At 49.3% G+C, this 125,450-nt stretch overlaps 1 long non-coding RNA gene across 11 annotated transcripts; it reads left to right on the top strand.

The window, feature by feature from the left end:
- Window positions 1-10,003: 10,003 nt before the first annotated feature.
- Window positions 10,004-69,386, top strand: LOC125154124 (uncharacterized). Of its 11 annotated transcripts, none has more exons than XR_007147683.1 (9): window positions 10,004-10,339; window positions 14,477-16,069; window positions 27,762-28,056; window positions 29,238-29,329; window positions 32,827-32,890; window positions 34,553-34,806; window positions 35,257-35,381; window positions 40,131-40,197; window positions 61,115-69,386. It is a non-coding gene; the product is annotated as an uncharacterized LOC125154124 (long non-coding RNA). The 11 variants fall into 11 exon arrangements; XR_007147689.1 differs by having other exon boundaries at window positions 10,004-10,552; window positions 14,477-14,599; XR_007147686.1 differs by having other exon boundaries at window positions 10,004-10,552; window positions 14,477-14,629.
- Window positions 69,387-125,450: the final 56,064 nt, after the last annotated feature.

Genomic DNA, 125,450 nt, shown 5'->3' with positions numbered 1-125,450 from the left:
GCTGATTTCCCCCAGCCTAAAGGGTTAATAGAACTTTCCAGGTGGAGATAGAAGAAGCAGCGTCTGTCGGCACGGACTGCACGCCACGGTACAAAAGTGCCAAGCCGGGACTGCACGTCCACAAGGGGTGGAAGGGCTTGTGCGTGACCTTGGGGCAAGTGGGGGCAGTGCTCAAGGGGCTGTGCGTTGCCTTAGGGAGTTTGACTCTAACCTTGGGGCCGAGAGCTGGGAATGCAGTCTTACTCCTTCCTCGGGGTGTGTGACGGGCTGTGTGGCTGCTCCGTGCTTATGACCGCAGCAGGCGCTGCGGTGAGCCTCACGGCTGCTGAGGCGGGAACAGACTTGACTCCTGTTCAGCAGGTACCTCTCCTGCCCTTGGCTGCCACGTGTGGAAACTGTCTGTCAGTGGGACGTTGGTGGGTGGGATGTTGGCCAGCTCTGCAGTGTGCTTGGGGGGTTGGGCTCTCTCTGGAGCTCCTGCCGCCACCACGGACCCAGAATGAGAGACGCAGAGAGCAGACCCAGACCCAAGCAGATGTCCAAGCAGACCCAAGGCTCCCCAACTTGCGCGGGACGGTGCGTGCTCATTCACAGGAGCTGCTAAATTTGGGTAATTCACTCTGTGGCATCTTCGCATCCACAGCCTGCGGAGAGGAGATTCTCCCGTGCACATCAAATTAGAGGCCGGCCCCCCTCCCCGCCCTCCCCTGCAGCTCCCCAACCATTCACCCTACGAGCCTCCGGCCAGCCTCCCGGTCCGGGCAAGGTCTCCGCCGGTTTTCTTATCAGGGCTGTGCAACCTCTGCTTGTCTTGCCAGCAGCTCAGGGCTCCTGAGGGGCCCGTGCGCCTCACCCACAGCCACGCTGAGGGGTGCTCACCGGGCAGATCTGAGTGGGCGGGTGGCACCCAGGGCTGTGGGGGGGGGCCACTCTAGAACTGGTGCCTTCTGCCGGCCCTGGCCCTGTGCTCCTGGAGGATCAACCTGCATCTCAGCCCTCGTCAGGCTGGGGCACCTCCATCGGCTCCCACCGTCCTGGTGCAGGGGTGACCAGTCACGAAGACCCCACAGATCTGGCCCACGTGGTTCGACTGTCGGGCCGTGGTCAAACCCCATCGGTGTTCACGGTGCGGTGGGGAGGGGGCGGCTGCCCCCACGGGGATGCTGCAGATGGGCCGGCCACTGTCCCCAGTGCCTCCTGCCCGCAGCTCTGAGGGCTGGGAGCCCCTGCTTGGGTTGGGAGAGTCGTGCTTGTGCCACGCTGTGTGACCACCAGCCCTCGAGACAGCACCTCGCCTGAGCGCGTCGTGTGAAGCTAGTGGCACACTTTGGCACGACGCTCTGGTTTCAAGAATGCCTGGCTCTGCCATCAGAAATGGTTGTGTGCTCACCGGTCGTCCGGGAACCCTGCCGTAAACGCGTCTGTGCCAAAGCAGCCCAGTGCTGCATGGGGACAGCCTGTGTGGGTGACGTGACCCTTTCTAGGATGCCTGCCGGCGTGACTGGTTTGTAAAGTGTTTCCTGAGCACAATCCTTTAAAAACCACCGGCTTGTCCTCTGGGCTGGAAGGGGACTGCTGTGGCCCTGGGTATTATCTATCCAACCGACTTGTGTGTGAGACTGCTCAGCGATGTCATGCCCCCAGGGTGATGGTGAGGGGACCCACCAAGGGGGAGAGACATTCAGCCTGTCTGGACTGGAGGCTTGGCAGGAGAACCTTGTCCTTCCCAGCTGGCGTGTCCCCTCCCGTAAAAGGGTGGTCGGAGGTGGAGGGAAAATGGGGGTGGGGGTCATGTGAGGCACTTAGCAACTGGCCAGAAGTAACGTCTCTAGTCCCTTAGGAGGGGAGTTCTGTCTGGGGTGCAGGGAGCTTGTCCAGCCAGGTTGTCTGGTGCTCCAGACGACCACCGTGTGTGTGTGTGATCTGGCTCCAGAGCTGAGAGTCCTCTGCAAGTTAAGCTCACAGCTGGGAGAGCATCGTCCTCTCTTACAGCAGGAGGGGAGGGAGGGAGCTGCCTCTAAGAGCCCCCGCACATGGCTTCCACACACGGTTGGGTTGAGAGCTGACCTCCCAGTTCACTGCTGAGGAACTGGTCGCTCACCTGGCTTTGCCTCACAGCCCTGTCCTCTGGGACCCCCTGAGCCGAGGGTGACGTAAGAGGAGGGCACAGGTCGCCCAAGAACTCCAGTCCCCATCGGTAACGGTGTCTACTCAGAGCACCCAGGACACAGTCCTTGCAAATGGCTCAGACCTCATGAAAAGATGCCAATGCGGGTGGCAGTCCAAATGAGAACATCGTGCTGGTGACGGATTTGCTCCCTGAGCCCCAAAGGTCTTCCCCCAGGGGAGCTGAGGTGCATGCTGGTGAAACTGGGTGCTGGGGGCCTGAGCTGGCCCCCTGGGGTGCCCCCCCCCAGGCGCTGCTGCCAACAGAGGCCCTGGCTCCCCACTCTGCAGGGGTGGCCCCGGGCAGCACGGCTCTCCTGCTCCCGTGTCCTTGTGAACCGTCCCCCGGGCCCTCCTCCAAGGTGGGTGTGAGTGTCTTGTGTGGCCGGCCAACAGAACCAGCAGCTGAGACAAGTACCCTTGAAAATACTTCCATCAGGAAACACCCAGACACTTTAAGTATATGCCTCATATCAAGTTAAATGACTACTTTGCTGCCTCTGATAACTATGATTTCTTTACCTTCCAGTAAACAGGGACCTGGGCGTTTTATATTTACTTTGCAGAATAAAAGATTGCTCATTGAATCCTTCCCCGGCGGCTGCCAGTACAACCTCTCTCACAGGCTTCGGGGGAAGGGGCGATGCATAACTTCGCAGGAGGTCTCTGCCTCGATACCCCAGTGCCCGACCCCAAATCCAGCAGGGGCGGGAAACCCACCTGAGGGGCCAACAGAATCAGAACAGGGTGTGATGGTGATACCCTCTGCTCTAGCACGTCCGCCTCAGGCCCCTGTGTCCTGGAAGGACCTGTGAACGTGACCTGGCCTGTCAGCAGGGCTGGAAGGCTCCCAGGGAATGGCACCAGCACCCCCATTGCTACCCTGTGGAGAGCAGCCGCGGCCTTGGTGGCCCTGGGTGAGCCGTGCTGGGGCCACTACCTCTTCTCTCCCTTCCACCCGCTGGGGTCGGGGGCACCTGTGGGAGCAGCTCCCTGCAGAGGCTGGCCCATCAGGGTCCCCGTCCCTCTGGTCACACGCCTGGTCCAGGGTCAGACCATCTCCCGGGCTGATGTGAACGCTCATGTGGGGGCGGAGGTCGCCAGCTCCAAGGGTGACACCAGCCCCGGGGCAGTGTTTCTCCCTGGCTGCCCTCTGCGAGGGGCTTCTTGAGTGAGGCAGACAGAAGAGGGGGCCCAGGGGCACTGTTTGGATCTTAGGAAGTTTTCAATGAACTGAGCCAATAAAATTATGTTTTAACTTTTATTTTCTCTGGCTGTTGGTTTGGCTTTGATTTCTACCGCTTAGAACCAGAAGAATCTTTAGTTCTATACCATGGGAGGAAGATGTCACTCCAGTTCACATCAGAGAAATTTGAGGCTTTGAAGGTGCATTGCACTGAATGCTCGAGTGCCCCCCACATTCATGTGGTGCCTTTTAAGTTAAGAACACTCAGGTGCTGGTGTTCAGAGGGGATTAATGCCTTTATGGAAGGGACCCAGCGAGCTCTCCACCCTTCCACGGGTGAGGACTGCGGTGAGAAGCTGGCCCTCACACAGTCACGCTGGCGCCTTGATCTTGGGCCTCCAGAACTTCAAGAGATACATGTCGTTGTGTATATGCTGCCCAGGCTGTGTATATGCTGCCCAGGCTGTGGTATTTGTATGGGAGTGACGAGAATGGACTAGGACGGACTGGCAAAGGGACTTGCCCAAGTCACCAGCTAGAACAGGAGCAGCCTCCCTGACCTCCAGCCACCTTAGTCACTACTCAGATGCCTGTGGCTCTCAGGCTTGAACAAACCTGGGATTCACTGAAGGGGCCTGTTTGATGGGAACGGCAGGCCCACCCATGGATTCTCTTGGTAGGTTCGGGCAGGTCCCTGGAGTCTGTGCCTTCTACGAACACCCCAGGTGATTCTGATGCAGACCCGTGTCACCGAGGATAAAATCTGCTGGGTGACCCATGTGTTATCTCTACGCCTTGAGTGTTCTCATTGGATCCGCACTGACGAGGACCAGGGAGAAGGGAGGGGCTCGCTGCCCCACCGGCCTCCCCACCAGCTGCCGGGCAGTTCTGCGGGTCCCTCTGGGCCTGTGCTCAGCAGCTGCCGCCTCTCCCGGAAGGTGATGTGCATGGGAAGGCCAGGTGACAGTTCTGAGGCTGAGCGCCACACCGGCACTGTCCTCGGGCCGTGACAGAGCTCAGCCCCCGCAGGCAGCGGGGAGCTCGGCTCTGGAGGCTGGGGGGGAACCCAGGAGAAAAACATCACTGTGCGCATATTTCCTCTTCCCTTTGATTCCCTCGAGTCTGTGCCTCACCATGTACGCCGTGTGGCTTTCGGGAAGGGGCCTCGGACGAGCCCAGTTTGGAATGAGAATGGGTATCAGAAGCAGGCCGCCTTGAACCGCACCTCGTAATGAAGGACGTCTGTATAGACCTGAAAATTTGCTGAGCGCGAACAGCTTTGATCATCAGAACTGCGCCATTAAAATTCATATTTCATAGGCTCTTCCTAAATAAAAGGGATGCAAATAATTTAGGGTTGTTTCCCAACAGCTGAGTAACACAGCACAACTCAGGTCAGCAGGAGGGGGAGGGGCAAGAGGGTGGGAAGAGCCTGGCGCCAGAAGCACAACTTGATAAGGGGTCTCACAGCCCTCAGTGTAAACCGATTATGGAAAAGTCCTAGACCCGGTTGGTGGTTGGGCTCAGGAGAGGTAAAAGGCCACACAGGGTGGCCACGGCGCCCCACACAGACCCACGGCAGGCTTGCACAGCGCCACCCCTCCCTTGCGTGGCAGTGACGCACTCTCTCCACAAAGCCATGGCCTCCGCATCGTGAGGTCCCTCTCTGCCACCCTCTGATTGTGCTTGACCAGCGGCACTCTACACCATGAATTGCCCCTGACTGGTTCCCCCCTTCACCTCGTGCCTGGTTCTGTTTGCTCTCATCTGGCCTCCCCGGCTCCCTTCCCCTAGGGACCTCAGCAGCAGAGCCCGCGGCCCCAGCCCTGCACGGCCTTCCGCCTTCAACACTGCCGTCTCTGCTCACACGCTCCGCCCAGTCTCCTCACGCGCTCAGGTCCACATCCCCCCTGACTGTGCGGCGTGTCCCGTCGGTTACAGGCATGCTGGCCGTGTCCTCCAACACGTTCCCCCGGCCCGACCCACCACAGTCCCCCGTGCAGTAAACATCCTGCAGCCTGCCGTCCTGAGAGGCGCCGTCCCCTCTCTGTCCACACTCTGTGTGTCCCCATTCACACCTGTCCTGCCGGCAGATCCTGTGCCCTATCTTCACGACCTGTGACGCTCCGGGACATTGGCTGCAGTACGTGGAGGAGAAGGAACCGGAAGGCTACTGAGGAAGTCCATGTTCTTGGGCTAACCTCTTTTGGAAAAAGGCCAGGCAATCTTTCTCGACCTTCTGTGTCACAACAATTAAGCATCTGGTTTATGAACCGTTAAGCTCACTGGGCTCGCTGATGATATTTTAGGTTTTGTTGAAATTCATAAGCTGGTTCATCTTTCATAATAATCCAACAATGGGTCATCCGTCACGTTTACAGCTTTGGGAAGAGAGGGCAGCAAGTGTCGCATCCTGTAATGTTTCCAGTAATGTTTATTTTTTCCTCAATTACACCCTGAAAGCAACGCTGTCCGTGTGGATGGCAGAGAGGTGGTGAGGAGAAGCTCCTGCAGCTGCTGGCCGGGCCTGAATGCGGGTCTTACGGGCTGCCTCCTCATTCCAAGGAGAATCCAGAAGTGACCGGAAAGCCCTCCTCCCCTCCTTCCATCCAGGCCTCACCCTGCAGTTGTGCGGCCTCCTGGGCCAGTCCCAAGAGGAAGCTGGCTGTGGCTGGGTGGCCTGTGGGGACTGTCTCTAGCTTCACAGACTTCCCATGACCGCCCGTCACCTGATGTCTCCGGGATTATCCTGGGCATTGTGAGTTGTACCCCATGTCGCACACACAGCCCCGTGTATTCCATAGCGGGCGGGGGGGGGGGGCGTCTGTTCAGAAGCAGCCTGGGCAAATACTCCTGCACCGTGAGACTCTCAACGTCTTCCAACTCTGTGCTCGGGGAAGGCCAGCCTAGCCCGGTCTTGGCATTTGCAGAGGTGACCCTTGCCATCCACACGGTATTCTGGGCAGGGACCGGTTACGGGCTCCCGAGGCCAGCCTTCTGCCCCCTCAGGAATGCCCATGAATCAGTATTCCCCTAGATGTCTCCGGAAAGACCAGGCCACCGAGGTGTGAGCCGTAAGGCTGCTCGGGGCTTTCCAGCTGCTGCTGCAGGAAACTCTCAGCTCCCTGTGAGCACAGATGTGGAACAGAGCAGGTCCCAGACCAAGAGAGCATGGCAGTGGGAGGGAGGGGACAGCTCGGGGAAGGGATGGCCCAGAATCCTGGAGACTCCAGACGGTGAGAGAAGAGATGGAGCCATGTAGGACCAGCCTCCGAGAGACTGCTGAGAAGGAGACTGTGATGTGTCGGCCTTATTTAATCTCTTGTACCAAAAAGAACAGCGCTTATAAATTTTAAGAACTAAAGCTATCAGTGTAAACATAAAGAAACTTAAATGTGGCATGATGTTAGAGAAGAAATGGCACAGATGGAAAAAGTATTTGGCCTTAGTGCTGGCAAGGTTTCCTTTCCACTGGCTCAGGCTCGTGCTTCTGGGCCAGCAGGGAGGGACTGCTGTCCTGGGCCCTAAATACACTGCCACACAGACACTTGAGGCCAAGGGAGACTTAACTCTGGTTACGGAACAAAAGAGAATATCTTACTAGCTTTGCAATATAAAAATAACCATCTGATAGGAGCTGGGAGAGGCAGAGGGACCGGCAGGGCACCAAGCTCCTCACGTTGTCAGAAATGGACAGAACAGACTGGTCCTAGACATGCGGCACAGCTGGCACAATCCAGTTCCCCTCATGGGAGGCACCGGTGTGGTCCTGCCACGGATGTGCTCACTCCTGCCTTCCTGTCAGGTGCTCTCTCTTGGCCCGGGGGGCCCGTCGTTTGTTGGCATCTTCTCCGTTCCCTTATTTCCCGAGGCCCACCAGCAATGCAGCACTCTAGAACAGCTTTTCTCTATTACAATCCATTTATCCCAAAACTCTTCAGTGGCATTGGAAATACCAGTTTAAAAAATTAGCCAGAGGATTACTGACAAAACAGAAGCTATTTCCCAAAGAAATTTTATCTAAAAATATAGCAGTTTCTATTCTCACCTCATTTAGCAGAGCACTTTGAATTTTTTTTTCTTTTTTTTTTTCAACGTTTATTTTTTATTTTTGGGACAGAGAGAGACAGAGCATGAACGGGGGAGGGGCAGAGAGAGAGGGAGACACAGAATCGGAAACAGGCTCCAGGCTCTGAGCCATCAGCCCAGAGCCCGATGCGGGGCTCGAACTCACGGACCGCGAGATGGTGACCTGGCTGAAGTAAGACGCTTAACCGACTGCGCCACCCAGGCGCCCCAAGCAGAGCACTTTGGAGGAAACACTGGGACCTGAATCCAGGTGATGGTCATTTCTAATGCCTCTTCTGCATTATTCCCAGGAATTACTCAAAGATAGAAAATAATCTTTGACAATAGAGAGGGTTGTCTAAAAAGAAATGTGCAGATAAACAAGTCTTCCCAGGTAAGCCAAACGAATTTTCTGCATAAATAATTCAGATAAACCAGGATAAATGGTGTATTGATTGTGAAGGAACTCAGGACCAAGCCATCCGGGTTAGACGTTGTTGCTGATGGATCTTGAAAAGATCGTATTGAAGGATTCTGCGAGCGGTCTCATCTATGTCCGTCATTATTCCCTTGATCTCTGAAACGCTTTCATCACCCCGGAATTAAGTTAGGGGCTTCTGGAAGGGCTGTGAAGGCAGTTCAATGGACTGGGTCTTCCCACCCAGGGCTACTTTACTTAACTCCATTAAAGTTGCTGATGATGAACAGATCCTGTTAGTGTCACGTGCACTTGATTTCATTCTCCATTTGCAACGGGGAAACTTGTCTAATGGCATTGTTAAGTATCCCAGAATTATAATTAATTCTAATTAGCTAATAAAATCTTCGTGCTCTAAAATCTTGATGAACCAGAACTGAAATAGCCAGAATTGTTATATTGTATTCCATTTTTAGGAGAAAGAGACAGATCAAGCAGCAATATAATCTAAAACCAAATTATAATAGAAATGCTAGAAGACATTCTGGGACTGATACATATCTATCTTGGTCTAACCTTGCTCTCACCTGTAAGGCAGGGCACATTCAAATTTGCCCATGAGGACCTGGCTTCGGCTGCGTGGCCCCTACAGTCTGCCAGGTCCAAGGCTCCCTCGCCTCCCCTCCACCCTGGAGGTGCCAGGTCTCCCGCCCTGCTCCTGAAGGCTCTCTCTCAGCCTCCATTTCAGCCTGGGCCTCGACTGCTCAGTCTCATTTCAAACACTGGGCTGCAGGAGTGGCCATGATTCTCTGGCGTTTGTTTTCATGGTCTTTTACGAACCTACCTCCCAATCATCTCCCCATTCCCATCCCCACGCACCCGAGAGCCACAGCCCCCAAATCTCAAGAAACACAGTGGTGAGAAGCTTGGGCCTCTCAGGGGGTGTGGAGTGTGAGGGGGCTCCCCGGCACCATCACAGGGGGCAAACTCTGAACAGAAGCCTCTGCAACCCCACCCAGCCCATCTCTCACGTTAAGGGTAAAGGAGGCATCACTCTGTCCCCTCAGCCCCAGACCGCACAGGGCCTATTTGGCCATGGTGTGTGTACCTTCTCTGTCCATTATGTGCAGGTTAACTTATCCCCGGGATTGACACTGGCACCTCTGTATTGCACGCTGGGCCATGCTCTCTGGCTTTTCTGACCCAGCCTCTCCCACCCACTTTCTGGACTGTGAAGCACCGCGCATTCCCGCGGGCCATCAAAGGAAGCCTGGCTGCCGTCTGTGTTTGGAGCAAAGGCAGTGATTCCTGCGACACCCCTAGTTGACTCCCTCCCCCGCAGATTTCCCCATCTAAAACTGGAAATGCTCCAGTCCCTTCTGGTGCTGAGCTCGTCAGTGAACCAGCTCTGAGTGGCCTCCACCCACTTCCCAGATTCATTCCTCCAAGGTCCCCCCCCCCCCCCCCCCGGTCTGACCCCACGCTCCCCACAGAGTCCAAACTGGGCTCCTGGTGGCCGAGAACCTTGCGGAGTAGCGACCTCCCCCACAAAGACCCCGCAAGATAGCGAGGAGCTTCGCTGGCCTCGGGCCTTTGGAACTCAAATTAGGCCAAAATGATCAGTGGTACCGAGGCCACCACGAGGGCATTAAAGTGTGACCGTTCCTATGTACGTTCAAAGCAGATCATTCGTGTTTAAGAAAACGTAATTCATGACGTCCTTGTGAAGGGTTACACTAAAAATGAAAAATTCGAAGAACTGTGTGTCCGAGCAGGTGGCGACCCTCACAGGTGCAAACTCAGACACAAAGGACCCCCCCCCCAAAAAAAAAAAAAAAAAATCGGGTCTCGCGCACGCGCAGACCGGAAAGGCTCAGCGCCACACGACTCCACCACAGGAGCCGTCTGCGCGGGGTGGCTCAGCGCACGCGTAGAGCCTATCGCAGGGCGCCGCACGACACTCTTGTAGAGACGGCTGAGGGAGGAAGGAGAGGCTCTGCGCACGTGCAGAACGGACTGCCTTACGACAGCGCCACCCCAAACGGCTGAAGGGGTGTGGGGCTCCGCGCACGCGCAGAGCGGCACAACAGGGCTGCAGGACACGTTAGGAAACGGGGAGGCGGCTCCTGCGCTCTCGAGGGGAGACACGGGGGTGGGTGGGGGAAGATCGGGTCACGATGGTGGTCGAGCGAGCTAAAGAAAACCCAGATATTGTGTGTGCCTCCGAACTGAGCGGACGACGTGTAGCTGCTCAGCGAGAAACTTGAATGTGCCTGAGGAGAAAACGCGTTGAAGACAGCGCTGCGCAGACGCCGCTTGCAGCTGGACTTGCGCAGGCGCGGAGTGTAGCTCAGGCCGGCACAGGCGTACTGTGGCGGCAGCCCCTGCGCAGGCGCGGTTTGGAGGCCGAGACTCTGGAAGTCTGGCGGGCTGAGGGGGAGGCTGGCCCTCTGTCCTTCAGCGTTTGTCGCCCGTCCAGTCCGCGGGTCCCCCTTCCGCAGGTGTTTATTGGTGCCTGTTGCGCGTGGCCGCCGCGGGGCAGGAGCGCGCGTCGAGAGCCGGCCCCGGCTTCGACTTGGGCCCGGGTTCCAGTCGGCGAGCCTTAGGGTGACGCGCTGTGCGCTCAGGGTGCGCGCAGGCCTGTGACTCCATCGGGAGGCGACGGGAAGCCCCCGGCCCCCATCCGCGTCCCCGCCCTATGACCTCGCGAGAAGGTGCCTCCCGCCCCGTCCGTCCAGCTCCCTTCCTCTCCTGTCACCTTCCCCTCGTCCCCTCCCCGCCCCCGTGAACGTGGCACCTCCAGTCGCTAGCCACGACCCCCTTCCCGGGCGGCGTGGTGCCCCTCGGTGTCCTCGGGAGGGAGAGCCCCGCCGTCCGCTGGTGGCCGTTCTGTCCTCCCCCTACCCCGGCTGCGAGCGCTCGGGTCTGCCTCCGCGCCCCTCTCTTGCGCCGCTTTGTCCGTGTCCCCGCCGCCGGGGGACCGAGCCTTCCCAGGACTGCAGAGAATAGGGAGTAAGACGGCGCGCCCGAGTCCCTGTGGCCCGGACATACTGCCTGACTGTTGTCAACTGTCTGTGTTTAAAGAAAGGAAAAGAGGCAGCATTGCTCCTCATCCATTAGTGGGCACTTCGTGTTTCGTGTGTGCTATGAAAGAATGTGATTTTCATTAATGTCCCTTAAAAGCACCTTGGCTGAGAAAAATAATGTCTTACATGGAAATGAAGAGCACTGTATATTTTCTGGTATTTTTCGATCATGAGCATACATTAGGGTTTTAAATAGTAATTTTTTTTTTAATTTTTTGAATATTTATTTTTGAAAGAGAGACAGAGCATGAATGGGGGAGGGGCAGAGAGAGAGGGAGACACAGAATCCGAAGCAGGCTCCAGGCTCTGAGCTGTCAGCACAGAGCCCAATGCGGGGCTGGAACTCACAAGCTGCAAGATCGTGACCTGAGCCAAAGTCGGATGGTTAACCGACTGAGCCATCCAGGCGCCCCTAAATAGTAATTTCTTAATCTTTTTATAATTATACCCATGTATTATCAAACCACTGCCTTTACAAGTCTTGTGTAACTCTCCTTGGCAATTCTGATTCCCTCCCCCCCCCTTCCCCCCCAGTGAAGAGTTGGTATTCTGGATGAACCCAAAAATTCTTTGGTCACTTTCCTTCTCCATTTTTGTCTCTTCAGGAGTAAGTGGAGTTGTCAGGTTGGCAGATAAACCTGTTCAAGTGTGTGAATGGCTGGTTTTAAAGTAGTAAAATTGTACTTTTTATTACCATAATGTCTATAAAAAGAATTGGGTGATGGAAGTTGGTACTATCAGAGACAGCACCTGTGAACAAAGTCACGTGTATGTGTGTATAGAGTGTTTGTGTAAATATCTGTACCTTAATACATTTGTTTCCCTCCAGCCTAAGCTCCTACCTGATGGACTGGTTTTGCTGCCCCCCCCTCCCCCGCTCTCTCCCTTCTCTGCCTGCCAGGAGCCTCTGCCCTGCTCCCTGCATTCCAGGTTTGCTGAACTGCTGTGCTCCCCCTGACTGCCATGCTGTTTCGTCCATTTTCCCATCTCGTAATTTATCGTCTGTCTGATGCCCTTTCGGACGCTCCCTCGTTCCTCCGTCTGCACTGTGTCTTTGGAGACCCACCTCAGATATCGTGTCTTGGTAGCCTTTCCTGACAGTGGAGAAGACTCGGATCCCGGTTGCGTGGGCGTGCTGAGCTCCCGAACTTGGCACTTGCACAACCGGTTACTGATAGCAGTACTGTGCTGATTTCACGTTGTGTCTCTTTACCTCTTCTAAAGTACAGGGTGGACTTTGTCATTTGTACTTCCAGCTTCTCTTAATACAGGGCTCGGAGCTGACAGACACAATAAATACTTGCTGCCTGACCAGCTTAATGAATGAATAAATGAATGTACTGTTTTCTGAAGTTTCTGTCTTGTTCAGTACAGGAGAGAGCAGCAAGGCAGGCACCTAGAGAGAATGAAGAGGGTGTTGATGTTGTCGAGACAGTGCTCCGGGACTGTAGACATGAAGCGAAGTTGTGACTTGGTGGGTGGTGTGCGGGCGAGAGGAAGAGAGGAGTCACATGACGAAGAGGTATTGAGTCCAAAGCAGCATTTACTTCCTTTTAAAAATCAACTCTTTGAGGTATAACTTACATAAAATAAAATGCAGCCACTTTAGCTGTACATTTTGACAAAATCAGGCAAACGTGAGCACTCGTGTAACCATGACCGTATTCGAGACATGGAACCTCTTCATCACCAGAGATGTTGCCATGTGCTCCTTTCCAACCAGGCCCTCATACCCCAGTCCCAAGCACCTCTGATCCCCTCCCTCCCTCCCTCCCTCCCTCCCTTCCCCTTTCTTTCTTTCTTTCTCTCTCTCTCTCTCTCTCTCTCTCTCTCTCTCTTTCTTTCCTTTCATTTTTGAGAGAGAGACAGAGCGTGAGTGGTGGAGAGGCAGAGAGAGAGGGAGACACAGAATCTGAAGCGGGGTCCAGGCTCCGAGCTGTCCGCACAGAGCCCGACGTGGGGCTTGAACCCACGAACCGTGAGATCATGACCTGAGCCGAAGTTGGACGCTCAACCAACTGAGCCCCCCAGGCGCCCCGTCCTCTTTCTGTCCCTATAGAGATTTGTCCTTTTGTTGAGGCACCTGATGCGTGGTAAGCCAATGATTGACATAGTTCTTGAAGCACAGAAAGCTTTATTATCAGAAGGGCAGCCCAACGAGGAGGCAGGGGGTCATTTCCAAAGCTGCCTTGCCTTGTTGAATCTAGGGACAGTTTATATGTGATTGGTTAGGAATGCGAGTATGTGAAGGGAAGTTTATGGGCTTCTTGAAAGTTGAGGGTAGTCTTGAAACCACTGAAGGTATGCATTCTTCTGGACAGTGAGGCGCCATCTGGGATCTGCCTGGTACATCAGATAGTTTTAAGAAAAATGTTATCATCTGTTTTCCATCAGATTCTTATAATCAATGTGCAAACAAGGGATAAAGTGGAAAGGGCAAAGTTAATGATGAGTCATGCACAGGGCTTAGGGAAACACAAGAAAAGAATGGGATGGGAAGCTAGGTTAATAATACAACTATGGTACAGCTTCTGCTCTCAGCAGGTCCCAGAACCAAGTGTCTGGCCTCGCTTTCCATAACGTTGTGTAAGTGGAATCACACAGCACGTATCGGTTGGTGGTTTCTTCACTCGGCATGTGTTTGCTGTTGAGCAACACTGGGTGAAGCGGTAGCTGGCAAAAAAAGACTGATGATAGATGCATAGAAGGATGGAAAAAATAGAATTGTGTGATGAACCAAAGTGTTAATGTAGCGAAGGTACTAATAATAATACCATTACTAATGGTACTTAGTAATAGTAATGGAGTATCCCTGTATGTCTGTACATTATAAGTCTTTTCTTTTTTTTTAATGTTGATTGATTGGAGAAAGCGTGAGTGGTGCAGGGGCAGAGAGCAAGAGAGAGAATCCCAAGCAGGCTCTGGGTCAGCAGCACAGAGTCTGACATGGGGCTCAATCCCACGAACTGTGAGACTGTGATCTGAGCCGAAATCAAGAGTCAGATGCTTAACCGACCGAGCCAACCATGCACCCCTGTACATTATAAAACATCTTTTATGTGTGTGTGAAAGTTTTCATAAACCTGGAGAAAAATACGTATGTTTTTAAGTCAGAGGTTCCTACTTAAAAAAAAAAAATTTTTTTTTTTTTAGTTGATTTTTGAGAGAGACAGACAGTGTGAGGGGGAGAGGGGCAGAGAGAGAGAGAGAGAGAGAGAGAGAAAATCCCAAGCAGGCTCTGCACCACCAGCATAGAGCCTGATGCAGGGCTCGAACTCACGAAACCGTGAGATCATGACCTGAGCCAAAACCAAGAGTCAGACACCGAACCCACTGAGCCACCCAGGTGCCCCCAGAGGTTTCTACTTTTATCCATTATCTTAAAGTAGTGGTAGGTATCCAGTTATGAATTCCAGTACCTCTTAGGGATGCGGAGAGGTTGACAATGGGATGCTTCCAGTTTTTTTCTGAATATTTTTAAAAGGCTGGAAATTCCAGCACTTATCCATAGTTAGCCACACTTGATGATGTGTCCACTATGTTTTATTTCAGCCTGTTGGATCACCCTGGTTATCTTGTGCTTGAAACGTGCTCAGAACGTGCTTGAAACGTGCCAGAAACATGTGGGCAGGCCGTGCTTGACAACGACAACTGGGGAGACTCCTCATCTGTTAGGTGCTGTTCGGGAGGCCTGCATCTTAACACGTGTGTGAGGTTCATGGGTGAGAAATGATGAAGGGTGGCTGGTCAAGGGGAGGAGATGAGGGGCAGCTCCCAGGAGCGACCTCACCCCCATGTGACAGTGATGGGGATCTGCACACACTGGGAGTGGTGACTGGGGTGGGTCCTGTGTGCTTGAGGAGGCCACAGGGCCACCTGTAGCTCATACAGACCCTTTGTGCCGATGGAAGAAGGCCTCCATTGGGGAGATGGCCAGAAGCTGTGTGCCCACTCTGGCAGGTATGCCCCTTTGGGCACCAGGCCTGGTGGGCAAAGCACCCCCTTGGTGGCACACACTGTCCGGCTCTACCTGGTGGCCTCAGGGTAAGACAGGCTTAGTCCTCAGCCTCTTGCAGCTTGTATTTAGGGACAGGGGCAGACCAGTACACGGAGAAACGAAGGTTGGGAGCGGTTTCCGTTCGCTCAGGGGGAGGCCTGAGGAGGGGACCTGGCGTCAAATGGCTGGTGCGGCACGATGTCACGAACAGGAAGCGTAGGAGGTACAGGCCAGCTTTGTGTCGTGGACGGTTGCGGATGTCTTCAGGTTTCCTCCCCGCTTGGGTTTTAGTTCATCCTGGGCCTCTTTGGCTTCTCTGTGGTTGTTTGAAGGGTCACGTGGAGCCGGGTCAGGCCAGCCAGGGACTAGTCCCATCTGAGAGCTGTGCTTGTTTGGGAGTGTGGGTGCAGGGGCATGGCAGTCCGCTCTTCTCTGGGAGGCTGAGGTGCTGGTCTCCCTTTGACTCCGTCGCAGCCCTGCCTTCGTGAGGAAAGGGAGTACCAGCTCCTCCCCTTGTTGCCCTGGACCTGCGGGCCTGCTTGGACGGTAGACACCAGCGGCCTGCAGCGTAGGTAGGACCCCGGCATCCCAGGGAGCCCCAGGTCCCTCCAGGAGCTTAAGGAGGGAATTCCCTAAGCAGAGTACACCACAGATCAACAAAAATGGGGTGTGGGGGGACACCGAGACCTTACAATACATGGAAGAATGCCCTAGTGTGCACCTAGGATGTTTTGGAAAGAAACCAGATGACCTCCTGTAGCCTGGGTCAGGGCATCTAGGTGAAGAAAGACTCGCTGTGGGGCCGTTTGGCACGCGGGGTTGTGTAAGTCACATGTAAAACTGCATGTTGGTTCGTGGCATTTTCTGTGGGCAGATGGCAGGTCCCCTCGCCCTGCGGTCCCCCTGCCCTCTGATTTGGGCGTTTCTCCTGTACAAGACGGGGGCCCTGAAGCGTCTGGGAAAAGAAGCTGGAACAGGCACAGGACATAGGCCACCAGGATGCTGGTCGCCAGTGGTCGTGCCCAGTGGCGATGCTCCCCTGGACCCAGGGTTGTCCTCCCTGACGTGAGGCCACCAAGCTGAAAAGACTTTCTTCAGTTTCTCCCGGTGTAAAAGGCTTCCACTGTGCGAGGACTCAGGAATCATGCGTAAGTGTGGCTTCTTGGCCTTTTCAGGGGCAGCGGTGGCTGAGAGGATCCACAAAGGCCCAGGTGCATGGCTGTACAGACTTTCCCATCCCTGCCCATCCCCGCTGCCCACATTTCTGCACACGCTGTGCTCCTATCACATGCCCTTAGCTCTCTTTCCCCACGCTGAGAATCCTCCCAAGTTCTTATCCCATGTCTAGACTCAGGAATGCTAGGACAAAACCACAAGCCTACACATTCCTCCTCCCTCTGGAGGGGCCCACTTCTCTGGTATGAAGCTGAGCGCTGCCCACAGCAGTTAGACTTGTTTGGACGTGTCCGGAGTCAGGCCACGAGCCCCTGCGCTCCAGCCATGCAGATGCACAGGGCGTGTTCTCAACGTTCTGCCCGAGCCTTCATACATGTTCTGAGTCTTCTCCCCAAATGGAAGATTACCTTTAATACAAAGTGATCACCAGCAATTTGAAAACCAGACAGAGATCCCTCTGAAAAGGCTGTAATCCTGGTGATGCCAACACTGAAAAGGGCCGAGTAAGAGGGAGTAGCTGCCACTCCTCAGTGTCCACTGTGTATGACTTGTTCCTTGGGAAGGAGTTTTCCTGCAGGTACTGTAAGAGAGTGTCTTACAGTGGCCGCACCACCCGTAAAAGTGGCCCAAACTTGCTGGCGCTCCCCGAGCTGTCCAAGGGTGTCCCCTCTGTGGCACCATTGGACTTGCCATCTCCAGACATCGCCATACACTCACCTCCTTGCCTTCCCTGGTCTCGGACCCTGGGATCTTGGAAGTGCACGGATTAATGCAGCGGGTGCCTGGCCCCAGAGCAGCTGCAGAGGGAGTAGATTGCAGCCTCCAAGCTGAGCCTGGCATCAGAGAGGCCAGGCACAGCTGTGTAGGGCAGGCACAGCTGTGCAGGGTCCGTGCTGGGTCCGTGCTGAGTCTATGCTGAGTCTGTGCTGGGTCCCTGCTGGGTCCGTGCTGGGTCTGTGCTGGGTTCGTGCTGGGTCCGTGCTGGGTCCGTGCTGGGTCCGTGCTGAGTCTATGCTGAGTCTGTGCTGGGTCCCTGCTGGGTCCGTGCTGGGTCCCTGCAGGGTCTGTGCTGAGTCTGTGCTGGGTCCGTGCTGAATCCGTGCTTTCTTTGTGCTGGGTCTGTGCTGAGTCTGTGCTGGGTCCCTGCTGGGTCCGTGCTGGGTCCGTGCTGGGTCTGTGCTGGGTCCGTGCTGGGTCCCTGCTGGGTCCCTGCTGGGTCCGTGCTGGGTCCGTGCTGGGTCCCTGCTGGGTCCGTGCTGGGTCTGTGCTGGGTCCGTGCCGGGTCTATGCTGGGTCTGTGCTGGGTCCGTGCTGGGTCCGTGCTGAATCCGTGCTTTCTTCGTGCTGGTCTGTGCTGAGTCTGTGCTGGGTCCCTGCTGGGTCTGTGCTGGGTCTGTGCTGGGTCTGTGCTGGGTCCCTGCTGGGTCCGTGCTGGGTCTGTGCTGGGTCCGTGCTGGGTCCGTGCTGGGTCTGTGCTGGGTCCGTGCTGGGTCTGTGCTGGGTCCGTGCTGGGTCTGTGCTGGGTCCGTGCTGGGTCTGTGCTGGGTCCGTGCTGGGTCCGTGCTGGGTCTGTGCTGGGTCCGTGCTGGGTCTGTGCTGAATCCGTGCTTGCTTCGTGCTGGGTCTGTGCTGGGTCCCTGCTGGGTCCGTGCTGGGTCTGTGCTGGGTCCGTGCTGGGTCCCTGCTGGGTCCGTGCTGGGTCTGTGCTGGGTCCGTGCTGGGTCTGTGCTGGGTCCGTGCTGGGTCCGTGCTGGGTCTGTGCTGGGTCCGTGCTGGGTCTGTGCTGAATCCGTGCTTGCTTCGTGCTGGGTCTGTGCTGGGTCCCTGCTGGGTCCGTGCTGGGTCTGTGCTGGGTCCGTGCTGGGTCTGTGCTGAATCCGTGCTTGCTTCGTGCTGGGTCTGTGCTGGGTCCGTGCTGGGTCCCTGCTGGGTCCGTGCTGGGTCTGTGCTGGGTCCGTGCTGGGTCTGTGCTGGGTCCGTGCTGGGTCTGTGCTGGGTCCGTGCTGGGTCCGTGCTGGGTCTGTGCTGGGTCCGTGCTGGGTCCCTGCTGGGTCCGTGCTGGGTCTGTGCTGGGTCCGTGCTGGGTCTGTGCTGGGTCCGTGCTGGGTCTGTGCTGAATCCGTGCTTGCTTCGTGCTGGGTCTGTGCTGGGTCCCTGCTGGGTCCGTGCTGGGTCTGTGCTGGGTCCGTGCTGGGTCCGTGCTGAGTCTATGCTGAGTCTGTGCTGGGTCCCTGCTGGGTCCCTGCTGGGTCCCTGCAGGGTCTGTGCTGAGTCTGTGCTGGGTCCGTGCTGAATCCGTGCTTTCTTTGTGCTGGGTCTGTGCTGAGTCTGTGCTGGGTCCCTGCTGGGTCCGTGCTGGGTCCGTGCTGGGTCTGTGCTGGGTCCGTGCTGGGTCCCTGCTGGGTCCCTGCTGGGTCCGTGCTGGGTCCGTGCTGGGTCTGTGCTGGGTCCGTGCTGGGTCTGTGCTGGGTCCGTGCCGGGTCTATGCTGAGTCTGTGCTGGGTCCGTGCTGGGTCCGTGCTGAATCCGTGCTTTCTTCGTGCTGGTCTGTGCTGAGTCTGTGCTGGGTCCCTGCTGGGTCTGTGCTGGGTCTGTGCTGGGTCCGTGCTGGGTCCCTGCTGGGTCCGTGCTGGGTCTGTGCTGGGTCCGTGCTGGGTCCGTGCTGGGTCTGTGCTGGGTCCGTGCTGGGTCCCTGCTGGGTCCGTGCTGGGTCTGTGCTGGGTCCGTGCTGGGTCTGTGCTGGGTCCGTGCTGGGTCTGTGCTGAATCCGTGCTTGCTTCGTGCTGGGTCTGTGCTGGGTCCCTGCTGGGTCCGTGCTGGGTCTGTGCTGGGTCCGTGCTGGGTCTGTGCTGGGTCTGTGCTGGGTCCGTGCTGGGTCCCTGCTGGGTCCGTGCTGGGTCTGTGCTGGGTCCGTGCTGGGTCTGTGCTGGGTCCGTGCTGGGTCTGTGCTGAATCCGTGCTTGCTTCGTGCTGGGTCTGTGCTGGGTCCCTGCTGGGTCCGTGCTGGGTCTGTGCTGGGTCCGTGCTGGGTCCGTGCTGAGTCTATGCTGAGTCTGTGCTGGGTCCCTGCTGGGTCCCTGCTGGGTCCCTGCAGGGTCTGTGCTGAGTCTGTGCTGGGTCCGTGCTGAATCCGTGCTTTCTTTGTGCTGGGTCTGTGCTGAGTCTGTGCTGGGTCCCTGCTGGGTCCGTGCTGGGTCCGTGCTGGGTCTGTGCTGGGTCCGTGCTGGGTCCCTGCTGGGTCCCTGCTGGGTCCGTGCTGGGTCCGTGCTGGGTCTGTGCTGGGTCCGTGCTGGGTCTGTGCTGGGTCCGTGCCGGGTCTATGCTGAGTCTGTGCTGGGTCCGTGCTGGGTCCGTGCTGAATCCGTGCTTTCTTCGTGCTGGTCTGTGCTGAGTCTGTGCTGGGTCCCTGCTGGGTCTGTGCTGGGTCTGTGCTGGGTCCGTGCTGGGTCCCTGCTGGGTCCGTGCTGGGTCTGTGCTGGGTCCGTGCTGGGTCCGTGCTGGGTCTGTGCTGGGTCCGTGCTGGGTCCCTGCTGGGTCCGTGCTGGGTCTGTGCTGGGTCCGTGCTGGGTCTGTGCTGGGTCCGTGCTGGGTCTGTGCTGAATCCGTGCTTGCTTCGTGCTGGGTCTGTGCTGGGTCCCTGCTGGGTCCGTGCTGGGTCTGTGCTGGGTCCGTGCTGGGTCTGTGCTGGGTCTGTGCTGGGTCCGTGCTGGGTCTGTGCTGAATCCGTGCTTGCTTCGTGCTGGGTCTGTGCTGGGTCCCTGCTGGGTCCGTGCTGGGTCTGTGCTGGGTCTGTGCTGGGTCCGTGCTGGGTCTGTGCTGGGTCCCTGCTGGGTCTGTGCTGGGTCTGTGCTGGGTCCGTGCTGGGTCCCTGCTGGGTCTGTGCTGGGTCTGTGCTGGGTCCGTGCTGGGTCCCTGCTGGGTCCGTGCTGGGTCTGTGCTGGGTCCGTGCTGGGTCCGTGCTGGGTCTGTGCTGGGTCCGTGCTGGGTCCCTGCTGGGTCCGTGCTGGGTCTGTGCTGGGTCCGTGCTGGGTCTGTGCTGGGTCCGTGCTGGGTCCGTGCTGGGTCTGTGCTGGGTCCGTGCTGGGTCTGTGCTGAATCCGTGCTTGCTTCGTGCTGGGTCTGTGCTGGGTCCCTGCTGGGTCCCTGCTGGGTCCGTGCTGGGTCCGTGCTGGGTCCGTGCTGGGTCTGTGCTGGGTCCGTGCTGGGTCTGTGCTGAATCCGTGCTTGCTTCGTGCTGGGTCTGTGCTGAGTCTGTGCCGAATCTGTGCTGAGCCCTGACTTTGGTGGGGGTGTATGGGGGGTCCTGCACCAGCACAAGTGACCCCCACCCATAGAGGGCCTGCACCCAGCGCCTCTCAGCAATTCACTCCTTTATCCCACCAATCAGTGAAGCATCCTCCTTCACTGGGATTTGGTGCAGACTTCTCTACATTCAGTTCAGGCACCTCCTGGGTCCTGGGGTGAGGCCAGAATCAGCCCCACAGGTAGCGCTGGACTCCCAGGCCGAGGTCAGGAAATCAGTCTCTGTCTCCTAGGGAGCCTACTTCAGGGCTTTCCCTACCTTAAGTCCTAACAAGAGTGAGTCTGTCCCATCGGATCTCCCAGGCCCCCCAGTAGTGTCTAAACTCTGGAATGGGCAGAAGAATCTCAACAGCTAGAGGTCCCCTCTCTGGGAGGTGCAGGGTGGGAAGTGACCCGTGCTGCAGCATTGCCTGGAACCGCCCAGAACACTGGCCTGGGCTCCATCCACTGCTCCCTGTAAATGCGAGTCAGCTGGGCCACTGTGGACCCAGGTGTGGTGCGGTGTCCCCACCGGAGATATACCAGGGTCCCCGGCCCAGGAGGGCCGGTCCAGCCTCCAGAGCCACAGCCATCTGCCCCTGGCCTCATTGCCTCACCGGCAAAGGGACTTTGCCCCGTGTATCACACCTGGGCTTGCAGAGAAGGCACTGACTGTCCCGTGTGCAGGACTCCCTCCAGAAGTCAGCACCATCACGGTCAGCCTGGTATTGGGTCTCTGCAGCCCGCTGGGGGCCTGGGGACTTGTTTCTGAGGGAAGGATGAGAAGTGAGCGCTGAGGCCGATGTAGAGGAGAGGGAGGGGGCCTCGCAGGCTCGTTTGCTTCTGTGGTCGTTCCTGCAGTCAGAGGCCACATGTCCGATTGCAGCGCGTGCGAGGGTGAAATTGGCTCTTCCAACAATGTTTAGAAACATTGTCACGTTTATATTCAGCACGTCTTCATCACTGCTAACACTGGCAGCCCTCTGCCCAACAAGGAAGCCCACCTGGGTGCCTTCCAGGAGTCCTGTCGTGGCCCCAGGTGGCCTGCTAGAGAGCTGTGGCCACGCAGGCTCCCCTCCTGGGTCCTGGGCACCAGTCACCCATCATGAAAGGAGAGTTGGGGTGAGTTTCTGCCCTCTGCTTAGAAATCCAAAAGATGGAACATTTTCTGTATTTTAGGCAACTCTCCAGGACATTTGTGTGCCCTCAACCTCACTTAAATCTCTCACTGGAAAAGTTCTTAGTCTAAGGTGGATGGTATTTCCCTTTCATACAGGATCCCGCTCCTACCCCTGACAATGATGAAAGTTATTAAATTTTATTTTATTTAAAATACACTTATTCTTTCATTGTGAAAGTAACAGAAGTAACACTTTTAAAAAAATGTATATGATTTATGGTCAAGTTAGCTACGTACAATGTATACAGTGGGCCCTTGGCTTTGGGAGTAGATTCCTGTGATTCATCGCTTACATACAACACCCAGTGCTCATCCCAACAGGTGCCCTCCTCAGTGCCCATCACCCATTTCCCCTCTCCCCCACCTCTCTACTCCCTCAACCCTCAGTTTTGTTCTCTGTATTTAAGGGTCTCTTATGGTTTGCCTCCCTCCCTCTCTGTTTGTAACTATTTTTTCCCCTTCCCTTCCCCTATGGTCTTCTGTTATGTTTCTCAAATTCCACATATGAGTGAAAACATGATATCTGCCTTTCTCTGACTGACTTATTTCACTTAGAATAATACCCTCCAGTTCCATCCATGTTGTTGCAAATGGCAAGATTTCAATCCTTTTTCATTACTGAGTAGTACTCCACTCTATATATAACTCACATCCTCTTTATCCATTCATCAGTCGATGGACATTTGGGCTTTTTCCATAATTTGGCTATTGTTGATAGTGCTGCTATAAACATTGGGGTGCACGTGCCCCTTCGAATCAGCACTCCTGTATCCTTTGAATAAATTCCTAGTAGTGCAACTGCTGGGTCATAGGGTAGTTCTGTTTTTATTTTTTGGAGGAAACTCCACACTGTTTTCCAGAGCGGCTGTACCAGTTTGCGTTCCCACCAGCAGTGCAAAAGAGATCCTCTTTCTCTGCATCCTCGCCAGCATATGTTGTTTGCTGAGTTGTTAACGTGAGCCACTCTGACAGGTGTGAGGTGGTATCTCCGTGTGGTTTTGATTTGTGTTTCCCTGATGATGAGTGATGTTGAGCATTTTTTCATGTGTCGGTTGGCCACCTGGATGTCTTCTTTGGAAAAGTGTCTCTTCATGTCTTCTGCCCGTTTCTTCACCGGACTATTTGTGTTTTGGGTGTTGAGTTTGATAAGTTCTTTTTCGATATTGGATAGTAACCCTTTATCTGATACGTCATTTGCAAATATCTTCTCCCATTCCATCGGTTGCCTTTTAGTTTTGCTGATTGATTCATTCGCTGTGCAGAAGCTTTTTATCTTGATGAGGTCCCTGTAGTTCATTTTTGTTTTTACTTCCCTGCCTTTGGAGACGTGTTGAGTAAGAAGTTGCTATGGCCAAGGTCAAAGAGATTGTTGCCTCTTTTCTCCTCTAGGATTTTGATGGCTTCCTGTCTCACATTTAGGTCTTTTATCCATTTTGCATTTATTTTTGTGTATGGTGTAAGAAAGTGGTCCAGTTTCATTCTTCTGCATCTTATTTATTTATTTATTTATTTATTTCAATGTTTATTTATTTTTGAGAGAGAGACAGAGACAGAGACAGAGTGCAAGTGGGAGAGGGGCAGAGAGAGAGGGAGACCCAGATCCGAAGCAGACTCCAGGCTCCAAGCTGTCAGCACAGAGCCCGACGCGGGGCTCGAACTCAGGAACTGTGAGATCATGACCTGAGCTGAAGTCAGCCGCTTAACTGACTGAGCCACCCAGGTGCCCCTCATTCTTCTGCATGTTGCTGTCCAGTTCTCCCAGCACCATTTGCTAAAGAGACTGTCTTTTTCCCATTGAATACTCTTTCCTGTTTTGTCGAAGATTAATTGGCCATACATTTGTGGGTCCAATTCTGGGTTCTCTATTCTATTCCATTGGTCTAGGTGTCTGTTTTTTGTGCCAATACCATACTGTCTTGATGATTATAGCTTTGTAGTAAAGGCTAAAGTCTGGGATTACGATGCCTCCTGCTTTGTTTTTCTTTTTCACCATTTCTTTGGCTATGCAGGGTCTTTTGTGGTTTCATACAAATTTTAGGATTGTTTGTTCTAGCTCTGCAAAGAATGCTGGTGTTCTTTTGATAAGGATTGCATTGAATGTGTAGATTGCTTTGGGTAGTACCGACATTTTAACAATATTTGTTCTTCCAGTCCATGAGCATGGAATGTTTTTTCATTTCTTTGTGTTGTCTTCAATTTCTTTCATAAACTTCCTATAGTTTTCAGCATACAGATCTTTTATGTCTTTGGTTAGGTTTATTCCTAGGTATTTTATGGTTCTTGGTGCAATTGTGAATGGGATCGATTCTTTCTCTTTCTGTTGCTTCATCCCTGGTGTATAGAAATGCAACCAGTTTCTATACATTGATTTTATATTCTGCGACTTTGCTGAATTTATGTATCAGTTCTAGCAGTTTTTTGGTGGAGCCTCTTGGGTTTTCCATGTAGAGTATCATGTCATCTGTGAAAAGGGAAAGTTTGACTTCTTTGCCAATTTGAATGCCTTTTATTTCATTTTGTTGTCTGATTGCTGTAGCTAGGACTTCCAACTCTGTGTTAAACAACAGTGGTGAGGGTGGCCAACCCTGTCGTGTTCCTAATTTCAGGGAGAAAGCTCTCAGTTTTTCCCCATTGAAGATGATATTAGTGTGGGCCTTTCATATATGGCTAGAAGAAACAGTTCTGTGAAGCCAACATGATCTGTCATTTAAATATAAGAGCTGTGAAAATAGGTAATAGACAGGAAGGAGATACAGGCTACATATATTTTAACTTAAAATTTGTAGCTATCTGTGCATTAATTTTTAGCAATTTTATTGAGATCTACTTTTCATATAGTGAAACCTTCAGGTTTTAACTGCACATGTTGGTAAGTTGTGACAAATGTGGAAAGTCAGACAAGATGCATGACAATGTCATGGCTCCAGAAAGCCCCCTGCTTCCTTCCTGGTCATTTTCCTGCCCAGAGGCCACCACACCCCTAACCGCCTTCCTAATGTGGCCACTTGTGGCTCCTGTCACAACTCTGGATGTTTCTGTATGGGGCTGAAGAGTCTGAGTGAGCACTTGTCTCACAACTGGATTCTTAGTCTCCATTTTTAGCATAAACCGCACCCTTAATTTGTTTTCCTAAGATGTGTGGTTTCAGTGTTTTTCTAAAGTGGACTGAGAAATCGAGTGTATTTGTGAGGCAGTCTAAGACCAGAATTCTTCCAAATATTCGAAAATTATTTTCTGTTTAACAGTTATCTTGTCTATACCTAATTCAAGATCAGTTTTTAAAAGAACTTCAACTTGCCTTTATCTTGATTTTCCAAGTCAAGTTTATCCTGGTTTTCATAGAAACCACTTTCTTTCATTAGCACTAGCCGGAAGCTGGTTTCCATAATAATAAACGAGCTCAGCAGGAGGGAGAGTGTGGACAAGCAGCATAGACGGGCTTGGGCGCAAACCTAAGTGTCCTGGTGAAGCTCACAGTAAGAAGTGGTCTGCTGCTTTTCACCGAAGTGATGGGCCCGCTGAGCCCGCAACCACGTGAGTGGCAGAGCAGAGCCGGGTGTGTTACAGGTGCTTTACGTACACACACAGACTGATGAGAACACACATGTACGTGCTGCACGCCAGAGGTATCTACTATCAGCATTTTTCCAGATAGTTTTCCGGGCTCTCAAGTGCTCTCATGCATGTAGAGCTAACATTATTGCAGGGTTCGAGGGAACACACTGCAAGTGGGGGATGCCCCAGTAGGACTCTCAGAGCTCAGTGAGAGCTGATGTACTCAGGGCCATGGTTTATTTTTTGTAATTTATTAGTTTTTTTAATGTTTATTTATTTTTGAGACAGAGACAGAGCATGAACGGGGGAGGGTCAGAGAGAGAGGGAGACACAGAATCCGAAGCAGGCTCCAGGCTCCGAGCGGTCAGCACAGAGCCCGACGCGGGGCTCGAACTCACGGACCGCGGGATCATGACCTGAGCCGAAGTCGGACGCTTAACCGACTGAGCCACCCAGGCGCCCCAGGGCCGTGGTTTATTACAGCAAAGGGATACAGGCGAACGTAACACAAGGAGAAGGCCACAGGGCAGAGTCCAGACAGAGCTCCCAGCTGTCTGTGGACAGCAGTCCTCCCTGGCATCCACGTGTCCTCACCAGAGCCCAGACTGGGCCACTGGGCCCCTGGGCCACGTGTGCTTTGGTGTTGGCCTCTGGCAAGCTGGGCAGGGATGGCCGGGTTGGGGAGTGTTTTCCTTCCTTTAGATGCCACAGAAGCTCAGACTTTGCCCAGGTACTGTTAGCAGGCAAGTAGAACGTGGGGACAGAGCTAAAATGACCTCTGCCGGCAGGAATGCCCTTCCATGTGGCCCGCCCATTCCGTTCTTTCCATCTTCTCCATCTGTCCCGCTTGTCTCATCCATCCTGATGATGTTTTCGGGTGATGGGTTCATAGGGTCTGGGGCCAACAGCCAAGAAGGAATTCTTGAAGATATCTTTGATGCAAAAAGGTCATTTTATTAAAGTATGTGGACAGGACCCCTGGCGGGAAGAGCTGCTCTGGGGTCGTGACAGGTAGCTCATTCTTTACCCGTAGGTTGGGAGGGGGTCAGGGATAGAGTAAGTCTCTAAGGAATTTTGGAAACAAGGTTTCCGGGACCTTGAGGGGTTAGCTGTTGCTAGGGAGACACCATTTATTACCATTTAGTAAAACCTCGGTCATGAGACCCCCCCAGATGTTTATCGGGGGGCCGTAAGTTTGGAGTGTGATTGCCAGCATGTATCTTGGGGCAGTTGAGATAAAGGAAGTAGACTTACAGGAACCTTGAGGTTGGGATGATGTTAAGCTAGGGTTCTCTTTTGGCCCCAGCAAAGTGTCATCATTGAGGCAGCTGAGCTCCTAGAGGGAGGTCCCTCTGCCGGTCTCAAGGACTTGTCAATGGGCTGTAGGCAGTAAGGAAATTTAATTTTTCATTTGCTGCAGTTTCCCACATCACCATGGCAAGCACTTAAACCCCTTTCCTTTGTTCTTGGGCAGCCAGGAGCGTCCGAGGAATATCACACATATTCCACCGGGGAGGGGGGTGGGGGTGATGCCAGCCTGTATTTGCCCTCGCCGTGCCCCAAGCTCCCTCATCGCTTCCATCCGCCCCACCTGCCTCACTGGCCCCATCGACCCCACCCCTTCCGTCTACCCCATCGGCTCCACCTCACATGGACCAGCCAGAGTGTGTGCAGGTGCACCTCTTTATGGTTCGAGAAGCCTGCCTCCACTGTGATGACTTCCCCGGTGGTCACAGCTCCTGCTTTGGGCAAAGGCCAGTAGATGCTTGGAAGGGTCTTGACCAACCTGAAGAGACCGGCAGATAAATTGCTTGCCTTTTCTCTAGAAGGTCTAGAGAGGCAGTGGTTCCCTAAAGTCTCCCTGAAGATAACTCAGTGAGCCATCATCTTGCTGTTTCCTTTATAATCTGTGGCAAGCCAAAAAGAAAAACAAAAACAAAAAAAACCCACCAACAGCAAAACCAAAGGGCATCACTCTGTATTTATTCCCCTTTCTTCCCACTGACACTCCTGCTCCTGCCTCTTACTCCTTCCCTGGGATTGCAGCCCTCACCCCATTCCCAGTGCACTGGTCTCTGGCTCAGTTTTCTGAAAGACACCATATCACCTCATGCAGAGGCCTAGCCATGCTGAGACAGAACTGAATGTTTGCCCTGTTAGAAAAAAATGTGAAACATTAAGATAGAAAAAAAAATTATTGTCGTTCCCCCTCTAGGTTTTGTGATTCAGTTCGGGCCTGTGCCTTTTATTGCCTTGAGCTATTTTACAGCTTTTAAACTGTAGGAAACTTATAATAATGCAACTAATTATTGCCCATAGAAATGCAACTAAATTTTGTCCTTTGGAATGCAATTGCCCTGTTGATACTGACATTAATTTGTAGATTTATTTCAGCATTTCTGATTGCCTGTATACGAATGTGTCTGAACTCTGCCTTGAACTGGTTGTAATATCTTACGTGTTCCTCACAAGTTAAACAAAGTATGTGCCGTGTTGTCGTGTGGTGTTTTTTTTTTTTTTTTTTTTTTTAATATTTGCGTAGGACTCCTGACTTTGAAAACAAACGTCCTTTACAGCCCCCACCCCCAGCCTTTGCCTGGAGTCTGTCTGGAGCAGGTTTGGAAGGGCTTCCCTTATGTGTCTTTCAGCCAGAACACAGCATGGTGCAAACTGTCACTCGTCTTCCTACTTGTTCACCGTAAACGGTGGCCGAACACGCCACCCCAAGATGGCCACCCCACTTTGGCATAAGATGATTTGAGCAAAAGGCACTTGAAAAACAGCAGGTACAAGAAGAGCGTCCGTATCTCCCCCTTTCTTCCTGAGAGCAGGACACAGACCAGGGTGAAGTTGCTGTCCCTGCACCAGGGGGAAGGAAGTGGTCTTGCCAAGGGGACGGGAGCCCAGGCCGAGAGAATTCTTGTTGAAATAACTCCTATCCAGGTATTTTGGATACTTTCCCACTGTCCCTTTCTGTTCACACTAGCATGAAACCTCTCGTTTTTGCCAATCCTGGGTCTTTGTTCTCCTTATGAGGGCTCCCTCCCATGTGATGAAAAACTTAGGTAAAATAAACTTGTGTGTCTTTCTCCTGCTAAGTCTCAGGCCCAGGCCAGAGACCCCAAGAGGGTTGAGAGAATGGCATTCCTCCCTCCACCAGACCGAGTGCCTCCGGAGCAGGACCCTGTCTGTCTTGCTTCCCTCCCACTGACTCCTCAGTCCCAGAGCCCCTCGGGCAGGAAGCGGGGACTGTCTGCCCAGTAAATGATCTGTGTCCACAGCACCCACCCATCTCCTTCCCGCCTCAGCCCATTCACACTCAGACCAGCATCAGCATAAGGGAAGACAGTGGTTTGCTTACACGCATCCTTTAGGAAGACACGTGCCCTTACAGGGCTTGAGCGGCTGACAAAACAAGGACTTCTCTGTGTATACACTGGCACATACTAATGCTCCACGTTCCCAGTGGAGCTCCAGGAGCTAAAAATAACCACGCGTGTTCTGTTTTATACAGAAAAGAGGAAATGTGCAGCTTAGTTTGTAACGTTTACTATTTTTGAAAACCTGATTTTTTTCCACATGTATTTTTAAAATGTCTTTGGAGATGTCCTTGCAGGAAAATGCACAATGCAGATTTCACCAAAGGTCCCTCCATTCTGTAATCCACATCTTCAGGAAACAATTCCTGGAGACCACATACACTTGACCACGAGATGGGTTTTCGGGAAGCCGCCCAGATGCAGATCACCAGGGGTCATAGGAGGGCCAAAGGGCCCCGGGACCTCGGAAGCCAGGTCTCTGCCTAGTCTGCCCCCTGTGCAAGGAGGGGCACACGATCCCATGACCACAGGCTGACAGTGGGAGCGCGGGCCTCTGTTATCCTGAGAGATGAGCGAGAGGTGACCGTCATGCAGTGCCGCTCTGACCGCCACTGAGCGCGGTCTTTCGTGAAAAGATGGGAGGGAGGTGTGTGTGCTGTAGGTCTTCATCTCGTACTGCGTATTTGCTCCTTAAGTGAGTGTGGGGAGGGTCTCGGTTTCTAAGGCTCACTGTAAGAGACAGCAGGCTGTGATGGTCATGAGCTGGTGGTGTTCAGTGTTGTTCGCTGCCCTTCCTTCTCACAGGGACGCTGGAAGGTTAAAAAATATGTAAAGAACAAATGAAGTAAAAAGGAAGAGACACAAGTTGCCTACAGCACAGGAAGTTGGGAACGTGGGTGAGTAATCACAGACCACGGAGGTATTTCCATGAGCAAAGAGCACAGGGACTGCGGGTGGGTGTGTGGGTGTCGGTTTGGCAGAAGAGGGTCCCTGCTGGCTCTGGGCACATCAGAGGGCAGGGCTGCCTGCGCGTCTTCTGGGGGGTTCTTCCCCAAGGCCACCATGGTGGGCCCTTCCCATCAGGACCTCTCCTTCCAGATGCAGGGAGCTGGCTACATGGCTGGCCACTGCAGACCTGAGCAAATGTGTCTGGGGTATAGAGCCAGGGCGGTGGGGGGAGGTGGGAAGTGCATAGTATTTTGTAGGAAGGACAATGGCAACAAGATGTATGAAATGAGCATGTTTCCAAAGAAAGTCAGTGGTGATTTGGAAAATGTGATAGGGACAAACTGAGGCCTGATCTCAGTGGTAAGTACCTAGGAGTTAACTTATCCAGAAAGACAGTGGCTTAATGTGGAAAATGCTCACTATCTCACTGAGGTTATTAAAACAGTGAGCGTGGGGCGCCTGGGTGGCGCAGTCGGTTAAGCGTCCGACTTCAGCCAGGTCACGATCTCGCGGTCCGTGAGTTCGAGCCCCGCGTCGGGCTCTGGGCTGATGGCTCAGAGCCTGGAGTCTGTTTCCGATTCTGTGTCTCCCTCTCTCTCTGCCCCTCCCCCGTTCATGCTCTGTCTCTCTCTGTCCCAAAAATAAATAAACGTTGAAAAAAAAAATTTAAAAAAAAAAAAAAAAAAAAAAAAAAAAAAAAACAGTGAGCGAAAGAGACACCATCACCGGAAGGCAAAGACGGAATAGCGTATGCGTTAATTCTCCTGGGTTTTAAAGATGTCGTATGAGTCACGACAAAATTATATCTCGATCTTTGAAGCTTGTGATTCAAGCTCACCTGGAGAAGAAGTGAATGTGAAGAACCGCAAGCACTTTTAGAGAAGAGGCCTCTCTTGAGGTCAGAGATTACTTATCAGACCTCCAGCTGTAGTCCAAGCTACAATCAGCCACAAAAGGTAGTGCGCCTGCAGGAGCCCTCATTTATATCAATGGAAGATCATAGATCACTCTGGAAAGAATCAGAATTTATGCAATAATTTTATGTGTTCATGTAACAATCTACTAAATGTTAATAGGATCATCATTAATCAATGAAGAAAAGTTATTCAGTCAATCATATGGGACCAAGAAATAAATTACATACACTAAAAGTAGATCTTAGAATGTACTAAGAATGTACTTAGAATGTACTAAATTCTAGGCAGATTTGATTTCAAAATATAACCACCAAAGAACAAGAAGACAAGACAAAACAGGACTCTAAGTAGAAAACTCTAAGTTCTATCCACTCTAAGATGAAAATGTCATTTTTAAGAAAAAAATGTAAGCGAGCACACAAAAAACAGATTTGAATTGACATTGAAATTATAAATTAAGACGAAAATAAGGACGAAAAATTAGGAAGGTAATTTAATTATAAAAAATTTATAGGCATGCTCCCCTAGTATGTAAGAATTTCTTAGAAATGATTATCAAAAGGCAAAAGACATGAAAGACAAACACAAAAATGATAACAGTAAACACGGAAAAATGTTTAGCATCGTTACTGATCAAATCAGACTTAGATAGGAAACTGTTACTGACTTTAAGAGGATTGTATGCAGTGTTGGTAATGAGGCCTTTCAAGTTCTTGTGGTGGTATTGGTGGTAGAAAAATACAGACTTTCTTCAGCCTTAATTAATGAAAGATGTTGACACGGCTCCTCTTTTTCTCCTTCCCTTTCACTGTTCAGTCCCTTCCTAAAGATTTCAGGGCCATTCTTTTCAGGGAATGAGCCCAGGGGCAAGGGCAGGATGAGGCCAGCATGGTGGGTCATCACTCAGAGCTTCCTTGGAGGAGGCGGCATCCACCGGGGAGCCCGCAAGTAGGGGCAACCTGGCACTCTGCACACAGCACCCTGAGAGATTGGCCTGAGTACCCCTTTCACTAAAAGAAATGAGGACTTTTTGGGCCGACAGCTCATTTTGGTGGTGGAGCAGGGAAAGACGAGCAGGAAACATCAGACTCTGCGAGACAGGAAATGCTTCCAGAATGGTGGCAACACATCAGACACCACAGAAGCCAGTATGGAGGGTCCCACCTGCCAACTCTAGGACAATTACAGCATCAGAATAAGTAAAATTAGGGACAGATTGCATATACTAGAATCCACACATTAAACTGATGTAAAGAAATGCACAAATAAGTTCAAAATTCCATGAGAAATGGAACATTGAAATAGACTCAAAGTTCCTCCTCTCAAAATTCTTTTTTTTTTTTAAGTTTATTTATTTTGAGAGAGAGAGGGAGCACGCACGGGGGCGGGGGCGTGGCACAGAGAGAGGAGAGAGAGAGAATCCCAAGCAGGCTCCGTACTGTTAGTACAGAGGCCAGCGCAGGGCTCAAGCTCATGAACCATGAAATCATGACCTGAGTTGAAATCAAGAGTCGGATGGTCAACTGACTGAGCCACCCAGGTGCCCCTCTCTCAAAATTCTTATTAACTGCAAAGAAAATAAGTGGAGAAGACTAGGGGACACGGGGGTAGTCAGGTGACAGGAACATCATCCATAAGGGGACAAATTGCCACCTGATGTGTGATTAGGACAGTTCCTTGTGTGGCATTCCTGCTAGAGGTGCATCTAATCATGACGAGACATCAGACAAACCCAAATGGACAGATGCTCCACAAAGTAACTGACCTGTGTTCTTCAAATGCACCAAGATCGTGAGAGTCCAGACGAGACTAAGAGCTTCTCCTGACTGAGAAGAAAGAGGGTAAAGAAGCCAGCACACAGCTCTAAGCTGGACCTTCTTTCTCTGATGGCAGCATGGGGACAAATGGCAGAACTTGGATGCAGCCCAGGATTAGGTTAGTGCAGTGTAACAGGATTAACAAAGCATCGTGTCCCTTTCCTGGTTTGATTGTGATGGTTGTGCCGCCCTGATGTAGCACAGCGTCCTCGTTTGTGGAAAGATTTTGGGGGTGATGGAGCCTTCCAGTCAGCAGCTTATTTTTAGAGCAGTCAGAAAAAAATCCTTGCACCGCATTTGCAACCTTTGCATAGGTTTGAGATTGTCACCCGCACCCGCGTAAACACACGCACACACACATGCATGCGTGCGCACACACGAGCGCACAAGTGTGCGCACACGCGTACATGAGCACACGTGGGCACACGCGCACGCGTGCATGAGCACACGTGGGCACACGCACACACGTATGTGTGAGCATGCACACACGCACGCACACATGTGCAGCCTTGGAGTAAACAGACGTGCTCTTTGGCCCAGCAGTTCTACTTCAGGAATCTTTCCTAGGACAGTAGCTAGAGTCCCCACCCAAGCTGCGTGCAGGAAGAGGTTCACTTCATTATCGTGACACGCTGGAAACCAGGTGGGTGCCTACTAGCAAGGAGGTGCGTCCTGACGCAATCATGTGGTGAATGTCTGTTTCATCACTAGGAGCCGTGTTTATGAAGAATGTTCGACAACAGTGGAATCTGTCCACAGCATGCTGTTCATGGAGGTAAGTTTACAGACTAGTGTAGCCAAAGTTTTCCCGGTCAAACAAGTACGCAGAGATGTGAAGGTCGGGGAGGTTCGGGACAGCAGGCGGACTTGGTATGAGATTCGGCACGCACAGAGACAGGAGGATGGAGGAGGGGGAGGGGCTAGAGCACCTTTAGGAAGCAGGGCGACGGGGGACCCTCCCAGGCTTACTTATGGCTGGGCCTTCCCTTGGGAAACCAGCCCCAGGATCCGCTCAAACTCAGAGTCTGGTGGCGGTTGGACTCTCACAAGCCCCCCAAGCTGGGCACACTCCCAGGGTCGAGCACGAAAGGAAGTGAGCCTTCCAAGGACGTGGCTCCCATGTCTCCCATGGCCTCTGGGCTGCAGCTGGGGCTCTCAGGGAGTGTTGCGTTCCCCAGGCTGGACCACAGGCTCCCCACCCTCCATGCTGCTCCTTCTGCATACGGCCACCCTCTGGAAGGACAGCACTCTCCCCCAGACTCCCACCGTGACTCTCCTGTCCTGAGTGGACCCCACCCCTCTGTGGAAGGGAGCAGCCTCAGTGCAGGCCCAGGCTCTGGGAGGAAGCTCCAGGCACAGCTGCCAACTGTGAACATTCAGGAGCAGCCAGCAGCCAACGCAGGGCCATGGTGACAGGTGCTGTGGACAGGTCTCTGTCACTGGGCATGTCCACCCTGATTAGCGTCTGCGTCTCCAGCCTGGCTTGTCTTGGGCCCTGCCTGCGCCAGCCTGTCATTTGCCAGGAACTGGAGACGGGGAGCTTCTGTAATGAGAAGATAGTTGTCAAGCTCTGTTTCTCTCCAACACCCGAAGCTCCCGACAAGGATTATAATCGAAGCCTGATTTGCAAGGACTTGAACCCATTCTCTGGCGGCTGTGAGATGCTGCTTCTCGGAGTCTCTGGGTCCAGCGTGTGTGGGGTGGGGGGCTCAGAGGAGGATTCAGGTGCAAGAGAAGCAGCCCCAAATGATCTGGGCTTCCACAGCAGGGCCGGTGCCTGTGGGCCTGGGGTCAGGCTATAGGAGTTCAGAACCCAGCAGTTAGTCACTCTCTCCATGCCTCAGTTTCCCCAACTCTGCAATGGGTGTAATAACAATACTTACTACTCCATAGACCTTTTAAGAAGCAACTACAACATGTAGGAACTCCCAGAGCAGAGGCTGGCACGGAGGGAACTCACTCTGAAGTGTTAGCTGACTGTAAGAGCAGCCTAATGTCAGTTCTAATAACAGAGTAGGCACCAGGCATGTGTGGGGCCCTTGCTTGGCCTCTGGCCACTCAGTGCAGAGCAGGTGAAGGGCTCTGGGCTGGAGTTTTGTCACTGCCCGTAAAAAACACAGCTACCCGTTGGTTGCTTCCTAAAGGATAGATAGTGAGAGGGGTCCAGGGTTACCCCACTCACCCCAACCATTTGGCACAACCTGCTCTGGTGCCCCAGGTGCCCCTGTAATTGATCTAATTAGCCTAGACCATGAGAGGCCAGGGAGCTGGGCTGTGACCTGCGTTTCGTAGCCAAGGGTGGACTGATGGGTGTGTCTAGCAGGCCCAGCCCCTCAGCAGCTCTCCTTAGTGGTATTTTCTGACCCATCTGGGAGCAAGGACTGGCTGGAGCCCTGGGCCTCACAACAAGGTTGTTTCCCCTTCCTTGGACTCACAGGGCAAGCGGCGGTGTTGGGATGTGTCCCTTGATGGTGGCCCAACTTGAGGGGTCCCTGGGCTCCCAGGAGACAGCCAGCCTGGGGGAATCTCCTCCTGACAGGAGTCTCACTGGACGGACACCTGCACTTCTCGTGGTGGAATGAGGATGAGGGATGTGCACTTTCTGGCCAGATCGAGGCCCAGGCTCACTGGCCAGTGGTCTTCTGCCACCCTCTGCAGTTCTCCCAGGCAGACCCCAGCACAGAGATGCAGGTAAGGCTGGAACTAGAGGGAAAGTTGTAGCCTCAGTGCATATGTGAGAATATAGGGAAACCTAATCACTGATAAGTTGAGCATTTGTCGTGCATTAGGAAAGGAGAAGTAAAACTACAGGTGACCCTTGAGTAACATGGGTTTGAACTGCATGGGTCACTTATACAAGGGTTTTTTTTTTCTTCAATAAATACAGTACAGTACTTTAAATGCACTTCTTCTTCCTTATGATTTCTTAGTAACGTTTCTTCTCTAGCTTACTTTACTGTAAGAATACAGTATATAATACGTGTAACATACAAAATATGTGGTAATCAACTGTTTTATGTTATCAGTAAAGCTTCTGGTCAATTGTAAGGTATGAGTAGTTAAGTTTCTGAGGCGTCAGAAGTTACACATGGATTTCCAACTGTGTGGGGAATTGGTGCCCCTACCCCCGTGTCGTTCCAGGTCAACTGTGTTCTATAATACCCATACGTAGTGAACCCAGTGCCTGAAATGGAAAGACTGACAGTACTAAGTATCAGCACGGGTGTGTAGCTGCCGAGATTCTGCAGGCCTGCCAGTGGATGTTTGTAAGTGCATGGGATCTTTTTTATTTCTGGATCTGAGTACAAAGTACACACGTGTTTTCACTTTATAAAGCTTTTGTGTATGTAAGCCACGCCTCAGTAAAAACGTGTATTTATTTATTTTATTAAAAAATTTTTAACGGGGGCACCTGGGTGGCTCAGTCGGTTGAGCGTCTGACTTTGGCTCAGGTCATCATCTCACAGTCCGTGGGTTCGAGCCCTGTGTCGGGCTCTGTGCTGACAGCTCAGAGCCTGGAGCCTGCTTCGGATTCTGTGTCTCCCTCTCTCTTCTGCCCCAGCCCTGTTCACGCTCTGTCTCTCTCTGTCTCAAAAATAGATAAACGTTAAAAAAATTTTGAGACAGAGAGAGAGAGAGAAAGAGAGAGAGGGACAGAGCATGAGTAGGGGAGGGGCAGAGAGAGAGGGGGACACAGAACCTGAAGCAGGCTCCAGGCTCTGAGCTGTCAGCACAGAGCTCGACGCAGGGCTCGAACTCACATACTGTGAGATGATGACCTGAGCCGAAGTCGGATGCTTAACTGACTGAGCCACTCAGGTGGTCCAAAAATGTGCCCAAAAATGTGTATTTAGAGAAAAAAAAAAAATGAAAACACATTGACAGTGGGGCCTGCAGTACTGACCTGAGCGAGGCCCCTCTGTGACCTTGGATAGCCCCTTTCTTGCTCTGGGACTCGTTTTCACAATTGCAAAGCAGAGGAGGCCACATAGATCCTGCTGTTATTCTGACACAATGAGGTGGCACCCCAATTGCCCCTCCAAGGTGGGACGCACCAGCGCACACTGTCCCAGGGACCCCTTGAGAGCAAGGCCACCCCAGACAACCGTCCACTGTGGGCAGGGGCTCCAGCACATATTGGAGCGGTGGGGTAGCAAACGTCAGGGGGCTCCAGGCTCCAGCGTGCGGGCACTAATACAAAACCCAGTTTTGCACAAATGCCAAGTATCAGGCCTGGAAATGGGCCTGGTTTCCCCCTGCGCCCTGATTGCACAGGAATGTTTCCTTCACTGCTGGCCCTGCAGAAGTCTCTTGTCAGTATTATCTACTCCTTTGGTTTTTCTCATTTTGTTCAGGGAGAGAGGGATGCCTGCGGGATCCACGGCTCTTGCCACGGCTCCCCCCGAGGGCCTGGAACGTCCCATTCTTGTGTATGGACACAGTAGCATTTTCCACACTGTGTCCATTTGCATCTGGCCAGCAACTAGCATCAGAGCCCAAGCCCCTGTCCGTGGGCATCTTCACCATGACCTTGACCTTAGGGCCCCGTGGCCCTGAGCAGCCTGGCTCAGTCACCCATGACTCATGGAGTCCGCAGACTCCCACTTCCTTTGGATTGTCTAGAATTGGCCCACCCGTCAGGCTGGTCTCGTTTCCCACTTGGAGAGAGAGAGGGGCCTCCAGGTGACCCCTCCACTGCCGAGAGGGTGGTAGACCCACAGATCTAGGCTGAGGCCGTGACCTTCACCCAGGAGCACAGTTCCCATTTCCTGTCAGACCCCCTCCCAGTAGCTGAGAAGGAGCCTCTGACCGTTGCTGAAACGCCCATTGGTTCAGGAAATCTTTCACTAATATATAAATACCCAGACAACACGTGTCAGTCTGCTACGGACTGAAATTGTGTTACCGCGTTTGCTTTCAAAACATCCCCTCGCCCGAGCGGCCCCAGGCCTGCAGGCGGCAAGAGCACCGTCTCACAGAAGGGCAGACGCAGCTCCCCGAGTGAGGCAGGCTGCTCAGCCTCACAGAGGTGGCCCTGGTGCTGGCCGCAGTCCCCAGCATCCAACGCCAAGCAGTGCTCACTAATTTGCTCCTTTTTCCAGTTTCCTTGTTCATTCCTTCTTCCTTTTGTTCACTCAAAAGGGTTAGCTGCGATTCACCTAGCACCCAAGTCACCCATTTAGAGGGTATACTCCTGTGGTCTTAGTGTGTTCATAAATGCGTGCAACCACTGGCCACGGTAAATTCTGGAACATTTTTACCAGCACAGGTGCCCGTATGCTTTAGCTAGCAGTCCACAATGACTATACGGCCACAGTTGGCCAGGTGTAGTGGAGAGCCACCTGTGGCTTGGCTCCTGGTGCCATGGACCCTGACCTGCCCTTGCTGGTACCCAGCTCAGCTACGGCTCTGCTGTGCTTGCCAGCCCTGCCCAGCTCCTGGTACAGAATGCCTGCTTAGGGGCAGGAATGTGGGACCGGGGCCTCGTTAAAGTGGTCCAGACCTGGGTAAAACACGAACATAAAATAGGAATCGCATAGACAGGCCTCATCTTAACTATTGCAGTGGCACCTGCCCTACGTCCTCCAAGGTCATCGCACAGTTTGCCTTAAAACCTCCCATGGTGGCTGTGGATGCTTGACGCGGCATGGGACCCAGGGACCCTACCCCCAGTTAAAATAGTTACTGAGGCCCTCTGTGACTCAAAATCAGGCCCTCAAGGATTGAGACCTTAGGCAAGTGAAGGGCGATTATTTCCACACTTGTCCAGTCAACAGCCTGCCAACCAGGAGAGCATAGTCCCTTGGTAGTGGCCACCACCTCACTGCTGGGGGCCCGCAGTGAAGCCCCGCACCCGACATTACTGAAGTCGCTGAGCGCATGTGACAGGAGCGGATGGGGATTTTGCTGTTGCAGATTTGACCGATCGGTTCTATGGATGCCCATTTCAGCCGCAGTGTCTTTATGCTGGCAGACATCTTGGCCTGTGCTCACCACCCTGCAGTTTCTCTGCCCCTGGGAGCCGAGGCTGTAAGGCCCTGGGCACCACTGCTCCCTCCTTCCCAGAGACACACCCTGGATAGACTGTGGGGCCTGGGCAGCTGAGTCTGGATTTGGGGTTGCCGCTGGCCCTGCTCCTTCATCAAGGAGCTGTGGCTCAAGAGAGTGAAGCATGCAGACATTTTTGCTGGCCTGGCAGCGTCCCCTTGCCCGCAGGCAGAAGGAACCCTCACATAGGGTGGGCAGAGAAAGCACTTCGGGGCACCAGCAGGCTGAGCTGCCTTCTGGCTACAGAGCGGTGCCCGAGGCAGGCATGGGCCCACCCCCCTTGTTCCCCCAGTGCATTCGGGCAAGGCTTGGCTCCTCTGGGAAGACAGCTGATCTGGGAATGAGTCCATCTGGGATGGAGTTCAAGCTCTGTAGTCACCAGCTTCATCATCCCTTGACCTTCAGGTGCAAGCCCCAGGTGGGCCCTCCTCCTGAGGCTCCCTGTCCTCTGCACACCTCAGGCTCTGTCTGGGGCATGTGGTCGGAAGGGGTGCCCCCCCCCCCAGCCCTCGCCAGGGAGGATGCCCACCCTCGTCCAACCCAGACAAAACCTGCTGTTCCCAGCGCTACCGTAGGAACAGATTCAGGACAGGGCTGAGCTCCTCCTACCTGGTAACTTGGAGATCCCAAAGACAGCTGGCATTCTGCTAGGCCCCTGCCGTGCCGAGGCATCCGATGGCAAAGGGCACTGCACCTGAGCACAGCACTGCCACTTGTCACCCAGGGGACAGGGCCCTGTGCTCCCAGGACTGTCAGGCACATTCTGGACGCTTTACTGCTACTAAGGTTGTGTGTGTGGGGGGGGGGGAGCTGCTGGGGGAGGGAGTCAGACTATGAACATGTTAAAAGTCAGGGGGGGTGTAAAGTTATTGCACATAAATATTCTGCAAACAGCTGCCTAGAATATTCCTTATATTGGAAAGTATGCTTTGAGGTCATTACTCAGGATTTTATAGGCCGTTTCTTGGCTGAGCCCCAGGATGGCTTATGGCTTTGCAAAAAGGCGACGTTTTATGAATGACAGGTGGCTTTTATCACACCTCTGCATTATCGCTATGGTAATAGGGCTGTGGCGATGCCCTGCGGCCGGGGGCACCTGAGCGGGTGCAGCGGGCACAGCCTGCAGGTCTGGCCTTGAGTAGGGGTCCCCGGACGACACTGACTGAGGTCCATTTCCCAGTCTGTTTTCCTGCCAGTGGAGTCAGTGCAGCAGAACAGCTGCTGGTGCCCCTGAATCTGGGCACAGCCCTGAGGCACAGCCCTGAGGTGGGCCGGCCTCCGCGGGGATTGGCTGCCACCACCCCCACCAACTCGAGGGCCCCGCACTGAGGTCTTTGTCCTTCCTCCTCCCTCCTCTGCTCCGTGACCATCTGCATGGACCGACCTGGCCATCCCATTCTCCCTATCAATTCTTGTCTTTCTTTTTTTCTCTGGCTGTAATCCAGGCCTGGCATGTAGGGGTAGGGGACTGACACTAACTGTGGCCAGATCTGCTCCAGCCCTGTTTTCATTGTAGCAGAATTATTTAAAAAATCTTTTTAAGTGTTTATTTATTTTTGAGCATGAGAGAGAGAGAGAGAGAGAGAGAGCAGGAAAGGGACAGACAGAGAGGGAGACACAGAATCTGAAGCAGGTCAGCTCTCAAGAGCTGTCTGCCCAGAGCCTGATGAGGGGCTCAAACCCACAAACTGTGAGATCATGACCTGAGCCAAAGTCGGACGCTCAACCGACTGAGCCAGCCCCACAGCAGAATTACTTTTAATAAATATATTTATTTTGCAACCTGGGAGAAATCACTGCATTTGACCAAAAGAGGCGTGACTTACGATTTGAAAATCAGCCCTCCTCAGAAAATAAAGAAAAGATGGACACACACATTCCGGGCTCTTCACATGACTTCCAGAGAGTATCAGAAAGAAGCCCGGGGAATGGGGACTAATCCACGGCTGATACTGTTGTTTTTCCAGCAGGTCACAGGGCAATGAGTCAAGAAGCAGAGCTAGGCTGAGTCAAGGCCACAGCCCAGGAACTGTGGTAAGAGACCTGGTGACTCTGTGCCCTGGCCCTAGAGGAGCAGGGGTCAGGGTTCCGGGGGCAGGGGTAGGAGGGAGGGGGATGGGGCAGGTGGGGAGTGTACTGGCAACAGCAGGCAGGGCTGGAGACTGGGGACAAGGGCTGTGACTATCTGGAGGGTGTCAGGTGTGCCGAGGTGCTGCTCCCTCCCTGAGACTCCTAGCCAGCAGACGGGCTGGGTAAAACGAAGGTGTCTACAGAATACCTACGTGCCACACTTAACTCTGCAAGGTGGATGGGCCCGCTCACCCTCACAAAGCCTAGCGTTTCCTGGGGCATTGAGCTGTGGTCCGTCAGCTTCAAACAGGAGCAAAGTCGAGTGTTTGGAATGAGAGAGAGCTCTTGGGCCCCACAGCTGCTCCTGAGACAAGGGTGGGGAGGTCGGACCGAGGCCCAGCTTGCAGCATTCCAGGAGCATCTCCATGCCCCTGGGCTGGCTGCTCCCCACTCCGGAGCCATGTGACTGGCCAAGCTGTTGAGCCACCCCAGCCAGGGTGTCCCATCGGTGATGGGGTGGCAGCACCCCTCTGAGTGTGGGTCCTGAGGCCCCGAAGCCCCTTGGCTGTGGCACGGCCAGCACACTCTGAGGCTCTTGGCTCTCGGCCCAGGTCCCCTCCTCACTTCCTCCCACTCTGTCACCCAGGCAGCTCAGTGGGACCACTGGACAACCCCATGGGGTCTGTGGGGCCTCCTTTAGAGATGGCCAGGCTGGGCCGAGTGGAGGGCTGCACGGGGCAAGCAGAGCATGGGGCCCCTCTCACTCTCCCTGACCGTGGCAGAGCTGCTGTGTGGCCCTCCGCGCCGCTCCCCAGTGACGGGTCTGTCTGGGACATGGAAGCTTGCCTCACCTGGGTCTCAGACTTTCAGCGCTGAAGAAGACAAGGGCAGTGTAAGGAGAGTGGAAGGCCCCTAACTCATGCTGGGAAGTGAGGACAGGCTTCTTGGGGGAAGAAGGAACATTGAGATCGTCCTGGTGGATGAGGCGGGGTGGGGACTGGGTCCGGAGGGGCTGTACCTGGGCCCGGAGGGAGCAGGGAGAGCCCTGTGAGGGGCACTGAGTGGGGGAGGGGTGGGGTGCCGTCTAGAGAAGCCTCCGGGTGTGGAGGGGAATAGAGGTGGCAAGGAGCTGAGCACGGGGCTGGGCCAAGGAGCAGCCACGAGGTGGAGGGGAGACTAAGTCAGGCAGGTCCTGCGGGGACTTCAGGTCGGGGTGGAAGGGGCTGATGTTGAAGGGAAGAGGGGCACGGCCCCTTGGCCAGAGCTGGAAGTTGTGTCGAGACCCGGAATCTGAAATGGAAGAGGCCTGCCAGGTGCCCTCTGTCGCTGCCTTCTCCCCGCGGTGCCCACCCCAGCCCCAGCCCTGGACCAGCGGACTATGGCTGTTCACGAGGCTGCAGTGTCCCCTACCAGACAGCAGTGTATTTCTCATCAGTGCCACGAAGCCATGTGACTTTGAAGCAGATGAAATGTACACTTTCCCCAAGCGTGACCCAGAGGATGTGAAGTTCATGCCGGAGGCAGTTCTAAAATTGGACGGGTAACTGCTGCTTCTGCTTCCTGTGATGGTTTTTGTAAGATCACACCACACTCACTCCTTCACAGAAAACAACTAGAAAATCTGTACAGAGTGCAAACAGGAGCCTCGTGAGGGTACTGAGGAGCAAACAGCGCAGAAGAGAATGCTCCTTTCCACCTCCAGCTGGGCCACGTGCAGGGGCCACGTGCAGTTGGGCCGTGCGGGAGCCAGTCTGAGGGGGAAAGCCGCTCTTTGTGGCCTGGAGAATGAGATCAATACGGCTGATGGAGCTTGGCCACTGCGGTTTGGGGAAGAAATGTCCAGGGAATCTGCACCCCTGCCTGACCGGACCGCATGCACACAGCATTCCGGAAGCAGCCGGGCAAGGACAAGACCTGAACGGACGCTGGAGCTGCGGCCCCAGGGACCTGAGTTAGCGCAGCTGACATCACCACCCGCTGAACCAAATGAGACACGGCACTGGCAAAAAATAACAGAATCCAGAGCCGCCTCCAGACCACATTCACAATGTGGACGTGATTCAAAATCGCCACCCGACATGCAGAAGACTAAGTCAGTGGGACATATTCCTCAGAGAAAGGAACGTGAACGAAGAGAGAGCCGAGGGTGCCCCAGGGTCAGGACAGCAGGTGGGGCTTCTACTTCATGCACCACGACTCTCGGCGGCTAGCTGCAGAGACATTGGTGTGATGTCCCCTTGACAAGTGACACTGTAGGACTTGCACTGGGACCTTCTTTGTCCCTGGGTCAGAAATCTATTTCATCTCGTAATAACACAGCTACTACAGCTCTTTCAGCTAGCGTTAGTGGTAGGGTTCTCCAATCTCTTTTAATTTTTTTAAAATTTATTTATTTATTTGAGGGAGGGGCAGAGAGAGAGAGAGAGAGGGAGAGAGAGAGAGAGAGAGAGAGAGAGAGAGAGAGAGAGAGAGACTCCCAAGCAGGCTCCACACCGAGCGTGGAGTCCAACACGGGGCTCGATCCCACAACCCTGGGATCATGACCTGAGCTGAAATCAAGAGTCAGACTCTTAACCGACTGAGCCACCAGGAGCCCCTTATTTGTGTCTTTCTATTTAAAGTGGATATGGGGCAGGCAGAACATAGCTGAGTCTTGCTTTCTTACTCAGTCTCTCGAATTACGCCTTTCGATTGGGGTTTGTAGAGCATTTTCATCTGATGCCACTGTTGAGTAGAGTCGGCCTTAAATCTATGATCTTGCTATTTTTTGTTATTGTCCATCTGGTTTTCATTTCCCTTTTCCTCTTAATCTGCCTTCTTTTGAATAACTTGAGCATTTTTTATGATTCCATTTAATCGTATCTTTGCTGGTTCCCTGTAATAGTGTGTGTGTGTGTGTGTGTGTGTGTGTGTGTGTGTGCGCTCACACGCGTGCTTTAGGGTTTGTAATGCACAGCTTTAACTTATCACTGCCCATTTTCATGTAATATCACTCCCCCTTGATGACAGTTTGGTAACCTCACAGCGGCACAGCTCCCTCCCTTGCCTGGGGCCTCAGTGGTGCTGTCCCCGTGCATTTTGTCCTTCGTGCGTTAGACGCCCCCCAAGAATGCACCTCTTTCTTCACATCAGGTCTCTGTGCAGCATCATCTTCTTTCTGCCTGAAGGACTTTCTTTTTTTTTTTTTTTTTATGTTTTATTTATTTTTGAGAGAGACAGAGACAGATCAATGCGCAAGCCAGGGAGGGGAAGAGAGAGAGGGAGACACAGAATCCGAAGCAGGCTCCAGGCTCCGAGCTGTCAGCACAAAGCCCAATGCAGGTCTCGAACTCACGAATCGTGAGATCGTGACCTGAGCCGAAGTTGGATGCTTAACCGACTGAGCCACCCAGGCGCCCCTGAAGGACTTTCTTTAACATCTCTTAGTGTTGATATGCTGGTGATGATGAATTAATTATTGTAGCTTCTGTAGGTCTGAGAAAGTTGTTTTACCTCTTCCTACCATTTGTTGCCGGGCATAGAATCATGAATCAACACTTTTCTCTCAGTGCTTTGCGGGCCCTGGTCCCCTCCCCCTGTTGCCCCATTTCCGATAAGGAATCTGCCTCACCTCTCCCTCCTTCTCGTGTGGGTAGCATGTGTCTTTATCTGATCTTAAGATTATCTTGTTATAATCCTCTATAAGCAATTTAATTATGATGTGCCTCCTTCAGACCTCTTAGACTCAGGGTTCATTAAGCATCTTGGACATGCAGGTTTACAGTTTTTAAAAAATCAAATATGGGAGATTTTCAGTCATTATGTCTTCAAATATTTTGTCCTGTTGTCTTCTTTTCTTTCTCTTTCTGGGACTCTGATGACATGTATGTTAGGCCATTTGAAGTCATCCCCCAGTTAACTTTCTGCTCATTTTCTCTGGTCTGTTTTCTCTCCATATTTCATTTTGGATGGTTTCTATTACATGTATTCAAGTCCACAAGTCCATTAAATTTCTCTTTCTCAGTGCCTGATCTGTTCTTAATCTCATCTGGTGAATTTTCATCACAGACCCTGTAGGATTCGTCCCTGAAAGTCTGATTTAGGTCTTTTCCATTTCTTCCCTGTCTCTGCTGAGCATCATCCATGTTCTCATAGCTTCTGGAGCATAGGATACGGTGACAGTAATGACATTCCGTCTTTGTCCATGAGTTACTTCATCTGCCATTTGTGTGTCGGTTTCAACCAATGACATTTCTCACTACGTCATGTGTTTTCCTGCTGTTTTCTGTACCAGGTGATTTCCCTTTGGCTGATAGACATTGCATATTTTTCTTTGTTGGCTCCTGGACGGTTTTGTATTCCTGAAACCATTCTTGAGCTTTATTCCTGGGATAGAGTTGTGTGACTTTGAAACAACTTGTACATTTACGTTTGATTTTAAGCACTGTGAGATGGGATCGGAGTGACCTCAGTCTCGGGCTGATCATGCTCCTCTCCTGGGGTGACGCCATTCTGAATACTCCACACGGTCTCCTCTGCGTTACGAGGCTTTCCTGAGCCGCATGTTACCTGGTTGGAACACAAAGCCGTTCTTGGTTCTGCGTGAGCTTCACGGGTTATTCCCTCTCATTCTCGTTTGGTATTTTATTCTGTACCATTGGGTAGTTCCCTTACATTTGCACACAGTTCAGTATTCAGCTGAAGACTCAAGGGGACCCATTGAGAATCTGCAAAGCTCTCACCCTCCTGCCACAGTTCTTTCTTCTCTCGTGGTCCTCCAGGTAAGCATGAGTCACCTACCCTTCCCGGACTCCCAGGGCCATCCCTTCACACAGGGAGATCACCGGCTTCTCCACCCTGTGCTGAACCCGGAACTCTCTCTCTGCAGACAGCAGTCCCAATACAGGGCTCACCTTGTCAGCTGCACGTACCAGTGGTTTCGTCTGGTGCTGCCTGAGGCCCACTTTCTAAAAACAACTATTCAATATATCTCTCCCTCCACCACAATTCTTAGTTTTATAGTAAGAAGGGTGAATTTGTTCCTTGTTAACTTTGTCTTGGCTGACAGGAGAAGTATGAAAGATTTTAAAGCCGTTGTCATAAATATCTTCACTGAAGACAAATAAGTATGCCTGTAAAAAATGAAAAAGTCAGAAATGTTGGCAGAAAAATCTGAACAATTGCAAAAATTTAGAATTCAACAGTACGATATCAGAAATAGCAAGTTCATGACATGGACTTGACAGCTACACAGAGGTGACAGAGTAAATAATGAATAGAGCAGCAGAAATGGTCTGATGTGAAAAAGAGCGGCGAAAAGGGTAGGAAGATAACAGAGTCGCAGGCACCCTCAATAAGCCCGGTGGCTTCAAAGGAGGAGAGAAGAGGGAGGACGATAGACCAAAATATTTGAAGGAATCGTGGCTGGACCCATCCACGTGCGGGAAGACAGATCGTGCCAAGCAGAATAAGGACACTGCCACAGACACAGCAGGATCAAACAGATGGTCAGCAATGCCCAAAAACAAATATTGAAAGCAAAAGAGGAAAAGTGGCAGTTTACATAGAGGGAAATAATGCTTTGATCAACAGCCAACCTCTTATTATTAGACTCTGTGGGGATCAGAAGAGAATGACAAATGAGAGTTGAGGTGCAGAAAACAAACAAAAAGACCTTTCAATCTAGAACCTTGTATCTTCTATTTTCCCGGTATGTCCCATATGTCCCCCTATATCTCCTATGTCCCCTGTGTCCCCTGTATCCCATATGTCCCTCTATATCTCCTACATTCCCCTATGTGCCCCTATGTCCCCTTAAATCTCCTGTGTCCCCTATATCCCCCTATGTTCCCCATATCTCCTACATTCCCCTATGTCCCCCTATATCCCCTGTCACCCTATATTCCTGTCACCCTATACCCCTATGTCCCCCTATTTCTATGTCCCCCTATATCCCCTGTCACCCTATACCCCTATGTCCCCCTATTTCTATGTCTCCCTATATCTCTTATATCCCCTATATCCCATATGTCTCCCTATATCCCCCTACGTGCCCCTATGTCCCCTGTCACCCTATACCCCTATGTCCCCCATATCCCCTATGTCCCCCTATATCTACTATGTACCCCTATTTCTCCTATGTCCCCCATATCTACTATGTGCTCTATGTCCCCTATATCCCCCTATGTCCCCTGTGTCCCCCTCTGTCCCCTGTCACCCTATACTCCTATGTCCCCCGTATCTCCTATGTCATCCTATATCTACTACGTGCCCCTATTTCTCCTATGTCACCCTGTATCTACTGTGTGCCCCTATATCTGCTATGTTCCCCATATCTCCTATGTCCCTTATGTCCCCTTATACCCTTTGTGTCCTCACTGTTTCCCCACATCCTTTATATTCCTCTGTATCTCCCTTATATCAAGTAAAAATATCCTTAAAGAGTGACTGTTGAAATAGAACTTTTTCAGATTTTAAAAAACGTAGAGAAATTATCACCAAAAAACCTCACAGTTAAAGGAAGTTCTTTAGGATAAAGGAAAGTATACCAGAAAAAGGAAACTTAGATCCTCAGAATAGAATAAATAGCCTCAGAAATGATAAACATACAGGTAAATGTAAAAGGCTACTCATTTTATGTTGCTTCTTCCTCCTAACTTCTGTAAAGTAAGACCTATGATATCATCGGGGGTGTGGAGGGAGGAGCAGGTGAAGCTCGGGATCTCCAGGGCACGGAAACTGCTCTGTGTGGTGCTATAACCATGGATGCCTGTGTGTTGTACGTTTGTCCAAACTCAGAGAACGTACAGCACCGAGAGTAAACCGTGAACTGTGGGTGAGTGTGATATGTGAGGACAGGTACCTCTCTGGCGGGGGATGCTCATAACAGAGGAGGCTGTGCGTGTGTGGGGGCAGGGGGCATATGAGAAATCTCAGTACCTTACTCTGAATTTTGCTGTAAACCCCAAACTGCTCTAGAAAAATTAAGTCTTCAGATAAAACTGTAATATTTCTTCTGAGCTTTATAAGGTGTGTAGATGTGTTGCACGCTGCAGCATGAAGGGGGGGAGGTGTGGCCAAGATGGCCGCAATATGTCTACATCTCACCGGAAACGGTAAAATGTTAATTGTAAGCGGCATCTGAAAAGTTAAAGATGGATATTGTGAACTCTGGAGAAACGACTGAAAATAGAAGCCAGTGGGACAAAAAGTGAAATAATGCAATCCACTTCCATTATATTGGCAGGTTAAAAAAAAAAAAGAACATGGCACATAGAAAACACATTCAAAAAAATTCTACATCTATTCATAATAAAACAAAGTCCAGAGAAGTAGACATAGAATTTCTTTAAAATGATATAGGCATCTACAAAAACCCGACAGCTAACATCAATAGCAAAAGATTAAATGCCTTCTTTGAGAATCAGGACCAAGGTGAAGATATCCATTCTCATTTCTCCATCCAACATCATGCTGCAGTTCTTAGCAAGTGTGAAATAGCAAGACAAATAAATAAAAGGGGAACAGATTGAAAAGGAAGAAATAAAACTTTTTCCGTGGACGGCATGATATCTAGTATAAAGTACTAAAAAATACAAACAACTAAAAAGGCTGCTAGAACTCATAAATGAGTGTAACAAGGTCATAGGATACAAAGTCAACGTATAGAAATCATTTGTTTTTCTATACACTACCAATAAATGATTAGAAATTGACATTTCTAAACTCTAAATTTCTAAATCATAACATACTTAGGAATAAATCATATATACACAGGATCTATATGCTGAAGACCACAAAAACTGATGGAAAAAATAAACTGAGTGGGGAATTTGTCTTAGTCCATTTGGGCTGCTATAACAAAATGCCACAGACTGGGTGACTTCGAAAGAACAGCAATTTGTTTCCCACAGTTCTGGAGGCTGGAAGGTCAAGATCAAGATGCCAACATGGTCATGTTCTGATGAAGGCCCCTTCTTAGTTCATGGCCAGCACCTTCTCTGTGTCCTCCCATGGTGGACAGGACCAGAGATCTCTCTGGAGCCTCTTCTGAAAAGGCACCGATCCATTCGTGAGGACTCCAACCCTATGATCTAATCACCCCAAAGGTGTTTGGGCCTGTTGTTAATTTCTTGAGGAACCTCCATACTGTTTTTTGGAGTGGCTGCACCAGTTTGCATTCCCACCAACAGTGCATGAGGGTTCCCTTCTCTACATCCTCGCTGATACCTGCTATCTTAAGTGTTGTTTTTTTTTTTTTTCAATAATAACCATTCTAACGTATGCAAGGTGACATTATGGTTTGGTTTGCATTTCCCTGAGGATTAGTGATATTGAGCATCTTTTCATATATCTGTTGACCATCTGCATGTCTTCTTTTGAGAAATATCTCTTTGCATCCTTTGTTTATTTTTAATCGAGTTGTTTATTTCTTGCTATTGAGTTGTATGAGTTCCTTATATTTTCAATATTAGCCTCTTACCAGATGTACAATTTGCAAATATTCTCTCCCCATCTGTAGGCTGTCTCTGCACTTGTCGATGGTTTCCTGTACTGTGAGGTAGGTTTTCAGTTTGACTGAATTCTATTTGTCTATTTTTGCTTTTGGTGCCTGTAATTTTGGGGTCATAGCCAAGAAGCACTGTACAGGCCAATCTCAAGAAGCTTTTCCTCTATATTTTCTCGTAATGATTTTATGGTTCCAGGTCTTAAATTTAGGTTTTTAATCCATTTTGAGTTGATTTTTACATGGGGAGTGAATTAAGGATCCAATTTCATCCTTCTGTGTGTGGAAAACCAGTTTTCCAAACACTATTTGTTGAAGAGAGTTTCCCCGTTGTGTGTTCCCGGCACCTTTGTCAAAGGTCAATTTACCATAAATGTGGGGAGTTATTTCTGAGCCCTCTATTCTGGTCCATTGCTCCAAATGTCTGTCTTATGCCAGTACTATGGTGTTTTGATTCCTATAGCTTTCTAGTGCATGTGAAATCAGGTAGTGGGAAGCCTCCCACTTTACTGCCTGAACAACTGTGCTGGTAACTTCTGCACTGCCATCTTGGTTCATATTTATTGTAGGCGTTTGTGGGTCAAGGTTAAGGTTAGAAGGCGGCGATTGTCAGGATGGATAGAAAAATAAGAGCCAAGTATATGCTGTCTACGAAAGCTGCACTTTAAATACAAAGACACAGATAGTTTGAAATAAAATCAAAATCATAAAAACTGGGAAGGGAGAAGTAAATTGCCTCTTTACACCTCTTTGTGCACGTATCATAAATACATCTGTATCTACAATCATACATAAAAAATTTTTTTAAGTTTCTTTATTCATTTTGAGAGAGAGAGAGAGAGAGAGAGAGAGCGCGAGCGAGCCAGTGAGCTTGGGAGCGGGGCAGAGAGAGAGGGAAAGAGAGAATCCCAAGCAGGCTCCATGCTGTCAGCACAGAGACCGATGCAGGGCTTGAACTCAGGAACCGTGAAATCATGACCTGAGCCGAAATCAAGAGTCAGACACAACCGACTGAGCCACCCAGGCGCCCCAGGAAAAAATCTTAAAAAAACTTGCGAACACTTACTACAGGTGAGGGGACAACTGGATACCCACATACAAAAGAATGAAGTTGAACCCTTATCTCACCCCATAAAAAAAATGAACTCAAAATATATCAAAGGCCTATGTGTAAGAGCAAAATTATAAAATTTGTAGAGGAAAACATAGGCATAACCCTCCGTGACCTTGGCTTTGGCAGTGACTTCTTTTTGTTTTTTTTCCATTTCATTGAGTTTTTATTCAAGTTTTTAATTATTTTTAAACATTTAAATCCAAGTTAGTTAACATATAGTGTAATAATAATTTCAGGAATAGAATCTTACACACAACACCCGGCACTCTTCCAACAAGTGCCCTCTGTAGTGCCCCTCCCCCATTTAGCCCATCCCCGCACCCAACACCCTGCCAGAAACCCTCAGTTTGTTCTCTGTATTTAAGAGTCTCCCTCTCTGGTTTTATATTGTTTTTGCTTCCCTTCCTCTAGGTTCATCTGTTTTGTTTCTTAAATTCCACATATGAGTGAAACCATATGATATTTGTCTTTCTCTGACTGACTTCCTTCACTCAGCATAATATACTCTAATTCCATCCATGTTGGTGCACATGGCAAGATTTCATTCTTTTTGATCACAGAGTACTACTCCACTGTATATATGAACCACATCCTCTTTATCCATCCATCAGTCGATGGACATTTGGGCTTTTTCCATAATTTGGCTATTGTTGATAGTGCTGCTATAAACATTGGGGTGCACGTCCCCCTTCGAATCAGCACTCCTGTATCCTTTGAATAAATTCCTAGTAGTGCAACTGCTGGGTCGTAGGGTAGTTCTGTTTTTATTTTTTGGAAGAACCTCCGCGCTGTTTTCCAGAGCGGCTGCACCAGTTTGCGTTCCCACCAGCAGCGCAAAAGAGATCCTCTTTCTCTGCATCCTCGCCAGCATCTGTTGTTTGCTGAGTTGTTAACGTGAGCCACTCTGACAGGTGTGAGGTGGTATCTCCGTGTGGTTTTGATTTGTGTTTCCCTGATGATGAGTGATGTTGAGCATTTTTTCATGTGTCGGTTGGCCACCTGGATGTCTTCTTTGGAAAAGTGTCTCTTCATGTCTTCTGCCCGTTTCTTCACCGGACTATTTGTGTTTTGGGTGTTGAGTTTGATAAGATTTTGGATACTGACCCTTTATCTGATATGTCATTTGCAAATATCTTCTCCCATTCCGTCGGTTGCCTTTTAGTTTTGCTGATTGATTCATTCGCTGTGCAGAAGCTTTTTATCTTGATGAGGTCCCTGTAGTTCATTTTGCTTTTGTTTCCCTGGATTTGGCAGTGGTTTCTTAGGTATGATATCAAAGCTCCAGGAACATAAGAAAAACAGGTAATTTTTCTCCCTTAAAGTGAGAAACTTTAGTGCATAAAGGAGAAAATTAAGAAAGGAAAAGGATAATTCACAATCTACAGCTCAGAATGGCAGAAAATATTTGTGAAGCGCGTATCTGCCGAGCCGTCTGTGGTCCGGGGACCACCCCGTCACCCTTCCTGCTCCCCTCGGAATCTGGCGAGTGGGCCTTGGTCATCTTCCGCGTGGTTAAGGAGTGAGTGCTGGACTGTTGTAATTCAGACACAGTGATTGAGCTCAGAGTCATTTCCATTATCACCCTCAAAGGCCGATTGCCTCGGTGTGCTTCCTGAAGAACACACAGTATTTGCAAATCTCTGAGAACCACGAAACTGTTCACTTTTCTGCGAAGTGTGTCTTCTTATTTCCATTAGTGACCCTTTTCAAGCTGTGTTCAATGGTGCCGCCACCCCCCCCACCCCCCCCCACCCCCGCTCTGGTTTCTTTCTCTGCAAGTGGCCGTGGCGGTTTGGCTCTTGGCTCCGTCTGCCCTACGCTGTGTGTCAGGGCCAACCACTCTGACTCCTGGTGGTGTTTACTTTCTCTGGAGATTTGGAGATGAGCTCAGACGCTCAGCCTGCGACTGAAAGTGAAGGCCGGCTTTTCCTTATCACCACTTCCCACCTCCCGCCCCCTCTTTTCTTCTGGCCTGTCTCGGAGGTATAGAGATTTCTCTTTGAAGAGAAGGTTCTGGAGAAATCAGACAGATACAGAAAGAATGCAACCAATCCCTGCCTTATGCTGATGGCCAGGAGGATGGACGCATGGCGGTGAGTGGTTTTCCTCAGTAGAATGTTAAAAACCCTTTCAGTACTAGATCATTTTGTAGTGTCCCGTGTTTCCTCGCTCTGCTAAGAATCTGAATGATGTTAAGGAGGGAAATTCTTTGTCTCCTAACAATGTCGAGAGGGAGACCCATTTTAAACGATGTTATCAAGGTAACTTCCGGCTCACGATGAATGAGGACCCGGCCCCGTGCCCCGTGAGGTCTTCCGCCAGGAGCATGGGCTCCCGGCAGGCAGCTGTCTGGAGATACAGGGAGAGCAAAAACAGCTCACCTACCGTGGGCCAAACCCCGGGCATAGCCTTGGGAGCCTGGAGTGCTCCAGCAGGACCCCATAGATTGGCACACCTCACCATGGGCTCCTGTAGGAAATCATGAGGGAAAGAGGAGTTGCTGTGCAGTGGCGAACACGACCCTGAGCATAGCTTCTGCTCCCACCCTGGCCACAGGCTCCGTGATGGGTTTCCAACAAGCCCCTCCTCTTCCTTGGCCCTGCTGTCCTCGCTTCTGGAAAATTGAACTGGACACATCCACATCATGTGAGAGGTGCCTATGTGTTGGAGGTGGGCACTTGTCTTCCCTGGCATCAGTGCACCTGCAAGACCCCAGCCCCATGGGTCCTCCCCTGCCCAACTGCCCTCTAGGAGGAGCTTCAGCAGCACACTTAGTGGTTTGAGGTCCTTCGCTGGTGCCATTTTATAGGGCCCCCAGCATTTCCTGAGGACAGGTGGGAGGGAGGCTAGTTGGTTACAGCGAGAGGCGGCACCAGACCGGGAAGGCCAGGCTTGTTCACTTTCACTTGGTTCCCTCACATTCATCAGTGGGGGGCTGAGTGTATCTTGTTCTTCCCAATCATGTGCGAAGTGTATAATTTATCCCAAAGGGATTTTATTTTAATGAGAGGCTAGATCGTAGGAGAGAGTCATTATTTAGATAATATGCACATATCAGGTTAATTTTAAATCAACTTTTAGGTCAATCTATCTTAATTATTCAATTAACTGTTTTTGACTGGGAATTCCAATAATTATATTAGCATAACACGTGGCAATGTGATTGCCTTTTGGATTCTGTTCCTTGCGATGCCAGAGTCAGCTCCTCGGCTCTCACCCTGTGCATATGTTCAGTGTGTGTGTGCATGCTGGTGCTCCCTTTGCATATGTTAAGTGCGTGTGTGTGTGTGCATGCTGGTGCATTGAGGGTGTTTTTCCTGGTTATTAATGAATGCATTTTCTAAAAATTTTTTTTAATGTTTATTTTATTTTTGAGACAGAGAGAGACAAAGCATGAACGGGGGAGGGGCAGAGAGAGAGGGAGACACAGAATCGGAAACAGGCTCCAGGCTCTGAGCCATCAGCCCAGAGCCTGATGCGGGGCTCGAACTCACGGACCGTGAGATCATGACCTGAGCTGAAGTCGGACGCTTAACCGACTGAGCCACCCAAGCGCCCCAATGAATGCATTTTCATGGCACATATTGATATCAGAGAGCCCTGCCTTTATTTAAAAAATTGTTTTTAATACAATTTTAATTTTTGACTATTTTTAGATTTAGAGAAAATCCTGACAATAATTTCTCATATACTTCACCTCCAGGCTCCTTTATTATTAATGTCTTACTTTAGTATGGCCCATTTGTCACAATTAATTGACTAATATTGGTATACTATTATTAACTAAAGTAACACATTGTGTCAGGTTTCCTTGCCTTTTTCCTTAGCATACTCGATCTGTACCCAGAATCCCATCCAAAATACCATTTTCCAGTTAGTTATCACATCTCCTTAGAAGTCTCTTGGCTGTGACAGATTCTCAGACTTCTCCCATTTTGTGGTGATGTTGGCCGTTTTAAGGAGGAAGGTCCCTTAGTAAGGATTTTTCTGTGCTCTTCTCAGGATTACACTGGGGTGGCATTTGGGACACAGACCACAGAAGGGAAGCAGCACCCTCAGCACACCCTGTCGGGGTCCATGCTGTCAAAACAACTCGTCACTCGGGATGTGACCTGGGGCACTTGACTGAGGTTGTGTCTGTCAGATTTCTCCACCGTGAAGGTACTGATTCCCCTCCCCTTACACTGTACTCTTTGGAAAGCAGTCATTATGCATGCAGTGTCTTTCTTTCTTAAGCTGCTTTATTGAGATGTGTGGAGGGACAATTGTGTGCCCCCAGATGTCAGTCTGGGGAGGCTGTGCATGCCATTGGTTACTTGAGCTTGAATTTGGGAGGTCACGGGAAGCAACTTCCCGCAGAGGCCTGGCTGCTCTGAAAGCAGAGAGCGTCAAAGCAGCCGGCTACTTTGCCAGGAGGACGTGATAGGGGTGTGGGGGGCGGGGGTGGGGGTGGGGACAAGCTAAGGAGCCCCTCTTACTCACTAATGCCTGAAGATCCTACACTGAGCCAGAGCCACCACCCTGATTTCCTGGCAGCGTTGAGGCCTCAGGCAGGTGGCCGTCCCCCTTCCCCACGCCCCAGGGAGGAGCTCTCTTCCTGGAAAGGGAGGCGATGTCACCACCATGGAGCCTCAGGCAACATCATCCACCGTCCTGGCTTCCTGGCAGGACTGGGAGAGAAGGCAGGGGCACCTACTGAGCCTGGCCCGGCCCACAGGAATCGACTCTGTGGACAGATTCCCTACCCGGCATATTTAGGAGAGAAAAGAGGTATGCTACGGACCAAATGTTTGTGTCCCTCTAAATGCATACACCGAGACTGAATCCTCCATGTAATGCTGTTAGATGCTGAGGCCTTTGGGGTGATTAGGTCATGGGTTGGAGCTTAGCGCCCTTGTAAAGCAGGCCCCTCACCCCTTCCACCGAGCCTGCACACACACGAGGAGACGCCATCTGTGAACCTCACGAGACACCAGATCCGCTGGTTCCTTGATCTTGGACCTTCTGCCTGCAGACTGGTGGATAATCGTCTGCTCTTCCTAAGCCACTCAGGCTGAGTGATCTGTGACGGCAGCTCGAGGGGACTCACTGTTCGGTGGTAAAAACACACAACGTAAAATTTTCTATATTAGCCTTTTTAAACCAATCGTTCAAGGATAGTCAGCCTATTCGCACTATTGTGTAGGCATCCCCATAGTCCATCTCCAGAATGTTCCATCTCCCCACACTGAGACACTGGCCCTGTTACACACAGACCCCCACCTGCTCCCCCAGCCCCGGCTCCACTGTCTACTCAGTGTCTGTGAATCTAACGATGCTGGGACCTCGTGTGAGCGGATCCTAGTGTGTGTCCTTCTGTGTCTGTGAGTCTGATGACTCTGGGGCCTCATGCGAGCAGGTCCTAGTGTGTGTCCTTCTCTGTGTGGCTTCTTTCACTCAGCACAATGTCCTCAAGTTTCACCCCTGTGGTAGCACATCCCAAGATGTCCTCCTTTCTAAAGCCTCAGTAATATCCCATCGTGTGCCTGTGTTGCTTATCCGCTCATCCATCGCCGGATGTCTTGATGCTTCCAGTTACCAGCTGTGTGAATAGTGTTGCTGTGAACATGGCTGTACAAATACCTCTTCTTCTTTTTTTTACTTTTTAGAGTTTATTTATTTTTAAGAGAGAGAGCATGGGCAGGGGAGGGACAGAGAGAGAGGGAGACACAGAATCCGAAACAGGCCCCAGGCTCTGAGCTGTCAGCACAGAGCCCGACGTGGGGCTTGAACTCGGACATCACAAACGGCGAGATCGTGACCTGAGCAGAAGTCGGACGCTTAATCAACTGAGCCGCCCAGGCGCCCCTACAAATATCTCTTCAAGACCCTATTGCCAGTGCTTTTGGGGATAGACCAGAAGTGGGACTGCTGGATCACATGATGATCTATTGTTAGCTTTTTGGAAAAACAAAAACAAAAACAACCCTACTGTTTTCCATGGCAGCTGTACCATTTTACAACTTCTACCAACAGTGCACAAGGGTCCCCATTTCTCCATGCGGTTGCCAGCACTGGTTGTTCCCTGTGCTTTTTGTTTTTCTGATAGTGGCCACCCTAATGGGTACGAGGTAATGAGGGGCTTGGTTGCCTCCCTCCCTCCCTCTCTCTCTCCCTCTCTCTCTCTCTCTCTCTCCTTTTCTTTTCTTTTCTTTTCTCTTCTTTTCTTTTCTTTCTTTTTTGTTCCTTGTGTGACATTCTTTTGACTTTAAACACAGTCTATGCTCAGTACAGAAACCCTAGAATGTAAAGTTATGAACATCAACACTAAAATACTCAGAGGAACTGACCATGTTTTGGCATCCACGTCCTGGTCTTAGAACCCAGAGAACTGGCCTGAAACATCGCTTGTGCTCATTAGGTTTTGAAGCAAACGTGTGTCCATGACGACTGGTTGGGCATCACTGTTGCAGTTCATGATGGTGGACTGCTCAACATGTTTGCCTCCAGCGTATCTACACTCAAAGTGTAATTATTGATGCATATAAAGAAATGTCCATGGCATCAAAAAAACCAGGGTTCCAGTAGAGACAGAAGTTATGAGCAAACTAGAGATTTCAACAGATTTTAGAAAAGAAAGATGTGTTCAGGATATGTTCATGCAGAAAATCGATGGAGAGACCCCACACAAAATATGCTCATTTCAAGAAGAGATGCCCAGGCTGGGCTGTGACGTACGCCATCCGGTCCACTGTGAAGAGGTGAGAACGCGACCTGTCTCCCAGGCCAGTTGAGTCCAAAGAGCCACAAAGCTATGACGTCATTTGTCTTCAGATTTCCCGGATTATCCACAAATCTGCTTATTCTTGTGCCCAAGTCCACACAGGCAAACACTCAACTGGTCTTGTGACTTGAAGCCTTGGTGTCTTCAGATTCCAAAGATTAATTAATCGGGGTGTCCAGTCGGTTTCCTTCTCCTGGGACCACATATGGGCTGTCCTGCCAGGTGGCCAGAGGCGTCCCCTGCCCGGGGGTTTATCAGTGAGAAACTCCTGAATGAAATGAATTTCCTTTTTGTACAGACTAAACTCTTTAGCCCAGCACCTTCCATCTGCACTGGCCCAAGATGAGCATTGAAGATCCTCATCTGTAATGAATTGCTTGGTCTGCCCATTTTGGTCACAGCTCTCTCGGGTTTTATAAGTAAAACTCTGGACTGTGCAAACTACAGAAAGCTGCATGCTCTCTCTCCCTTTCTCCAGTGATGAGCCCAGGCAGGCAACGGAGTTAAAATGCATGACTTAATTTGATTTTCTTAATGTCCTGCTGGCTAACAGAACTCCCTTCTCTGTGTTATTGTTTCAAATGCCAGGTTTGATTCCAAGACCGAGGTTGGAAGTGAAAGGTGTTTGCAGTAAATAGTTCATTAGGAAGCATTTCCAGCCTCTGTGTGGAGAGCAGCTTTCTGTGGGAGGGGGTTTCAGTTAACTAGGGACCAGGATTACGTTGTGGGCCCACAACCGTTAACTCAGACATCCCTCCTTTCCTCTGCATTTACTTAGGGGTTTTGCCCACGACCTGGGGATGTGTGCCTGCATGTCCCCCCGCCCGGGAGACCTGCCCCCAAGGCTACCCTCTGTGGCAGGTGTTATGCGTCCCACCTGAGAGAGGAGGATGAGCTGCTGGGAATGGCAGAGCCAGACGTCAGCCTGAAGCTAAACTTCAGGAGCCCTTCTGGGACATAGAAGGCAGGGCCCGAGCAAGGGGGAAAGGAAGGGAGAGCACCCTGGATCTTCCTGCCTGAGTGACCGTGGAGGAGGCCCTGAGTGGGTGGACTGGCCCGTGAGGCTGTCCTGGAGGGGAGAGGGTGCCAGGGAGGGAGGGAGCAGTCGCGTGGACACCCGGACCTGCCGAGGAGCTGGGGAAAAGATGCGTGGGGTGGACATGACACCTGCATGAGACAGGCTGCTCCTTCCCCGGGCCTGGGACTCACTCCTGCTTCTAAAAGACAGAAGGTGCTGGGCCCAGGGTGAAGCTCCCAGAGCCGGATTCCTGGCCGGGGAGGTGGGGTTTGCCTCCAAAAGGAAAACCGCCTGGCTCTGGGAGCAGATGCTCCATGTGAGCCCCCGGGTCGCCCTCTGACTCCCCACCGCACCCCCTCCCCCCGGGCACACAGATGTGGGGGCTGGTGTCTCTACACTCATGGATAAGGGGCCTAATGGGGTCTGGAGCGGAAACCCTTCTGCCATCAGCTCCGTCACAGGGAGACACATATGCACAAACACAGCGTCATGCGCGCACACACACACACACACACACACACACACACACACCCATGCATATACAGAAACACACGCCTCTCTTCAGCTTGGGGCCCACAGTCCCCTACTCTGACCTTTACAGTGGAAGGAAACAGAAAAACCACCAAAGTCTGGCATCCATGGCATTTAGCTGATTGTGAAAACTGCACACTCACCCCCGGAAGAGAGTTTCTCATGTTTATCCTTCGGATAACAGTGGATTGAAATCAATCCAATCCCACACGGAATTCATTCTGGAGAATTTCACGTCTCCCCAGACGTGGGGCCCTGCCCAGGGTGGACGTTTGGCCTGGGAGTCCTTTTGTCCTTCTCCAAGGATGTTTTTGGATCTGACTGCCCTTTTCTCCTGTGGGGTTGTCCCTCCTGAAAGAAGAGAGGAATCGCTGGGTGTGGGACAAGAAATAGGACCCTTGCTTCCCAACATACACAGAACCAGCTACACCTGGGCCCATGGCATAAATTCGGGTGCTCTCAAAAACTGCCTGGAATGTGTCAGTGAGTTACTTGCGACGTTGGAGTAAGCATTTCTTAAATACACTGTGAAGAGCTCTAACTATAAAATAAGAGACTAATACTTTGGAATACATTAAAAACCCAGTCAATGAAAATCACCTTAAAGAAAGTGAGGGGGAAATTCAAGATGAGACGCTCACACCAGAAGGAGCGGACACAAAGTGATAGCTGCACTTGCGTCAGCCCCGGGGAGCCACGGTTTACCCCTGTCCTCTCAGCAATCAGGGCATCAGGCAGAGAGGGTGTTGCAGGCCCCAAGGCGGCAAGGTCCCTGGGCGCAGAGGGACCCTGGGATCCGCCTCCTCACGGCTCCCCCCCATGTCCTCGACTGCCCTTCCCGGGACCCAAGCCAGCTAGACACAAGCAGGTGGGTGAGTCAGGCTGTGGGTCTGCTTTGTGGGTGCCTGTGTTCCCAGCCTTGGGGGCGGGTGGGGGCAGGAGGAAGTGGCTCTGAGTCAGAGGTCCTATGGGGCTCATTTTCCAAGACACTGACCTCCCTGTGGCCCCAAAAGTAGGCCAGACAGAGAAAGGCGTGGGCTGTGGCTTCTGACTGTCCCATGAGCAAGTAGACACAGACACAGACAGACACACAAGACAAAGACCTAGATACCCACAGACACACACACAGAGATACATGCAGACCCACACAGACATACAGGCACAGACACACAGGACAGGGGCCTAGATACCCACAGACACACACAGATACACCCAGACACAGGCCCTCAGGCAGAGACAGCAGCAGTCACTGCTCGCTCCTGGCCAATGGCACCCTCTGCTGGGTGGGATCCCTAGAACAAGGTGAGAACTGGGCCCTGTGGGCTCCGGGGCAGCAGGAGGGAGCGGTTCCTTGTGCAGCCCCAGAGCTCACGTGTCCAGCTGCCCCTCTCCTCGGGGACTCCTGCCTCCTCTCCAGGCCCTACTCAAACCTCTGCTCCAAAAAAGCCATTCGGGGCTCCTGCTGAAATCGTTGGTGGCCAGGTTTTCATCAGCAATGGAGAGGGGAGCCTCAAAGGGCTAGTCTACAAGAAGGTGACCTCGGGGGGACTTTGAGCAGCAGGACAGGGCCTTTGGGAGGCAGCAGAGCCTGCTGTGGGCCCGGACATAGGGCCTGGGTCAGAACCCCCAGGCATGTGGAGATTCTGCATCAGCCCGACGGAAAGTTCTCAAGGGGACAGAGGACTTCGAGGGAATCACTGGAGGACAGACTCCGGACCCCTGCCCTCTGCTCCCACAGGTCGTGCAGGGCTGGTGGGGTCTGCCCCCGGTCCCGACAGACCCTCCAGGGTGCAAGTCCGCAGGGCTGGTGCTCGGCCACCCTCTGCCGAAACAGCAAAACAGAAGCGCCTCCTTGGTGGTGGGGGGCAGGGGTGGTGCACGAACTCTGCAGCCCGCCCTGTGTGCTGACAGGTCTTCTTCGTGTGTTTGGGGGAAAATACGCAATTGGCAGCATTTGCCTCTTTCATCTCCTAAGACATCAAGTGCTGCCCATCCCCCAAGGCTTTTGCAAGGAGAGTGATTCCTCAGTCCAGGCTGATGAGAGCCCAGTGGAGCCAGCGGCGCCCAGGGACTGGGCCGGTCTCTCATCAGGTCACCTCTCTGCCGCCCTGTGGCCCCGAGGGTCTGTTAACAGGGTGATGGCTTTGGTGTGGCCCCGCTGGCCTTCTCCGTGGCATCCTGCCTTACTTGAGTGAAGGGAGTGGCAGACAGGACCTGGGCACATCGAAGGTCCGGACGCTTTCCCTGGTGTCCACAGCTGTGTGCCGGCAGGGCAGCGTCGCAGGGCTCACGATGACGAGAAGCAGCTGATGTGCTGACTTGCCGGGTCTCCAGTCTGAGAGCGGCTGCGGCCAGCAGGAAGCAGACCACCCTCCCTCACCCGGGACGAGCCCAGAGGCTAGGGCGTGAGTCTGAGCTTCGAGCCTCGGGCTGAGGGCACAGCCTGTGGACCAGGGAGCAGCTGTCTCAGCCCAGGGCAGCGGGGACATAGCCCTGCCCCTCCTGCCCCGTCCTGCTATGCATCCAGCACCAGGCGAGGGAGGGCCCCTGCTCAGACCCACAGCCCACCCCGCCTGGACTTCAGATGCTGAGAGCCACCAGCCTCCCTCATCGGGGACGAGGTGCAGCCACCTGAACCCCATCCCGGGACAGAGCCACCAGCTTCCCTCATCGGGGACGAGGTGCAGCCACCTGAACCCCATCCCGGGACAGAGCCACCAGCTTCCCTCATCGGGGACGAGGCAGAGACACCTGAATCCTATCCCAGGACAGACCTACCAGCTTCCCTCATCAGGGACGAGGCAGAGACACCTGAATCCCATCCTGGGAAATGTGAGAACCAAGTATGCGCCAATCAGAAGGGCAGAGAGCAGCAGCCTGACAATCGATCGTGGGTCAGATACAGCGTAAGCTCCAGGCAAGGGTGCAGGGCCTTGAGATTTAATGTGTTTCCCCCTCCTCTCCCACCAGGCGCTGCTCACCCCTTTGCCCTTCCTTCTTCACAAGCAGGAGGCCTGGGCGCCTTGGGAAACAAATACATAAGCAGAAGGCAAGGACAGAGGAGTAGCTTCTTGGAATTTGATGTAAAAGTTCAGGCCTTAAGTTGGATAAAGTCAGCGAGAAGGATTTGGGAGGAAACATGCTAAGTGAGAGCCAGGCCCTTCTGCCTCTGTTCCTCGGGGTGCCGAACGCAGCCAGCTGAGAACTTTGCATGGGCCTCTCCAGAGGGCTGCTCCAGGACCAGAGCTGGGAGACTGGTTACACTGCAGGAGAACCCATTCAGGTATGTTCAAAACTCAGGCTTGCTCTCTCCCCAGTGAAGGCCTTTGCTCTGTGGGCCGACAAGGATGACTGGGGCTCCACCCGCCAGCTGGGAAGACCACCAACCCCCTGGGGGCCGCTTCGCTTCTAATGGTCACCCACAGGGGCCTGTTGGGAGGCAGCCATTGCTTCCCACGCTGCCTGTCAGCAGTCTTGACCTTTCACAGGCTGTGGGACGGTGGACGTGTGATCCTCTTGTGGGTGGGGCCAGGTCCCCCTGAGCAGGGGTGTCTGGTGACGGCTGGGTTCCCACTTTGAGTGCAGTGCTGGGCGGTCCGGGATCTACTGAGGCCTTCTTAGGGCCTCAAGGGGAGTCCGCAGCCTAGGGCGGCAGCAGGACTCTGGGAGAGTTGGGGGCTTGACCACGAACACCTCATGATCTTCGAGTCTGGTGTAGACAAATACGCTGAATGAACAAATGGGGAATTGAGGAACGCGTGAGCCAGCGCACGTCTCCTGGAAACCGAACTTGGAATAGGTCGTTTTCACTACGCGTCCCAGGGTCCCTAACAGACCCCGTCCTCTGATTCCCCCTCCGTCCCTGCTGGAGGCCCAGATCTGGCTCACCTGGCTCTGGGTAGGGGTGGGGAAGGCTTGAGAGGGAGGCTTCCAGGTGACCACCAGTCTTGCTGCACTGCGGGGTCTATTGGGGCCCTCTCGGCTGGCACCACTGGTGGGTGGCAGGTCATTGGGGTGCAGGAGCTGGTGCTCACACCCGGCCTGCCCGTGGTGAGCTCGGGGGCCCTCATGCAGAGGTCCCCCGGGTCAGAGGGTAGACACAAGGCTCTTCTAACGGCACTGGGATAAGAGAGGAGGCTCCACTGCCTAACTCAGGCTCTTCCCTCATTGTCGTGTGGCCGTGAGAGCGCCTTTGTCCAGGTTAGTCTTCGCCCCTGCAGACGCCCCTCTTGACATGTTTCCCAGCCTGTGTGGTTGAAGGAGACGACCACATGGCCTCAGGAACCTGTGGGGGCAGCTCGGACAGGAAGCCCCTCGTGGCTCAGCCACTTGCCACTGGAGCCCGAGTCTTTGGGGCACCATCTCCGCTGGCCGCTCTCCCTCTCGGTGCCTCTGAGGGCCGGTGATGTTGCTGCTCGCTGAGCATTAGACTCCAGACAAGCAGCAGTTTTCATGAAGTCCTAGCGGGTTGGTATCAGCAGTGCCACCTGAACAGAGTGGTGCAGCTGGGGACCCCGCGGTGGGGGAGCAGTGGAGCTGGGACCCCCAGCCTCTGGTCTTGACCACTCGACAGGCTTCTGCAGCCTCCCAGGAGCATGTGGCCTTGCTCTGGGCTGGATCCTGCTCTGTCTGAATGGAGCCACGTGTCTGACCATGCGGGCGCCGTAATTCCCAAGAGTCTCCGGGGCCCGGCATGGCATTTGCACACGAGAGAGCCACTTACTGAGCCACTGTGGGGTGACTGACCGAGTGCAAGTACACATGTAGGGGAAGCAAGGAACAGAGACACTTCCCCCCACAACCAAACCCAATGGAGTATAGGAGTGGAAATGAACATCTCCCCCACTTTCTGATTCATGCCGTCAGCAGAAACGTGGCTGTTCAAGCACCACGCTGGAAGCAGCTGCCATATGCTCACCCGGCCATCCAGCGCCGTTCAGCAGTGCTCCCTGTCAGAAGAAATGGTGACAGGTGCTGGTGGACCGGGCGTCTCTCTGCAGGGAGGAGATGCCACTGAAAGCCAAGTCTGATTTGCTCTGTGATATAGAACTTCTACATAAGCGTAAAAAGTAACTAGCTCAGCTCTTTAAAAAACCGATTTCTTGGCGATCACAGCAGCTAGAATTTGAAATGGGCTACATGAGGCAGGGCGCCTTCTAGGGGTTCAGCTGGACTAGTCTCCCTCGTGGAGCAGAGGGGGTGCGTGCTGCCCTCCCCTCAGTCTCATCCACACGGCCCATTCGCCCCAGGGCAGTGTCCAGCCACAGGCCTGGATGACGAGGGGCAGAGAATGCTGGTGGAAAAAGAAGGTAATGAGCTCCTGCGGGGAAGGAGGCAGGTGCCTAAGCAGTGCCAGGACACCCAGGTGGCCCGGACTGCCAACCCAACCCTCACCTGTGGCGGGTTCTATTCGGGCCTGTGAGCCGGGCCCGGGCTGTGCCCACTGCACAGGCGGGCAGATCCAGAAGCGTGGGATGGAGCATGTGGGCCTGAATGTGATGTGAATGTGGCGTGTTTCTGCATGTGGGCGTGTGTGAGTGTGTGTGAATGTGCACACGTGTGAATGTGCTGAAGGCAACCATAGCATTGGTCTTGGGTTTTATTCTAGGCTGACCGTATGCCCTCACTTCCTTGGTTCCTCATCTGTCCCGGACATCATGGGGAGAAGGCAAAGGATGGGTGGGGCGGTGCCTGGCCATGTGCCAAGCCACCCAGAGATCATGCCCAGGGCAGATGTCACCCCGGCAAAAGGAGCAGCCTCCACAAGGCCTGGTCTACGCTGGGCCCCAGGGGCTGTAATCACAGCCCTGTGCTTCCTGTCATGCTTCAGCTTCCCTGTGGTCTCTCTGGATAGCACAGCCACACCCACACCCACATCCACCCCCCTCTGGCTGCAGCCTGCAGCCCCGTGGTTCATGCTTCTCTGAGCCCAGCCTGACTCTGGTTCCCTCTTAGGACTGCTTCTCCTTTGCGAGCATTTTCTCCTTTTCTCTTCCTGACATGCTTTGCTGCATCGTCATGCAGAATTAAGTCCAAGATGATTTCAGGCAGGTACTCCCAACCCTGAGACAGGTTTTAAAATAGCGACAGGATTAACATCCCACTTCCCAGCTGAGTGCTGTGAAGACTCTGCGAATGCGTTTTCCGTTTGCAAACTTGCTAACGTAAATCCCACAGGGAAAAGGAAATTGCTGATCTATTTTGGAGTGCAAGTATTTCCTCTGATGGGTTTGCTTCCTTTAGAAGGGTCCAAATAAAGCTCTGCACAGATCCCTGCTTGTTTCTGCCCTTTTGCGAAAATTGAACGTATGAATCTCCTCCGTGGCCTTTATTGATCAAGGCCAAATCACAAAGATCAGTTACCACTGTGGAAAGCAAGACAGAGTCATGAAGCATGGCAGAAGGAGACCACGCCGTGGTCAGCAATGCGTCTGATTGGGAGACTGCTGGTCAGGGGGAAGTTGGGCTCTTCAGGGTTCCCGTGGATACCTTTCGCCTGCTCGCTTCCTGCCAGGTCCTGCTTTGCCCCAACAGCAAAGGCAGGCAACGTGCCGCTCACTGTGTTCACGGAAGCCGATGTTTGTCTCTTCAGCTGTGATGCCCTTTCTTGCCCAGGCTTCCTGAATCGCCTCATCTCATCTCCGTGGACATCTTTGTCCTCACACATCTTTGGTTCCCGTGTGGTTAGTCCCAGATGGGTAGGAAACAAGGCGGAAAAGGACACAGGACCTGACACTTCCCCGCAGTCTCTTGGTATGGAGCTACCAGGGGATCCTGTGGCTTTTAGGTGGGAGAGCCGCTATGGGCACACACATGGGGCACGGTCCATGAGAGCCCCTGGGGTGGCCCCAGGGCATGTGTAGTTTTTGGAGATTTGTCTGTGCAAATGCTCAGCCAAGGGGCAGATCGCAAGGCCTGCTGGGCAGCTGCTTGGAGTGTGGAAGCTGAGGGAATGAGACAAAAGGTGTGGCACAGGTGGGATTGGGCCACGAGCCCCATGGCACCAGAGAAGGGACAGTTGCGTGTGAACCGTTGGGCTGACATCCCTGCATCGAGGGTGCCAGCAAGGCCTCTCCACGTGGGCCTCAGACTCCGCCTGTCCTGCTCGCCTGGTCTTCGCGTCTTCCCGCTTCGTCCTTGTTGACTCTAGTCCCAGCAGGACAGACTCTCCAGGAAGACCCGCCTGAAACCGGTCTCTCATCTTCTTGGGAGAAGGGACTCCTCCCACTCACCTTGTGAGCATGTGCGCTCACTGTGTGCTCCGTCCATCCTGAGAAAGTGTAGCATGGATTCTCTCCACAGGAGGATGTTTACCAGTCCTTTATCAGAAGAGAGGACAAGGCCTCAGGTGGTCAGGAGCTCCGACAGAGGTGGGGTGGGCTCCAGCCCGGCCTCCGCCTCCATCGGCTGCAAACCTGCCATGCACCTTTGTGAAGGTGTCTTCTTCACTGATTAAGGAGGCGCCTCAGCTCCCCTTGGCCCTGGCCTCATCCTTCGAGCCCATTCCCAGGGTGCATGGATGGGGGAGGTTCCGTTCTACCAGGAGAGCCCCAGGGCCCAGCCACCCCGTCTGGCGCAGTTCAGGGAGCATCCCGTCCAGCCTCAGATTCTCCCTTTTCTTCTCTTAGCTTTCTTTCTGACGACACTTTAGATTACTTCTGTAATTCTTCTAGATTTTAAGCCCCTTGGGGAAGGGACCCAGTCTCTATCACTTGGATACAAACTCTAATATCTTCATCACGTTAAGTGATTACTGGGCTTAGCTGTGTGCGTCCTGGAGGGCCTGATGCTTCTGGCTCATCCTCATATGACGACGTGAGTCAAACCCAAGGCTTGTCTCTCAGTGGGCCCTGCAAGTCCGGAGGGCCAACACCCATCCCTGGACCCCACATCAGAGGTAGGTCAGGCCTCGGTGAGTCATGTCAGCTCTCAGCACTCCAGACTCTTCGTCTGCTTGAAGTACAACAGCACCCGCTTGATGAGGCTGGCAAGAAGGACAGATTATATTACAGTCATTGGTAGAAAGTTACAAAGCAATTAGTTCATCGTGAGTACTCAAGAAATGGTACGAAATAAATGTCACCAATTTGTGTTCTTGAACGGAGTTGGATTGCGGTCATGGCCCTCTGCTTCTGGAATGGATGAACATATTGGTGTTTTCGCTTTTTTCCTTTGCCCTCGTATGATGCCAGATGAGGGATCCGTCTTTTGGAGCCTCCACATTCTCTCTGCCGTCTAAGCCACTGATCAGGCTCTCTGCAAGCCTCGGAGCAGCTCAAAGATGAGACGATGAGATGAGACCTGCGGTTTCTCCAGGATGCAGAGGAAAGAGCGGGACACCCAGGACGAGCCCCGCTGGGATGAGGCAGCCTCGGGTGGAGGGAACCAAAGGCAACCCCAGCTATGGAAGCGGGGTGGCCACCGGGGTGGAGCAGGGGGAATGCCACACCTGTCCCCGGGGCTGTGGGTTTGCACCCAGTCCGGACAGCGCACTCCTGGGAGACGAGTGCGCCCCCAGGAGCCACCCAGGGCTCTCAGAAGGTCCCCTCCAGTCCTCAAGAGTGACCTTCCATTCCAGTGCCAGCAGCTCAGACATGACATCTCGGGGAGTTGGTCTCTACTGGGCTATCTCATTGTCTGAGAGGTCCTCTGTCCCCAACGGGCTCCTGGTGACATGGCCCCTGGGTCTGTGCTAGCTGTGTGTGCACATTTGCCCGTACCTAAGCCGTGAATGAGCGTGAGCCGTGAGCACGGGTGTGCGATCTCACTCTTCTGGGCCTGGTGATCTCCATCAGGGCGGGGTGTCCAGGGATGCCTCACTGGCCGCTGGCTGTGCCCCAGAGCCCAGAACAAACCCGGCAGTGTCTCCGTCCACACTTCTGATGGATGAATGGTGTTGTCAACATTAGCATTCCCCCTGGAAGCCGTTTGATGCCCTAGTGTCTGTGAATCCGCAAATCAGTCCTTTTCTGCTGTTTCTGGTCATACTTAGCTTCAGATTAGCCCTTGGCGATTTGGAACCTGTAGGTGCCAGTGGCTGTGTGTCTGATTGCCGCCGGCGTGTGTAGTCATGGGAAGTGTGGCCAGACGTGGGAGCTGAGAATCACAGTGCAGTCAGCTGCCCAGCTCTGCCTTGCGTGGCCTGGGGTGTGCAGGTCTCTGGGCATGCTGTCTGTCACACCAGCCTCCCAGTGGGGGCCAAGGAGGGCAGATAGGAGTGGGGCTGTCTTATGTCCTCTCTTACAGGGAAGATGGCTCTTCAGAATCCCTTCCACTCACAGCTGTCCCTCAACCTCTGGGTGCACAGTGCACTCACCCTGGACCATCAGCGTCTGAGGTGTCACCTGGGGGGCCAGGGACCCAACACTGCCCATCACAGACCGCTAGTTCTGGCCACGCTGAGAGGCTGGAGGGTGCCCACGGCAAAGTCCACTGAGCCCGACAGCCCCGAGGGGAAGCAGCTCTCAGCTCTGCCTCCCCTCCTGCTCCTGGCTGTGTTGGGCACGGGCCACCGCATCGCCAAGCACAGAGGGCAGCATCACACGGTGCCCACCACGGAGGGTGCCCCCAGAACTGGGCAAGGCGGAGGTCCCACCTCCCCGGGAATTGTGCTGCCCAGAGCGCTGCACAGCCACACCCACCTGTCTGTCAGCTCACCTGGTGTCTGCACCACAGCAGAGCTGAGGGAGGGGGGCTCTCCTCTAAAGCAGATGCCGTGACCCTATCAGGGCTGCAGGGGGCAAGGGAAAGGGCTCCTCATCACTAGTGGTGTTCGAGCCGAGATGTAGGTGGTGTGGGGCAGGGGTAACAGCGAACGTGGGTTCAGATCCTGACGCCACCACTTGTTAACCGAGGGTCAATGGGAAAATCATTTGACCTTCGTCATCCCCACTTCCCTCCTCTGTAAAACAGGGTCGCTGTTGTACCTCCTTACGGGGAAGTCATATGAGAAGGTCTTTGTTAAGTACTCAGGACAGTCCCAGGTCATGGTGAGCTCCCCATCCACACTGGAAAGCAACTGCTCTGTTTTCATTGCTGCAGAATTGTCGTCAACACTGTGGAGATGCTGACGTCAGGTGCTGACATCAGGCTTACAGTGTCTGGCATGATCCCCCCCGACCTGGGGGTTGCACTCCATCCCTCCCCTGCCCCACCTGGTCTCCTTCTGCAGCCACACAGCTCTCCTTGCTGCTCTGCAGGTTCACCATACAATTCCCACCTCAGGACCTTTGCATGTGCTGTGCCTCTAGTGGGTGCTCTTTCCGCAGGTCTGCACTTGGCTGGTTCCTTCCCATCAACCAAGTGACCCCTCCTCACACGGCCTGACCTCAACCACACCCACTCAAGAGCTAGAGCCCCTCCTGCACTCACCCCAGCAGCTTTACAACCTGCCTTGCATTTGTTACCTTACCTTACAGGGCTAATTTAGGTTTCCTCACCAGAACATGAGCTGCAGGAAGGCCATCACTGATTATGTTTTGCCATAATGCAGGGTATGTGGTGGGTGCTTGGTTCATCTGTGCTGGGTACACTGAGTGAACTCAGTGAATGAAGAAATCATTATTATTTGAAGATCTTGACTACGTTCTTGTTCAGGCACAGCACCCCCCCCCCCCCCTCCAGCCACCCGTCCTCACAGCTCAGCGTCAGCTCTCTGCTCCAGAACACATACCCTTCAGAGTCTCAGTGGGGACCTAGTTAGCTTTTACTGGGACTCCGATTTTAAGCAAACCAGTGAGTGTACCCTTTAAAGATAACCCGAAAGCAGTTCTATTCTCATGGGCATTTGTGTCCACAAATTATAGAGTTCAGCTATAACTGCACAGCTGCACTCAGAACTTAGTGCTTAAAAATGGCTTATCCACACATGTCCTTTGCTGGGCGAAAATAGCCTCTCAAAGTCACAGGGTCAAACTGTGTCAATGTGCAGGGGACCTCGTTGTGTGTAGAGGACAGAGGGAGCCTGCATGTGCTCAAAGCCCCTTCCCTGAGCAGCAGGTCTAGCTGGAATCAAGCTACAGGGGTGTGTCATCGGCCCTAGCAGCACCCCTGCACGAACCTGGGGTGTTGCTCAAGTCGTCTGTAGAAGTCAGGGACCCACAGACAGGGGCCTGTAATAGATACAAAGAGGTAACTGATAAATTTAAATTTAATCCCTGCTCTGGCCACCTGGGTGGCTCAGTTGGTTAAGCATCTGACTCTTGGTTTTGGCTCAGGTCATGGTGTCACCGTTCGTGGGTTTGAGCCCTGCATCGGGCTCCTGCTTGGGATTCTTTCTCCCTCTCTCTGCCCCTGCCCCACTGGTGCTCGCTCTCTCTCTCTCTCTCTCTCTCTCTCTCTCTCACAAAAATGAATAAATAAACGTGAAAAGCAAATTAAATCCCTGCTCCCAAACAATCCCTATCGGAGCAATTGATACTTAGACACCTAAGGTTACAACTTCTAGATTATTAAAATTCCTGGGAGGGGTGTTTCTGCCATCGTTTCTGTTTAGTAGCTGTCATACATTTGCTCTCGAGGAGTGTGGCTATAACCGGCACCTGCATCTGCCGTGGTCCTCACACAGAGCCCCGAGAGGGAAGTTCTGGCCACCGTGGGTCCCATGGTGCCCTCCAGAGACAAATTTATCACTAGTTCCTGCCTCCTGAGGGGTTGGGTGAGGAGTGGCCGAACCCAGACCCTCTCTCCTGGCCACTGCGTTCGTTCCCTATTGCAGTGGCACAGGTACAAAAAGACGGCGGCTCAAAGAAGCACAGAATTGTTTCCTTGAAGTTCCAGGACCCAAAGTCCACATGAGCTTCACAGGGCTAACGTCAAGGTGCCAGCAGGCTGGTCCCCCCTGGGGCTCCAGGAGAGGCCGTCCTGTCCCTTCCTCCATAATCAAACCCATGTTCTGCCTCTGCTTCTGCTGTCACATCACCTGCTCCTCTGTCCTGATATTCTTGCCTCCCCTTATGAGGACGCTCCCGGATAATTCAGATGCTCATGTTTATCATAGCTACAGATACCTCTTGCTGTAAGTTCACCTTGTCACAAGTACTTGTGGTTAGAGATGTGGGCACCTCCAGGGGCCCTGATTCAGCCTACCACACCCATGTTCTGATGTGAACCCACCCTACAGGTACTCTTCCTTGGACACAGGCTAGAGCCCAAGCCAAAGGTCCCAGAGCCTGGAGCCGAGCCCTCTCCCCCACGTTCCCAAAAGAGATGGGCCCTCACTCTTAAGAAGGGCCTTCTCTTGAGTGGTTTTTAGCCGATGACCAGTCACAACCCTCCTTAACCCTCCCCATCACGGCTGCAATCCTCCCTAACCCCAAGCAACCACGAGTGGAAGCAAGATTGTGTCCTTGCTCCTTCCTGACAGGGAGACTAAAACGAGTCCTTGAAACTTTCCCCACTTCCCAGGGTCACTCCACCCACGCTCATCATCCCTGAACTTGTCATCTTTGTCAAAGCTGTATGAAAATATATTCAAAGATAGTTAATTTTCTTTCTACTGACTTCTCGAGCTCCTAACATGGCCTACAGGGTAGTGGTCACTAATGCTGGGAGAAATTCTTCATCTTTCAACATATCTCAGGTGGCCTTGAAACTTAGTTTAAGATGTGGGCCAACTGATGCCTATATAATAATGTTGCTAGATCTTATGACTCATTTTAATCTTAGTGTTACATTTGATAAATCTACGTGTGAAATAACAAAGAGTAACATTTTTCTATGAAAAAAAAAAAAATAAAGTGGCCCGCCCACTTCACTCTAAAACTTGAGAAAGAGCTAACTCTGCATTCTGTGACTAGGATGCTGGGACTTTGAAGTTTCACCCTACTAAACATGACAAGCTGTGATAGAGCTCTCGCTGGGTTGATTTAGCTAGTCACCGAGGGGGACCTGTCAGCAGCATTGATGGCAGGCAGCAGGGAGATGAAGGGGAACACAGCATCATTTATGCAAAAGCAGAATGAGATATTACCCCTCACAGATGGCTTCCGGCATTTTCCTTGCTGAATCTCACGTTAGCCACCTCGGCCAACACTTCTGAACAGCAAGACGGAACAAGAATCTTTGATTCTTCATAAAAAATATTGTCATAGAAATATTTAATGGAAAGTAGTTTTAGACTGTCCGTGTTTAGGAGGAATCTCTAGGTCTTAGCTGAGCTCCTGCTCCTGCTCTTACTCCTCTGGGTACTTAGCCTGGAAAGCTGGGGTTTAAAAACTGTTTTTAATAAAATTTGTATGTATTCAAGGTGTACAATGCAATGATTTGATATACGTATATAGTGAAGTGATTGCTACAGTCGAATTAACATATCGTTTCCTCACATAGTTACTTGTGTGTGTGTGTGTGTGTGTGTGTGTGTGTGTGCGTGCACACGTGCGTGTAGAACACCTGAAATTTACTCTTTTAGAAAATTTCCAGCTTGCAGGATGGTGTTATTAACTGTATCCATTCTGCTGTGCATCAGACCTCTATGCTTATTCGTGTTACGTAGGTGCAGCTTTGTGTCTTTATGCAGCATCTGTCCACTTCCTCCAACCACCGACCTCGCCCCTACTCACCACTGTTGTCAACTCTGCTTCTGTGAATTTGACTTTTTTCAGATAAATGATGTTATATAGTATTTGTCTTTATCTATCTGACGTATTCCACTTAGCCTAATGTTTTCCAGATTCATCTGTATGGCCTCAAATTGCAGAATTTCCTTCTTTTGTATAATTGAATAATGTTCCCTCTGTGTGTGTGTGTGTGTGTGTGTGTGTGTGTGTGTGTGCATCTCACATTGTCTTTATCCGTTGCTTATCTTGTTTCTATGTCTTGGCTATTGTAGATAATGCTGGAAGGAACACAGCTGTACAGATATGCCTTTGTACTGTCTTTGCTCCTTTACCAAAGATTAATTGACTATATTTATGGGGTTCCATTTCAGGACTCTCTACTCTGTTCCCATTACCTGTTTGTCTGTTCTGTCACCAATACCACACTGTGGCTTTGGAGTAAGTCTTACAGTCAGGTGCTGTCAGTGCTCCAAATGTGTTCTTGTTTTCTAGTATCGTGTTGGCTATTCTGCATCTTTTGCCTTTCCATGTAAACTTCAGCATCACATTGTCAGTATCCATAAAATAACTTGCTGGAGTTTTGTTTGGGGATTGCACTGAATATATAGATTAAGTTGGGAAGAATTGGCATTTTGACAATAATGAGTTTTTCTAAATGTGAACATGGAGGGACCCTTATTTAGTTTGTGTTTAAATTATTTCCTTTGTCAGAGTGCTGTAGCTTTCCACATACATATATTGCACAAATTTTGTTAGACTTATGCCTAAATATTTCTTTTTTTTTGAGTGCTAATGTAAATGGTATTATGTTTTTAATTTTAAAATCTATTTATTCATTGCTGGCGTATAGGAAAGTGGTTGACTTTATATATTAACTTTATATCCTGCAGCCTTGCTATAATCACTTATTAATTTCAGGATTATTTTGTCTACACTTTTAGATTTTCTACATGGACTGTCATGTCACCTGTGAACAAAGACCAAGTTTATAGGTCTTCCTTCCCAATTTGTATGTCTTTTGCTTCCTTTTCTCGCTGTATTTCATTAGCAAGGACTTGCAGTATGAAGTTAAAAAGGAGTAGTAAGAAAGGACGTCCTTGCCTTGTTCCTGATTCTAGTGGGAAAGATTATAGTTTCTTGCCAGTAACTATGTAAGCTGTAGGTTTCATATACATATAGCCTCTATCAAGTTGAGGGATTTTCTCACTATTCCTAGGTTACTGAGAGTTTTTATCATGAATGGGCGTTGGATTTTTCTGCATCTAATGATTTTTACCATATGATTTTTCTTCTTTAATCTGTTGATGTGATGGATTACGTCAATTGCAGCCTTGCGATACCTGGGATAAATTCCACTTGGTAGTCACATATAATTCTTTTCATACTTTTTTTCACTTGATTTGCTAATACTTTGTTGAGGATTTTTGTGCCTCTGTCCATGAGAGATATTAGTCTGTAGTTTTGTTTGGTTTTGTTTTTCCTTGTCATGTTTTGTCTGGTTTTGGTTATGAGGGCGATGTTAGTTTTATAGAATGAGTTAGGAAGTATTCTTGAGGGTGATTTTTTTTTTAATTTTTTTTTCAAAGTTTATTTATTTTTGGGACAGAGAGAGACAGAGCATGAACGGGGGAGGGGCAGAGAGAGAGGGAGACACAGAACCGGAAACAGGCTCCAGGCTCTGAGCCATCAGCCCAGAGCCTGACGCGGGGCTCGAACTCACGGACCACGAGATCGTGACCTGGCTGAAGTCGGACGCTTAACCGACTGCGCCACCCAGGCGCCCCTATTGAGGGTGATTTTTGATGAGTAAATTTTAACTTTGATAAAGTTCAATTTATCAATCTCCCGTCACCTCCTTGGTTTTTTAAAAAATTAATTTCTAAATATTAGAATAGTTTCAGGTTTATAGAATTATGGGCAGAGAAGGTTTCCATGGACTTCACACGCAGTTTCCCTATTATTAACACCTTAATCGTACGGTACACTTGTCAGAATGAATGAACAAATATTAATATATACTTATTAACTAAGTTCCATAGTTTATTCAGATACCCTTAGCTCTTACCAGGTGGCATTTTTCTGTTGTAGGATTCCAGCCAAGATACCCCATGGCATTGAGTCCTCATGTCTCATTAGGCTCCTCGTGGCTGAGACAGTTTGTCAGACTTTCTCTTCTTTTTATGATGTTGACAGTTTTGAAGAGTAGTACTCATGTATTTCGGAGATATCTCTCAACAGGTTCGTATGATGTCTTTCTCATGATCAGACTGGGGTTAGGGGCTCTTGGGACGCTCACACGGTAAAACACCATTCTCATCACCTCACATCAAGGGTGCCTTTTATACTCATCACTCTTTTTTTAAATTTTTTTAAACGTTTTTTATTTATTTTTGAGACAGAGAGAGACAGAGCATGAATGGGGGAGGGGCAGAGAGAGAGAGGGAGACACAGAACTGGAAGCAGGCTCCAGGCTCCGAGCCATCAGCCCAGAGCCCGACGCGGGGCTCGAACTCACGGACCGCGAGATCGTGACCTGAGCCGAAGTCGGACGCTTAACCGACTGCGCCACCCAGGCGCCCCAATACTCATCACTCTTAATGGTGACCTTGATCACCTGGATGGAGGTAGTGTTCGTCAGGTTTCTCTGCAAAGTCACTCTTTTCACCCTTTTCTGCGCTGTACTATAATTTACCGAACTTCTGTTTTATGCTTTGTGCGTTTTGTGTCTTCGTTATGGAGTCTTTGCCTCACTCTTGAGTTGAGAAGAGGGGAGAAGGAGGAGGGTCAAGGCCCTCTTCATTACCTTTTCGTGTGGGTCCAGTTTTCCCGGCACCATTTTCCCTGCTGAATTGGCTGGGCTACCTTGTCGAGAATCATTTGGTGGCATCTGCCAGCCGACTTCTGTCCTCTGCACTGCTCTGTCATCTGTTATTGTGCTGATGCAGGTCTGTCACAAATCCTGCAGTTATGGTCAATCTTGGTAAGTCTCCTGACTTTGTTATTTTAAAAAAGATTGCTTTGGTGATTCCTATACCTTTGCCTTCCTTATGAATTGTAAAATTATCTTGCCAATTTGGAAAAAAAGTTTTCTATTGGGATTTTATGGAATAAATAAGTCAATTTGGGAGAAGCAGTATGCTAATAACATAAACCCTTTAATCAAAAACATGAAATATTTCTCTCTTTTTATTTCTCTCGTGAATGTTTTATAGTTTTTAGTGTAGAGGTTTTGCGCAGATTTTGTTAAATGTATCTATAAGTGTTTGATGTTTTTGACATTACTGTAAATGGCATTTTACATTTTATTTTCAACTCTTCGGCATTTGTGTCTAGAAATGCAATTGATTTTTATATATTGGCTTGGTATACTGTAATGTTGCAAAATTCAAGGTTTTTTTTTTTTTTTTTCGGGTATATTCCTTAGGGTTTTGTCTTTGGTTAATCACATCACTTGCAAATAAGGCTAGTTTCATGACTTCCTTCCTTATACTTTTATTTCTTTTCCGCGTCTCTTTGCACTGGCCAGAACTCCCAGTCCACTAGAATAGAAGAGGTAAAAGCAGAAAAAGAAATCCTTCCCTTTGTCTCCATTTTGGGGGCAGTTATTCAGGCTTTCCCCAACAGTTATAATATTTGCTGTAGAAGAAACGTCTGTTTTAACAGTACTAGCTGCCCGGGAGAGCAAATTCCTGCCCTTGTCTGACGGCGGACCTTTCCAGAGGCCTCCATGAGTTCTGAATGACTTCCTGGTGGCTAGGTTGATTGCCTCATGGATGCCTACAAATGGTAGAGGCAGGGACATTCCTGGGCCACACAAGCTTCTGTCCGGTGTCTCTTTTGAGCCACATGCAGTGAGAGGAGGAAGCAGCACCCTTGGGCCCAGTGTCCCAGACTCTCTCAGCTCCAGGCAGGGGTGCACCGAGCATCCAGCAATGGTCCCTATGTTGCTCCGATTCCCCCAAGTCCAGGCAATCTCCTGCTTCATAGCTTAGTCCTAGCTAACAAGGAAACATTTCCCCGAGGCAAAGATGGACCAGAGAGTTGGCGGGTGTGCACTGAATAGACACGTGTTGATCTCAGCTCCCAGGCTCATCTCTCCATCCCCTGTGGGCCTGAAGCCTGCCTGTGGCCGGAAAGCAGATGGCTGGACTGACAAGGGCAGAGAACTGCTGGTCCTGTGGACAGAAAAGGGTCATGCATCATTTGCAGACACACAGAGCTGCACAGGGGAGACCCAGCTGGGCCAGGCAAGATGTGCCTCTGAATACATTTCACATGCCCCTCCTCTGCCTCCCCCTCACTTCTCGACTCTGGCGTTGTGGTTGTTCTGCTGAACTACGGGAGAGACCCACAAGAGAACCATTCCATTCCATTGAGTAAACCAGTTTACAGCTCTGCTTGAGGAAGCCTGCAGTGTAGGCGAGGGGCATCAGGCTTTGATGTAGAGATGGCCTGGGGCACAGCCTTCCAGGGGCCAGATAGGGGACATCGGGAAGCCTCAGACCTAGTTCATCTCAGGCCAAGGTGAAGGTCCTCTTGTTCATTCTCTGCCAGACTGGGAGGCAAATGCTCATAAAATGAAAGAATTTTGGAAGTTATAAATTTCTCTCTGTTTCCCCTGTGATAAGATGCATAAGAACACAATGTACAAATATTATATGCACGTTACAGGCTGAGGAAAGTAAACAGGGAGCCGAAGTACACAGCAAACACCAGCCGAGCACGTCTGTTTTCACCCTCAGAACTGTGGGGCTCTTCTGGATAAAAGACCCCACATTTCTCTCCCTTGTGCTAGCCAAGTGACATGAGCTGACGTTAGGAATGATGAAAACTATGCTGATTAATAGACCTCCTGACTGGTCAAGTCTGACCAGGAAACAAACACAAGGAGGGGAACAGGTGCAAACACTGGCAAAGACAGGACACATTTCAGCAGAGCGTGGGCAGAACTCTAGGTCCCAGCCATGGACAGCTGGCTGGGCATTTTGCCACCTCCTCTGAACCTGGCTCTTCTCATCCACACAAATGCAGAAGAATGCCTCGTCGTGGGATGGCTTTTAGGTGGAATTACTTGACGTGTGCTGTGTTCTTTGCAGAGCTGCGGTGCAGGGTCGGTGGGAGTGGGTCCCTTGCAGGGCTGCGGTGAAGGGTTAGTGGGAGTGAGGTCTCTCCTGTTGTCCACTGACTGTAGCCTGAGCATCTTTGCATGTGAGAAGCCACAGGCTCTCGATGGAGTCACCACTGTGTGCCAGTTCTGCTGGATTTCATGGGTTCTGGACACTGGGCTTTTCCAAACTGGTGGATTATAAGGTGATAGAAAGGTTGTTGGCTGGTGGTGGTGTGGCCAGTGGCTGCTTACACGTGTAAGATAATCTCCCAGGGAAATCTTATCTATGCTAAGTTTCTGAACCTGCTTGGAGCCCTGGCTAGGAGCTGCCCTGAGAAACTTCCCAGTGATAGAAATGTCAACAGACAATTGTAAGTCTGGGGGCATCCCATCTGCCAGGTGTTCTTCTGGGAGTGAGTGCACAGGTCCTCTCAGGGCACAGGATGCAGCCAGGTCTGTGGCTCTAGAGAGGCAGGAGCATGTGGTTGTGTGGGGAGATGAGTCTACCTGGAAATGAGGCACGGGTCCCACCCACTCCTCGTAAGGATCGGCCAGAAGTCTCTTCTGACAGGATATTTTATTGTGGGCATGTGACCCATCTGGTGGTCAAGTCCAAACATTTATTGCCACCTGCCTTCCAAATGGTGGCTCTAATGGGAGCACAGCAGAAGGCATTGTGGTGTAAGCCTCGGAAGCGGCTCACACATGTCAGCTATTCAGAAATCATTCGGAAATACTTGCTGAGCATCTCATATACCCAGGCAGTGTGTTAGGTTCTGGGGGTGCAGAGCCAGGGAGGGTGTAATGGATAATTTTATGTGGGCCAAGGATGCCCAGATTGCTGGCAAAAAATTATCTCTTGGTGTGTCAGGGGGGGTGTTTCTGGAAGTGATTAGCATTTGAAGCATTAGATTGGGGGAAGAAGATCATCCTCCCCGGTGTGGATTGGCCTCATGAAAGCCACTGATGGTGTGAATAGAACAAAAACGTGGAAAGAGGGCAAATTCACTCCTTCTGCTTAGCTGGGATGTTCTGCTCTTCTATTGTCATGACAGAATAAAATATCAAATACTTTGTGATGCGATGCATTTGTTCGTGATGAGTTACCTTTATGTTGCTCACTTGAAGGGGGGCAGAACACACCACCCCAAAATATGCCATTTTGGTATATGGATTATGTTGAGTGCATACATACTTAAATTATTTTATCTTTTAAAGAATTGACCTTTTTATCATTATACCGTAAACTTCTTTGCTTCTCGTTAAGGGTTTTGACCTAAAGTCTAATTTGGTTTTGTGAGTTCAAGCCCCGCGTCGGGCTCTGTGCTGGCAGTGAGTCTGCTTGGGATTCTCTGTCTCCCTCTCCCGCTGCCCTTCCCCCACTCACGCTATCCTTCTCTCAGGATAGGTAAACAAAAAAAATTTTACAGTAATCATTTATAGGCAAGGACTTATTAATACCATCTTATTAAATTTTTTTGTGGTTGTTTTGTCCTGTCCTTGTTCCTTTGTTCTTCTGCTGCTGTATTCTTTTGTCAGTGGATGATTTCCCCATAGTGGGTGGCTTTGACTTCCTTCTCTTTATCACTTACGCGTGTTCTGTAGCTGTTTGCTTTGCGGCTACCATGGAACTTATGTAAAACATCTTATAGATGTAGTCGTCTATTTTATAGTGATAGCTTTGATCTTATTTAAAAAAAGCTCTGTCCTTTCAGTCCCCTCCACACAGAGTTCATGCTTTTGATGTCATACTTTACCTCTTGCAACAGAGTGTATACATTAATGAGTTATTGTAGCTATAGCTATTTTTTAATAGTTTTGCTCCGATAGTGTCCGGAACTTCTCCACGGGAAGCCTGGACTTCCATAAGGCTCATTTGTCCCAGGGTGATTCTCTAAGTTGATGTTCTTTGGGGGGAGATGGTAGAAAACTCTTAATTCTACCATGCTGATTTGAAGCAATTGCAGTCTGCTTGTTCCCTTCATTGATCATAAGCATGAAATCTTTATTGCATGCTCCTTTTTTTGTGTGTCTGTGTGAGTATCACGATATGGCCCTTTCCTCAAAATTGTTATCTTTTATTTATTTATTTTTTTTTTAACGTTTTTTTTTTTTTTTTTTTTGTATTTATTTTTGGGACAGAGAGAGACAGAGCATGAATGGGGGAGGGGCAGAGAGAGAGGGAGACACAGAATCGGAAACAGGCTCCAGGCTCCGAGCCATCAGCCCAGAGCCTGACGCGGGGCTTGAACTCACGGACCGCGAGATCGTGACCTGGCTGAAGTCGGACGCTTAACCGACTGCGCCACCCAGGCGCCCCAAATTGTTATCTTTTAATTTTTTTTTTTTCAACGTTTTATTTTTATTTTTGGGACAGAGAGAGACAGAGCATGAACAGGGGAGGGGCAGAGAAAGAGGGAGACACAGAATCGGAAACAGGCTCCAGGCTCTGAGCCATCAGCCCAGAGCCTGACGCGGGGCTCGAACTCACAGACCGCGAGATCGTGACCTGGCTGAAGTCGGACGCTTAACCGACTGCGCCACCCAGGCGCCCCAAATTGTTATCTTTTAAATACACACACGGAGTTGTCTTACCTTTCTGCTGTAGTGTGGGGCATGAAAAAAATGACTGTGCAACCTGAGGCCAGCAAAGCGATCTTGATAATCACTGGGAGAAATCATGATTGTTTGTGGCCATTAAACATTTTTTTGTCAAAACATTAAGAACTCTCACTCTCAGTTATAAATGTATTAAAAATGAAAAGAGGGGCGCCTGGGTGGCGCAGTCGGCTAAGCGTCCGACTTCAGCCAGGTCGCGATCTCGCGGTCCATGAGTTCGAGCCCCGCGTCGGGCTCTGGGTTGATGGCTCGGAGCCTGGAGCCTGGAGCCTGTTTCCGATTCTGTGTCTCCCTCTCTCTCTGCCCCTCGCCCGTTCATGCTCTGTCTGTGTCTCAAAAGTAAATAAACGTTGAAAAAAAAATTAAAAAAAAAATGAAAAGAATAGTAAAAGTAATATTTATTGAGATTATTGTAGTTTTAAATTAGAAACATTGAGCGTTACATTATTTTATTTCATTTTTCAAAGCCTAATTAGTAGTTGGAACAGTGCTTGGCTTCTCATAGAATTTAATATTTGCGGTAGGCATCTTTTCTACACCTTGGAGGGCTGTCATATTCTTTTCAACGTTTTATTTAGTTTTGGGACAGAGAGAGACAGAGCATGAACGGGGGAGGGGCAGAGAGAGAGGGAGACACAGAATCGGAAACAGGCTCCAGGCTCTGAGCCGTCAGCCCAGAGCCTGACGCGGGGCTCGAACTCATGGACCGCGAGATGGTGACCTGGCTGAAGTCGGACGCTTAACCGACTGCGCCACCCAGGCGCCCCTGTCATATTCTTTTCAAAGTTTGTATCCACTTGCAACATTTTATTCTTTGCTTTCAGTGTTGTGAAATATCTCTAAGAGTCCTGACAAAGGTTCTTTGCTTGACTAGACTCTTTAGTTAGGCTCCTGAATCTTCTGGGTCCGTCTGTGCCTTTCCTTGTAAAGCTCAGTTTTAGCAAGAACTCTGCTAAAGTTAGTTTAACCAGAACCTCTCATCCTTGATATGTGGTCACCTTGGATATCTGGTCACCCTCCTCATTCAGCCCCCTACCCAGGTGATGTCTAAGCACCTTGTTCTGTCCTCAGCAAGAATCCTGCTTGGTCCATTTAGTCAGAACCACCCCCAGCTGCTGTTTCCTACTGGTAACTCTCCACCCACTGGCCCTGCCTGCTCCCTGGATGTATCTGGAGCAGAGCCCCATCTCTCCCCCTGTAAACTGCCACTGCAGTGGTCCCGCTAAGTCCATCAGTGGCCCTGAATAGGGCCTCCCTTGCCATCTCTGACAGGTGTCACTGAATCCTTTTCCTCTGACACTTCCTCTCGAGTGAAGGCTTTTGCTGGCATCACATCTCCTGCAACGTTGGCATCGTTGTGCCCAAACCACTTTTGTCATTTACATGGGTGAGTTGCCTTTACCCAGATCCTTTGGGTGCTAGTCCTTCTGGCAGGAAAACACCCACAGCCCCACGGCCAGCTTTGCTCCGTGACCCCTTTCCACTCCACCTGAACTTTCTTTCTGCACTGCTGCATTTCCTTTCTTTGCTCCATGTTCTTTTTTTCTGGAAAGTTCCCTCCTTCCATTATTCATTTTTGTGAAATGCCACATGGATTTACCCTTGGAGACGGAGAGGTAGCATGCTTGCCCCCTGTATTGTCTGTGTCAGCCTGTACAGCGGGTGCAGAGGGGGCGGCTGAGCCGTTGCAGGCTGAGTGTCCGCACTTGAACCCTTTTGCCAGAAACTATTTGAGAGTGTCATCCACGAAACAGAAGAAGAAGAAATAGGGAAAAATAGGAAGAAACGAGACCCAGATTTAGTGCAGCTAAGCCCAAAGAACACTGCTAGGCTGATACACCCGATTGCAGCCTAGAGGGGGACTATTCTAATTCCAGGAGGGTGGCTCCCGGGCAGGAAAGGAGAGCCATCTGTGCTTGCAGGGGCGGGCAGTGCTGGTCTACTGAAGAGATCTGAGGTGAGTTAGTGAGAGGGTTAAGCCAGTGAAAAGCAAAGTAATTATTAAAGGTGGGAAAACCAAAATATCTATTTAAAAAAGAATATAATTAGAGGATATCCAGGTGCAATGATATTTGCACAGTCATAGCCATGTGAATAATAAATAATGATTTATTCAGAAATGGTGCCGTAATTATATCAGGATATATGCCAGGAGAGTGATGGGGCCGTGGTGCTATGTTTTCTATTGATAATCAAAAGTTGTTATTCTGAGTCAACAGAACAGTTCATTCAGGAAGAATTTCTAGTCAGTGGTAAGATTGAAGAATGTAGAAAAAAGTGCAAGCAGCTCATTACCCCAATAATTAGTTTACAGTAGCTTAAAAGTGACGTTAGCTGTCCATTTGAGAGCTGATAATGTATAACCACATGATGACAAGTCAGCTGGTGTGACGTCGGTGGCAGTAAAACCACGAGCAGGTCAGGGGTGCATCGGGTCTGCCTGAAAGGGGTAAGGTGCTCAGCACAGGTCCTCTGAGGTCACCCAGGCATTCTGCTCCTGCCACTGCCCCAGTGAAGCCTCTTCCTGCAGAGCAGACCCTCTGCTGCCGGCTCCCAGGGAGCACCCTCTTCCTGCCAGGGACTTCCTGTGGCATCAACGGGCACCAGCCTGGAGTGGCTGCCATTCTTCTCCCTGAGGGGGCCCCGTGGAGGCCACCTCCATGCTCCCACCTCTGCTGCCCTCAAATGACATCCCAGTCTGGAGTGGCTGCCCAGGGAGCTCCTCTCAGGGTGGGGACAAAAGGATCCTCTGTGCGGGGTGGACGGTTCACCTTCCGGCTGAGTGCAGCTTCAGTAGGATACCTGGGGGAGTGGCCCTTGTGCCAGTCCCACCCCCGCAATCTGAAGAAGTTCCAAAACAGAGGTCACATGGATAACACTCTCAAGCCAAACAGCAATAAAGATAGAGTCAAGTATCTGTTCAACCAAAGTAAAACCAAATACATCTTGGTGACCGGTAAATGTTTAAAAAAAATTTTTTTAATGTTCATTTATTTTTGAAAAGAAAGGCAGAGCACTAGTGGGGGAGGGAGAGAGAAGGACACACGGCATCGGAAGCAGGCTCCAGGCCCTGAGGTGTCGGCACAGAGCCCGACGTGGGGCTCAAACCCACGAACCGCGAGACCGTGACCTGAGCTGAATTCAGCCGCTTAACCAACTGAGCCACCCAGGTGCCCCTTGGTCACAAGAAATTTAATTGAATGCCCTAAGTGATGATTGACTCAGAGAGGAAGAGACCATTCTCCAGTGACAGAGTATTTTAAAATGAAAATTAGAAACCAGATTTTGAGGTTTGCAATGGCTTTGCACAAAACTGTACTCAGAAATTAATGTAGTTCTCAAAATGATTCACTGGCAGACATGAAAGTAAATGCAGAGTCCATGAAAATTCAACTCAAGAACCAGGAGAAGTGCCTGTCAAGACCAGAGCTGGGACAGGCGCACAGTGCAGCAGCGGGCTGGCTGTGGCCTAGACCAGGCCGAGCTGGAGTGAGCCAGCCCAGAGGAAATCAGGCAGGCAGGGAGGACAGAGGCAGTGGCCACAGTGCTTCAGCCGCGGCTCATGGAGAACTTGGGGTGCCCTCACAGTGGGGAAGGTGGAGGGGTGGACACAGAATGCCAGTTTCGTGTCAGCAGACGTGGGACAGAGTCAGACAGGGCACAGAACAGAACAGAAAGGCTCGAGTGAAGGTGCTGGGGCTGGAGGTCTAGCAGAGACAGGACTCAGCATGGCTGTTTCCTGGGCCTGTCCTTGAGCCCTGCTACCCACCTCAGGCTCCTCCAGAGGGTGGCTTGAATGTCACGTCTCCAGGGAGCCACTGCCCCACAGCCCAGACCCCGCCTGACTCCCACAGGAGTCTTGACCCTTGGCTCTTCTCCCTTCCCCCAGATGTCACTGTACCTTTACTTGGGGATCATCCCAAAACACATTCCTGAGAGTAAGGGTGTGCCTGGCTTAGCTCCCTGATGCGTTCCCAGAGACAAAGCATCTGACACATAATGGGAACTCAGCCTATGTGTGTGTAACAGACCTTGTTGAGCTTTGACCAGTCAGGTAGGAAGAATGATGCCCCTTGAGATGTCCGTGTCCCAATCCTCAAAGCCAGTGGATGTGTTATCTTACATGGCAAAGGGGAGTTAAGGTGGCAGGTGGAGTTAAGCCTGTTAATTAGCTGACCTTGAACTAGGGGTAATATCCTGGGCATTCCGGGTTGGAAAAGGCAGGACAGCGGAGTGTCTCTTAGAGCCTCCAGAGGGAATGCAGGCCTGCCCAACACCTTAATTTCAGCCCAGTGGACACTTGGTGGCTTCCTGCTGTCCACAAGTGTAAGATAATTAACTCTGTGAGCCACTAAGTGTGCTGCAATTTGTGATGCTAATGATAGGAAGCCCGTACAAACAGGTACAGTAATGTGGAGACAGGCCTCCACGATGCACTCAGAGCAGGGTTGTCCGCGTTGGGCAGCGGGTCCAGCGCCTAAGGCCCACCATCTTTCAGGATGAAAATATTAAATTTCTAACGTTTTTTTATGGAAGAAGATGCTTGAGAAGGAAAAGTACGCAGGCATCTGGAAGTCAGGCTTAGAGGTGCCAGTGGATGGCTTCACCGAGCAGGGGTGAGATTACCTGAACCCCTCAAGGGTGGGACACCAACTGAGAGGCTTTTCAGCAGCCAGAGCCCCATTTCGTGGGTCAGGAGAGCAGACACTTGGGGAGAAGGGGAGCATGGAGTGACAGGCCCCTTATTTTCTCACTGTTCCTTTTCCCAAAGAAAACTGGGAACAGATGGCCCCCGTGAGCCACTCCCCTCTGATGGGTGTTTATGCCTGGTTCAGAGCCCTAGGGGGCCCTGCGGCCCCAGACCTGCCCATCTAGAGACCTCAGCTTTCATTTCCAGAAGGCTACTTGTAGGAAGGACTGGAAGCTGGGGGCTGGCTGGCTGGGCACTCACATAAATGCGTGGGGCACACATACATGCACTGACTCACATACCTTCTTTTCAATGTCAGGGATCTAAACTCAAGGCCCCTTAGCCCTGCTGGTCAGGAACCTTATTACTGGAATCCCGGGAATTTGCATGTTTCAGGTGATAACCTGCACTGGCCTTCCTGCCCACCACTCACTGTCCCTGGAGAGAGGATCCAACCAGGCCTCGGGCACGAGGGCATGGGTTGGATGGGGAAAGAGAGGGGTAAGAAAGACAGGGGCTTCTCTTCTCTCTGGCTTTGTCACGTGCAAATACACAAGTCCTTTCTCCTCCAGTCCTCATCAGGATCCCAGGACCTGCCTGCCCCTTCACAGCCCCTTGCTGTATCTGATAGAACTAACCAGCCAGATGCTTCCTGCCTCCCGGAGGTAAAGGAAAAGTAACTGTGCCCTCTAGTGGACAGTTGCTGGTTTATGTATTTGGGCTGGATCCCGAAAACTGCTGTGATCACTTTGAACGGGACAGGTACCTTTCTGGAGGCTCTGAAAAAAACAAGTTATTGCCAGCAAGTCTGTTGCTTCTTCGACAGAAACTCATAAGAAGCTCTCTCCAGCAGCTTTGAAGAAAGAGAGAAAACCCCACCCCAGCCCTTCAGCTGCCCTCCAGGGAAGGGGGGAGGGGCAGTATTTAAAAAGGAAGATGTCTACAAAGCCCCTCTTGCCTAGAAGTCCCATTCAAATCCGAATGGTTGGCTTGAAGTGTTGGGGTTGGCTGGTCCGCGGCTCTGCAGGTGCTCTGGGAGAAGCAGCTGGGTGAGGCCTCTGCAGACTGTCCTTTCTCTGCCTTCCCCTTAGCTTTGTCTCAAGATGGTTCTCGGCGGCAGAGAACTGCCAAGATTATAATGTTTGAGAGCATGGACAAACACACTGGTCAGATGAGGGCTGTTTCGAGCCATGGGGGACCGGAGCCTGGACGGATGGGCAGAGTCTGGGATGCCCTCCGATGTTGCCCTTCTCCACATCTGGCTTCCCAACACCCTTGGCTCTCATCTGCCATGTTGGCCACGCCAAGAACAAGGATGCCGGGGTGTATGGATCACGTATGTGTGGATGTCTGTATGCGCGTCAGCAAGGGAACAGGAGAGCACCCTCATACCCCACTCCAGCCCCCCACGTCCACCAAAAAGTGGTCTAGGAAATGAGAAGAATGAGGAGTGCCTGTGTAGCTGACCCTGGGCTGCCCAGCTCAGCTTGGGCGTCTTCTCTGAGGACCCACCCCAGCCCCAGGGTCTGCATCGTCTGACCTGCCTCTAGGTACATGTGGGCATGGATGCTCCTCCAGGGCCCAGAGAGTGCCTGGGACAGGTCCTGCCAAAGGTGTGACCGACATTCTGCTCCACCTCCAGGTGAGAATTGTGGCCCAGAGGCTCTGATGGGCACAGCTGGACCCAGCCAGTGGGATGTGGCAGGGAGGGGGTCACGAGGCACAGTGGGTTCCAGGAAGCCACTGCCCATTGGGTTAGCACTTACCATCTCCCAACCCCTTCTTAGAGGCCTACCCTATGTTCCAGGGTACCTGCGTCTCTTCGGTGAATGCTTGACCCAGTGGTAGAAATTGTTTCCAGAGCAGGAAGCAGAGAGGGCGTGAGGTCACCAGCGCCACCAAGAGTTTGCAGAGAACATACACACGGGCTCCCTCAGGGTCCTGATCTAGGCCACACGGTCACTGTACATGTAGGGGTTCCCCTCCCGTTGGGGGGGTTTTCGCCCTTGGAACAGACACAGTTTTCTTCAAGGAGCATCAGACACTCACCCTCATGGTCAGCTTGGCCTCTGTCTTAGCCTGGAGACTACCTCCTGGTGTCCCGGCCTCAGAACACCTATTGTTGCTTTGTGCAAAGCAGCAGAGTCCTCTCCATTACATAAAGAATGGAATTGTTTTTGCTGACCTTCCAGAAATAGCCAGTGCACATACATCACTGTCATTGTCAAGGACGGGCCCTTCTCTTTTCCCCGACTGACTGCGGGTGGGCACGGCCTGGCAGCTCCAACTTGCTGTGTTCCATGTATCTAGGACGAGAATGTTCTGAAGTCCTTTCTTCGCTAATGCACATCTGAGACAGCAGGGTGTCCCTAAATCCATCATTCTGACCTTCCCCCACCCCCGCCCTCAAATGGCCCCGGGGGCGCGATATTAGCCCTGTTGGGTGATGAGTGTTCTATGTAACAAGGGTGGCATCCTGTCTGGTGTGGGTTTTGCAGCAGCATCACCTCTTTATTTGTTCCTTTGAAGAGCATCTATCTGCCCGGAGCCCTGGGACCCAAGGAGGAGCTGGGAGGGTCCCTGCCTTCAGAGAACACCTGGCCTGCAGGGGAGGAAGGTGCATGCACCTGCTGGTAGGAGGCCTGGGGTTCCATTCTACTCACAAGCCCCTCCAGAGACACCCTCCAAGGCCCAGTGGGAGGTAGACCTGGAGACAGGGGAAGAGTCCCTCCACCCTTTCCTCAAAGAAGTGGGAGCTCAGAGGGGGTCCGGAGAGGAATGTCCAGGAGCTGGAGCTCAGTGAGATGGAGTTCAAACCAGAGGACAGAGGGCTCAGGGAGAGGGCATTCTGGGGCCCCCAGGCTCCAGGCTGTGCTCCAGGAGGGGTGAAGTCGGGGGTGGGTCTGGTCCTGGGCCCGTGTAAGCAGAGCCCTGATGCAGGGACCACAGTGAGAATCCTAGGTGGGGATTTTAGGTCCATTGGTCTTGGCTGCAGCACCCCTCCAGTCTGCTCCCCGGGGTCGAAGGTCTACAAAGCCTGTGTGCCTCTGTGTAGGATCACCTGGGGCTGACCAGACCCAGGCCCTGCAGCCTCTGTGGGGCCAATCCTTGTACAAAGGGGTCTCATCTATCTGTGGAGATGCCCCTTCCATCACCAAGAAGAGACACAGACCCTCCACTTACAAGAGACACAGAGGCAGCATTCCTCTGAGTCAGAAAAGCCTTTAATTGCCGGGCTCTCTTCATGCATAAACCGCTGTGAGAATTACATCCCGTCATCAAGCCTTTTTCATTTAAAAAGCCCCATTCCATAATTAAGGTTACAAAAAGTGGCAGAAAAGTATATGGAAGCTCGTCCTGCAAGAGCAGCGATCTTGGAAGAAAGACAAGCTCCCCAAAGTTCTGAAATGGCAGCAGAGCACCCCGGCTATGCCCCGAGGAGTGTGTGATGGGCAGTGGGGCTGCACGGGGCTGATCCCAGGTGAGGGCAGGCACTGTCTGTGGACATGTTCCGGGGTCGGCCAAGGAGAAGAGCTTCCACCTGCCCCAGGCAGGGCCAAGGAAGCACGTTGGCACCAACGATGGGGGTGAGACTTCCCACCCCAGGGAGAAGGAAGGCCACACATGAGGCTTGGAAATCCACAGAATAGGGCATCGTCCCAAAGCTAATTGAGGATTTTTACTCCAGTGGTGAATGTGGTCATGGCCTAGGTGACCCTGAGCTTATCGGCAGGTCCCAGATAAACCCACCCCGGAGAGGGCAGTGGGAAGTAGAGGAGGGACGTTGACGGTCAGAAAAGGGAACTGGCCACCAGCGTCTGGACCCAAGGAGGCCACCCTGGTCTGTCTCTGCCCTCTGCTATCCCCCTTTCTTCCTTCATTTCTCTCCGTCTTGGCTGCTTGATCACCCAACAAGACTAGGACCCCTTGGACCCTGCCACGGGACTTGACCTTAGCATTTTCTGGGAGGTGGGAGAAGCTTGTGACTTGGTTTACTCACTGGTTAAGCAGGAACGATAGTGTCAGACTTCAGATGACTATGGAATGTATTATGATCCAGCCAGACAAAGAGCACTGCTAAGGGTTACTTAACAGAAATGGTGTCATTCCAAGGGCTGGGATTATTTAAAGTCTCCCAGAAAAATAATTCGAAGGAAAACAAAACCAACAACCTCCTTAAAAAGTAACTTCACTTGTGACATTGCCCTCCTCGTGGTCAGTGGACATAGAGGGCATCCATCTACCTGCCTACCTTGCCCTCTGGTGCCTGTGTGGGCCAGCCTGTGGCAGCGCCCTGGGTGGTTTGGTCAGACATTTACTCTGAGCAAGGAAACTGCCATGGACATCTCAGAGTTGCTCTGCTCCTTTGGGACTCCAAACACATTTCGCATTGCCAGAACAAGGAACCTAGATTGATTCTGACCCCATAAATTAGATTCCGCACCTGTGTAGATGAGAACAGACTATTTGTTGACCTCCATTCTTGCGTGACATTTGCATAATGCTCTCATGTAAATAATGAGAGAAGGAGGCCAGAAAATAAGAAGGTGAAAGATGGGTGGGGTATGGCCACCCCGCCTGAGTGCCCCTAGCATCAAGGAGCCCAGGAACAGAGCCGTCCCCACCCGACAAGGTGAGCTCCACTTCTCTGAGATAACGTGGCAAATGGCGTTTTCTGAGGTGCAGGAGACATGACACTCACTGCCTGGCTTCTGCTCATGGGGATCTAGAGACATGTCCCTGGGTGCAGGCTGCATGCTCGCAACTGAAGCAGAAGGCAAGGGCCAGTGTGAGGGCTGGACTGCTCCCCCCAGATCCCCAGCTTCCTTCAAGCTGTTTTAATCTTGTGTTTTATTTTTTGCATTTTATCCAATATTTCCCTGCCCTAAAGCACCCAGGGCCAGGTACTGGCTAAGAACCAGCCACCCTACAGCCCAGAGCCCACCAAGATTCTTCAAACTACCCAACCCTAAACTGCCCCGCCTCACCCATTCCTTCCCCTGAAAACCACAGAAAGGCTCCAGGCCGTACTCCACCCACCACTCTTTCTGACTCTTGACCAACCCATGCTTCCTTGTGTGACCCTGTGTGGCGAAGGGGCATGCCCCCTTTTTTTGTGTGAGAATTGTAAATGATGAACTCTTCTTTCAAGGAATTCCCTCCATGTCTGTCATTTTACAATACCTGATTAAAACAAATCCCTGCACATCTTTAAACACAAGCCCATATCACACCGTCCGCCTGGAACAAATAGGAGATGCCTTACAGGTGTCCAAGCATTGGGTCAGTACAGCAAGTGATGGGGTGGCCAGGGAGAACACTCTGAAGGTAACAGCCCAAAGGACAGGCTGCAGGAGGCTCGGGGAAAGGGAGGCATGTTGTAGGATCCTCCTGGGCAGGGAGCAGAGTCCCTGTTGCTAACACCATCTCCTAAAACTGCATGTGTGTCTAGGTATTGTTCCACATGCAGACAGCTGTTCTATTTGCAGACTCTTCCATATGTAGATAAAGTGGCCTCGTTGTAGATAAGTTGGCCTGTCTGTGCATAAGCTGGGCCATCTACAGAAAGGCTGACCCATGTGCCGATCTGCTCACCGCTGCAAAGACGTGGTGCAAAGACGTCCTGTAAACATGGTGCTTAGTGTTGGCTTGGGCAGATATAATTTGCGGAGCTAACATCAAAGCAGCTGCCCTGGAACTGGGCTCCATGGGATACCTGTATTGATTCTTGGCCTTGGTTGGAAAGTGGGCAGAGAAGGCATCAGGGACTGATCCCACTTCTCCTGGGCCTGTCTGTATGGTTCAGCACCATTAGATCCCATGGCCCTAAGGCAGTTGGGTGCCCCCGCCTGCCATGAGCCCCCCACCCCCAGTGCTTCAGTCTACGCCCATGACATTTATCATCCCAGAGTATAAGCGACTCTCTAAATACCCAGCTTCACTCAGTTGCATGGTCTGGGGGGCAGGGATCCTGCCTGACCCCCCCAGTAGTATCCCCAGGGTCTGGCATGAGGCTGACCTCAAGGAATGCTGGTGGGTGAAGGGAAGATTGGCCTTGCCAGGTCAGCAGGTGACCGTGGGCACTCCCAGTTAAGCAGAGCTCAGCCACAGTGTGACACATTTTCATGCGTGTTGTGGTTACCCTCTGCCCATCCTTGGAAAGCTGGACTGCAAGATAGAAACAACTGTTAGCTGTCTTGCCTGTCTGTAGAGACCCCTAGGCTGAGCCTGAGGCTCCTGGTTCTCATTCCATAGTGATGTGCAATACATGTGGTATGCATCTAGGCTTCCACCGAGCTTCCTTCAGGATGGCAGTGTGGAAAGCAGCACTTTGCTTTTATTTCTGAAATGTTTCTGCTAAACCCTTTGCCCACCGGCAGATAAACTGGTCCTGGTAAGAAGCTTTCAGCTTCTGAATGGGAATGGGGTTGCCTGCAATGCAGTAATTTGCATTAGTTATAAGGTATGACACTTAGATAAGTGCTAGTTATGAGAAATCAGACTGAAACCTCTCAGATCAGCAATGATTGGGAGCCAGAGGTTGATGTTTCAGAGGTGTATGCCTCTGAAGCTTTTGGCCTTCGAGTGGCCCTGTCTTCCATGCAGTGCACTTGTCACAGGTGATATACCATGTGTCCTGGGACATTAACACAGGTCCTAAGGAAGGAGACTCCAGATGGTGGCTGAAAGGGCGGGCCTACGCCCGCCGACTCCATCTTGTTCCCTGTCCTTCACCTTGACCACGCCTCCCCCCTTGAGTAACGCCCAGCGACCTGAGTAACAGGACTCCAACCCTTCCCCAGCCAATCAGCTGAGGCCACAGCCATTACCTCACCAACTGCCCCTAGACCCCAATAAAACCTTTGTGCTTTTGAAACTCACTCTCTCTCCCCTGTATCTCACTGCTGCGTTGGTGCAGGTAGGGGATTGAGCTCGAGCGAGCTCGAATAAAGGCTCTTTGCTTTTGCATCGGACTCGGCTTCCTGGCGGTATTTGGGGATCACGAATTCTGGGCATAACAGTGGCAACACAACACACCCTCCTGGCTAAGGTCCCTGCTGTGCAGGGGGTCAGCCTGGAGGTAATGGCATTTGGGGAAACCCTAGGTAAAGCCATTAATGGTTCCTTGGCAGCCCCATCACCCATCCAAAGAAGTGTGGGTGATGAGGTTTTTGGGTGACAGTGGGGTGTATGGGGTCCAGAGCCGATGACCAAGAAAGAATTCCTGAAGACATCTTTGGGGCAAAAAAGGTGATTTTCTTGAAGCAAGGGGACAGGACCCACGGGCAGGAAGAGCTGCCCCAGGACCATGAAGAGAGACTGGTTGTACACTATGGAGTCGGGGGAGGGGGAGGTAAAGTCCAGGGGAAGTTTCCAGTGAGATTTTTCATATGCTAAAGGAGATTCACAGGATACTGGAGGCCTAGCTGTTGTCAAGCTAAGGTGGTTTTTCCCCCCTTGCAAAGCATTAGCATTAAGACAGTAGGGAGTTCCTGGAGAAACATTTTACTCTGCCTGCCTCAAGTATTTGCCCATGGGCTGCAGGTTACAAGGAAATTGAATTTTATCTGCCATTTCCTTCTGCCTTTGTTTCCCACATCATTCCCACCTGAGCAATTTTGACCCTTAAAATCTTTGAGGTTGCTGAGGGTGGAAGGTCTCATCTTCTGTAAGTCCTTCCTGCTGAGTAGGGGCCTAGAGACATCCCTACATATGGGTCAACATTGGCCAGTTGGGGAAGGTATTTACTTATAGGAGTTACCACAGGCAGAGGCAGCCAATCCAAGGTAGACAACATATATGAACCTCCTTGAGTAGAAAGGATCATCTGTCTTCTAGAAGTTATGGCTGTGAAGGAGTCTTGGCATCAGGGAGGAAAAGACAACAAAATAAGGTTCATATTATAAGACAGAGAAACCTAAAAATAAACAAACTTTGGGTAATTTTCCTTCAGTGCATTACCGTCATTTGAAGAGAGATTCGAGGTCTTCCACTGGTTCACAGGAATTATAATGCGTGTCAGCTTGCTTACTAGATTCCTTTGAGGAAGGTCCAGGTTTAATTCTTGATAGGTGAGTCCATGACCAATGGCCTTCTAATTTTACTATAGTGGGAGTGCATAATACAACCCAGTAAAGGGACCTTCCATTTTGGAGTTAAAGCCCTTGCTGTATTAGATTTCCAATCCTTTAAGTACATCTTGTCTCCTGGGTTTATATAGGGTGGGTTTCTGGTAACTGTCAGATCAGGTTCAGGAAGGCTGTGACTTATATATTCATTTAGAGATGTATCAATTAACCTGGCCTCAAATGAATAATTAAATCAAGCACTATAGTCTATCTTTTGATAGGTCTACAGTGAGGAAAGACTCTCCATATACAATTATTGGAGGAGTCCATCCCATTTTTAGTTGTTTAAACAATCATATGTCCGTGGGGTTCTGTTACTATATGCACAGAATAACAAGCAAGAAGTTTGTCCACACCTCTGCTATTGTGACAAATATTTTCAAGTTTATCTCAAGTTATCCAGCTTTGGCAAACAACATTTATAGACTATCAGAACTAGAATTTAACATCCACAAAAGTGCATTATTGAAACATAGTTTTTCTCTCTAAAAACCCTCATTTCCAGAGGTAGCCAAATCAAAACTAACTTGTTTGTAAAACAAGTCCATTTTTAACAAACTTGGCCTAATTATTTACATAAGCTCAGCAAGACCAGAGATTACCATTAGATCTTTTAAAGTTTGCTTTTCTGGAACGTTTCATAAGGAACCTCTAGATTGAAATTTTAGTAGCCTCTCTAGGCCAGAAGCCAAGCCAAGAACTTGCTGTCAGACTTGCCTGCAATATTTGTAGATTTCGGCAGATTCCTCTTCATGAGGTCCCAAAAGTATCCTGAGGTTCCTGCACCTGCCAGGAAGTGACATTCTTTACTCACCTGGTAAGGGTGCTGGGAACTCTGTAAGCAAGGTATCAGGCTAACATTTCCAAGGTGCTTTATTGGCATCATGCTTCATAGTCAATCTTAGTTCCTTAAAGATGTTACCATTCTGGCCAGGGTACTAACTTCCAGCCATCAGAAAGGCTTTCTCCTCCCCCATAGAGTAGAGTAGCCACGGGCGAGAGGATCACAGCCTGAGTGATTGACATGAGAGTGTTCCAATAAGACCATACTTCTCAAAAGACCCTGAAATGAGGGTAAAGGAAGTAAAGAGTACTCATCGAGTTTGGAGGAGCTCAGAGTCCAGATGAAAAGACTCATCGCTCCACATGATGGGTGACATATAAACGATGAGGTTTTTGGGGTGATAGTGGGGTTCGAGGGATCCGGAGCCCATGCCCAGAAAGAATTCTTGAAAACATCTTTGGTGCAAAAAGGTGATTTTATGAAAGCACAAGGACAGGACCCGTGGGCAGGAAGAGTTGCCCCTTGTGTTTGTGTTTTAAATTTTTCTACAGTTTCCAGTGAATTTTGGTGTAGGTTGTAAAGTTTGTGTGTACATTTAATTGCATATGGTTTCCAATGAATTGTTCCTTAAGTATTTTTGGCGAAGTTGGGGGGATAGTGGGCTCCGCTTCAGTTTCCATTTCCAAAATGTCATGGATTCAGCGGGCGGCCAGGAGGGGGCGCTGCCTCCACGGACCTGGGAGCCCAGGGTGTCCCGCACTACACCTCCACCGCCTGCAGGGGGCGCCCGAGCCCCGCTGCCTGACGCCGGCGCGCGCACGCGCATTCAGCGCTACTCCTGCTTGACGGGAGCTCTGCTTCCCCAGGACCCGCTGTGGGGGATTCAGGAGGAGGTGGAGCCGCGTCCACAGGGACAAGAACCCGGTCTCCTCAGGACCCGCTGTGGAGGATTCGGGAGGAGGTGGAGCCGCGTCCACAGGTGCAAGAACCCGGTCTCCTCAGGACCCACCGCGGGAGGAGGGGCCGGTGAGGAGAAAGCGAGGCGGGGGGAGGAGGAGCTTCGCAGCGGGGAAGCTGAGCGGGTCGGTGTTCAGGGGACGCGGCGGGGAAGGGCCCGGCATGGCTTGGTGCGCGGTGACACTCTGTCCCCCGCGGGGCTGTGAGCACAGCCGTCGGGTCTTCCCGCTCCGGGCTCCGGGGCCGCGGGGCCGCGCGTGCGTGTTCGCCATCCGCGCCGACTCGGTTCCCGCCGCGTCCTCACGCGCGGTTCGCGGTCCGGGAGCAGGTGCTCGCGCTGCCGCCTGCGTCTGCGGCGGCGGCGGCGTCGTGGGGAGTTCGGTGCGATGGCCCCGCGTCTGCAGATCGCTCCGGGCAGGACGGACGTGTCCGTGGTCGCAGTGTCGGTGCCTCTACGTCCAGGAGGCCCCGCCCCCGCCGCACGTCGTTCCTTGTGATGCGGTTGTAAATGGGACCCTCTCTTCGCTTCCCTTTCCGACGGGTCGTCGGGAGTGTGTCGATGTGCACGTGGTGTTTGTGTGTTGATCTCGTGTCCTGCGGGTGCGCTTACTTACTAGTTCCGTTTACCTTAAATGGAACGCCGCCGGTTCCCACCAGCAAAAATGGGTTGATTTGGGAAGAAGAGAGCATTTCCCCCCGTGACTGGCGTATTTCCCTCGGCACGACGACTGCAAGGTTCAGTGCGTGTCGTGGCAGGGGTCAGAATTCCCGCCCTTGGGGAGGCCGAGGCTGTTCCGTCGCGTAGAGACCGCATCGTGTTTATTTATTCGTCCGGCCGCGGTCGCTCGGGTTGCTTCCTCTTCACAAAGAGGCTGCCATGAGCACGGAACAGGAATGTCGGCTCAGGGCTTCGCTTTCAGTTTCCGGGCGTGTGTGCAGAGGTGGAGTCTGTGTTAGTTTCCTGAGGAGCCACGTGCTGTTCTCTGCGGCCGCGCCATGTTGCTTCATTCCTTTCTAGGACAGAATAATATTGCTGTTCGTGGGTCTGCCCCAGTTTGTCTATCCCTTCGCCCCCAAGGGTCATTTGCATACTTTCTACCATTCGTCTACTGTGAGCAGTGCTGCTGTGTGTGTTTGTGCACGTGCTCTTTTTTCAAACTACTGTTTTCAATTCATCCGGATACACATCTAGGAGTAGAGTTGTTGAGTCACGTGGTAATTCTACGTCTTCATCTTTCTGAGGAAATGCCAAACTATTTTACACCTAGGCTCCACCCTGTTACGTTTCCACAAGTTCGGTTGAAGGGTTCCAGTTTGTCAACATCTTTGCCAACATTTGTTATTCTGTAGTTTTCCTGATTATAGCAATTTTAGTGTGTGTAAAAGAGGAACTGGTTTAAATCTTCATTTCCATAAGGATTAATGATGTTTAACATCTTTTCATGTCTAATCACTATTCCTATGATCTCCCTGGGGAAAGGTGTATCCAAGTGCTTTGTCCATTTTAAAAATTGGGTGTTTTGTTGTTGTGGTTGATGATGACGTGTTGTACAAACTATTTACGTATCCTATAAAACAGACTCTTACCAGACAAATAATGTGCATGTATTTTCTTCCATTCTAGACATTGTCTTTTCACTTTTGGGATAGCACCTTTTGCTGTCCAGAGGTTTTTAATTTGGGGGAAATTAAATTCATCTCTTTCTCTTTCCTTGATTGTGCTTTGGTGTCAGCTCTAAGAGCATTGTTAAAGTCAATGGTCATGAACATGTATCTCCATTTATTTGTCCCAGAGTTTATGTAAGTTTACCTCTTACATTCAAGCTTTTGGTCCACTTTGAGTTAATGTTTTTATGTGGTGTGAGGGTAAGGGTCCAATTTCATTCCTCTGCGCATGGATAGCCAGTTGTCTAGCACCCTTTGTTGCAAAGACCATCGTTTCCCCAACACCATGTTGTCCACCCTTGTCAAAATTCGGTTGATGATTGATGAAAGGGTATATTTCTGGGTTTTCATTTAAATCCCACTGATCTGTATGTATATCTTTATGACAGTATCACATTGTTTATTTATTGTTGCTTTGTTTTGAAGATCTGAAATGGGGAAGTATGCGCTTCTACCTTTGATTTTTTTGATTAGAGTTAGGGTTTTAGGGTTGGGGTTAGGGTAAGCGGTTAGGGTTCGGGGTTTGGGGTTCAGGGTTAGGGGGTTAGGGTGTTAGGGTGTTAAGGTTTGGGGTTCGGGTTGGGATCGGGTTCGGGTTTAGGGTTTAGGGTTAGAGTTTAGTGTTAGGGTTAGGGTTAAGGTTAGGGTTTAGAGTTAGGGTTTAGGTTTCCGGTTCCAGTTTAGGATTCGGGTTAGGGTAAGAGTTTAGGGTAGGGTTAGGGTTAGGGTTTAGGGTTTAGGGTTTAGGGTTAGGGTTAGGCTTAGGGTTAGGTTTAGGTTAGGTTTTAGGGTTAGGGTTAGTGTTATGGTTAGAGTGTTCGGGTTAGTGATAGGTGTTAGGGTTAGACGGTTAGGGTTAGAGGGTTCGGCGATAGGGTTCGGGTTTGGATTTAGGGTTAGGGTTAGCGTTAGGGGATAGGTTTATTTTCTGGGTTTAGGAGATTTCCTGAATAAATGGTCTCAGGTTAGAGTCAGGGGTCTGTGTTAGGGGTTAATATTGGGGGTTCGTGTTAGGGCTAGTGTTAAGTGAGTTTGATGGTTCGGTTTAGGGATTAGGGGTTAGTGTTAGCATTTATGGTTTAGGTTTTAGTGTGTAGGATTACGTTAGAGGTTAAGTTTAGGGATACCTCCCCTGAGGTTCCAGGCCCTGAATTTACAGCAGTGTAGTTGTCTCTCCACAGAGCTGAGTTGAGGTTACATGGAATGGTGTATGTCAGGATTAGGCTTTTGATTGCAAGTGAGGACAAATATATGGGACACTTGTCTGATACCTCCCAGGAATCCTCTCGGGCAGCTGCAGGATGGCCTGGGAATTGACTTAGTGATGTTCCAGGTTCCATGCCGAGTGACCCTCCACCACTTCTGGACCCCAGGTACGTGGTGTTGTCAGACTTGGTATTGGGTCCCCATGGGGAGAGAGCCTTAAATAGGGCTAGTTTTCGTTCCAGGGATGTTACCAGGGCTGAATCAACTCCAGTCTCGTGATCTCCCTCGAGGTCTGAAGTGAGTGTCCATGCTACGGTGCAGGTCAAGTGTAGGGTTAGGGTTCGAGATAGGGTTAGGTTTTGGTTGAGGGTTGTGGTTACTGTTAGGGCTAGGGTTAGGGTTAGTTCCCAGTAGGGTTAGGGTTAGGGTTAGGGTTAGGTCCCAGGAGGCTCCAGGTGATGAACCCACAGCAATGCAGTGGTCTCCCCAAAGGCTGAGTTGAGGGCACAAGGGAGAGTGCCGGTCAGGATTAGTCTTTGGGTTCCAAGGTCAGACAACTCTATGGGCCAGTGGTCGGGTAGGCCTCAGGATTCCTCTGGTGGAGCTATAGTCATGCTTTGGAAATGACAAGGTGATTTTCCAAGTTCTATGCTGAATACATGTGCACTGATTCTTGAACCCCTGTGTGTGCTGTTGTCAGATGTTTGAACTGGGTCCCCATGGGGAAGGAATCATAGGTAGGGTTACGATTTGGTCCAAGGAAGTCACCAGGGCTGAGCGACTGCAGTATCTCGATCTCCCTCAAGTTCTGAAATGAGAGCCCATGCCAGGGTGCGGATCAAGTGTAGGGTTAGGGTTAGGGTTAGGGTTAGGGTTAGGCTTAGCGATAGGGTTAGGTGTAGGATGAGGTTTATGGCTAGGGTTACGGTTAGGGTTATTGGTAGGTCCCACGAGGCTCCATGCACTGAGACCACAGCAGAGCAGTTATCTACTTGAAGGGCTAAGTTGACTACAGAAGGAGGGTGCCAGTCAGGGTTAGTGTTTCGCTTCCAAGGGCAGACAAATATATGGGCCACCCTTTGGGTAGGCCTCAGGAATCCACTTGTGCAGCTTCAGTCACGCTTTGCAAATGACTTGGTGATGTTCCATGTTCCATGCCAAGTATTTCTGCACCAAGTCTCGAACCGGTGATCGTGTGGTTGTCAGACTTTGGAATTGGGTCCTCATGGGGAGAGAGTCTTAACTAGGGTTAGAGTTCGGTCCATGGACATAGCCAGTGCTGAAGCGAAATCAGTGGTGTGAATTCCATGGAGGGCTGATGTGAGGGCCCATGAGCAGTTGTGGGGCTGGTTTAGTTACAGTGTGATAGATAAGGTTAGGTGTAGGGTGAGGGTTATGGTTATGTTTATGGTTAGGGTTAGGGTTAGGTCCCAGGAGGCTCTAGGTACTGAACCCACAACAGTTGTGCAGTTGTCTCTCAGAGTGGCTACATCGAGTGCACTAGGGAGGGTGCCAGTTAGGATTAGTCTTTGGGTTCCAAGGCAGACACTTAATGGGTTGCTCTTCAGTTAGGCCTGAGAAATCCTCTTTTGTAGCTGCAGTCGTGTTTTGGAAATGACATGGTCATGTTCCAGGTTCCATGCCGAGTATTTCTGCACCAATTCAGGAACGAATTTGCGTGCTGTTGTCAGACTTTGGAATTGGGTCCCCATGGGGAGAGAGCCTTAACCAGGGTTAGGGTTCGGTCCAGCGATGTCTCCAGGGCTGAAGTGCCTGCAGTCTCGTGATCTCCCGGGAGCGCTGAATTTGAGGGTCCAGGCAAGCATGCGGATCAAATGTAGGGTTAGGGTGAGAGGTAGGGTTAGGTCTAGGTTGAGGGTTATGGTTAGGGTCTGGGTTAGGTCCCAGGAACCTCCAGGTACTGAACACACAAGAGTGCAGTTGTCTCCACAAATGGCTGTGTCGAGTCCACTAGGGAGGGTGCCAGGTAGGATTACTCTTTGTGTCCAAGCCAGAGAAGTGTATGAGACAGTCTTCGGGTAGGCCTCAGAAATCCGCTTTGTAGCTGAGGTCGTGCTTTCGAAATTACATGGTGATGTTCCCTGTTCCATGCCGACTATTTCTGCACCGATTCTCGAACCCGTGTGTGTGCTGTTGTCAGACTTTTAAATTGGATTCCCATGGGTAGAGAGTCTTCACTAGAGTTACAGTTTGGTCCAGGCATATCGCCAGGGCCGAAGCGACACCAGTGTTGTGAAATCCACGGAAGGCTGACGTGAGGGCACATGTGCGGCTGTGGGTCTGGGTTAGTGTGATAGATAGGGTTATGTGTAGGTTGAGGGTCATGGTTAGGGTTACAGTTAGGGTTAGGGCTAGGTCCCAGGAGCTCCAGGCACTGAACCCACAGCAGAGCCGTTGTCTCCCCGAAGAGCTGAGTGGAGTACACTAGGGAGGGTGCCGGTCAGGATTAGTCTTTGGGTTCCAAGGCCAACCAGATGTATGGGCCACCCTTTGGGTAGGCCTCAGGAATCCTCTCGTGCAACTGCAGTCATGCTTTGGAAATGGCATGGAGATGTTCCATGTTCTATGCCGAGTATTTCCTCACCGATTCTCTTACCCTTGTGAGTGCTGTTGTCAGACTTTGGAATTGGTTCCCCATGGGGAGATAACCTTAGCTAGGGTTAGGGTTTGGTTCCAGGAAGACAATAGGGCCAAAGTGACTCCAGATTCGTGATCTCCCTCAGGGGCTGAATGAGGGCCCATGGGAGAGTGAGGGTCAATTGTAGGGTTAGGTTTAGAGACAGGATTAGGTATACGTTCAGGGTTATGGTTAGGGTTATTTTTAGGTTTAGGTGTAGGTCCCAGGAGGCTCCAGGCACTGGACCCACAACAATGCCGTTGTCTGCACGAAGGGTTGTGTTGAGTGCACTAGGAAGGGTGCCAGTCAGGATTAGTCTTGGGTTCCAAGGCCAGACAACTTTTTGGTACGCTCTTCGGTTAGTCCTCAGAAATCCTCTCTTGTAGCTGCAGTTGTGCTTTGGAAATGACATGGTGATTTTCCACGTTCCATGCCGAGTTATTCTGCACTGATTCTCGAGCATGTGTGTGTGCTCTTGTCAGAGTTTGGAATTGGGTCCCCATGAGGAGAGATCCTTAGCTAGGATTAGGGTTTGGTCCAGGGACATCTCCAGGTTTGTACTGACATCAGTGTTGTGAAATCGATGGAGGGCTGAAGTAAGTGCACATGCTCAGATGTGGGTCTGTTGTAGAGTTAGTGTGATAGATAGTGTTAGGTGTAGGGTGAGTGTTCTGGTTAGGGTTATGGTTAGGTCCCAGGAGGCTCCAGGCAATTACCCCACAGCAGAGCCATTTTCTCCCCGAAGGGCTGAGTGGAGTACACAAGGGAGGGTGCTGGTCAGGATTAATCTCTGGGTTCCAAGCCGAGACACGTGTATGGGCCACCCTTTGGGTAGGCTTCAGGAATCTTCTCGTGCAGCTGCAGTCGCGCTTTGGAAATGACCTGTTGATATTCCACGTTCTGTGCCGAGTATTTCTTCACCGATTCTCTAATCATGTGTGTGCTGTTGGTGGAAAATATACAAATGTATATTTTCTGATGGAATGATATCTACATTGATGTCATTCGTGTGTTAAAGTGCACTAGTATGATTGTATGACTATCAAGTCTTTAAGTTTTTACTTTTTTGTGTATTGGATGCTCTCAAGTTGAGCGCATTTATGTTCACAATTGGATCTTTTTGTTGGATTGTACCTTTTAGTATTATAGTGTCCTTCTTTGTCTCTTGTTGCAGTTTTATTTTTAAATCTATTTTGTCTGATATAGGTATGGCTACTGCTGGGTTTTTTTGAGACTTTAGTTCTATAATTAGTCTCTTTTAGGTAGAAGATTGATGAGTCCTATATCTTATTCATTCTATCACCCAGTGCCTTTTATTATGAGGAGAGAGAGAGCACAGGCATGGGAGGGCAGGGTGGGGGAATGAGGGGAAGATAGAAAGAGAGAGAATGAGAATGAGGATGTATCTTAAGCAGGTTCCATGCTCAGTGCAGAGTCCACTTGGGGCTCAATTCCATGATCCTGGCATCATAGCCTGAGCCGAAATCAAGAGTAGAAATCTCGGGGTGCCTGGGTGGCTCAGTTGGTTAAGTGTCCGACTTCGGCTCAGGTCATGATCTCGTGGTTCACGAGTTCAAGCCCCGCGTCGGGCTCTGTGCTGACAGCTCGGAGCCTGGAGCCTGCTTCCGATTCTGTGTCTCCCTCTCTCTCTGACCCTCCCCCCATTCATGCTCTGTCTCTCTCTGTCTCAAAAATAAATAAACGTTAAAAAAATTTTAAAAACAAAAAGATTAGAAATCTCAAGCTATTGAGCCATCCAGGTGCCCCTGTTTGTCACCCAGTGCCTTTTTTTTGAGCATTTATTCTGTTTCCATTCAAAGTAATTGATAGACATGTACTTGTCTTTTATTACTTGATGTTGGTTGTTTCTGAATCTTTCTGATCCTTTCTTCTTTTTCTCTTTTTTATGGTTTTCTGGGTTTCTTTAGTAGCACAGTTGAAATTGCTTGTCTTTATACACTGCATATGTATCAGTGGTGTTTGATTTGCGGTTATTATTAGGTTTGTACCTAACCACTTCTTCATATAGAAGTCTATATTAAGTTGATAGTTGTTTAAGTTTGAACCAGTTCTTTACTCCTCTCCTCCCCGTGTTGTAGATATGTAGTGTCATATTTCAAAACCTTTCATATCGCGAATACCTTGGCTGATGTTTTATAGATATACTCATTTTTATTGCTTGTGCGTTTCACATTTTAATACTGTCACTTTAGGTATTTCTTTTCCACTTAAAGAGTCCCCTTTAACATTTCTTGCAGGGGTGGTTTGTTGGTTATGAACTCGCTTAGTATTTATTTGGGAACATCTTGATCTCTCCTTCCATCTGAGTGATATTGTGCTGGATAGACTCTCTTTGGCTGCAGATGTTTTCCATTTGGCACCTTTATCATACCGCGCTGCTCACTTACGGTTTCAAAGTTTCTTCTGAAAAACATCCAGTGATAGCCTTATGGGGTTTCCCTTGCAGGTAACTGCCATCTTTTGTTTTCCTGCTGTTAAAATTTTGCTTTATCATGACATTCTGCATTTTAATTACTATATGATTTGGTGTGGATCTGCTTCTGTTGAATATATTGGGGGTTCTTTTGCCTCCTGCTTCTGGATCTGTTTCCTTCCCGCATTAGGGAAATTTTCATCTATTGTGTCTTCAAATCAATTTTTTGGTTCTATTTCTTGGAGTTCTGAGAATGAGAAATAGGACAGGAAAGACCTATTGAAGGTTCTCTGATGAATCACTAGATTTGCATGTGTGGAGGATAGATTTGGGACTCAAATGAATAACCTACCTTTAACTTCAAAGAACTAGAAAAAAACTACGGTCTACGTCCAATGTTCTCAAAAGGGACAAAGTAATCCATATGAGAGTAGAAACCAATGAAACTGAGATCATGAAATCAATAAAAAATATGAAGAAGATCAAAAGTGGGTTTTCTGAAGAGTGAAACAAAATTGTCAATACTATACATAGACTATGCTAAGACAGAGGACCTTATTCAAAAGAATTATAAATAAAAGAGTAGACATTACACCTGATACCAAAGAAACATAAAGGAGACAAAGAGGCGACTACGGCCAAATTAGATGCCAGCAAACCGCCTACCTAGAAGAAATGGATATATTCTTAGAAACACACAGCCGGGGCGCCTTGGTGGCGCAGTCGGTTAAGTGTCCGACTTCAGCCAGGTCACGATCTCGCAGTCCGTGAGTTCGAGCCCCGTGTCAGGCTCTGGGCTGATGGCTCAGAGCCTGGAGCCTGTTTCCAATTCTGTGTCTCCCTCTCTCTCTGCCCCTCCCCCATTCATGCTCTGTCTCTCTCTGTCCCCCCCAAAAAAGAAAATAATAAAAAAAAAAGAAAAGAAACACACAACCTACCAAGACTGTATCAGGAAGAAATAGAAGGTTTGCACAGAACCATTAAAGGAAGACTGCATCAATACAAGAAGATAACCAATGCAAGTAAATTGAATCAGTAATCGAAATTCTCTCAGGGAAGAAAAGCCCAGGACCAGGTGGATTCACTGGTGAATGTGAATAAACGTTTGTAGAAGAAACTAACAGCAGTTGTCTCACTGATTCAAAAGGAATGAACACCACCAAACTCATTTCATTATACTGGAATTACCCTGGTAGGAGCCAGAAAAGGATACTACCTGAACAGAAAACTATAGGCCAGTATTCCCATGATGAATATAGATGACATGTAACATAGTGTGTCAGCTATTCCCAAATAACATGATTTTTTAAAATAAGGTAAAGGAATGAAATAAAAAGTTTGATGTAAAAGAACCTGTTAATATCTAATCAAGAAATGCAGTAAAGTTCCAAACTAGAAAGTCACCATATCAAATTCTATAGCATTCCTATACACTAACCAAATGATCTAAGAAGTAAAGAAAACAATCCCATTTACAATAGCATCAAAAACAATAAAATTTATAGGAATAAATTTAGCCAAGGAAGTGAAAGATCTCTCTACAGAAAACTATAACACCTGTGTACAGAAATGGAAGAAATTCAATTTGGATGAAAGAAACAGGAGAACACAAAAGTCAGTGAAAAGCCATGCCACGTCCATCTTTTGCAGGAATTAATATAGATACAATGTCCATACTACCCAAAGCCATCTAGAGACTCAGTGCAATCTCTATTAAGACTCCGATGCAATTTGTATGCAATTAGAAAATCATATCCTAAAATGTATTTGGAACCACAAAAAGACCCCAAGTAGCCAATGCAAGAAAGAACAAAACAGGAGGCATCACACTTCTTGATTTCAAGCTGCATTCTAACACAAAGAAATCAGATATATCACTGGCATAAGCACACACACAAGACAAGGGAATGGAAATTGAGAGCCCAAACTAAACCCTTGCATGCACAGTCAACTAGTATTTGACAAGGGAGTCAAGAATACACAGTGGAGAAGGGTAGTCTCTTTTAAAAAAAATTTTTGAACATTTATTTATTTTTGAGACAGAGAGAGAGACAGCATGAACAGGGGAGGGTAGAGAAAGAGGGAGACACAGAATCTGAAACAGGCTTCAGGCTCTGAGCTGTCAGCACAGAGCCTGATGAGGGGCTCAAACTCACGGACCGCGAGATCATGACCTGAGCCAAAGTCAGACGCTTAACCGACTGAGCCACCCAGGTGCCCCGGAGAAGAGTAGTCTCTTGAATAACTGGTGCTGGGAAAAAAGGATATTCACATGTGTAATGTGTAAAGCTTAGCACCTTATGTTATACCACTCCAAGAATTAACTAGAAATGGATTGAAGATGTAAATGAATGATACAGAAACAAAATTCTTCCTCATCATTTCAGCTCTTACTATGCCAATATGGAGCTGTTGAGGTGGAGAAGGGCTGCATGGAGAGTAGTCCTGGAAATAGAAGGCTGTGTAGAACAGACTTTCTTTAGTAGTCTGGAGTTATCCCTCTGATCCTTTAAGACTAGCCACTTCCTTCCCTACGTTTGCAGGCACAGCTAGTACCATGCATGCTGCCATCAATGTACTGGTTTGTCTCCTCCAACTCCTAAAAGCTCTAGGTGGGACCCAGTGGGAAGGGTGGAGTTTAGTGGCACCAATGATGCTCTGTTGAAGCCAGATGGAGGGGAAGGAGACAGGTACCATTCCAGCTTCATTGGGGTTCAGGTATGTTAGTATTGGTGTTGGATTTTTCACCTTTTACCCTAACACATCTCAAAAGTTTAATTTCTGTCCTGCAGGTCCACGTGGTTTCCAGAACATTTCCTCCTTTCCCAGAACTGCCCTCCATGTCCTACTCCATGGGCTGCCCTTTATCACTATCTGTGGGCTTTAGGCCACCTTCACCTTCTCCAAATTGGGGTCCTCTGGGACCTCACCTTCCACCTCCACCATCTGGAAAGATGATATGACCAGTATGAGTTGACTTATAAAACACGTTTTGTCTTTTACTTGTTATGTGTTTGGAGGAGATGCATTGATGGCACCACAGGGCTTTCAGGTCAGCCTGAGTGAGGACGTTGTAAGGTTCTTCAAGTTTCTCAGGACATGCATGAAATGGGCAGTCATTTCCACATAGTGAGCTGGGCAACACGTCTCTCTGATAGAGAAGGAAAGAGGCCTTATACATGCGACAGACACAGCACTCCCTAGGATGTCGCTTGTACAGAGACCATGTGCTGGGCTCTCTGAGGGATGAGACACACCACTAACTTAGTTTCTAGTGAGTTGAGACCTGAGCTGTTCACAGCTGCTTGATTAGTTATAAAAACACCCGAACCAGGGTCCTGTAAACCTTCCTCAAGAGACAGGATCAGATCTCCCTCTTGTCCTCAAGGGTCACCTGAGACACCTGAAAAACCCTCTGCGCCTGGTAGGGGACCCGAGAGTGTGAATGAGTTGAATATAATGAAACATGTGGCGGATGGTTTCTTTTTCTTCCACACAGTCTATGCAGGTCAGAATCAACCTCCATCTACCTCCATCCTTTATGAGACCTAGGACGTGTTGCAGCTCCCATGGGGAATATCACTTGTGTCTCTACCAAGGATGCAGAGAAAGACAAGGTAAATTCTGTTGCCCGTTTCAGTTGCAATGATTTCTGGAAAATTTTATCTGGCCTTGTCTGGTTTTCTATGTCCTCTAGTGTCTTTACTGCTTGATTTACATCCTCACAAGCCTCCAGGCTTCTCCAGTTTAAGATCATCATGTTAGCTAGAGCCTCTGGAAGCCACAAGTGCATGGAGGCTGAGGACCACGTGGCTCTCACTTTGTGTTTTTGGAAATAACTTGAGGAGGATGACACTTCACTGCACCCTCAAGTCTTCTGGAGCATCTGACTCCTTCCGCACCTTCTTTACATGGGATTATCCTGATTATTTTCATTTTTTCCTATTTCAGAGTAGGCCATGAATTTGTTCAGAATGTCTGCTATGCGCCTTGTGACTGGAATAGATAAAAATTCTTTCCAACATTATATTGTGTGCTTTGTGCAGTGCTGAGGGTTTTTAGAAAAATTTCAGAATTCATTACTGGTCCTTCTGTGTTGGTAAACATACAATAGAGAATTTCTCCAGTTGTCCCCTTTGTGGAAATACTCTGAATTTTTAGAAGTGGCATGTGTAATCAAAAATGTATATGGAACTGCAGTCATGAAGGGAGAGAATCAGTGATTACCTGCAGGGCCAGTATCTCACAGAGTTCTTCAGTTGTGTTTATATGAGCAGGTTCTCTTGTGTCCCGGGAGCAGTTGTAATTGGTACTTTGTCTCATGTTACCTTATAGGAGTTTTACACCTGAAATTGAGACATGTTTCTGTTCATTCTTTTATGTAGAATTTCTACCTCCCTTTTACAATGGGACAAAATAGCTCTGCAATTCATATTGTATTTAAAAGCTGAATTACCTGTGAATTAAGATAAACATACTGGAGACCAATGAATGTGCACAGGTAATGTGTTTCTCTCAGAAAACACATTTTCAGGCCCCCTGCAGGACTCCAGGAATCCCCATCTCCTCAGAGGCCTCTGTGGCCTTGCACAGAAGATGTCTTTGTCAGGGAGGGAAGCAGAGTGAGGACAGGCATGGGATGGCAGGTTGAGCTTTGACCCTGGGGTGGCCCTGAATCTCTGTGTGGTGCTGGGCTTTTCTTTCATTCCTTCATGTTCTGTCTGTTCTCAGTTTGAAAATAAAAAGTCTGCATATCTGGTGGAAGAGGACACCAGAGGGGTCCTGGACACAGATGCCTGCCTCCTGGAATACGCTCCTTTATTAGACTGGCATTACTGCCATCAATCTTCTAGAATAGGACTCCTTGGCTTTCTGCATTTGTAGACATGGGCAGTGACGTGTGGCGACAGTAGTTTTTCCTTGTGCTATCTGGTACCTTCAGGTTGTAGGTGGGACCTCGTGGGAGGGTAGAGTTTTCTGGCACTGATGCTCCATTCTGCTAGAACCCGTGAATGAACAAGGGGCCAGGTGCTGACACCTGCTTCATTGTGTTTCAGCTCCTGTGGGTGTTCTGCTTCTGTCTGTCATACCAACATACCTGTCACTTCTGTTCTGTAGGTTCCTATGGATTCAAGAGGACCTCCTCCTTTCCCAGGTCCACTCTGCAGGCCCTTCCCCACAGATCCCCTTTATCACTGTTCAATGGCTCAATGAGCCACCTCCAGCTCTTTGGTGTTCTCATGGACAGGACTCACCACTTCCACCTCGACTATTTGTGAGATGATCTGAACAGTATGAGTTGACATGTTCAGCTTCTGTGTTGTTGAGTCTTTGAGAAGATGTAGAGATGGCCTCACAGGCTTTGTAATGCAAGGGTGCTGCTGGATGAGGACACTGTTAAAATTCCTCAAATTTCTCAGGACATGCATATGTTGGGCTGTGTCATTTTCCATTGCTGAGCTGGGCTGTATATGTCTCTTGTGGAGAAGGAAAGAGTCTTTTAATAGAAAAGCAGGCATATCAGTTCTGCATATGTGCCTTGTACACAGTCCATGTCCCTGGCTCTGTGAGAGATGAGGCAAACCCTTACCATCAGGGGCTTCAAGTGTCCTAATGGGGAGAGAGTCACATGCATTAAATGACGTGGAACTTCTGATCTACAATAGTGGAAGCTCCAGTAATGGGTCCTCAAGTACAAAAGATGGAGACATGAATCTCATGGGAATGAATTGGAGGTTGTGCATGAGAAGGGAGAGCTGAGATGGTGCAGAGGGGAGGGTATTAGACTCAGTGAGATGGAGTTGGAGGCCATTTCTGGCAGGGCCCACAACCTGGGCAGGGAGAGTGAGTGCAGCATGAAGTTCACACAGAGCTGCTGCATGGGTTCAAGGACAGTTCATGCAGGTATCATCTCTGAAATGTCATTGTGGCCAAAGTGCACCTAGTTCATTATCTAAATAAAGACTGTTGTTTCCCTTGGTTTTCTGAAGGTTCTGGATCCGTGTGAAAGAATGCCCTGGAGAATTGTATTTTAACTTGGTTCTTATGGGATGCTTGTCTGCCTAAGTTTGTGTGCCTCTGTGAGACTAAATGCGACGAAAGGTTGATCAGCTGTGTGGCTTCCTTGGCCTTCAGCCTGAGTCAGACTCTTAGCGGGGAATTCAGGGTTGATCAGGAAACTCCCCTGCTGGACTCTTGTCACCGCACCCCTGAACCTACTGTCACCACCCTCCGTGAAGGTTTGCATCTCTGAAACTTCCCTCACAATTTCCTGAGGCATTGCCTGGGATCCTGCTGTCTCAGTCCTAATGTCACCTCTCAGTGGGGCCATCTCAGAGCCTCAGCATTGTAATCTGAGAAGCAGGAACAATGTTGGTCTCTGAGGTCAGTGCGATGAAGAGGTGGTTAAGCACATAAGGAATTTGTAAAATGTATGGGATGAGTGGGCATTCACCCTTCTCAGGGTGGAAATGAATGTATCTGCACACAGAAGATCATCAGATGTTCATTCAATTTCATGAAACTAAGGGTATAATGCCTAAGGCTGGGAGATTGGCAATTCCTGTTTCAAAAGATACAGCAAACACCCCTGTGTTTTTTCTATTAAAATTCAGGTCCTACTTTACAGAGAAGGAAAAGATAAGTATGAGAATGTGTACATTCAGGGATCTACATCTAAGATCTGAGGTAGACACACAAATGCAGCCACACAAATATGTGCTCATTCAAGGCCAAGATGTATTGTAGAAGAAAAATGTAGAGAGGAGAAGAGAAGATCCCTTTGCAATAACTCAAAATCACTTTGACATAGAGGGCAATCAGTTTGAAATTTTTAAGTTTTTTTTTTTAACGTTTATTTATTTTTGAGACAGAGAGAGACACAGCACAAACGGGGGGAGGTCAGAGAGAGAGGGAGTCACAGAATCTGAAACAGGCTCCAGGCTCTGAGCTGTCAGCACAGAGCCCGACGCGGGGCTCAAACTCACGGACCGCGAGATCATGACCTGAGCCGAAGTCGGAAATGTAACCGAGTGAGCCACCCAGGCGCCCCTGAAATTTGAATAGGACACTGAACCATTACAAACCAGCTGTGGTCATTATATATTTAGAGATGGTGTGTAATCTGCCCCTTGGTCTGAATGCTTTCCCTGCCCATCCCATCCCCTCCACTTTGTCCTTTTTTTTTTTTTTTTAATTTTTTTTTCAACGTTTATTTATTTTTGGGACAGAGAGAGACAGAGCATGAATGGGGGAGGGGCAGAGAGAGAGGGAGACACAGAATCGGAAACAGGCTCCAGGCTCTGAGCCATCAGCCCAGAGCCCGACACGGGGCTCGAACTCACGGACCGCGAGATCGTGACCTGGCTGAAGTCGGACGCTTAACCGACTGCGCCACCCAGGCGCCCCCACTTTGTCCTTTCTAATGTCCCCTAATATACTTGTCACAGTTGTGTTTCTGTGTCAGCATCTGCTTCCAGGAAAATCGACACTCATTCCCCATCAAGTGTACACTTTGAGGTTCCTATATACGCAGTTAACCAACACATCGTATGTACAGTATTGGTGGAAGAAGACAGATCATTCTTTGGGGTTGTATTGCCTGGAAGGGACCTATAGTTCCATCTGAGGAGTTAGATACATCCTTTAGGGAGCTCTGGTGGTGGTGGTTAATTCTGTAGATAGATACTCATGAGCACATGGCATGCATGCTAGTTGATGGGGTTTGTGCTGATGAGCAGGGCAGGTATCTGTCTCCAGGAAAGGGTCTATTTTGATGGTGAGGAATGGATTCAGGAGACCAGTAAGGAGGCCCTGCATTAATTCACCTCTTGTCCCCTTGTGCACCTTACCAGCTGCCCCTAATAGCACCAATCCAGGTGGCCTCCAAGGGGGCAAATGGTGCAATTTTTGTGGTGAGTCACACGGTGTCCCCTAAAGCTCCCCCTGATGCCGTATTGAGGGATGGGGAGGGCAGAGGTCCATGGTCTGAGATAGGTTCCTTCGACACCACCCAGGAGAGTTGGGTGTAAGCCTATGGCTCCTTCTACATCGGCCAATCCAATCCACTTTGCCCCAGGGACTCTGAACCTGTGAGCCCCTTTTTCCTCCCAGCTCTCCAGCAGCTTTTGGGTCATGGCTGGGCCACCAAAGGTAAATGTCTGGCTGTCCACATGCTGCCAGCATTGCTATAGCAAATGTCAATGTGAGCAACTGCTGTACAGGGGATTCTCCTCCATTGTGATCGGGGCCTGGGACAAATCATGACAGGAGAAAGGGAGAGACAGGAGTGCCCTGTGCTCCTGGACAGGGCTGCATGCACAGAGCAGATATCCTGAAGCCTGGGGAGAGGTGGAGAAAGAGGCAGGCAGGGAGAGAGACACTGAGTAAGTGATAGGGGAACTGGCAAGTCCTGGAGAGTGAAAGGAAGAAAAAGAGAGAGATGTGGTTAGAGAGAAACAGAGACAAAGAGGAAGTACAAGGAAGAAAGTAGAGACCTGGTCCAGGAATGTGGATGGGGTGAGATGGGCCAGGGGAGAGGGGATGTATGAAGTGTCTCTGAGTGCTGGGGCAGAAATGGCTGGTATCACGGGCATCAGAGTTCTGTGAGTCCAAGACTCCAACATCCCTGGGGCCAAGCTTTGCAGAGGTCATTGCATTTGAAAAGATGGGTATCCCTCATTGCTCCTGGAATTGTGGGGCTCATCCTCATGTTCTGTCATGGAGAGGGATGTCTTGAGGGAGAGTGTGCTGCTCTTTGGCAGGTAAACTCCAGAGCCCGCCCTGTGGGGAGGGGACCCAGGCCCATTTCCCTCACTGCCCCAGGCCCTGTTGGATTTCCCCGCAGCTCCCTACCAGCTGGTCTTCCTCATGTTCTGAACCGAGGCATCAGGCATTGTGTTGCCCCTAGGTCCGGCAGTCTGGACCTGGCAGAGTTGAACTGCTGATATTGATAAAAAGTATTTGACAAGAAGGTCCATATTCTCCCTGTGGAACTAGCAGTGTGCATCAAGATCGTGGGTTTCTATCCTCCTGTCCACTGCCAAACTGAGGATGCCAGATGGTAGGTGAACACTTTAAAACACCGTAGTCTTCTCTTACATACAATTCAAAGACATTTTCTTCTCCCAGCTTTAATTCTGAAGAGATGGCAATTAGTAATTGAAGGCATAATGGTCCTATAGGAATTTGCCCTATATGACCAATGGACACTATTTCATCCATCTGTATCCATAAAGCACATTTCATTGGAAATATTAGCCAAGGATACATACAGTAAATTCATAACAGATGTGTAGCTCCCTGTAAGTTACATTCTGACCTTGTCACGTATGTGTCATCAAAGATATCATTAGTGACTTTTCAGATAAGCTTTCAACATCAAGATGGTGATGTCAGAGAATCTGGTATAAGTGGAATTTCACAGATTCTAAATTAGGAATGATTTTTTAATATATAATGTTTCTGTTTTTCTTTTTTGGAGAAAGCCTGAGAGGGGAAGGGGTGGAGAGAGCAGAAGACACCAAATCTGAGGCAGGTTCCAGGCTCTGAGCTGTCAGTACAGAGCCTGACGCAGGGCTCAAACTCATGGACTGCAAGATCATGACCTGAGTGGAAGTCGGACGCTTAACTAAGCCACCCAAGCGCCCCAGGAATGATAGTTTATTGTTCACACATTTGTTGTATTAGTTTCAGGCGTACATTGTAGTCATTCCATATGTCTATAAATTATGTTGTACTTCAGCACAAGTGTAGCTATCATGTAGAAGCATGCAACAGTAATATTGCAGGATGGACTCTCTTCCATTGGCTGGCCCTTGTATCCCTAGGACTCATTCATTCCATAGCTGGAAGCTGGTATCTCTCTCTCAAAGGTGTTAATTCTTTATCTAACCTAAACACTATGGTGGTAAACACGATGACCTCTTGTTCAGCATGTGTAAATTGCTGGTCTATTTTTCTGGGAACGTTACATAAAGCATTACAAAGGATGTCATTACATTAATAAATTCGGTTTCATTCTTCACTCACAAGAAAGGAGAAGGAAAAGATTTCTTTGTGTTCCAGGCCCTGTCACTAAGACCCTTCCCAATGTGGAGAACAGGCTGGATTGCCCAGAGCACCTTCGATCCCTCAGCTGAGCTACCAGGGCTTTCCACATTGCAGGAATTCCCATGGTGGCCAGCAGAGAGAGCTCGAGCACCACACACCCGGAGGGCGGTTTCCTCTGCCTGGGCAGTGATGGCCAGCAGAGGGCGCATCATCGGCTTTTGTGACCCAGGAAACCTCAGAGCAGGAAGGGTTGCTGTTGCTCCCAGGGGACACAGGGCCTCTGCCGCTGCCTTAGGACAGAGAGCAGAGCTGCGTTTCCAGCCGGTTCTGCCGCCCGCCACAGGGGAGACTTTGGGAGCTTTGCAGCAACTTGGCATCTCCTGAGTCACCGGAGAGAAGCTGCCTTGTGCTGAGTGCTGAGGAGGGGGCGCTGGGTGGCTTCCCCGGGCAAGCTGGTTGCTGAGCAGCACAGGCCCTTGCATTTTCTGGGCTGTCCCCATGTTTCATTCCTCCCCTTCCCAGACAGTATTTGAACAAGACATTTTACTAAAGGACTCATGGATTGCGGGGTCCCACGACATCACCTCATCGATGCAGTCGATGGTTTGTTCCAGATTCAGGCTCGTTTCTGGGAAGAAACCCTGACAGAAATTCAGAGGAACGGGAGCTGCATTCAGTTAGGACGTGTATACATGAAATGCTCATCTCAGGACCTTCTAGAAGAATGAGCTGGGACCCACTTTCCGAGTCCTGCTGGAACCAGAGACCGAGGTAAGGGCACAAACTGTCCCCCACATCATACATGCTTTTTAAACAATTTCATGGTTATTTTTCCAACCTAGTGAAGTGATTGAAAACTACAGAAAACCTGGTAGGTACCTGTCATTAACCTTATGTTATCTTTTAATGTAAATTCCAGTGAGTAAAAACACAGTGTAATATTAGTTTCAGGTGTCCAATATAGAGCAACACTTCCACACGTCACCCGGTGGTCATCCCAGGTGCATTCTTAATCCCCAGCAGCTGTTTCACCCATTCCCCATCTCACTGTAGAAGCCCTCAGTTTGTTTCTCAGTTAAGAGTCTGTTTGTCACTGTCTCCCCCCCACCCCCACCTTGTTTTGTTTCATTTCCACGTGTTAGTGAAATCATCTGGTGTTTGTCTTTCTCTGACAGGCTTATTTCACCCAGTATAACGTTCTCTTGCTCCATCCACCTCGTGGCCAATGACAAGATTTCATGTTTTTACGGCTAAATAATATTACATTCCATACACTACATCTCAGATCATTCATCAGTTGATGGATGCTTGGGCAGTTTCTGTAATTTGGCTGTTGTAGAAAATGCTGCTGTAAACATCAGGGTGCATGTATCCCTTTGAAGAATTATTTTTGTGTTCTTTGTGGAAATACTTCGTAGTGAAATTGCTGGATCATAAGGTAGTTCTAGTTCCATTTTTTTTTTTTTTTTTTTTACAAATCTCCATGATGTTTTCCAGAGTGGCTCCACCTGTTTGCATTCCTACCCACAGTGCAAGAAGGTTTCTCTTTCCCCTTATCCTTCCAACACCTGCTGTTTCATCATTCATTGATTTTAGTCATGCTGACAGATGTCATGTGTTATCTCATTGTAGTTTTGAATTGTGTTTCCCTGAAGATGAGTAATGTTGAGCATCTTTACGTGTCTCTTGGCTATGTGTATATCTTCCTTGGGAAAATGTCCATTCATGTCGTCTGCCCATTTTTAATTGGATTTTTCATTTCTTGGGTGCTGTATAACTGTATATATTTTGGACACTAACCCTTTATCAGATATCATTTACAAATATTATTCTTGTAGGTGTTTTAGTTTTGTTGACTATCTTCTTGGTGACAGAAGCTTTTTATTTTTATGAAGTCCCATTATTTTTGCTTGTGTTTCCCTTACCTCAGGAGATATATCTACAAAGACGTTTGCAGACAGAGACAAATAAGATACTGCCTGTGTTAGGTATCCTCTGGGATTTTTATGGTTTCAGGTTTCACACATAGGTATTTATCCATGTTGGATTTATTTTTGTGTATGTTGTAAGGAAGTGGTCCGTTGTTGTTTTTGTTTTGTTTTCCAGGTTGCTGTCTAGTTTTTAGAAAACCATATGTTGAGGAGACTTTTTTAAAGTTTATGTATTTATTTTTGAGAGAGAGAGAGAGCATGCAGAAGAGGGGCAGAGAGAAATGGAGAGAGAGAATCCCACGCATGCTCTGTACTGCCCTGAGATCATTATCTCAGCTGAATCCACAATCACATGCTTTGGAGCCACTCATGTGTCCCAAGACTATCTTTTTTTTTCCATTGGATATACTTTCCTGCTGTGTTGAGAATTAATTGACCATATAGGTGTGAATTCATTTCTGGGTTTCCACTCTATTGATCTCTGCATCTGTATTTTTGTTGTTTTTGTTTGCCGGTACCATATTGTTATGTTCAGTACAGCTTTGTAATGGAACCTAAAGTCTGGAAGTGTGATGTCTGCAGCTTTAGTTTTCTTCTTCAAGTTTGTTTTGGCTGTTTGGGGTCTTTGTTGTTCCATACAAATTTTGGGATTATTTGTTCTAGTTCTTTGACAAATGTTTTTGTTAGTGTGATAGGTATTTCATTACATGTGCAGATTGTTTTGAGGAGTGTAGACATTTTAACAGTGTTTTGTTCTTCCCATCCATGAACATGAAATGTATTTTCTTTTCTTTGTGTCCTCTTCCATTTCTTTCATCAGTGTTTCATAGCCTTTAGAGTACAGGTCTTTCACCTCTTTGGTTAAGTTTATTCCTGGTATCTTGTGGTATTTGTGCAACTGTCAATGGGATTGATCCCTTACTTTCTCTCTGTGTTAATTCATGATTCGTGTATAGAAATGCAATACATTTATGTACATTGATTTCTGAATATTGTGACTTGTCGAATTCATATATCAATTCTAGCAATTGTTAAGGGAGTCTTTCATGTTTCTTATAGAGAGCATCATGTGAGTTCCAAATAGTGAAAGTTCTACTTCTTCCTTTTCCGATTTGGATGCCTCTTATTTCTTTTTGTTGTCTGATGGCTGTGGCGAGGGTTTGCCGTACTATGTGGAATAACAGTGGTGAGAGGGGTCATCCCTATCTTGTCCCTGACCTTGGAGGAAAAACTTTCAATTTTTCCACATTGAGGATGAGATTAGTTTTGGGTTTTTCCTAGATGACCTTTATTATTTGCAGGTAGGTTGAGTCTAAATGTACTTTGCTGAGGGTTTTTATCATGAATGGATGTGACATTTTGTCAAATGGTTTTCCTGCATCTGTTGAAAGCATCATATTGTTCGTATCCTTTCTTCTACTACTGTGGTGCATCATGTTGATTTGTGAATGTGGAACCACCCTTGCAGCCCAGGAATATATCCCTCTTGATTATGGTAAATGATTCTACTAATGTATTGTTGACTTTAATTTGAAGGTATTTTAATGAGAATTTGTGCATACATACTCATCAGGCTATTGGTCTGCAGTTTTATTTAAAAAATTTTTTAACATTTTTTAAATGTTTATTTCTTTACTTAGAGTACATAAAAGTGAGGTAGGGGCAGAGAGACAGGGAGAGAGAGAATCCTGGCCATGCCCCACAGTGTCATGGCAGGGTCCAATGTGGGACTGGAACCCACGCACTGCAAGATAATGTCCTATTCCGAAATCAAGAGTTGGACAGTAAACCAACTGAGCCACACAGGTGCCGCTGCAGCTTTAAGTTTTAGTGGAGGCTTTATCTGGTTTTGGTATCAGGGTAATGATGGCCTCATACGATGAATTTGTAAGTTTTCCTTCTTTTTTATTTTTTGTAATAATTCGAGGAGAATACATATTACCTCTTCCTTAAATGGATGGTAGAATTCATGAGTGAAGCCATCTGGCCCTGAACTCTTGTGTTGGGGGTGATTTTTTTTTTTTTTTTTATTACTGATCTGATTTCTTTCTGTTTTCAGATTTTATGTATCTTCCTGTTTCAGTTTTGGTAGTTTGTGTGTTTCTAGGAATTTGTCCATTGTTCTCTGTGTGTCCAATTTGTTGCATATAGTTGTTCATAATATTATCTTCTAATTGTATTTTTGTGGTGTTGACTCTTATTTCTCCTTTCTTATTTGTGATTTTATTTACTTGAGTCCTTTCTGTCTTCTTTGTGAAAAGTCTGCCTAGGAGGTTTTCAAGTTGATTACTGCTTGCTAAGAACCAGCCCCTGGTTTCATTGCTTTGGTCTAGTGTTTTTTTGGTTTCTATATTCCTTATTTCTGCCTTAATCTCTATTATTTCCTTCCTTCTGCCATTCTTCTTCTCATTCCTTTAATTGTAAGTTAGGATTGTTTGAGATTTTTCTTGCTCTTTAAGGTAGGCTTGTATTGCTATATACTTCCATTGTAGACTGCTTTTGCCACATTCCAAAGGTTTTTACCAGTGTATTTTCATTTTCATTTGTTTCAGTGTATTTTCTCAGTGATTTCCTGTTTGGCTCATTCATTTAGTAGCATGTTATTTAACCTCCCTTTATTTGTGGCCTTCCCCCCCCCGCCGCTTTTTTGTGGTGGACTTCAAGTTTCCTAGCTTTGTGGTCAGAAAAGATGCTTGGTCTGATCTCTGTCTTTGGGTACCTCTTGAGGCCTGATTTGTGACCTAGAATGTGATCAATTCTGGAGAATGCCCCATGTGCGCTCGAAAAGAATGTGTACTCTGCCACTGTAGTATGGAGTGTTCTGAATATATCTGTGATGTGTTATATGTGAATATTGATGTGATGTGTTAAAGTCCTCTATTATCGTTATATTATAAATGAGTTCCTTTATGGTTGTTGTTAAATGTATTATATACTTGGTGATCGCATGTTGGGTGCATCAAAATTTACAATGATTGGATATTCTTGTTTGGCCGTCCCCTTTAGTATGAGATAGTGTCCATCTTCATCTTTTATTATAGCTTTATTTATTTATTTATTTATTTTTATTTAAGTCTTAGTTGACATACAGTGCATTCTCGGATTCAAGAGTAGAATTCGGTGATTCATCCCTTACATACAACACCCAGTGCTCATCACAACAAGTGCTTTCCTTAATACTCGTCCCACATCTAGCCCAGCGCTGACCTATCTCCCTCCATCAATCTTCAGTTTTTTTCTCTAACATTAAGAGACTCATGTGGTTTGTTACCACTCTTCTCTTTTCCTGCCCCCTTCCAATGTTTTCATCTGTTTTGTTTCTTACATGCCACATGAGGGAAATCATATATTTGTCTTTCTCTGATTGACATATTTCACTTAGCATAATACATTCTAGCTCCATCCACATCGTTGCCAATGGCAAGATTTCATTCTTCTTTTTAAAAAAAATTTTTTTTTTAACGTTTATTTATTTTTGGGACAGAGAGAGACAGAGCATGAACGAGGGAGGGGCAGAGAGAGAGGGAGACACAGAATCGGAAACAGGCTCCAGGCTCCGAGCCATCAGCCCAGAGCCCGACGCGGGGCTCAAACTCACAGACCGCGAGATCGTGACCTGGCTGAAGTCGGACGCTTAACCGACTGCGCCACCCAGGCGCCCCAAGATTTCATTCTTCTTGAAGCTGAGTTATTTCATTGTATATATGTATATATGAACATAGATATGCGTATACATATGTATACACACGCACACACACCACAACTTTATACCTTCATCAATTGATGGATACTTGGGCTTTTCCATAGTTTGGCTACTGTTAATGCTGCTATAAACACTGGGTGCATGCAATGTCACAATTAGGTATTTACCCAAAGGGTACCAAAATAGAGCCTGGTTTTAAAGTTTATTTTTCCTGATCTAAGTATTGTTACTGGTTTTCTTTTGACATTATTGGCATAATAAATGTTTCTTCATTCCCTCTCTTTAAATCTGCAGGTGACTTAAGTCCAAATAAGGCTTTGTAGGCAGCATCTAGATAGGTGTTGTTTATGTTTGTTTGTTTTGTCCATTTTGACGCCCTATCCAATGTCTTTTTATTGGAGCATTTAGTCCAAGAACATCAGAGTGATTATTGATAGGTATACATTTAGTCCCATTCTACTAGTTGTTTTGCCATTGTTTCTTGATGTTTTCTCTGATCCTTTCTTGTCTGTAACACTTTTAAGTCTTTCATTTCCACTCAAAGAGCCCGATTTAAATATTCCTTTCTTTTGACTGGTAGTACATTTCTTTACTTCTTTTTAATATTTCTTCTTTTTTAAATTTAAGCCCAAGTTAGTTACCTTATAGTCGAATACAGTTTCAGTAGAATTTAGTGATCCGTCAAGTACAAAATATACCCAAATACTCATCCCAAGTGCTGCCCATAATGCCCATCACCCATTTAGCCCATACCCTTATTCAGTAACCCTCCTGAAACCCTGAGTTTCTTCTCTGTATTTAAGAGTCTCTTAGATCGTTTGAATCCCTCTCTGTATCTTATTTTTGCTTTCCTTTCACTACTTTCATCAGTTGTATGAAATTCCACAGAAGAGAGAAATCATATGATATGTGTCTTTCTCTGACATATTTTGCTTAGCATAATAAAGTAAGGTTCCATTCACGTTGTTGCAAATAGCAAGATTTCATTGTTTTTGATCGCCGAGTAATATTCCATTGTATGAATATACCACATCTTCTTTATCCATTCATCTGTCAATGGTCATTTGGGATCTTTGCATAATTTAGCTATTGTTGATAATGCTATTATAAACATTGGAGTGCATGTGCCACTTCGAGTCAGCGTTAGTGCATCCTTTGGATAAATACCTAGTAGTGCAATTGCTGGGTCCTAGTGTAGTTCTATTTTTAGTTTTTGTGACGAATCTCCATACTATTTCCCAGAGTGGCTACACCACTTTGCATCCCATCAGCATTTCAAAAACAATCCCGTTCCCTGCATCCTTGCCAACATCTGTCGTTTCCTGAGATGTTAATTTTAGCCATTCTGATAGGTGTGAGGGGATATCTCATTGTGGTTTCGATGTGTATTTCAGTGATGATGAGTGAGATTGAGCATCTTTTCATGTGTGACCGATCTGGATGTCATCTTTCTTAAAGTGTCTCTTCATGTCTTTTGCCCATTTCTTCACTGGATTATTTGGTTTCTGGGTGTTGAGTGTGATAATTTTTTATAGATTTTGGATACTAACCCTTTATCTGATATGTCACCTGCAAATATCTTCTCCCATCTCATTCAGTTGCCTTTTAGTTTTGCTGATTGCGTCCTCTGCTGTGCAGAAGCTTTTTATCTTGATGTCTCAATAGTTCATTTTGGTTTTTATTGCCCTTGCTTCAGAGACATGACAAACAAGAAGTTGCTGTGGCCAGGATCAAGGAGGTAGATTGCCTCTTTTCTCCTCTAGGATTTTGATGGTTCCTTTCTTACATTTAGATCTTTCATCCATTTTGAGGTGTGTGTGTGTGTGTGTGGTTTAAGAACATAGTCCAGGTTCATTCTTCTCACTGTCCAGTTTTCCCAGTACCATTTGCTGAAGAGACTTTTGTTTTTCCATTGGATATTCTTTGCTGCGTTATCAAAGATTACTCGGCCATATGTTTGACGGCCCATTTCTGGGTTCCCTATTCCATTCCATTGATGTCTGTGTCCATTTTTGTGCCCGTACCATACTGTCTTGATGATTGTGGCTTTCTAATACACCATAAAGTCCAGAATTGTAATGTCTCCAGCTTTGTTTTCTTTTTCAACATGACTTTGGCTATTTGGGGTCTTTTCTGGCTCCCTACAAATTTTAGGGTTGTTTGTTCTAGCTCTGTGAATAATGCTGTTGTTATTTTGATAAGGATTGCATTGAATATGTCGATTGCTTTGGATAGTATTGATATTTTAACAATATGCTTCTAATCCATGCGCATGGAATGTTTTTCCATTTCTTTGTATTTCTTCAGTTTCTTTCGTAGATGTTGTATGGTTTGTTCCTTTATTTTATTAATGTTTATTTTTGAGAGAGAAAGAGAGCGCATGAGCAGGGGAGGGGCAGAGAGACACATACTCGGAAGCAGACTCCAGGCTCTGAGCTTCCAGCACAGAGCCCATAGTGGGACTCGAACCCACAAGTGAGGCATCATGACCTGAGCTGAAGTCAGCGCTTAACTGACTGAGCAACCCAGGCTTCCCTCTGTTGTTTTAAGTGTACTGATCTTTTACCTCTTTGGTTAGGTTTATCCCTGGGTATTTTATGTTTTTCAGTGCAGTTGTAAAGTATATCAATCCTAGATTTCTCTCTGCTGATTATTGGTGTATAGAAATACAATCAACTTCTGTATATTGATTTTATATCCTGAGACTTTCCTGAATTCCTGTATCAGTCCTAAGAGTTTTTCCATGGAGTCTTTGGATTTCCGTGGAAAGTATCATGCCTGTGAAGAGGAAGGTTTGACTCCTACTTGCCAATTTGGACACCTTGTATTTCTTTTTGTTGTCTGATTGCTGAGGCTAGGACTTCCAACAGTATGTTGAACAACAGTGGTGAGAGTGGACATTCCAGTCGTGTTCCTGACCTTAGGGGGAAGGCTCTCAGTTTTTCCTCATTGAAGATGATATTAGCTGTGGGACTTTCGTATCTGGACATACTGATATTGAGGCAAGATCTTTCTATCCCTCCTTTCATGAGTGCTTTTTTTTCATCAAGAAAGGATGCTGCATTTTGTCAAATTCTTTTTCTGCATCTATTGAGAGGATCGTGTGGTTGTTATCCTTTCTTTTACCAATGTGATGTATCACATCAGTTGATTTGCCGATATTGAATCGGTTGTGCATCCCAGGAATAAATCCAGTTCATTGTGGTGAATAATTATTTGTATGTATTGTTGGATCCGGTTTGCTAATTTTTGTTGAGAATTTTTACATTCAGGTTCATCAGGGAAATTGGTCTGTAGTTTTCCTTTTTGGTGGGGTCTTTGTCCAGTTTGGACTCAAGGCCATGCTGGCCTCATAGAATGAGTTTGGAAGTGTTCCTTCCATTTCTCTATGACCTTATCTTGTTCTTTCATTTGGGATGCATTCCTCTTGTCTTGGAATTTTGGCTGAGTATTTGCTTCTCCTTGTTCCAAAAGCTCATTATGTTACCTGCCTGTGAGATGAATGGCTTTATGAAGAGGAAGTCATCTAGTGTCCAGGGCCTGGCACATCAGGGATTGTCTGTGGTGTGTGTTGCATGCACTGTTTTGTGTTCTTGTTGCACTATTCTTCAGGCCAGTTGTATGGGCAATGTATGGTCCTTGGCCAGAATGTGCTGAATTTTATCTAGGTCTGCTCCGATCTGCTCGTTAAATGAGACTTAAAACGACTGACACTTGAAGTGAAGCCCTGCGGAACTGTCTGGTCAAGAGAGGTGGTGTGGTCACGGGCTTCCACTGGTCTTCTGGTGAACCAGAAGGGGACACCTCCATTGGGACTGAGGCAAGCCTGATTGACCTAGAAGGCCAGTCTCTTCAGAGCACAGGAATGTGGGGTTGGTCTAAGCAGCTTAGGCAGCCAGTGTGGGGATGGAACTGTTTCCAGCAGATGGCTCTGTGTTTATGCTGTGGGGAAGAGGAGGAAAATGGCGCCACCCAGCTCCTCTGTCCTAGCTCCTTTGTCCCCTTGTTGTGAACACTGCCTCTCAGGGATGCTCTCAATGTATAATCTCCCCACTGTGTGCACCAGGCAATGTACAGGCCACTGTTTCCATGCCATCTGCCTGCAAGTAATTTGCTGCCTTCTCTCAAGGAGTAGGCCAGTGCTCCTAGGGCTATATCCCAGCCAAGCCTGCTAAATTTTGAAACTCCACATTCTCGGGGTGCCTGGATGGCTTGGTTAAGTGTCTGACTCTTGGTCCTGGCTCAGATCATGACCTCGTTGTTGTGGAATTCTCTCTCTCCCTCTATTCCTGCCCCTCCCTTGCACGTGCTGTCTCTCGCAAAATAAATTTAGTGGCATTGAATATCTTATTTAGGCAAGATTTCCTCCCTGAAGGGAATGGCAGGGGTCTATCAGTTAAATTTCCAGCACTGACTAGGAAATTCTTTGCTGACTGGTTAAAGGTTACATTCCTGCAGGAATGAAATTAGGTTTAGTGACATGGGGCCTTAGCATAAGTAACTCCATGATGGGCCTGTGATTTTTCTTAACATTCCAAACCCAAATGTTTACACATCCATTTTTTTAAATTAAAATATAGCGCTAAATAATATTTTAGCCATCTACTGCCAGCCCGATGATCATATCCTGTAAAACTGTGACCACCTCCTAATCATAGATGAAGATCAACTCTGTGGCTCTAAGGTCTTTGTGAGTCTGGGTTATTGCTGGCCTTCTGAAATCTTTGACCCAGGGACCCCCAGCCAGGTTGCTGAGCCATCACTTATGTACAGAAGCACCCTTTCCAAGTTACCTCTTGCTAAAGCGTTGTCGTTCCCTCTGGTACTTTTGGGTCTTACCCTTTTGTAGATCACATGCTGTGATGGACATCCCCTCCTGAAAACCTGTCAAAGTGGACCAGAGAAAGCTGCTTGCCTGTGACTGCCACTTCATGGTCACATCTTTTCCTTCTGAAACCCCTTGAACTCTGTATCATTCTTCCAGTCTTTGATTTGGAAATATTTCATTCTCTTGTATTCCTGCTAAAAATATGCATGAAAATATTAAAGCAAGGATTCTTTACAATAAGTGAGCCAGTCACAATGTTCCATCTGGCCATGTGTACATGGTTTTTTTTTTTTTTTTTTGACAATGTTTAGGCATGATGTGAAGTACATCCTGTAAAATCTGAGTATCATTCCTTATCTAGGATAACCACCTTTATGGAAAGCCTTTCAATGACATGCTTGTTCAAGATCAGAAAAACACTTAATTTACATACCACATAATACAGTGGTATATACATACGTTATCTTAAATTATGTCAAGTAGATGTTTCTATGAAGTGTATATCATGCATTCAGTTTTCTATACCATGAATGATATTTAAATTACACTATAGTAAGAACAAAAATAGGTACATGGCCATCACTAGTAACTAATACTAGAACTAGTCATATGTTATGTGTTGAAAACATAAAACCATCATTACTAATAATCTGTTCATTCGTGATGGGTTTCTAGTTACCAGAAAAATTGGGAAGACATTATTGAGTCTCCACATACATCAGACTGTTTTCTGACTATTGATGTCTTATGAGTTGATACATGATCACAATATCCCAAAGAGATATGGTAGTATTAACTAAAGTTTATATTTGTATTCAGATTGCTTTGGTTTTAACCTCTTCTGTCCCAGACTCATCCCAGCTGGCACATTACAGTCATCCTGTCTCCTTAGGCTCCACTTGACTATGATGATGTTTAGATTTTTCCATATTTTTCATAATCTGCAAAGTTTTGAGGGTACATTTGTAGAATGTATTTTGTAGAATGATCCCTGGTTGGCATATGTCTACTCTTTGTTCAAATGCTTAGGCCAGAGTTACCGTGTTTTGGAGCAGAAGATCCAGAGGCATAATGCCATCCATAATTATCACTTCACATAAAGGTTGTTTACACTGAAGTTTGGGGTCTTTTGTGGTTCCATACAAATTTTAGGACTGTTCTAGTTCCATGAAAAATGTTGTTGCTATTTTGATGGCCATTGCATTAATTGTGTCAGTTGCTTTGGGAAGTGTAGACATTTTCATGAAATTTGTACTTCTGATCCATGAGTATGGAATATCCTTCATTTCTTTCATCACTGTTTTACAGTTTTCAGAGTATAGGTCGCTCACCACTTTGGTTAGGTTTATTCATAGATACCTTATTATTTGGTGTACAAATGTAAATGGGACTGTTTTCTCTTTCTACTGCTTCATTGTTGTTTAGAAATGCAACAGATTTCTGTACAACGATTTTGTATCCTGTGACATTGCTGAATTCATTTATCAGTTCTAGCAGTTATTGGACTGTGAGATCATGACCTGAGCCAAAGTCGGACGTTCAACCGACTGAGCCACCCAGGCACCCCCATCTTACTTTTTAGTAGGCACTTTTCTTTGTTCATAGAATTCTTCCAGGTTATGTGCTTTCTCCTTCAGCTGTTTGACTTTTGCTTCCTTTGTGGCTTTCACAGACCTCAATGCATCACACTTGTCTTCCAGGGCATTTTTATTTTCTGGAAAAAGAAAAAGTGTTTTCTTGATAATGTGCACATGACCTGAGTCTTGATTTTGGTGAGACAGAAAAAGGGCAAGAACCATGAAGGCATGAAAGTATTCTTTCCCTTACCAATGCAAAGTCATTGCCATCATATGGGGATTTCTCCCCAACAGAAAATATAACTTCTAGCTGACAGTTACTGGACCTCAAGGGTCTTAGCTCTACATCCTCGAATTCAACATTTGCATCTTGTGGTTAAGGCAGATATGAGGAAATACTTTCACGGAAAACTGATCACACAACAATTTGTACCTCACACAGCAAGATCGTGCATTGCAATGAACAAAGACCTTGAGGCATGAATATAACTAGAAGACAAAGATGGTGGAAAATAGTTCATGTCTAACAACTCATAAATGGCTTTCTTAGTGGTATACATATGTATGTGTGTGTGTTTATCCCCCCATTCACATTGAAAACTCACTATTCAGCCTTCAGAGAGAAAGAGACTATGGAGCACCTGGGTGGCTCAGTCATTTGAGCATCAGACTTGATTTTGGGTCAGGTCATGATTGTAGGATCATGTGGTCCAGACCTGTATTGGGCTCCACACTGAGCGTGAATCCTGCTTAAGATTCTCTCTCTTTTCCTCTGCCCCTCTCCCCTGCTTGCATGCCCCCCTCACTAAAATTAAAAACAAAATCATAAAGAATAATTTAAACATATTTTTTTTAAAGGGAAAGGATTATATACTTTGGCTATCACCCTTTCTCTCTCAACTATATTTGGGTATTTTCTACATATCTTGGAGGGCATAGTTGAATGATGTGATAATTACCTAGTTGTGAAAATAAAAGATAACTCGTAGTCCCTGAAATAACAAAACTCATTTTGGCGGTCCCAGTAAAATTCCAACTCATTGGTCAGAAAGAGGTTTGGCTCCCAGAGGCCCCCTCTCTACTGTGGTAAAGGGCAAGCAAATATGCTGTGCTCACTTCACCCAATGAACAAAAAGCCTCCAAAGCCAAATTACAGTAAAACTCAATATGGAAGAAGCCCAAATGTCCACTGATGGATGAATGGATAAAGAAGATGTGGTGTGTGTGTGTGTGTGTATAATGGAGTATTACTCAGCAATCAAAAAGAATGAAATCTTGCCATTTGCAACTACATGGATTGAACTGGAGGGTATTATGCTAAGTGAAATTAGTAGTCAGAGAAAGACAAAAATCATATGACTTCACTCATAGGAGGACTTTAAGAGACAAAACAGATGAACATAATGGAAGGGAAACAAAAATAATATAAAAA

The sequence above is a fragment of the Prionailurus viverrinus genome, chromosome E3, assembly GCF_022837055.1.
Source record: "Prionailurus viverrinus isolate Anna chromosome E3, UM_Priviv_1.0, whole genome shotgun sequence".
In the NCBI taxonomy this organism is placed as follows: Eukaryota; Metazoa; Chordata; class Mammalia; order Carnivora; family Felidae; genus Prionailurus; species Prionailurus viverrinus.
Note: the sequence above shows the minus strand (reverse complement) of the source record. Positions and strands in the feature narration are given on the sequence as shown.